This window comes from Eleutherodactylus coqui, chromosome 2 (assembly GCF_035609145.1).
Source record: "Eleutherodactylus coqui strain aEleCoq1 chromosome 2, aEleCoq1.hap1, whole genome shotgun sequence".
In the NCBI taxonomy this organism is placed as follows: domain Eukaryota; kingdom Metazoa; phylum Chordata; class Amphibia; order Anura; family Eleutherodactylidae; genus Eleutherodactylus; species Eleutherodactylus coqui.
In genome coordinates this window covers 293,854,373-293,975,983 of record NC_089838.1, presented here as the reverse complement: position 1 = coordinate 293,975,983, position 121,611 = coordinate 293,854,373, and the positions used below count along the sequence as shown (strand labels likewise).

Sequence of the window (121,611 nt, the reverse complement as noted above, 5' to 3'; positions counted from 1 at the left end):
CACACTGACTACTACTGAGCACCACCGCCAGCGTTCGTGTTATGCCACCTCCGCATCACATGACTGGCGGAGAATTGATAGATTCGCAGACTTTGGCAGTGTTGTAGTAATGATATTTGTATGCTATATATCTTTTATTATCTTGTCATGTGTTTCTTATATCAGCTTAGGTATATATATATATATATATATATACTGTTATATCTACTCTTTACTGCTTAGGTAGCAGTTAAACGTGTTCATATACAGACTTGTTCAGAATGTCTTAGGCCCTTGCATCTTCCTCCCCTTCATGTTTCCCACTGAGTACTTGTACATTCTGATTGGATAAGCATCTCATTTGCTGATAACATTATATGCTTTCTCCAGATTCTTTCACTTTTGATACTTTACTAACGTGTGAATTATCATATCCTGGGACTGACCAATCCTGTATGAGCACAATAACTCCTATTTTGTGATGTTACTAGAGATGAGCGAACCTACTCGTTTCGAGTAATTACTCGATCGAGCACCGCGATTTTCGAGTACTTCAGTACTCGGGTGAAAAGATTCGGGGGGCGCCGGGGCAGGGGGAGGCGCGGCGGAGCGGGGGGTAGCAGCGGGGAACAGGGGGGAGCCCTCTCTCTCTCCCTCTCCCCCCCCACTCCCCGCTGCTACCCCCCACTCACCCACGGCGTCCCCCGAATCTTTTCGCCCGAGTACGGAAGTACTCGAAAATCGTGGCGCTTGGGTGAAAAGGGGGCGTGGCCAAGTAGGTTCGCTCATCTCTAGATGTAACGCTTGTCCGTAAAAGCGATGGTATTTCCTTTGAATACATCAGAAGCATACTGGCTTGATACAGGCATTGTGTCAATCTGTTGCCTTTTGTGCACAAAACGTCTCAATAATTTGGCCCACGCGGTGAACGTAAGGGGAGCTCTGTTAGCTCCGATAACAGCAGCATTTCCGATTTGGGAATACTGCAGATTTTGCCGCCGAATCTTCCACTCTGGAAAGTCCACGGCATTTCTGCTTCTTGCGAACATACACTAAATGCCAGATTCACACAATCTTTGAGCGCTGTGAGAAAACACAGAATTATGAAACCCACGATTTTCAATTACTTCATTCCCATTCGCGATGTTTCCTGTCATACGATGTTGCGAGATTTGGAATTCGCTGGATGCCTTATCTTTTTACGTTTTGCAATTTTTTTCTCGCCCATGTTTTCTCATAGAGCCTCTGCTTTATCCCAATGCACAAACTTGCGATGTGTTTTTAACATTAGCAACTCCTAGTGTAGTCTATCACGCGAGAAAATCGCAGACAGTATTGATGCGATGCAAGATTATTTTCAAGGAAAGAGCATCGCTGGCGCTCAGACATCGCATTAGCAAACTTGCGATATTGCTGTGAGTTTCTCTCTATGGCCAGATTCACACGGGCGCAAGCATATTTACTAGAGTACTTTGGTATCACAGACATTGAAGTAAATGGGAACTTGACCCGCAATGCCAAGCCTGCAGATATTAGCTCAGTGAGTGACATCAAAGGCCCACCTTACAGCTCATTGGTGGGGGTCCAAGGTGGTGGACCCTCACCAATCTACTATTAATGGCCTAAGGATCATTAATAGTTTGCAATTGGACAACCCCTTTAAATTACATTTATCTGTACTAGATCATCCAAAACAGGACAGCAGGTGGCGCTATGAAAAGCATAATAATATCTAGACAAAGGATCATCTGTTTAGATGATTCCAATTGAAATCTTGATATATTTTGTCTGGTAGATAAATGTAAAATTTAATTAGACGATAACCCCTTTAATAAAGACCATTTTATAAAGAGTGAAAACATCTAGTCCTATACAATCCCAAAGAATCCCTTTAGTTTACATATGTCAATAATGTAAACCCTTTATAAAATGGTCTTTATTAAAGGGGTTATCATCTAATTAAATACTACATTTATCTATCAAACAAAATATATCAAGATTACAATTGCAATCATTTAAACAGATGATCCTTTGTCTAGATATTATTATGCTTTTCATATCTGCAGGCTTGGTATTGCGGGTCAAGTTCCCATTTACCTCAATGCCTGTGATACCAAGCCTGGCCACTACATTGAGAACGGAGCTTTATACTTCTTATAGAAATTAGTTCAGTGCGTGAGCACAAAAGCCCAGCTTACAGATGATCAGCAGGGGTCCCAGGTGGTGGACCCTTTCAGATTCACTATTGATGGTCCATCTTAAGGATCGGCCATCATTCTAAGGATAGGCCATCAATAATTTACAACTGGACAACCTTTTTAAGCTTGAGACACCCTCTAATTAGACAACTCAGTGTTTACGTCTACAGATGGGGGGTGGTACAGTTTATTCACCAATGTCTTATCTATGAGTCTGAATGAATGCTGCTTTACAGCACCACAACTAGCAATGAGCGGTCTCTGGTATTGCAGATTTGATCTGTTTTCCCGAAGAAATCAGCCATGCTTTTATATCTTGTTCAACCCCTCTAAGGTGAAACTGCCTCTAAATTAATGCAGGAAATAGAATCTGGGGGCATCTTCAGTCAGCAGTGGTTTAGTCTTTACTGGTTGAGTCTAATTGTGAAGTCTCCAAGAGAGAGAGAGGAAGGGTTAGAGCAGTTATGGTCCAAGTAGCTTAAAGCGGTTGTCCCGCGCCGAAACGGTTTTTTTTTTTTTTCAACAGCCCCCCGTTCGGCGCGAGACAAACCCGATGCAGGGACTTTAAAAAAAAACCGCACAGCGCTTACCTGAATCCCCGCGCTCCGGTGACTTCTGACTTACCTGGTGAAGATGGCCGCCGGGATCTTCTCCCTCGGTGGACCGCAGGGCTTCTGTGCGGTCCATTGCCGATTCCAGCCTCCTGATTGGCTGGAATCAACACGTGACGGGGCGGAGCTACACGGAGCCGCTCTCCGGCACGAGCGGCCCCATTGAGAAAAGAAGAAGACCGGACTGCGCAAGCGCGTCTAATCCGGCGATTAGACGCTGAAAATTAGACGGCACCATGGAGACGAGGACGCTAGCAACGGAACAGGTAAGTGAATAATTTCTAATAACTTCTGTATGGCTCATAATTAATGCACAATGTACATTACAAAGTGCATTAATATGGCCATACAGAAGTGTATAGACCCACTTGCTTTCGCGGGACAACCACTTGCAACATCAACAATCTCTATTATTAGAGCAATGTTCCCAAACATTTTCCTCCGTTGCAAAACTACAACTCCCAGCATACAACAGCTGCCAGGACGTGCTGAGAATTGTAGTTTTGCAGTATCCTGGGGGAACATTGCTTTAGGGAATGCGTTTTTTAACCACATATATTTCTTTTAAACTTGCTTTGATAAAACTTAAAGGGTTGTCCGGGTGTGGACAGTTCTTTAAAAATGGATGCAACGAATTCAGGGAGAGTTTTGTTCTGTTATGCTGTGCCCTGTTCTCCTCCTCCTTGTCTCCATCTTTTCCTCTGTCCCTGTCTCCCAGTGTAAACAGTCCCATGGAAAAATGTAGGCCAGAGCCGAGTGAGTATGAGAATATTATATTTCTATTCAAAATTGGCTTAACTATGCAACATATGAGACGGGTCGTAGTAATTAGAGTGAGATATGTAGATCACCTAGTTAACTGTAGTGTTTGCCTATTGTTTGACAAGGTCCAGGAAGGACCCCAACTGCCCAGTTGAAGTGAGCGGGGGCATATCCCTGCCATGCTCCCCCCCCCCCCCCTCGCCCTCCAAGGGATGGACGGTCGTTTTTGTCGGCCCCACACTAGTTATCAACTAGTAGCATCCCAAAAAACACTGGATTGGTCTCCGGAGAATCCTTGTCTTTTCACACCCCTTTCTGGGTGTTTTACTGTTCACTTTTTTCTTACTTTTTCTCTCTCTTTTTCTGTCTCCTTGCGCTCGGTGTGTGGGGCCGTCTTTGCTACACCAATTGCATGATGGAGCTGATGTTTTGCACTTTTAACGTCACTTTTAACCCGTAAAGAGAGTACAAATTCTGTACCATCTGCATAGGAAGGGCATAATGATAGCTCTTCTGCAAGAGACACATTTTACCTTAGCCAGCACTCCAAGATGCATGACACACCATTACACTACATGGCATCATAGTGCCCACAGGGACAAAAAAATTAGGGGGGTCTCGATTGCAATCCACAAGCAGCTTCCCCATCGCCTATTGGGATCCAAGTCAGACCCAGAAGGCCGATACTTATTCATCAAAATCTTAGTTGGTTACCAATTGTTGACAATCACTAATTTGTATTTAACCAATCAGGGACAGGTCCAGTTTGGTCTAAAAACTCTTGACGTGCTGGCACAGCTCACGACGGGGTCAAAAGTGGTCCTGGGCGGAGACCTCAACGTGTGCTCTGACCCCCCTTTAGACTCATCTACGGGTAAGTCTGGCGTTTCCTTTGCAGCATTGTGCAGATTAAAGAGGGTACTAGCTTCTATGAAGTTAGTAGATCTCTGAAGAATCTTACATCCAGGATCTAGAGACTATAGTCACTACTCAGTTGCATATAATAGCTACGGTAGATCTGTTGGTATCACACACACTCCTAGACTTGTCCTCTACAAGCTCTATAGGAACCATTGTATGGTTGAACAATGCTCCGGTTTACAGATCCCTTAAGGTTCTTGCGGGGGACTGAGGGGGGAGAAACACATGGCGGTTAAATGACAATATTTTAAATGATGTACTATGCCGGAGAGATATTTGGTCCACAATAGAAAATTTTGAGGAAGACCATAAATTAGACAGTACGGCAGCTCCGATAAAATGGGAAGCCTTAAAATATGTGGTTCGGGGAGTGTGCATATCACATGGAATGAGACTTAAAAAGAAGCGCTCTCAGAATTTAGAGAAGAAACTGGAGGAATTGGGAGCCTTAGAAACCTCAAACAAAATCAGGCAACCCTTTGCCACAGGGACAAAATTAACGGAGGTTATTATGAATATGGCGATAATTGTGGCAAATGGCTTGCAAGGGCAATAAATCCTAAGACCGCACAGTCCCATATATTTGCCATTAATTCTCCCAACAGAGGACTGCTGCATTCCACGGGAGAGATCCTTGACAGATTTCAGACATACTACCAGGGTTTATATAACATTGAAAATGAAACAAATGTTAGCCAATCTAGAGAAGATGCAACATTACAAGCCTACCTAAACAAGAATGCCCCTCCCTTCCCCATTTCTACCAAAGCGGCACAGGCGTTAGAGATTGACTTTACAGATAAGGAGGTGGCGACGGTAATTAAAGACCTGAAAGTAGGTAAGAGTCCAGGACCTGATGGGTTCACTCCACGATTTTACAGACTATGCGGGGACCTGTTGGGTCCTAGCAAAAATGTTTAATGCCATATCAAACAAGTGCCCCTTCCCTCCACAAGCCCTACAGGCCATCATTACAGTCCTGCCCAAGCCAGGGAAAGACCCGCTAGAGTGCAGTAACTACTGCCCCATCTCGCTTCTTAACTTGGATACCAAAATTTTCCCCAAAATAATAGCAACCCGACTGCAACCCCTTGTACCAACTTTAATCCATAAAGAATAGGTTGGGTTTGTGCCAGGTCGTGAGGCTAGGGTCAATACCCTTAGAACTCGAGGGCACAGAAATCCAGGGATCTCCTTAGCCTATTGACAGTTAATGCTGAAAAAGCTTTCGACAGGGTCCACTGGGGCTTTCTGGAGGCCACGTTACAAAAGATAGGCTTGGAAACTAGGGCTAGAGAGTGGATTATGGCTCTATACAAAAATCCTTCGGCAAGAGTGAGGGTTAATGGATCCCTTTCGCAGCCCTTGGAAGTAGGAAATGGGACGAGACAGGGGTGTCCATTGTCACCCACACTCTACATACTTATCATGGAATCCCTGGCAAATGCCATAAGGAATAATCCTAACATCAAGGGCTACAGGACGGAAACTTCAGCACAGAAACTGGCCCTGTTCACTGATGACTTGCTAATTTTTATTACCAATCCCAGAATTGCCCTCCCCAATATTCTTAAAGAATTTGAACAATTTGGAAGGTTAAGTAACTTTAAAGTTAATACACATAAACCCAAAATCCAGAGGAAGCAGCAACAATGTCCTGGTTTAGTCGGATTAACGTCTTAAAAATGGTTTCCCTCCCTAGACTTATATATCTATTTCAGACCCTCCCCATTAGGCTTCCCAGAGACTTTATGCTCTGTATCAGACGAATAACGACAAAATTTGTCTAGGGGAGATCTAGGCCGCGATTAAAATTTAAAATGCTCACTAGATTGAAGGAAGCGGGAGGAGTGGGTCTACAAGACTTTGACCTATATTATAAGGCCGCGTTATGCAAATGCGTTCTGGATCTCCTACACAATAGAAGCACCAAATTGTGGGTGGCTATGGAACAGGATTCAGTACCAGGGTAGGTGCTGGGTTTGTTCTGGATACTTAGGGGAGAAAATAGGAAAGGACTTAGACTACACCCCTTTTAATAATAATCTTAGATATTTGGGATGGTTTTTTCGAGAAGGAAGGGTTTGGTATCATGTCCTGGACAACTCACCCCACTAACGGGACTGCCAATTCCGACAAATAATAGATCATTGGTGGCTAGGCTGGGGGTTACAACACCACACATCAGAGATGTAATAAGGAATAAGAATTTTAAAATGTTACAAGACATTCTGGGATTGAGGGTGGGGGGGTCAGTGGCTGGAGCGTGGTTAGAGTACTTGCAGATTCGCTGTTATGACCACTCTCTGGGCACAATGACATTATTAAACAAGCCCTTGACGAGGTTTGAGGAGCTGTGTGTGGCCATGGTCCCACCAACAAATGGTGGTGGGACCATGGCTAGCAGAGGAGACAAAGGATGAAGCAGTGGGGTTCAAGGCACAGTGGGAAAGGGAACTGGGGAGACCAATCCCAGATGGAGAGTGGTCAAAGGCTCTGATTCTGACACATAAGCTGTCAATCTCAAATAAATTGCAGAAAATGAATTACAAGTTGGTTTCTCAGTGGTACAAAATACCATTCAAATTAGCCAGGATATATCCCCAGCTATCAAATAGATGCTGGAGGTACTTAGCAGGTGAAGGAAATTTCCTTCATTTATGGTCGTCATGCCCTGGGATCTGGAACTTGTGGGAGGATGTCAATAAGCTATACAATACTCTGACTCATGCTGGGATCACCTTCTCCCCAAAAATAGCCCTGTTATCAATTTTCCCAGGCTCCATATCAGGGGCAAAAAGGGTCTACTTAGATTCTTTATTTTGGCCATGAGGCAGGTGATCTCGAGGGTATGGAAGTCAGCAACAAATCTAACCAGAATTACCTGGCTGGAGAATATTTAAGAGACAATTTAAGATAACTGGAAGAGACCATCGCCAGAGATGACAGTAGGCTTCAGAAGCTCTATGCGACGTGGAAGACAGTTGACATTACGATCATCTGATCGACTCAAGGAATGGCTCCTCAGGGGGGATATCTCCAAGTAAGTTGCTCCAGCTCCAGCAAATGTACAAAGGTACAAATTGGCGAATGGGGACGGCACTCCCAACGGGCGTAGTGGAGATCTTTTTTGCCTATCTCTTTCTCATTTCTTCCTTCTCTTTTACTTTCATTCTCTAATTTCTGAAGTTTTCTTTACAACTATTTGGTTGGAAAAATCTAGTCATTTTTTGCAAAGTAAGCTATATGAACAATGTTTTTTTGTGGCAAGATATGGTGGATAAATCCATGATGTAATTGTCCGCATTAGTTGAATGGATGACTAAATAAAACCTGTTTGAACCATAAAAATGGATGCAAAAGTGTTAAAACAGCATACCCATTTGTTACCTTGGGGATCTAATGCTGCGGCTCCTACAGTCTTCCCAGTCTTTGTTTAGGAACAGCTACCCCCAAGCGGAGGACATGGCAGTCATGTGTCATTCTCCTGGCATCAAATGCTCAAATGCTGGGAGCCATGATGTCATGAGAATAGTACATGAGCACTGTGGCCTCTGATTGGCTGTAGCCATTCCCAAACACAGATTGAGAAAAACGTCATCCCCCTGAGACAACCTCTTTAACACCTTAACACTATAGGATGTAAACTTATGTCCTGGATGGGAAGCAGTTAACACACCAGCACGTAAGTTTATGTCCATGCCATCGCAGTGGGAGTCACAACCAGCCTCTCACTACAACAGTGGAGATTGGTGAGAACACCGATCCACCCTTCTTATACCGCTTAAATGCCGCAATTGATCCTGATTGTGGCACCTAAAAGGGTTCGCAGAGGGAAGGCGCTCCTTCTGTGACATCATCGGCCCTTCGCTTTGTAATCGTGGAGGGCTGATGGGTTGCCATGGTAACCAGATGCCACACAATGGCATCCATGCCTGCCGTGGCAAATTATTGCTATTATTAGCGTTTCTACATTGGAGTACAGACGTACTGCAATGTAATATCATAGCAATCATAAGTCCAAAGGGACATAAAAAATGTTAAAAAAAATATAGTAAAAATAAACACATAAAAAATAGTAATTAAAAAAACTTGGGGGCCTTTGTTTAAAAAAAAAAGGCCACATGTTTGGTATCGTCACATCCATACAACCTACACAATAAATTGAACACACTTTTTCTCCTGCACGGCAAACACTGTAGGAGAAAAAAGGTGTAAAACTGAGCCAAAATGCTTGTTTTGTTCATTTTGCGGATATGCACGTGAATTTTGCACTGTTAATGTGCAAAATCTGCATGCGGAATTCTGAAGCGGAAATATACGTTTTCATATGAAGAAGTGACGTGTTCCTGCTTGATGAGGAAACACTCATTTCCATGTTAGATTCCGCATGCAGATTTTGCCCGATTACAGGGTAAAATCCGCAGGTAGATCCGCGAAATGAACAAAATAAACACTTTGGCTGTTTTTTAGCTTGTTTTTTCTACAGTGCTTGCTGTACAGGAGAAAAAGGTTTCGGAGGTGGAATTTGCCGCTTAAAATTCTGCAACAAATTCCCCCATATAGACATATCCTAGGGGTGTGTTCAAATTTGGCAGATTTGCTGTGGATTTTTTATAGCAGAAAACTCTGCAGCAAAATCCCCATTAAAATCTGTAAAAAATGGTGTGGATTTTGTCGCGGATCCACAGCAGATTTCACTCCTTCAACTGAAAGGTTGAAGTTTGCTGTGGATTTGCATGAAAACCTGCACCAAATTAAAGTTCTTTTAGCACGATCAGCTTGGATGCATCAGCTATTAGGCCTCTTTCACACGGGCGACAGCGCTATTCTCGCAGCGATATCGCGATTCTGTGTCGCAACAAAGTCGTAGTGCTCTTTTCTGTTATTTTCGGGGGAAAATAGGCCCTAGCTGCAGAAAAAAAAATACATCACCTAAGAGGCGCTGTCCATCTCCGCCGCACGTCTCCTCAGGTCCCCAGCAGACTTGCTTGTAGTTTCTGCTCAACTTCCTGGTCAGGAGTTTGAAAAACCCTGCCTCCAGGAAGCGCTGGCTGTGATTGGTTCTCCACCTACTGTAAAAGGTTCCATAGGGAAATGTAGGCTACAAAAGCTTGCAAATCACACAATATTTAGCAACCCACAATTTTGTTTCTCGCAATGTAGCAGCCTACAAAACATTGCTAATGATAAGGAACCCATAGGAAAACATTGCTTCACATACATGCGATTTGTAGCGCTGTCGCATCGTGAGAAAATCGTTCGATTTTCTCACCTGTGTGAAATTGGCCTTAAAGTTGCACATTTTATCTTCTCCAGTTTTAGAACCTCAACGTCTGCTAAATGGAAGAACTGTTCAGGGATGCCAGGAAGTATTGGCAACCAACGCTTGGTCTTACCTTCTGAGTTTACGGTTAAGCACTGCCTAAGTTTCATTCAGGTTCATCTGACAGGAAGACTGCAAACTCCCAAGTGTAAAGCTGATCGTATTGATCGACTAAATGGAGAAGAAAAGCAAAATCGTTCTTCGCATCCGGGATGTCAACAATTCGTGGCTCCTTCCGGATAATTCTAAAGGAGTATTCTTGTAACTTGTGAGAGAAGGTCCAATATATGATATAAAGGCATATAAAGATGTAGATGGAAAGTACTAAGAGATAGGCAACGGAGAACACGGTAAACATTCTCCAAAGCATATAAACACACGTGAACTCTGTGTACTCTGAAAAGTTTTGTGGCTCCACACAATAGAATTCATATCTCATGTGTGATGTCTGATAAGTAGAATAGGAGACAAAAGTTGTTGCTAGCAGAAGTCTGATAATTACTTGCACCTTATAAGTATAATAAAGTAGACTTTTCTTCTCTGTGTGAAGACGGAAATTTTGAATTCTTTCAAATAGAGCCTTTGCCTTCTCTTTTTTTTTCATTGTCAAGAATAGACACTCTGGTTCCTCTGCTTTTTGCTTATTGTTTTAATAAACTCCTTGGGCCTCCTATGTGGCTCATGTGGTCTCTTGACTTCTTCCACTTGGAAACAAACTTGTTTTTTCCGTGGTTTTGGTGGATCTTCTGGTTGCTTTGTGATTATGGGTTGTTCTATACTTTCTAACTGAGAGACGGGTGTCATAATGGGTGCTGGAGCTTCAGCTTTCATTTCTAATGGCCTGGCTTCGGCCATAGTTTCTACAGCCTCAGTTTTTAATGGTCTCATAGGAATTCTTGTCTCCTCATTCACTGTCTTTGAAAGGGCTTTGATGGTCCAAGGAGAAGCTAGAGACATCCTAAGATCAGTGATGAATTGCTCGATCTTTGAACGTGTTCCCGGAAATGCAAACCAAAAATTGCTAGAAAGCCAAAATCATAAAGTAAGGAAAACAACTTGAATAATCTGAGACCACATGTTCATAGCACCACTGGTTGATCATGAAATAGGATTGTAAATCCAATTTTGTTTGGTGTCCTGATGGGAAAAAGTAACTTGTGACTCCATGGCTCGAAGTAAGTAACCGTGTGTACTAGTCGGTTTGGGGGTATAGGCATACAAAGCATTTTGTCACTAGAGGCCTGTAGATATAAAAAAAAGAACATATAAGAGAGCTGGCATCAATGCATCAATGAGGATATATGGAATTTTTGTTGGGTCTTTCTGATGATGTCAAGGATTTATTTATTTCTCATCCCGCTCCCGTAACACTCAATGAGGCGATGGAATTGGCAGTAAAAGCTGACAGGAGACTGAGATCTAGGTCAGAGGAACGTCAGGCCTGTAAAACTAGAGAATCTTCCAGACCTGCTTCCACTTCTTCCAAGCCTACTCCTGGTGCCGAGCCTATGGAAGTGGACCAGCTAAGTCCCGAGGAACGGCGACAGTTCCGGATGTCTCACCGTCTTTGCCTCTACTGTGGGGAAGCCGGACATCGGGTAGCAACCTGTCCACAGAAGCAACGACAACATCAGTCTTAAACAGCGGAAAAACTACGGATTCTAGGTGATTGTCAGGAGGATCGCCTAGGATCACAGGTACTCCCTAAGTTGTTGGTGCCTTGTCAGGTGGGCTTCCGAAATTTCTGTCGGTCTGGGCTAGCCTTTATTGATTCGGGCGCTGCCGCCAATTTGATTGATTTAAATTTTGTCAGACCTCTGATGACTGAATTCTCAGCACTAAAGTCCCCCATATACTTTACTAGCATTGCCTCTACCCCTCTGTCTGCAGGTGTTGTCCAATGGAGGACTCCCATTCTGCAGTTCACTGTGGGTGTTCTCCAATCTGTCATTCCTGGTTATGGAAAGGATGTCTGTAGATGGGGTGTTTGCTATTTCCTGGTTGGCATTGCACAACCCCCAAATTGATTGGTCCACCCGGGAATTGACACATTGGGGGTTGTCCTGTCGTAATCACGTAACTACTGTATCCATGTACTCAGCAGATACTGTAATTATCCCAAAGTATCCTGATTTTCAGGATGTATTTTCCAAGAAACTGTCTGAGACTTTGCCTCCTCATAGGGAGTGGGACTGTGGTATTGATTTGATCCCGGACAGTCCCATCCCTAAGGGAACCATTTTCAATTTGGGCGTGAGCACAAAGCCATTAAGTACTATATCTCAGAGTCTCTGGCCAAACGACATATCAGGCCGTCTAGGTCCCCTGCCGGGGTAGGTCTCTTCTTTGTGGAGAGGAAGGATGGGACATTGAGGCCTTGTGTGGATTATCAGGCCTTGAATAAAATTACAGTGAAGAACCAGTGCTCCTTGCTCCTGATTCCTGACTTATTGAATCAGGTAGTAGTGGCCCACTGGTTTTCCAAATTGGACTTAAGGCGGGGCTTACAATCTAATTTGCATTCGAGAGGGGGATGAGTGGAAGACCGCGTTCAACACCCCATCAGGACATTTTGAATGTCTGGTCATGCCCTTTGGACTTTGTAATGCCCCCGCTGTGTTCCAGGGGTTTATGAATGCGGTCTTCCATGACTTCCTGGGGGTATTTATGGTCATATATCTGGATGACATTCTGGTGTACTCCCCGGACTGGGATTCCCATGTGCGGCACCTGAGGTTTGTTCTGACCCGTTTGCATGAATACCAAGTTGGAAAAATGCATATTTGGTACTTAAGAAGTGTCTTTCCTGGGTTATGTGATTTCACCCATGGAGATTCAAATGGAATCTGATAAAGTGGCTGCAATCTCCCAATGGGTCAGACCAGACAACCTAAAAGCTCTTCAGCGATTTTTGGGTTTCTCAAATTTTTACCGCAAATTCATCAAAAATTACTCAGTTATTGCCCAACCCCTGACCGATCTTACCAAGAAAGGGGCCGACTTGGTAAAATGGTCACCAGGGGCCCTAGAGGCTTTTAGTCATCTAAAAAGGGCATTTTCCACTGCCCCGGTGTTAGTACAGCCGGACACGCGGCAACCGTTTTTTATTAAAGTCGATGAGTCCATGTGCGTTCTTCTCACAGAAGTTTAATTCGGTGGAACGTAATTACGATGTGGAGAACCGCGAGTTATTGGCCATCAAGTGGGCTCTAGAAGAGTGGCGAAACCATCTTGAGGGGGCTAGACACCCCATTACCGTGTACACTGATCACAAGAACTTGGTATATTTCGCCAATGCTAAAAGACTCACAGCTCGGCAGGCCAGGTGGGCGTTATTTTTTGCCAGGTTTAATTTTGTCGTGACATATATCCTGGGAGAGAAGAACGTAAAGGCGGGCGCCCTGTCACAGAGTTTTGGGGCGCCGGAAAGTGAAACTATGACTCCCGAGAATATCTTGGCACCTGGGGTGGTGGCGGCAGCTGTAGAATCTAACTTCATCCCTCAACTACAGAACTGTCAGCAGGACGCTCCTTTGGGGGTGCCGGAGGGCAGATGGTTTGTGCCAGAGACCTTACGTCTCAGAGTCATTGAGGAATCTCACTCTTCGCTTTTCGCAGGCCATCCGGGGTTTCAGGGGACTCTGGATCTTTGTTCTAGACACTTATGGTGGCCAGGCATGTCTCAGGAGATCCCCGACTTTGTTAAGGGATGGTCTGTGCACGCAATAAAAGTCAGCGGCGTCCTCCGGAGGGCCCTCTGAGACCGTTACTGGTACCTTCTCATCTGTGGACACAGTTATCGGTAGATTTTATCACCGATCTACCGGAATCTCAGAAGTTCGCCACTAACTTAGTGGTTGTCAACCGGTTCTCTAAGATGCCACATTTTGTGGCGTTAAAGAAGTTACCTACCGCAATAGAATTTTCCTAGATTTTCGTAAAAGAAATTATTCGTCTTCATGGGGTTCCCGAAAACATTGTATCTGATCGTGGGGTTCAGTTTGTTGCTCATTTTTGGCGAGCCTTCTGCAGAAACCTGGGAATGTCGCTTTTCTTTTCGTCAGCGTTCCACCCGCAAACCAATGGTCAGACTGAGCGGAAGAACCAAGATTTAGTGCAATATTTACGGTTGTTTGCTAACAAAAAGGCTCATCAGTGGGCAGAGTTCCTGCCGTTGGCAGAGTTTGCGCTAAATAACCACACTTGTTCTTTCACTGGGGTATCTCTGTTCTTTTGTGTATACGGTCAGCATCCTCGCTTCCTTACAGCGATTCCTACTCCCTCTGTCTGTCCTGCAGCTGACGTCGCCACAGATGCGCTGCAGGGAGTATGGAGGGACGTGCAGACCATCATGCACATTTTGTGCACTATTTGTTCATCCGTGATTTCTAGAAAGCTACTAATCACCAATGACTGTTATCAGCGCCGCACACTGATTTTCTCAGCAGGCGGCGCTGATAGTATTCTTTCAGCTGGTATCCCGCTGGCAGTTCTCAGTGGGACACCAGCTGAAAACTCAGAGAACAATGCAGCTGTTTGCATTGTATACAAAACAGCGGCATTGTTCTGGTGTCCCACTCCGCCTGGATTAACTGTTTAGCTACTTAGAGTTATGCAAAGATGATTGCTCAAAACTGTCACTCAAACTGTCATTTGAGCAATTTTTTTAGTGATTATCTTTCAGTGTAAATGGGCCTTTAGTCGCTTAATGGTAGATTCCGCTGCTAACTCCATCCCATGTAAAAGGTCCCGAACAAATTCTAGATTTCCTATAACTGGAGTTAAGGGAGTATAGTAGGATGGAGGTAGGTTGGCATATTTCCATGTTAACCCATTCAGGACTCAGTCCTTGCCATTTGACCTCGGTGTGCAGCATCCCAATGCTTTTGATGATTGAGAAGTCTTATCCCCGTACGTTTTTTTAAACAAACTAAAAAAATTTACTCAAACTTTCAATAAAAATTAACAAACTCATATGACTCGACGTTTTACTTACATCGTATACTTTGTTATCTAAAAACATAGTATTAATTGTAACCTCGTGGTCTTTTTTTAATATTTGTAATTCGGGGTATCTGGATTGGGGTCTAGGGAAGAATTCTAGTAATAAGGATATGTTAAGCTTCCTGTAGACAAAGGTTACAGCATAAATAATTGTCAGCGATAAGTCAGAGTGAGGGGGAAGCCATTTACTGAGGAATATATATATTCAATATTTCAATAGAATTTAGTTGATGGGCACTAGATGTGTCATTGTGGATTTGGTCCTAGGCACTGCCTATAGCATTGACATATAGAAAATGCCATGAACTGCGTTGATAGGACCTGTAAAGTTTATAACATAATTATAACAAGACATTCTGAAAACTTGTAATAGTCCTGGAGAAATCTGTCTAATGATCTATGGGCTCTTATCATCTCCTCCATCATCACCTGAGGATTGACTGCTATGACATCTCCAACCGACAATGGGGGAAGGTTTCTCCTGTAGCAAACTGACCCCCAACAAAAGACAAAGCAACCTAAGGCCCATCCTGTCCCCCGAGCTTCTTCTTCAGCCTCTATGGTGTGCTGTTTCTGTCTGACCTATGAACTCACTTGCAACGTGGCAGAGAGCACAGACACCAAAAAAATAAGAAGGTTGAAGTAATCAAGCATGATATCCCACCACGGTTTTAAGATCTGTAGAGAAGCGTATTGTGCAGTCAAATGCTCGAGCTGGATCATTCTCTATCAAGTGATGGTCTGAAATGAAATATAGGCAAGAAGGAAATTCTCAATAGCAGTTGGAGCAACTACAGGGCTCAAAAGGTCTTGGCAGCCATGTTCTCTAATCACATGCAACCTCTTTAGAGGCGTATTCCCATCTCAGGTTTTCATGGCCGAAATGAGAAAACCTGGAAGCTTTTTGTTCCAACCACCTGTTGGAAAGAGTTTAGCTCAGTGGTCTTTCCATACTTAGCTCAGTGGTCTTTTCATACTTAAGTCAATGGTCTTTCCATATTTAGCTTAGTGGTCTTTCCATCCTTAGCTCAGTGGTCTTTCCATCCTTAGCTCAGTGGTCTTCCAATACTTACTCAGCGGTCTTTCCATAGCCTTCATCGAAGTGAATAAGAACTATGGAAACAGCGTAGCATGGCGTAACTCCCAATCACTTCAATGAGAGCTACGGAAACAGTGCTGCACTAATTGCTCAGCTCTTTCCGAAGGCTCTGGGCGGCAGCCATGGCAGAGTTTTTCTTATCTCGGCTATGAAATGCCAAGATAAAACTACCGCTTTAAGTGTTGGACAAGAAAGTAGTCTACAACCTGTGGCTCAGAGAATACTAGGAGTTGTAGTATAACAGCTGGAGAACCACACGGCATGAGCAACTGGTATACAACAGTTCGAGAACATGATATCCATACAGTAGCCAGGCAGCCATGTTGATTTGTGTACATTACTGGATCTAGATCTTTCAACTCCACAGCTTATATATAGCCCCGGTATTACATGGGGTCAGCCCATGAATCCATTTCATACCAAAAGTTCTTAAAGGCTACTTATATCTATTTTAAAGAAATTTGTAATGTTTCTAGCATAAAAATACCTCTTTATTCTTATTTTATTATATATTTCTTTTGCTTTCATCCCCCGTCCCTTTTTTCCTTTTCTGTACCCAACCGAAAAAATGTACAAATAAAGAATTTCTCTTAACAAAAAAATTCCTCCTTAATTATTTTATGCTATTCTATATCCTTTTTTGGTGCAGCTGCTAATCCATGTGGCTCTGGACAACAGAATTAATCTACTTCCCCCTCTGGCAGCTGACAATATATTCCCCTACAGAAGGAGACTTTTTAGCTATATTCCTTGTACTGCTGAGGCTTCTTCTTCCTGACAAGCAGAAGTCTATATCTATAGATAGAGGATCACTATAGAGAGACTCAGCTGTGGGGAGAGTGCCTGACGCCTGTTCTCCAGCACTCTGCTCATTAATAGGATGCTCATATTGCTGTACAGCGTGAAAACTACCGTAGGTGGTTTTACACTATATAACGAAACTCGCGACGGATCCGGACAGGTGAGTATAGGGTCTCTGGGGGCGCCGGGTCTGATTCTGCTGCGATATTTCGTAGGCCGAATCCGACCCGGCCGTAGGCATGAGCCCTTATAGTTGTCGTCAAAAGGCCAATTGTAATTGTAAGACTGCATATTGAGGGTTTGTTCACTCGAGCGCATTTGCCCAGTGTATTATGTATAGAATAAAACCCATTGATTTCAATGGCGTCGGTGGGGGTGACCTATATAATGAGTGTGATAATTAATGGTTAGACAAGCCCTGTGAAAGAATAATGGAGGATGGAATTGGGGTGGGGGTCATGTATGCATCATGTTTGCAAATGAGGGATGGAATAACCCTCCACAGCGACACTTATTAGAAGGCAGTTACCCTATGAGTGTATTTGCAATAGGACTAGGGATGTGAGCCAAACATGAGTATTCGTGTACATACAGCTGCTTCAAGGTTCTTGTCCCTCCTCAGTGCACAGTGGGATTCTTGTTAGGCCGGGTCTATATAAGATTCCCTATGACTTTTGGTGCTTTCCACAAGGAAAACCATTGCATCCCCCAGACTCACCCAACCAACCTGAATCCTACTATATATACACTGAAGATGGCAATAATCCTGAACAGCTGTATAAGGATATTCTGGTCTGGTTTACATCCCTTACATAGGCCTGGGCCTTCTTCATCTGTACTAGTAGACACAGACACTACTAATGGCCTGGAGCGGTGTCTGAAGAACAATGAAGGGGGCGCAGTGCTTGCAGCTGATTGGCAGGAGTGTCAAGGGTTAGTTCCCTAATGATCTGATATTGATGACCTCTCCTAAGGACACGCATTGAATTTTAGTCTTGAAGAACTTCTTTAAAGGGGTTTACCAAGTTTTAAACGTATTCCCCTATGCACAGGATAGGGAAAAAAAGGGTCTGATCAGTGGGGGTCCAAGCATACGCACTGCCGCTCCATTAATCTCTATGGGACTGCTGGATATAACTGAGTGTTGCAATCACCAGACCCATAGAGATGAATGGACGGCAGTGCACATGCTCGTCTGCCACAGCATTCAAACGGAGGGATACCTGTTTCTGTGATTGGTGGGGTTCCCAGAAGTCGGACACCCACCAGCCACTTATCCCCTCTGCTCAAATTAATAGACAGTGTAACTTGATTGTGTGGGTCATTATGAGGGTGGAGATATCTAATATGTATGGCAATCCCAGCCATGCTCCCATTGATGCCCACATGGTCAGTGATGTACATGTATGACAGTGTTGGCCAGGAACGAAACCCCGATGATGTACATGTAGGAAATAAGGGTTGAAATACCTCTTCTAACAATTCTCCTTCACTTGTATACAATACTTCTTAGCTGTACATGATCATTCCTCTCCATTTCTCTTTATAACTAGTGAATATATAGATTATTAAATAACTATACCCTGTCCCCAGTCTTGGGCTTTCTCAGACCAGCAGCTCCTTATCTCTCTCTGTCCTCTAACTGCCTCTCTGCTTAAAGATGGCCGACATTCCACCTCTGTTGCCGTGGTTATACCCGTGAGCTGTAGGCCCAAATGTAGCCTCGCGTGGGCATCTCATAAAGGTGTATATCACTCATATATATGTATGTAAATGGTACGAGGTTGGCAAGATGGGGTATATGTGCGACTAAAGTAATAAACAAGGGTGTAGGGAGTTTCTTGGCTTCAGAGGACACTAAAATCAACTTCTCTCCATCCTAGAAAGGCTGATAATAGAAAATGGAGATAAGATGGACTGTACATTAGGGATTCCCCTATTGGTGTTATATTTGACATTATATTGGCTATTTTTGGATACAGTGTGAGGCCCCTCCATACAGCATCATGGGACATATACAGGGGTGGACAAAAATATGGAAACACCATACCAAATGCATGCCTTAAAATCAGTCTCTACATGTCTTTTTGAAATATGATTTATAATCCCATGTAGCTTAAGTGGAGGTACTATGACACAGATGTTCACATCTGCCTGAGCAACAAGGTTCCATTGGTCTGGGGTTTGAGCCACTCAGCTGCTGTTTCCAGCTGGCTCCCAAGACCACCCAGAGCAGGGCAAGAGGTGAAGTAAACACAAATGTGGCAGGAAAGCTCTCAGCCAAGCAGGGGTCAAAAGGGCAGCTCAATGCTAATGATTAAAAACCCATGCATGTCGTATGGCGTTTCCATATTTCTGTCCACCCCCTGTATATGACCCCTCGATGTGGTGGCTTGTTTTTTGCAGAGCGAGTTGTAGTTTCTATTCGTACCATTTTGAAGTACATACAACTTTTTGATAGCTATTCAATTCAAATTTTTAATGGAAAAAAACAGGGTTCTGGTATCAAAAAGTCACAATTTTAGCGCTAGTGCCAAAACTATGACTTTTTTAGGAGTAACACCAGGCCCTATCATTTCTTAACGTGAACAGGGCCTAATGTTAGGGGGCATGGACCATGACATTTACTCTAATTTATGCCAGAAATTGGTATAAATTATAGCTGAAGCCTAAACCAACACATGGGAATGTATGTTTATTGTATTACAAGTTATGTATGTTTAATAGTAAAGGGATAAATGATGCAACTCCGATATTTTGATACGATTTACGATGTAAACAAGTAAATTTGCAAATAATTGTATGTAATATTTGATTATAATTTGCAAATAAACGAAGTTAAAAAAAATTATAGCTGAAGCCTATGCCAGCTTGTAGCTGACGTAGGTTTCATTGTGGCGGAAGGACAGTGCCACCAGATGTATTAAGATGCTTGAGCATCTTCACCCCTTAGTGACAAAGCCTGTTTGCACCTTAGTGACGGAGCCAAATTTTGGAAATCTGACATGCGTCGTTCAACGTAGCATAACTCCGTAAAGGCTTTACATATCCCAGTGATTCTGACATTGTTTTTTCGCCACATGTTGTACTTCATTTTGGTTGTAAAAAGAGACCGATATAATTTGTGTATATTTATTAAAAGCGCCAAATTGGGAAAATTGTGAGAAAAATTGTCATTTTTTCACATTTTCAACTGTAATATCTCAAATATGTCCAAACATACTGTACAAATTTTTGATAAGATATATATTTCCATCTGTTTACTTTATTCTGAATGCACATTTGAAAAACTTTTGTGTTTTTTTAACCATTTAGAGGACATACAAATTTAACATTACTTTTCAGCATTTTGAGGAACACTTTGTTTCGCTGCACCAAGCCAAGTTTGCAAAGGCTCATGAGTGTCAGAATAATAGATACCCCCCCAAATGACCCCATTTTAAAAACTACACCCCTTAATGTATCCACTGAGGGGTGTCATGAGTATTTTGACCCCACAGTTTTTTTTCAGGAATTAATTAAGCTTAGAGGAGAAAAAATAAAATTTCATATTTTTGCAAATATGTCATTTTAAAGACATATTTTTTTCCTATAGTGCCCATGAAAATGAGGATTTACACCCCAAAATGGATACCCCCGTTTCTCCCGTGTTCAGAAATATACCCATTGTGGCCCTAATCTTATGTCTGGATGGACAACGGGACCCAAAATGAAAGGAGTAGTCAGTGTCTTTCAGAACATAAATTTTGCTTGAACGCGTGTTAGGCCCCATAGCACCTTTGTAGAGCTCTTGAGCGGCCAAAACCAAAGAGAACCCCCACAAATGACCCCATTTTGAAAACTAGACCCCTTAACGAATTTATCTAGGGGTGTACTGCCCATTTTGACACCATGGTTTTTGAATGAATTCAAGCAAAGCAAAAGGAAAAAAATGTGATTTTCGTTTTTTTGTCAATTCTGTCATTTTAAAAACTGCTTTTTTTGTACAGCACACACATGAATGAAGACTTGCACCACAAAATAGATACCCCTGTTTCTCCTGTGTTCAGAGACATACCTACTGTGGCCCTAATCTTATGTCTGGATGCACAACCGGGCCCAAAACGAAAGGAGTAGTCGGTGTCTTTCAGAACATAAATTTTGCTTGAAGGCGTTTTAGGCCCCATGGAACATTTGTAGAGCTCTTGAGCGGCCAAAACCAAAGAAAACCCCCACAAGTGACCCCATTTTGAAAACTACACCCCTTAACGAATTTATCTAGGGGTGTACTGCCCATTTTGACCCCACAGTTTTTGAATGAATTCAAGCAAAGCAAAAGGAAAAAAATGTGATTTTCGTTTTTTTGTCAATTCTGTCATTTTAAAAACTGCTTTTTTTGTACAGCACACACATGAATGAAGACTTGCACCCCAAAATGGATACCCCTGTTTGTCCCGTGTTCAGAGACATACCCATTGTGGCCCTAATCTTTTGTCTGGATGCACAACGGGGCCCAAAATAAAAGGAGTAGTCGTTGGCTTTCAGAACTGAAATTTAGCATGAAGGTGATTTAGGCCCCATTGCCCACTTGTAGAGCCCTTGAGCGGCCAAAACGACAGAGAACCCCAACAAATGACCCCATTTTGAAAACTAGACCCCCTAACGAATTTATCTAGGGGTGTACTGTGTATTTTTACACTACAATTTTGGAATAAATCTAAGCAAAGCAGTAGGAAAAAAATTACAATTTTCATTTTTTTGGCAGTTGTATCAATTTAAAAACTGTTTTTTTTGTACAGCGCACATAGGGATGAAGACTTTCACCCCAAAATGGATACCCCTGTTTGTCCCGTGTTCAGAACCATAACCCTTGTGGCCCTAATCTACTTAAAGGACACATGGCTAGGCCTATAAAAGAAGGAGCACCCGTTGGATTTCAGGGTACAACGGAATAAATTCCAGTCCCCATTGCCCACTTATAGAGCCATTGAGCGGCCAAAACGATAAAGAACCCCCTCAAATGACCCCATTTTAAAAACTAGACCCCTTAACGTGTTCATCTAGGGGTGTACTGCGTATTTTGACCCCACAGTATTTGAATAAATCTAAGCAAAGCAGAAGGAAAAAAATTATGATTTTCATTTTTTTGGCAATTTCATCAATTTAAAAACTGGTTTTTTTGTACAGTGTACATAGGAATGAAGACGTTCACCCCAAAATGGATACCCCCGTTTGTCCCGAGTTCAAAAACATACCCATTGTGGCCCTAATCTACTTACAGGACACATGGCAAGGCCTATAATGGAAGGAGCACCCGTTGGATTGCAGGGCACAACTGAATAAATTACAGGCCCCATTGCCCACTTGTACGGAATAAAAATTGACACCTTAAAAAATATCAACCCCCAAACTCCTCCCCCCCCCTACCCCTCCGCGCCCTTTTCGGCGTTCCCTAAATCTTAGATAAAAGTAATACTGTGAACTATGTAGTATTTCCAAAGACAGGGGTAATTACGGAGGCTGGTTGGGATGGGTACATGGGGCAATAAAACCGGTATCCCCCCTCCTCTCATGCTTTTTGGGGGTCATTTCTTGACCTCAGTGGCGGGTATGGGGTGTAAAAAGTGGGGTTCCATGAGTCTCCGTAAGCTTGATGGGGTGCGGCGGTCTCACACAGAAGGCGCTCAACAAGCTGCTCCTGGAACTGCAGGAAGGCGAGCGTTCCCGGGGCTTCTTGTAAATTGCGTATTACAGGTAGCGGTCTGAATAACGCCGGGCTCACACAGCCGTAGGTGGAATCCGCTTGTGGAGGCCCGCAGCGGATCCCATCTGTGAGCCTGGCTGTGACCCGGCGTATGGCCGCGTAATGTACTGCGCATAACTGGCTACTCCCACGGGCGGTCATGCGCAGTACTTTTTTTTTGTTTGTATTTCCCGCACTGTCGCTTAGCGATGACGCGGGTACCCGCAGCCTGTATAGAACGTAGTTGCGTATGGGCTGCGGGTATATCCACGACCATGGAGCACAATAGGCTCTATGCTGCGGATAGCCGTGGTAAAATAGAACCTCCTGCGTTCTCTTTTCTGCAAGTGGATTACGCAATTCCGACCCGCTAATGTGAGCGGAATAGTGTAATTCAATGCGATTGATCTGCGTAATACCGCGGATCAGACGCATGCGGAATCCGTAATTCCTATCCGGTCATGTGAGACCGGCCAAAGTTAGATCGCTACCTTTTTTCACGTGACCGGCAACCGCTCAACGAGGCCACCTGTCACTGCTCCAGGCTCTCGGCGACCGTTGGTCGCTGGGAGTAAGGAGATTTTAATTTTCCTGGGCTCCCCGACTCCTGCGCATGTGTTCGCTGTTTTGCCGGCGGTCGCATGTGCAGAATCCGGGAAAGTTCACGGAGGAAGATCGCGTCGGGGTGCAAATACGGAGGCCTCCGGTAAAAAGTTTCATCTCATCTCACCGATCGCATCGGTGAGGGGAGATGAACCTTCACCTTTTTTTTTATTTTACGTGATCGCCATTATCCATTGGATGACGGCGAACACGTCACCAGGAACCGCTCACCGCGGCTCTCCGTGAAATCTCCAGGCTCTCGGCTAAGTTTTGTAGCCAGGAGCAGGGAGATTTTAAATTATCACAGCTTTTGCGCATGCGCCTGCCATTGTGGCGACGGCGGCGTGCGCAGAAGCTGGGGTAAGGTCCGCGGATAAATCCGCGGACCTTAGGTACGTCATTTCATCCTCCCTCACAGATATGATCCGTGGGGGGAGATGAAATGCAAGGTTTTTTCAACTTTTTAAAACTTTCTTAAACTTTTTTTTTTAACTTTTTACCCTTTTTTTTTTTTTTACTTTTTACACTTTTTTTTACTTTACATGATCACTGTCATCCATTGGATGACAGTGATCATGTCCCCAGTGACATCCCTCTGCTCTGGGCTACACATGGCAGCCCAGAGCAGAGGGATTTAAAATTTCTGGGGGCTCGAGCCCCTCTGTGCACATCGGGCGCGCATGCGCAGACGGGCACTTCGGGTCCCGGGACATCGCAGAGGACCCGAGGTGAGTATTTCCGATCCATGAGGGGAGGTGAAACTTTACTTTTTTTTAAATTTTTCGCGATCGCTGCTATCCAATGGATAGCAGCAATCGCGTGCCCGGGGACCGCTCACAGCGGTCCCCGGTAACACCTCCTGGTTCCCGGCTACCTTCAGGAGCCGAGAGCCAGGAGTTTTAAAATTTGCCGGGGTCTCCCGGGCTTTTGCGCGTGCGCGTGACGTCATCGTCTGACGCGCATGCGCAGAAGGCCGGCGGCGGGTCCGGGAGGACCAGATCTTCAGCCGGCAGCGGGGAGAAGGCGGGTGAGTATTTTCAGCTGCCCTGCTGGATCCGATCCAGCAGGGCAGCTGAATATATAAAACTTTTTTCACAGTTTTCTTTACTTTTTTGCGATCGGCGCTAGCCGCTGGCTAGCGCCGATCGCAATGCCGGGGGGGGGCTGCCCGCATCCTGGGATGACAGCTCCATGCTGTCGGCTACCTGCGGGCACCGACAGCATGGAGCTGTCACGTCCTCAGGCAAGTGGGCATTAATCCTAAGAGGACGCATAAAACTACGTCCTCTAGGATTAAAGCCCACTTTCTGAGGACGTAGTTTCCCGATGGGGCAGTCGTTAAGGGGTTAAAGGGAATCTGTTACCAACTATGAGCACTATAAATTAAGTTACGGCGCTCTCATGGGGCAGGTTCCCAGGAGTTCGGGATGTACATTTCATACTTACCCAGCTCCTCAGTCCCACGTTGTCAACCCCAAAAGTCAGCGCACAGAGCATGCATCGTACTCAAAGCTGCACCATGTGCATGTGTACTCCCAAGGAGATTGCACACAGTGTGCAGCTTTGAGTCCGCTGCACCGTCTGAGTGCAAACTTTCAAGACTGACAGCGTGGGAACGGGTCGTTGGATAAGATTAAAAATACATCCATAACTTGATTCATAGTGCCTATAGATGGCGACAGATTCCCTCTAATACATTTATCACACTTTGCCATGGGCAATGTTTACTTTGAGTGAGAATGTCTGAGTAAATATGCCACCATGTATCTCAGCTTCTGAACTACTACAGTTACAAAGAATACAAAGGAGTGGATGGAACGAACATATTTATTGTCTTCTAGAACATGGAAGAATGTTTATGGATGATAACAGACTACGCCATCTTTGTCTTCTTATACGGAGGTGCATCAACCTCTGCATAGTCCAAGGCTTCACATGCATAATCACAATCCTCTGCGTTCTCCTCTCCGATGTCTTGTCCAGATGGAGCATCTTCCTCCTCTTTTGCGTTCTCCTCTCCGATGTCTTGTCCAGATGGAGCATCTTCCTCCTCTTTTACCTGCTTCTTGTAAGACTGATTTGAGTTGGCGAGGCTACAGCATGGCACCTGCCCCGATCCCTTGGCTTCTGGAGCGGGATCGGTGCTACAGATATTTCTGCTATTGTCTTTTTCATCATTTAAGAAGAGATTTTGGCCCTGGAACAGCAATAATCAAGTGTTACAAGATATGCAGTGATATGATGATCTGCCTAATACATTAACAGGCACACAATTCTGAATATATTAGGCACATCTCAGGTCATCCTCCACAAAAATAAATCTACGCCATATAAGTCATAAAAATCTATGTTCTAGCATAAAATACAGTAAATGTGACAGTAAGCAGGCTGCCACGCCCCCTGCTGCTAAGCCCAGCCCACAATTAATTTGTAAATGGCGTGCAGTAAGAATGCCAGGATATTGCTATCAATTGGGTCAATAAGCCAACGGCGATACCAAATTTATATCGTTTTTTAATGTTGTGCTACTTAAATAAAATAATATTTTTTTAAATAAATAAATAATTTCTGCTGCCTTCTTCTCACCACCAAAACTATATTTTTTAACCAATGGGCCGGTGTGAGGGCTTGCTTTCTTGCCGAGCGAGCTGTAGTTCCTATTAGTACCATTTGGAGGTACATAGACATTTTGGATAGTTTTTATTCCATTTTTTTCTAGGAAGCGATGCGATCCAAAAACCTGCAATTCTGGCATTCCGCATTTTGTTTTTTTGCATTCACCGTGCAGGATTAATTATGTGACATTGTACTGAAATGGACTTTTATGTCACTGAGGCAGAAGGATCAGAGAAAAGATCCGAAAATAATTTTACTGGGTTGATCCTTTTAAAATATAACCTTTATTGATAACTAATTAAAATAAATGAGGCCTCCAAACAATAAGTGAGACAAACAACAAACCACAACACACAACGCACAAAACGTGGGACCCAAAAGGGTCAGAAAAAGATGCTGGGATGATGTGATATCAAACAACCACCAGTCTCAAAGTAATTCACAACTACTTCTGGACGGAATTTGATGATTCAACATTTCAAAGTCTTGTTGAAGTGTTGTGATAAAGAGCAATATCCTCCACCTAAGGCTGGATTCACACGAACATATATCGGCTCGGTTTTCACGCCGAGCCGATATACGTCGTCCTCATCTGCAGGGGGGAGGATGGAAGAGCCAGGAGCAGGAACTGAGCTCCCGCCCCCACTCTGCCTCCTCTCCAACCCTCTGCGCTATTTGCAATGGAGAGACGGGACAGGGGCGGGGCTAATTCCATGGCGCTTAGCCCGCCCCACCTCCTTTCATTGCAAATAGTGCAGAGGGGTGGAGAGGAGGCAGAGAGGGGGCGAGAGCTCAGTTCCTGCTCCTGGCTCTTCCACCCCCCCTGCAGATGAGGATGACGTATATCGGCTCGGTGTGAAAACCGAGCCGATATATGTTCGTGTGAATCCAGCCTAATAGTGTGGAGCAAATGACCAATATGTTTTAAAGTACGCTTGGCCTAAATTGAGAGGACGAGACCTCCAGTGTACTTTTTATGGACTTTTACATATAAATTTTTTTAATGACTGGGAAAGGGGTTTTCTTTTAACTTTAATAAAAACTATTTTTTTTTACTAATAATACATTTTAAAAATATTTAAACTTTTCCTTTTCCCCCCTCATTATAGTCTGCATAGGGGACTTGAACTAGGAATGTCTGATCACATGTACAGTATACTCTAATGCTTCCATACTGCATTATATTATACTTTTATATACATCTTATTAAGCCAGAGATTAATATGAAGAAATCCATTGCAGACCTAAAGGTCTTCACAAAGCCCCGAGCGGCAATGATCTTGTCATGGAGGGGCCATGAGGGAGCCCCATACCTCTGTCATGCAATTTAAATGCCGCTGTCCGTACTGAGGGTTAATGGCTGAGACCAGCTGTCGCAGGCGAGCCCGTTCCATACACTGACACACAGTGCATATCACGCAGGGGTTGAGAGATATGAAGTCAAAGTGTAGTTATACTTTAACGGGGTATTCTAGGGTATTTTCCTTATTCATTCTATACTGTTTTTAAGTTCTGATACCATGCTTTCCCCGAAAACAGGACCTACCCTGATAAAAAGACCTACCCTGGTTTTCGGAGAAGGCTTAAAATATAAGGCCTCCTCCAAAAATAAGACGTAGTTAACCTGTAAAAAAAAAAATCTATACTCACCTGGTCCGCAGCGTCCTGATGCCTCCCGATGATCTCTGGCGGCGCTGCGGCAAACTGCGTTCTACCCGTCTGATAGCTGAGCTTCTTCCTGGTGACGGAGCTTTGAATACCCCGCGTCCAGCAAAGCGAGCGCTGTGATTGGCTTATCGAGCCGCAGCAAGCCAATCACAGACGGCACTCGATGACCCAATCACAGCCATTCAGTGATGTTATTCACTGCCCCTTCCTCCATCTTTCCCGAAATTAAGAAACTGTGCCTCTTTTGGGGCAAAATTTAATATAAGACACTGTCTTATTTTCGGGAACACATGGTATAAGACTTAGACCTCGATCATGTGATATTAATGCACGTCAGAAAAGTAGGACGTGGATTTCAATGGAAATGTGCACCATAAATCCGTGCGGTTACTGCAGATTTATGATGCGGATCTTCATTTGATGACGCCACAGATCTGCATGTGAATTAGCCACATTAATAGGAACTGAGCAGTATACAGATTTTCAGACTCAGATTGTGCATCATGAATTGATAGGCCAACTATTTCGTTTCTGACACGGATTTTAAATCCACGTGGAGCTTGATAGGGTGCTAAACTGGCGCAAATTCTGAGGCGGATATCGGCGTGGACTCAGCATCGGTATGTTTCTATTCAATGACAGAAAGCAAAGATCCTGAAAATGGTTTGGAATCCATGCAGTGTGTTAGAAACTTTGCAGAACTTTTAATTACACAATGATGAGACTTTGGAGATAGATAACAGATATACAATCCTGTCACCACCTGCATGTACTGTTTCAGTTTTCGCTTGGTTTCCTCATATGTCAGCCTAGTTTTCGCTAAGTGTAGCGCGGCCTCTTTGAATTGTTCCATCATGATCTAGAATGGACAGAGGGAAAATAAGGATTACTCATTAGACTGGGTGTTGGGGATGAAGTTTGCTGTGATAGTAGTAAGGCTTTGTGCATAACATAAATGTCTGAGCAGCTTCACTTGCTTCTCTTCACAAAGATTCCACTAGGGGGAGCTCACTGACTACTGATTTATATAGCTTCCAATGAACTTAAAGGGGTTGTCCCGAGGCAAAAAAAAAAAAAAAAAAATCGAATTTTTTTTCTCTGCCCAGTCCCCCTTCTACAGCAAACATCACAATGTACCCGCGGAAAGCGTTTTTAAAGATGGTTTCTACTCACCAATTCAGCGTTTCATTAACTTATAAAAGTTCTTCTTTCTTCTTCGATGTATATTACAAAGTGCATTAATATGGCCATACAGAAGTGCTGAACCCTACTTGCTTTCGCGAGACAACCCCTTTAATCTGTATGCTGTGAGTGCTCTCTACTCCCTGCACAAGGGATGACCCGCTGTTAAAGTCCCCCATAGGAAAGCATGAGCTTCCACAGCTCCGTGCACACATAGGGGTTCGAACTGCGGATTACGCGTGCAGCATGCTCCATTTTAGTGCGGATTACGTGTGGACAGGCTCCACTGATCTCTAATTGCGGATTTGTAGTTGCGTACTTCTCAGGCTGCTTGCAGACCAGGCAGGGAGGTGGGGGAAGGCACCAAGCATGATAAAAACCTACAACAGGTCGAAACGTCGCAGCGGTTTTATAGAGGAATAAAAAGATTTCATTTATTTACGAAAGAGTCCTGGAGTGCTGACGTCATCACCAACGGATCTGGTAATTATACCCATTGGCTATACAGGCAAATGTCAATTACTATAATCAGTGCCCTTTATCATCCAGTTTCTGGCTGATACTATCACTGCTCCCAGTACTGTTGTGGAGGATTACTCCATCACGCATTTGCATAGCTTTTTCCCATTGCATGGCCTATAAGACTGCTACACTCTTGTGGTGTTCACCACAAGGAGAAACATTATTTCCCCCAGACTATACACAGATAAACCCCATTGTGATACATAAGACTTACCCTGGAGTTCTGCTTATGTGAGAGGGATTTGATATGTTGCTGCAGGGTAGACATAGCCATGATTTTATTACATGCAACACAACGAGTGGTTTCAACTTCCAGGAAATTCTCCATGCCCAATCCTGTGAAAAGCAACAAAACTGAGTAATTAACCCCTAGAGGATTGGACCACTTCAATGATACTCAGACTGCAGTACCAGGTCGGACCATTGTGCAATGTATAGCGCTGTCTGCTTCCAGCAATGAAGCAACTCTGTACATTTGAGCGTCAGCCTGCGGGAACAGCTGATCAGTAGGGGTCTCTGGCCAATCAGCTATTGAAGACTTGTAATTCATCAAGAAGTGAGACAACCCTTTTAATTGATGAAGTGGTAAGGGGGCTCCAATATTTAGGTGGCTTTGTCATTACTTTGGGCGAACTCCTGATTGCAATTGATTTCCTGGATTGTTGTGTTGAGGTCTTCAACGCGCCCACGCCGCTCTTCTATCTTCTTATGCCAGTACAACATTTCCTGCTGGAAGAAGATGCAAACTGATGTTAGAGGAAAGGGGCTTAGAAAATACTAACTATTTGTGTGTCACCATTTTTAAGATCCCTGTTTATTGTCAGTGAATGGAAACATCCTGGTGTAAACAGAGGCTGAAAATGTGTACAAACATGATATTCAGGGCTGGATTATCATTGGAGCATTAGGAGCACTGGCTCTGGACATCACAATATCAAATATTCAGGGGACGCCCCAGCTGTCTGCTCTTTGGCGGGCTGAGGGAGGCCCCCAACTGCTTCTTACTGATTCGGCAAGTCTTTGTGTAATTTTATTTGTTAACCAGCAAACAGACTCACCTTTTGCGCTCTCCAAGGCACTCTGGAGTGCTCCTTCCTATTTCCATGTACATGCTCAGACACGTGACTGGCAATGGCCAATCCCAGAGCTGTGCCTGCAATTATCAGCTCCAGCCACTACACAGGGGTCAGAGCTAGAGATGAGCGAGCATACTCGATAAGGCAAACTACTCGAGCGAGTAGTGCCTTATTCGAGTACCTGCCTGCTCGACTCTAAAGATTCGGCTGCCGGCGCGGGTGAGAGGTGAGTTGCGGCGGTGAGCAGGGGTAAGTCGGGGGGAGAGAGAGAGAGATCTCCCCTCCGTTCCTCCCCGCAGCTCCCCGCCCCCCGCCGAATCTTTAGAGACGAGCGGGAAGCTACTTGAATAAGGCACTACTCACTCGAGTAGTTTGCCTTATCGAGTATGCTTGCTCATCTCTAGTCAGAGCGATTTGACTCTGTTCATAAACCTGTGTATTTTGCAAGCACCAGAATAGCCGATCAGCAGGATCAACGACTGCTAACTAGGGATGTGCGAGCAACAAAATGCTCGGGTGCTCGTTAGTCGAGTTGACCTCTTCTTAATGCTCGAGAGCTCGTTTTGAGTAACGAACCCCATTGAAGTCAGTGGGAGACTTGAGCATTTTTCAAGGTGACCCATGCTAAGCATAAGGGAGGGTGTGGGAATCACCTGAAAACATCAGAAAGTGATGGAAACACCACAGAAACGGATAGGGAACACCAGGGGTAGCATGCATGGGTGCATCTGAGGCTCCCAGATCCCACTATTAAGCCAAATTGTGGGCAAGAGCCTGGTGGTCACTCCCCTAACAATTCACTTGGGACAGACCATAATCAGCAAGGCACACGCGCTGGCACATTTTAGCTAAGCACTAGAGATGAGCGAGTATACTCACTAAGGCCCATTACTCGAGCGAGTAGTGCCTTAGCAGAGTATCTCCCTGCTCGTCTTTAAACTGACGGAGGGGGGCGGGGAGATCTCTCTTTCACTCCCCCCCCTCCCCCCTCCCGGCCGCAACTCACCTGTCACCGGCGCCGGCCCCCGAATCTTTAGAGTCGAGCGGGGAGATACTCGGCTAAGGCACTACTCGCTCGAGTAATGTGCCTTAGTGAGTATACTCGCTCATCTCTACTAAGCACCACACTAGGTGCAACCAAGGCCAATCACCGCCTGCGGATGACACCGCTGCCTTTTCTCCTGTGTTACATGCTGGCATTGCTGTCCAATCCTCCGCACGCGCCTGCGTCCACAACCCCCAACAAATTTTTCCCTGTGCAGCATGCAGCTGTCCTCATGCCACACGGTCGCTTGATAGCCACACCAACCACATGTATATTTATAAGTGTGTATTGGACGGGGACGAACTGGAGACACACATGGCAGAGGGTTGGCAGGGCCTGGCAGCGACCCTCTTTGAAAGTGTGGGCGATAGCCCACAATGCTGATGAGAATTGATGATAAATTGACGTACGATCATCATTCCAATCCCGTGCCACCTCCGTCACAAAATTGTCAGGAGCCACAAACGTGGACTCAGATGCCAGTACTTCTACACATCTCCACAATACAGCAATGCATTCTTAAACCAAAGATTGGTTTGAAGCAGGAGGTGTCGCCAAAGCAGCCACCACAGGTATACAATGAGCCTGTGAAAGTCTCATGAAATCAGTCATGCTTCCTGTGAACGCTCCAATCCAGTATCTTGGATAACTGTAGTAACACAAGAGATAATACATGGCGACCAGCGGTGACCCCCAGGGATGCGTGCGTTTATCAGACCCAAACCAATCCAGCTGTTTACCACTCAGGGCATTATATGTCAGAGGACACCCAAAAACAGGCAGTGTACAATTAGTTGTCCTGTTATACAGCCAAGATTCTTGCAAATGCCTTGTGCGCACTACTGGTCCCAGGCAGCCAAACCACTGATGGACACAATGAGAGGAGTTGTAGTCGTAGAAAGGACTGTTGGGTTACAATTATCCCAATCCCATGCCACCTTCGTCACAAATTTGTCAGGGGCCACAAACATGGGCATAAAGTGGATGCTAGTACTTCTAACCATCAGCACAATTCAACAACCCATTCTTAAACAAAAGATTGCCTTGAAGCAGGAAGTGTCGGAAAAGTTGCCACCACAGGTATATAGTGACCCTGTGAAAGTCTCATTAAATCAGTTACGGTTCCTTTGATCGCTCCAAAGACTGCCTGAACCGTGAAGAAATTGGAGTTGGCAAAGCGGGACAATTTATTCTGTGTATGTGTCAGATACCTGAATGCCGCTATGGGAAACCTTTGTGTACCCACAGTATAGACGAACCCCTGAAACCTTTCTGTAGCAAGAGTATAGGCGAACTCCTGAAACCTTTCTGTAGCAAATGTATTAGCGAACCTCTGAAACATTTCTGTAGCAAGAGTATAGGCGAACCCCTGAAAAATTGGTGTACCAAGAGTATAGGCGAAGCCTGTAAAAATTTGTTTGCTATGAGTATAGGCAAAGGCCTGAAAAATTGGTTTGCTGCGAGTATAGGCGAAGCCCAGACAAATTGGTTTGCTCTGAGTATAGGCGAAGCACAGAAAAATGTGTGTACCAAGAGTACAGGTGTACCCACGGTGCAGGTGAAACCCAGAAACATTTTTTAAAGATAGAGCTCGTAGTTGCTTAATTTGCTAATTGAGCCTGGAGGCAGCACTCGGAAAAAATTAGTCTCGACAGAGCCTTTAGGCCCTCTGAAAAGTTGGCTGTTCACCGTGCTGACATGCTGGGTTTGGAGGAGGAGGAGAAAAAGGAGGAGGAAGATCAGAGAGGGATAGACCAAGCAACTTCTCCCTTTTTTTGAGGTGATAGAGGATGCATGGTTCTCCTGTTCCAGATTAAAGAATCTTTATGTTCCGCTGCTTTCCACTGGTGGAGAAGAGAAGTCTGGAGAAATCCAGCCTTTGTTCATCTTAATGAGTGTAAGCCTGTCGGCACTGTCAGTTGACAGGTGGGTACGCTTATTTGTGATGATCCCCCCAACAGCACTGAACACCCTCTCTAATAACACGCTTGCGGCAGGCCAGGCCAGCATCTCCAAGGTGTACAGCACAAGTTCGTGCCACGTGTCCAGCTTTGACACCCAATAGTTGTATGAAGCAGAGGGATCACGGAGGATGTTGGTACAGTCGCTATTTACTCTCTCACCATCTTTTTACACTGGTCCCTCCTACTCAGCCTAGACTAGGGAGTGGTGACACAGTCTGGCCCGGGAGCCATAAAACTGGCAAAGGCCTTGTAGAGTGTTCCCCTGCCTGCGCTGGACATGCTGCCTGATCCTCGCGCCTCCCCTGCTAGTTAGCATCAGTTGTTCCAGCAAGGCTTTGTGGTATTGCATCACTCTCGTACTCCTTTCCTCTTCGGGAATGAGAGTGGAAAGGTTCTCTTTATACCATGGGTCGAGAAGCGTTTAACACCCAGTAATCCGTGTTGGCCAGAATGCGTCTAACGCGAGGGTCACGGGAAAGGCAGCCTAACATGAAGTCAGCCATGTGTGCCAGAGTCCCAATATGCAACACATCGCTGTCCTCACTAGGAGGACTCTCATTATCCTCCTCCTCTTCCGCCCATACACGCTGAACAGATGTGAGGGAAGTAGCATGGGTACCCTCTGCAGTGTGGGTAGCAGTCTCTTCCCCCTCCTCCTCCAATACGTGCTGAGAAACAGACGTGAGTGTGGTCTGGCTATCAAGCGACATACTGTCATCCCCCTTATCCTGTTCTAACCACAAAGCGTCTGCCTTTATGCTTAGCAGCGAACTTCTCAGCAGGCAAAGCAGCGGGATGGTTTCGCTGATAATGGCCGCATAGCTGCTCACCATTTGTGTAGACTCCTCAAAGTTTCAGAGGACCTGACAGATGTTTGCCATCCATGCCCACTCCTCCGTGAAGAAAGTGGCATATTACGTTGGAGAAACCATCACCAAGGTCAGACCTGCAATCCTCGGTGTGGGTAGCACGTAATCGTTCCCAGGGTCATTCTCGGTCCCAACCTCCACCAAGTTCACCCAATGTTCTGTCAGGGAGATGTAGTGTCCCTGCCCCCCAGCACTTGTTCACGTGTCCGTCGTTAAGTGGACCTTCCCACTAACCGCATTGGTGAGGGCACGCTTTATGTTCCGTGAGATGTGCTGGTGTAGGGCGGGGACAGTGCACTGGGAAAAATAGTGGCGAGTGGGGACCGAGTACCGAGGGACCGCAGCCATCATGTTGTGGAAGGCCTCAGTTTCGACTAGCCTGTATGGCAGCATCTCCAGGTTGAGTAATTTTGCAATATACACGTTTGAAGATAGTACATGCGGGTGGGTGGCCGCGTATTTCTGCTTTAATTCTAACGCCTGTGTTAGCGACAGCTGAACACTTCGCTGGGAGATATTGGTGGGGGCTGTGCAGGACCGTGGAGGTGAGGGTGTGGGTGCAAGCCAGGAGGCGCTCGTGCCTGCGTCTTGGGAGGGGGATTGCATCTGTGTGCCAGGTTGTGGCACAGGGGAAGAGGCAGTGGTGTGACCCGTAGGCGGTGAATGGCCTTTGTTCCACCTCATGGGGTGCTTGGTCATCATATGCCTGTGCATGCTGGTGGTGGGAGGCTGGTAGTGGTGGCTCCCCTGCTGATCTTGGTGCGGCATAGGTTGCACACCACTGTTCGTTGGTCGTCCGCGCTCTCACTAAAAAATGTCCAGACCTTCGAACACTTAGCCCTCTGCACGGAGGCTTTCCGTGACGGGGTGTTGTGGGGAACAGTTGGGAGATTATTTGCTGTGGCACTGCCTCTCCCCCTGGCCACCCCACTGCCTCTTCCAACCTGTTTTGCTGCTGCACTTGCCTGGAGCTAATTCACTGCACACAGAGACATGATATGATAGACTCTAGGCAGGGCCAGAGAAAATTGACCCATTGTATAGTGCTGAGAACTGGGGCTATTTGACCGCACACAGGGACTGATAGATATGATAGACTCTGGGCAGGGCCAGAAACAAATTATTCCACTGTATAATGCTGAGAATTGGGGCTAATTCACCGCCCACAGAGACTTGTAGATAGGAGAGGCTTTGAGCAGGGCCAGAAAATATTAAACCACTGTATACCGCTGATACCTAGGCCTAATTCAATGCCCAGAAAAAATTAAACCACTGTATTGCGCTGATACCTAGGGATAATTTACCGCCCACAGAGACTTGTAGATACGACAGGCTGTATGCAGTGCCAGAAAAAAATAAAACACTGTATAGAGCTGAGAACTGGGGCTAATTCACCGCACACAGAGACTTGTAGATACAAGAGGCTCAATGCAGTGCCAGAAAAAACCAACCCACTGCATAGTGCTGAGAACTAGGGCAAATTCACAGCGCACAGAGACTGCTAGATGTGAGAGACCCTGAGGTATATAGCGTACACCAACACACGTGGGCAGTATACAGCTGGGATGCTTGAAAAAAAAAAAATGGTGCATTACTGGTCCCAGCCAGCCAAAATGTTAATACACACAATGAGAGGAGTAGTCCTAAGAAGGACTGTTGGGTTCTTGTAGTCAGGATCTCTGCCTAACCGCAACCTAATCCCTACACTAACACTTTCCCGATCTCAGCAGCTCTATCCATAACCTCTGCCAGCATGCGTCTGAGGCGAGCCACGGGCGGCAACAGTTTAAGTACTCGGCGGTCAGCTGATCCCGCCAGCCACTCACTGCTGTAGATGTGCACAGGGTTGGCACGTCACAGCAGAAGTGGTAATGCCTCCCCCGCATGTTTATTGGATAAAAAATGGCGCTAAACATGTGAAGAAGGGAAATGAAATTTACTCGAGCACCGCGTGGTGCTCGACTCAAGTAGTCTAATACTCGATCGAGCATCAAGCTCGGGCGAGTGTGCTCACTCATCTCTACTGCTAACCTATCCTTTGGAGAGATCATTAGTAAAAACAGTGCTGAAAACCCCTTTAATTTAGTGGGGCAGAAAAGAGGAATTATTAATTTGGGGGGGTTGGGGGGGTAGAAAAGGGGCATAATTAATGAGGTGAAAGGGTGACATTACTTACAGGGACGGAAATGAGGCACTGTTACTGATGGGGACATAAAACATGGCACTTTTACCACGCGAAGGGGATTAAAAACAGCACTTACTGCGTGGGGCCCAATTACTATCTGAGGCACCATGGATTGTGTAGAGGTGTGGAAAATGTAGGAAGGGTGATGGCAAAGCAAGGAGCCAAAGATGTCTGTGTGTCAAATTCTGCAGAGACAAGTTGTGGCCAGAAGAAGTCATTGTGGTAGCCTGGAACTGGATATAGAAGACATAATCATTAAATCTTGCCAAGTCGGATATCTGTAAGCCGAAGCCATCAGTATAGGCAACTGCTGGCCACCACCTTGCACCACTGGTTTAACTAGTAGGACATTTCTGTATTGATAAATGCAACAGGAACCTTCAGATATGCTCAGAAGTATTTTCACCAATGATCTTCACTACTGAACCCTGTTGTATGTACTTTTAGATACTGGGCTGCAGTGACAACTAATCTCTTTGCAGGGTGCCAGACAGCACCCATTAAACCCCACTTGTTGGACATATTTAGTTGGACCAAAAATCTCTTGGTCTACAATTGCATGAACAATCAAACTGCTGAATTGTCTGGAGTAGGATAAAGATACCTGCAGGAAGTCTGCCACCAGCTTGGAAAACTTCTCCTCGATATAATGGAAAACTTCCTTATGGAATTGGCTCTGTAAGTGACGTTTTATCTCCTCATCGTAAAGGGTGCGGAAGTTGCAGAAACAGCAGGTAAACTGGAACCTGGAGGGGGAACACTTGGTTATTTCAGTATGGTCTCATATTTTACAGTGTAATACATGCTATATTTATTTTTATCCACTTTACTCTGCATAATGTACCTTTTAACTATCGTCTTCGTGGGCAGGTGCTTGATCTTAATAGTCCTTTTGAAAGTTGACTGCATATATACTGTTGGAAAAAGAAGTCAAAGACAGTATTGACAAGAAATTAGTATGCTCTCCCCATGTCTGCGAGAGTTTTCTCAAGTTTCTCCATTTTCCTCCCATACTCCAAAAACATAATAAGATAATTAGATTTCCATGAACTTGGCCCTTGACTGCATGGAGCTCTATGAGAGAGTTCTGTTGCAAAGGAAATGAATACCAAACACCCCATAGACTCCAATTCTCAGCATTCACCATGCTGCTATACATTCCTGAAAATGGATGAGGTTAGCCTGATTAATCTGGACTGATAAACCAGAAATTCTGATAGACCATATCTGGCACTTCTACACACATAGCAATTGGACTTATTATGTTTCCCCGCATTATATCTCATCCATTCCAACCAAAGATTGTAGTCAGCGTACCCAGTCTCACGGCCATAGTGTCCTCAAATGTGGGGTCAGCTATGGCCACCATGTTATTTGATTTCACTATCTTGGGGGCCAGGGGGTTGATCACTGGTGAGGGACTAGGGGGCGGTTTCCAATCTAGTGCATCTTTCTGTCCCCTAGTTTAAATTTCTCTAGGGGATAGTCTGAGCCCCTCCCCCCATATTGGTTCCCCACCAATATGTTCCGGCATCCCCAGGACTCGAGTTTTCTATAGTTAGGGTGAGGGGCATGCTGAAGCCGGATCTTGCGAGCATGGTTACATCTGGCAGGTTACCTCCTCGGGGGCGGGGGCCTTCTTGCAATGGGAGGTGTGGATCCAGGAGCTCTTTCCACTTAGTGTCACTGACGTGGCCGTGGTCAGCAACATTTGATAAGAACTGTTGTATGTAGGTTCAAGGGAGTGTTTTTTCACATATCTCTTCATATACCCAGTGTTCTGGGAGTAGATCATGGGTCTCTGTGTTGGCCTCTGGATCTGGAATCAAAGGAAACACCTGAGTATGTACTTTGGTTAGGGGGCTCTCGGGCCAAGGCATGCCAGTCTCTTGGGACATTTTCAGCATTCTGTTCTTCAGGGTGCCATTCAGTCTTTTCACTTTCCCACTACTCTGGGGTTGGTAAGGGGTGTGAAAGGCCACGTTTACACCCAGGGCTTCCCAAACTTCTTTAGTCACAATTGCAGTGAAGGCTAGTTCCTGGTCACTCTCAATCACTTCTGGGACCCCAAATCTAAACACCACCTCGCTGAATAATTTCTTTGCTGTGGTCTTCGCCATCATATTAGTCACTGGGTAGGCCACCGGCCAACCCGAGAACATGTCCACCATTACCAGTGCATATTCGAACCTGCCGCTCTTTGGGATCTGTATGTGGTCAATTTGAATCCTCTGAAAGGGGTACAGGGACTTGGCCAGGTGTTTCTGGGGGATCTTATTCGTGCGTCTGCGATTGCACTCTGCGCAGATGACACAGGACTTGCAAAATTTGTCGGTGAGAGAGGAGATGCCCTTTGGATAAGGTCATTCATCAGTGTCTTAGATAGGTGTGCAGGGCCATGTGCCCATTGTACTACGGCTGGGTATGCGCATCCAGGTAGGCATGGTTTCTTGTTGACTTCATAGAGGCCATGTTTATTGGTTGTGGCTCCTTTCTTCACACTGTAGTTCTTGTAGGTAGCTTTTGTCCATGGGGAGGGCTTGCACATCATCACTGGCTCAGCCTCCACCTGACTCCCAATTCTCTGTGGTCCTGCAGCTGCTTCCTTAGCTGCCATGTTCCCCAAGTGGTTACCTCGTGCTTCTGCAGAGTTGAGCCATCCATGGGCTTTTACTTTCAGTATGGGCTGGAGCAGTGCATCCATCAAATCTTTGATGGCCGCATGATGTTTCACAGGAGCAACAGCTGCAGTCAGGAACCCATGTGTCTTCCAGATGATTCCACTCCAATCGAGTAACTGGTTTTGGTACAGACAGTCGCCCCCTTTCCCTCGGAGAACTTGCAGGCTGAGGTCAGTGCTTGGAGCTTGGCCTCCTGGGCGGACCTAGCTGGTGGTAGCTCTTGAGCTTGGAGAATGGTGTCTTCAGTGGTAACTGCATAGCCTGTGTGGTATTTGCCTTGGTTGTTAGCATACCTGGAGCCATCAACAAAAATTGTGAGGTCGGGTTCTCCAGTGGCATGTCAAACACAATGGGAAGGTGTGAAGTTTCTTGTTTCATCAGCTCAAAGGAGTCAGAGTCAAAGTCTACTTCTATAAGTTCTTCTCCTTTTGTTTTTTTTTACTCCCTTGGGAATTGGGAGGAGGGTAGAAGGGTTGAGGATGGTACACCTTTGAAAGAAGAGAGAGCACTGAAGGCGGAGGTGTCTGGCCGCTGAAAGATGCTTGGGTTGGGTTTGGTTCAGGATAGCAGCAATGTCATGAGGATCCAATAGCACCAGTGATTGCCCGAGGATCAAGTCCAAGGTTTTGTCCAGAAGAGCTTGGGCTGCAAAGACTGCCCGTATGCAGGAGGGGCCACTTCTGGCAACTGGGTCGAGGCGAGAAGAAAAGTATTCAATGGGCCCGAGTCTGTTTTCATAGGACTGGGTAGGACCCCAGTGGCATGTCCTTGTATTTCTGACACGAAGAGCTTGAAGGTCTTGTCGTAGTCCGGTAAGCCCAGCACTGGGGCAGAGGAAATGGCCTCCTTGATCAGGGTAAAGTTGCATAGAACTTCCGGTGAGAGACTGAAAGGATTAGTCTTCAAACCATCGTACAGAGGTTGTATCAGTAGGGAGGCTTCTGGGATCCATGCTCTGCAGTAGGTGATGAATCCACGGAATGCGTGAAGTGCCTTTGGCTCTTGAGGTAATGGGATCTGCTGTATGGCAGTAACTTGATCTTGGGTGAGGTGTCTTGTATCCTTCGAGATGCAATGACTTTAGAACATAACTGACGTTGCGCACCACTGAAGCTTGGGTTTTGAGGCTTTGCACCCCTTACTGCTAAGAAAGCAGAGGAGACTCTCAGGTTTTGTTTCTGCCATGGGTAGGTCATCAGCACACAGTAGCAGGTCATCTCTATACTGAAGGGGGACAACATTTGGATTCTCCAGTTGCCATGTATTCAAGATGAGGGCCATGGCTTTGACAAATTGACTTGGAGAGTTCTCTGCTTCCTGTGGCATTACTGTCCAAGTGTATAGTCTGCCATCATGACTAAAGGCAAAGTGGTATCGGCAGGACGCGTGCAGAGGGATGCTGAAAAACACGTTCGCACCACTGTAAAGCACATAGCCGAAGGTGAGATCCCAGAAGGTAAGGTGTGAGGGTTGGGCACGATAGGTGAGTCCAAGACGGTGGCTTTATCAACGGCTCTGAGATCTTAGACCATTCTATACTTGTCTGGTTGCCCCTTCTGGGTCTTCTTTACAGGGAAGAGGGGTGTGTTGCAGGGCAACTCGCAAAGAACAAGAGCCCCATTTTGGAGCAGGGCTTTGACCTGTCCTGATATTGCTACTGCCACTGCTATCTTGAGAAGATACTGGGGTTTCTGGGGAAGGGGTGCTCCTGGTTTTAGAGTAACCGTTACAGGTGGCACCTTGATGTGGCCAATGTCTTCCGGACCAGTTGATCACAAGTGTTCAGGTATTCTTTTCAGGATTTCCGGTGGGATACTTGACATGGAAGTCATCTGTAAGTTCATGAGGACAGGCAGGGAGCACAGCACCATGCGGTCTTCAGAGGACAGTGGGGAGGAGACTGTGATTTTCCTATCTTCAGTGAAGGTGATGGCTGCTTGCAGTCTAGACAGGACGTCCGCTCCCAGAAGCTTCAGAGGACAGGTAGGAAAGATGACAAATCTGGCTAGGAAACCTGGGAATGGCCCTACTTGGATTGGGCGTGAGTGGGTTGGATCTGGGGGTTCCATCAAGTCCCACACAAAAGACATCTATGTTAGACAGGAAGAAAGGGGCCGGCAAGTCTGATGTAAAGATCACACTTCCAGCTGCACCTTTGTCAATTAGGAAAGTGGTAGGGTATCTCTCGATAGGATCACTTTGGACAGAGGACCGTCTGGCTTAATCAAAGACACAGCCATAGATGGGCAACATGACACAAGCTTGCCCAAACCCTAGCGCAGGAGGTCCAGACTTTCTTGGGTGGGGAGACTGAGATGACGGTGGGTATGATTTGCCAGGGAAGCTGTGGTGATAGTCTTGGGGTTGCTGCCGTTGACCACTCTGGGATCATTGTTGGCACCACATGTGTCTGGGTCTTCTGGGGACCCTGAACTCCCTTTTGAAGTGTCTGGGTTGGCCAAACTTGAAACAGGTTCGGACATTTTGCCCATAAACCGGCGGCACAGTAAGCATAAGCGGTGCAGTCCACTTCTGACCCCCTTGGGATTAGAGGCCTTTCGCTACTAGGAGAAGGGTCTCGATGGTGAGGGACTTGAACTTTGGACTCGACTTGATTAGGCCCTTTTTAATGGGCTTTTGAAGTCCCATAACAAAGGCCGATGACAACATCTGTGCATGTGCCTTGATCTGGGTAGAGAATTAGAGGTCATGGAATGTCTGGGTAAAGCGGAGATGAAACTTCTCTACGGACTCCCCCTTGTCCTGAGTGATATCCTGAATTGTGGTAAGCTTGGTCAGCCAGGCGATCTTGGGCCCGGGTGAACCTTTGTGGCCGATTGAGGACTGTTGCTTCTGTTGATTCTTGGCTGCAGCTGTCGGGGATAAAATAGAAACCTGAAAATACCTCAGTAATGAAAACTGGTAACCCCCCTCTGCAATAAAGTGGAGGTGTTTGCTCATAGCACCCCAAGGAAAATCCAGATATTGCGTCAAAAAATGCACTGAAAACCGTAATTTGAATGGTTCCTGTGAGCAACTCCTAATTTTAATCTGCATTTGATGAATTTCAGTATCAATTGCTTTGGTTCTGCAGTATAACGAGTCAATACGCTGTCAGTTCTCACATTCTACTTTTCTTTGTTTTTTACAGGCATTTTTCATCCTAGTCGTTTTCTGCTGCTTTGGATTGTTAGATACATTTGTGTTTTTTCTATTGTGTACTTGGTGCAGCAAAAATAACATGCTAACTTCATTCTGTTGGTCATCAGATTCAAATTTTTTTTGTTGTGCTAACAAATTACTTTGTCGCCATCTTCTATCTACTATAACTTTATCTTTCCATCGATGATTCTGTAAGAGGACTTTTTTTGTCGGGATAACCTGTAGTTTCTATTGGTGCCATTTTGGGGTACGTACAACTTTTCGATCACTTTTTCCTAGAGATGCTCAAAAGAGTGTAATTTTGGCGTTGTGTAGTCTTTGTTTCTAACAGCATTCACCATGTGGGATAATGTATTTTCTCATTTGTATCATGGGGGACACAGCTGAAGAGTGTGGATATAGCTACTGCCACTAGAAGGCGGACACTAAGCAGAAAAAGTGTTTACCACCTCTGCTAACTATTCCCCGCCTGCAGGCACCAAGCCAATCAGTATCAGCTTAATGTCCATAGGAGGCAGACCTTTTTCTTGCTGTTCTTCAAGAACCTCTTGGATTAAGGAAATACAGGGAGCCAGAACTATCCCCAATACCCCAACAAGGCGGGCGAACAGAACTCAATTAACCATTATGCTGCCTGCTCTGCCTTAAAGGCAGGTGAGTACAGGGATGTACACTGCTGGAGTTGTGGAACCCACTTCTTTCTCTATGAAAGGGTAAGTATCTACCCCATTCTGCAAAGAGGGGAGTATTCACCCATCATCCCTCTTGGCCATTACAACCCCCATCTTCTCACTAGGGGTACAGTTGCCCTTTCATGGGCAGATGAAGAACTTGACCTGCGTCAGGAAGGGGGGGTCACCTAACTATAAAGACGGCCCTCACTTCAGGGTAAAAATCTCTCCACCACTGTCCTGCCCATTTTTACCCTCGGGTACACATTCACATGTTCAGCAGGGATCCTTAGGTCGGCTAAAGCGGGAAGGCTCTACTCCAGCTCCCCACAGCTAGCAGAACACTCTTTCCTTGGTGGTCCCAGCTTTCTACAGCACATGATCTGTGCCAGAACTGCTTGGCCTACAGAACTTCCCCTTCGCATTTGGCAAGTCATACAGCCCATAGTTTCTTCACAACCGGTATTCCACAGTCAGCAAGTGCATGCCAAATGCATTTTAACACGGCCGGATCGTACTTCCGGTGCCAGAGCTGCGACCCGTGCCGCAGGTGCCTATTATTATACACCACGCCAGCTTCTTACCCAGCGCCAGACGTCCACCAGCCAGGGAAAGGCCGGCTGCACACGAACGGATTTGCATTGCGGAATGTGCGATGGGTGTCCGCACAACAGTTTTGCAGCAATTATCGTTTAGAACATGCTATGGCAAAGAACTTCTTCCTGCACAAGCGGAAATCATTTACGATTTCCGCTCGCGAAGGAAAAATCACAGCAAGTTTCATTTTTGCTCGGTTTCCGCGAGAACAGGTTCCATTAAAGTCAATGGCAGCAGTCTGACCCGCGGCCCTTCCGCAATAAACATTTAAAAAAGAAAATCTGCACTTCGCATGTCAGACGGCGAGCCGTGCGGACCATCCGCAGTACAGGAAAAGAAGAGGAAATACAAGTCTGAGAGGACGCCGGGTGCTGTCAGCGCCGGATTCCGCTGCAGGGGCCCTTTTGCAGAACCCGTCCCTAAGCTTCTGGCTTGGTCAGGGCGCGGTTGTACCAGTATTGTATAACAGAAAATGTAAAAGGAGGGCTTCCTATCCTCACCACCAATCCATGTACAGCATACCTTCCTTCCTAGGATACAATTGCCTCTCAGGCTCAACAAGGTCCACCCCCACATCCTCTCTACCTGTCCCTCAGCCTCTTCATGCAGGCTTGTTGGGACCCATGGCTTCATGCAGGTTTGATGGGATGAACACAGAACTTAGACACATGTTAAAAATGAAGAAAAATATGTTTATCAAATACAAAGAGGGGGGAATATCTGAAGAAGAATATAATGCGGTCTGCAGAAACTGTAGGGCAAGTGTTAGTAAAGCTAGTAATGAACTGAGGCTTGCAACAGAGGCCAAAAGCACTAAAAAAGGATTTTGGGGGTATGTCAAAAGCAAAAGAAAAGTCAAAGATGCATTGGATGCTTACAAGATGAAAATGGAGAATTGATTAAGAATGATGTTGAGAAGGACAAACTTTTAAATTCCTATTTTGTATCTGTTTTCTCTCCGAAAATAGATGGAACATCAACTGATCGTGCTTGTGCTATTGGGGGAATAAAAGAATGCAGGCTATCTATAAGCAGAGAGATGGTGAGGGAACACTTAGCTAGCTTAAATAAATTCAAGTCTCAAGGTTCAGATAAATTACATCCTAGGATACTAAGGGAAGCAACGGAGGTAATTGCTGAACCACTCGCCATAATCTTTTAAAATTCCTGGAGAACAGAAGTCCCAGAAGATTGGAAAAGGGCAAAAGTTGTCCCTATCTTCAAAAAAGGGAAGAAGGTGAATCCAGGAAACTATAGGCCTGTGAGCCTAACTTCTGTACCAGGAAAAATCTTTGAACAAATTATTAAACAGCATGTATGCAAGTACTTGGATAAAAATGGAGTAATTAACCAGAGCTAGCATGGGATTGTAACAAACAAGTAATGGCAGACGAATCTAATTTCCTTATATGACAGAATCACTTACAGGGTTGATCAGGGAAATGCAGTGGATATAGTATAGCTTGACTTTAGTAAAGCGTTTGACAAAGTATCTTATACTATACTTAGTGAAAAAATGACCAAATATAGGAATGACAAGCCAACTGTTAGGTGGATTCACAACTGGCTGAGTGATTGTACTCAAAGAGTGGTCATAAATGGCTGCACATACAAGTGGAAGAATGTATCAAGTTGGGTACCACAAGGCTCTGTCCTAGGCCCAGTGTTGTTCAATAGTTTTATAAATGATGTGGAGAAGGGAATTGATGGGAAACTGATCAAATTTGCTGACGACACAAAGCTAGGGGGGATAGCTAACACTAGAGAAGAGAGGGAGAGTATTCAAAAAGATCTAAAAAAGCGTGAATAGTGGGCAGCGACTAACAAAATGGTATTTAACAAGGAGAAATGCAAAGTCCTAAATCTGGGCAAGAAAAATGAAAAAAAGCACATACAGAATGGGAGGAATTGGGCTAAGCAGCACATATGAAAAAGACTTTGGTATACTGATAGAACATAGACTGAACATTAGTCAACAATGTGATGCAACAGCCAAAAAGGCAAACACAATTCTGGGATGTATTAAGAGATGCAGACAGTCTAGATCACGTGAGGCCATTATTCCCCTCTACTCTTCGTTAGTCAGACCTCATCTGGAATACTGTGTCCAGTTCTGGGCACCCCACTTTAAAAAAAGACATAGACAAACTGGAGCAAGTTCAGAGAAGGGTTACTAAGATGGTAAGCGGTCTGCAAATCATGTCCTATGAGGAACGGTTAAAGGATCTGGGAATGTTTAGCTTGCAAAAAAGGCTGAGAGGAGACCAAATATCTGTCTACAAATATCTGAAGGGTTGTCACAGTGCAGAGTGATCAGGCCTATTCTCATTTGCACAAGAAAAGACTAGAAGCAATGGGATGAAACTGAAAGGGAGGGGACACAAATTAGATATTAGAAAAAAACTTTCTGATAGTGAGGGTGATCAATGAGTGGAACAGGTTACCATGGGAGGTGGGGAGTCGTCCTTCAATGGAAGTGTTCAAACAAAGGCTGGACATATATCTGGGACCATTTAGTGAATCCTGGACTGAGCAGGGGGTTGGACCCGGTGACCCTGGAGGTCCCTTCCAGCTCTACCAGTCTAGAAGTCTATGGATTCCAGGACTTCTCTTCTCATAGAAGGCTTCAGACCATCCAACAAGGATTCTTGGGTCCGTTGCTTCTCAGATCTACTCCGAACTTGGTAAGCTCTGCTTGGTGGATAGTTCCCTTGCTCTATTTGCCCCTCCTGCAGTACCCACTTGCAGTACACCTATACAGTATTATTTTATTAAGTACTGCCCACGGCTTTATTTTAGCACCATATTCGACTCCAGAGTGGAAGACTCCAGACAGGGTTCAGCTAGAGTCACATACTATGCACGCTCTTGCTGCAAACACTAAACTTATATGTGGCCGGCAGGCAGCTATAAAAACACACTACTGGCACACCTCCCGTTCAGCCCCCAGAGACTGCCGAACCGGAATGTGGACACTCCCTGTCACAGACTGTCTGGGACCTTACTAGGGCGTCTTCCGCAATTCCAGAAAAGCTGGACCACTCTATCAGTAAACTGTTCCAAAGTGTGTCTGACGAAAGAGAACTAGGCCTTCTCACTCAAGGCAATCATCTAGATCCCCTTCATTATCCTCTCACCAAGCCCTTCCTGAAATGCACTCGGAACCTCCCTCCAGAGAAAATAGTCACTCATGAGGTAAACTGGCCAAGTTCCCCTCTGATTCCAATATGGATGAAGCTCCTAAACTCTCCAATGTGGTGCATAGACCAATATTCACCGTGAGGAATACTCTGCAGGTCATAGATCAGTTTATCTGCGAAGCCTCCTTGGAAACGGACAGACTCTTAGCTCACGCATCAGCGGCTTCAGTAGCCACACACCAGACCCTGTGGTCCTGTCCCCTCCTTCCTAAGGTGGTGTTGGCATTTCACCTCAATCAGGACATTGTCTTGCCTTCATTCTGTCCCTCCACAGCTCATCTCAGAAAATGCGCTCTCCACAAACCAGATCTAATAAGTGCCTTACAGATCTACCTTTCCCAGACGGCCTCTTTCAGGCGTTCTGACTCTTTTCATTATCCCTGAGGGACCAAGACGTGGTCTGTGGCTTCCAAAGTGGATTCGATCAGTAGTTTAGGAGGCCTACTGTGCCGAGGGAACAGTGCCTCCCTTCCATGTTACTCTGCATTCACCAGGTGCACACCTTTACAGATGACCATAAATGGATTGCATGCGTTCTCCTATAATTTTCCTACCTCCCTGGGAAAGTTTTTGTTTTTTTAAATATTTAATGATTTTTTATGCTTTTATAAAAAACAACATTATTTTTACTTCTCTTTTTTTTTAGTCTCCATAGGGAACTTGACTCACCAACTGTCTGATTGATTGTCACAATATATTGTGATACTTCATGCTATGAGCAATTCTCTCCAATTTTCCTTTGCAATTTTTTTTATAAATCTCCCCAACAATTGTACCTTTATTCTTCTGTTCAGCAGCCTGCTGTAGTTTCTTATCTGTCGATCCTATCTTCTAAAGGATGAAAGGAAAATGATACAGAAATATGGTCAGCAGACATGTCACACCCTCTTTAGGCCGCCTGCAGACGCGGGATTTCCGCCACTGAAAGTCTGCATAGGAGTGCATTACAATACGCACTCCTATGCAGACGGCCACGGTTTGGCCACGCGAAATCTCGCGCGGCAAACAAACCGCGGCATGTCCTATTTTTGTGCGAGGCTCGCAGAGCCCCACACAGAAACGTCACTCACCCGCCGCCGGCTCCGCATGTGCACATGAAAGAGCCTTGACCGCCGGGCGCGGGTGAGTATGCGCTCGTTCCTGCAGGCGCTCGGGTCAGGTCCCGCGGCGAGAATCCTCGCCGCCGGATCCGACCCGCTCGTCTGCAGGCGGCCTTAGGCTTCATCCTCATGTTTGTCTTTGAAGATAATCGTTGTTTATGGGCTCTATTATAGCAGATGGATGTCAGAGGTTGGTGCTCCACTCACAAAACCTCACTACTATGACACAGAAGAGAGATCTGGTGTGTATTAACCCCTTTTAGAACATAGTAACACAGTATGTTAGGCTGAAAGAAGACAATGTCCATCTAATTATAGTTCAGCCTGATTCTCTCCCCCCCCCCTCCATGTTGATCCAGAGGAAGGCAAAAAAAACCATTGAGGCAAAAGCCAATTTAGCCCATTGGGGGGGGGGGGGGGGGAGGAATATTTCTTCCCGACTCCATAATGGCAGTCAGAATAATCCCTGGATCAGCGTTTAAAAGTTCCTACTGGACTCCAAGACCCGGATCAACAACCCCCGCCAGTTATTTAATGTCTATAACCTGTAATATTATAGCACTATAGAAAGACATCTAGTCCCCTCTTAAACTCCTCTATGGATTTTGCCATCACCACGTCCTCAGGCAGAGAGTTCCACAGCCTCACTGCTCTTACAGTAAAGAACCCCCTTCAATGTTGGTGATGAAACCTTCTCTCCTCTAGATGTAGAAGATGCCCTTATTATCGTTGCAGTCCTGGGTATAAACAGATCCTGGGAGAGATCCTTCTTCCGTCCCCTAATGTATTTATAAATAGTTATTTGATCGCCCCTTAGCCGTCTTTTTTCCAGGGTAAATAATCCCAATTTTGATAGCCTCTCTGGGTATTCCAGTCCTCCCATTCCACTTATTAATTTAGTTGCCCTTTTTTGAACCCTGTCAAACACTGCAACATCTTACCTGGGCACTGGTGTCCAGAAATGTACACATTAATCCATGTGGGCCTTGACTTGTGCCTTATATAGAGTAGAAGAATAATGCCCCCCGTCCCCCACCTTTCCCTATACCTCTTTAAAAGCACCCCAAGAGTTTATTTGCTTTTGCAGCTGACTGGCATTGATTGCTCCAGTCAAGTCTACAATCCACTAGTACCCCCAGCTCACTTTTCCCTTGCAGTACCCCATTTAGTGTATATTGGTGACATCAGTTTCTCCTGCCTATGTGCATAACCTTACATTTATCAATATTGAACTTCATTTGCTATTTGTCTACATTATCCTCCTTTGTATCACCTCCCCAGACCCTCCTATCTATCACACCTCCAAGAACCTCTAGACTGTCTGCACCCATTATTTCCCTGAGACCATTTAGTCTCCCCTGTCACCTATTTCTCGTCTCTCCTACCCTAATCTGGCTGCTGAACACTACCACATCACCCTCAGGCGTGCCCTGGATGAAGTGACACCCCCCTTCCCCCCCCCCCCCCCGTAACCATGCTGTCCGCCACAGTCACAGCAACCCTGGGTCACGTTCCAAACGCGCTTCATCCAGCGGTGCTCTAGGTGCGCTGAATGGCTGGGGAGAAAAATAAAAGCTGTCTGCAGACTTTCTCCACTTCAAGTTCATGCTTAAAACATATAACCTCGCCCTCCACCACGACAAAAAAAATTATTTCACCTCCCTCGTCTCTTCCCTATCCCACAACCCCAAACAACTCTTCAACACCTTCCACTCCCTCGTTATCCCCAAAGAACAGGCCCATGTGACGGATCTCAGTGCTGGAGAACTAGCCGCCTACTTCAAAATTGACATAATCTAAAAAGGAAATCTCTGAAAACTGCATGGCTAGCCCCAATTTCAGTCTCTTAAGCACTGCATCCGTCACTCACTTTCTACATTAGAACCAACTGTAAATCTCCTAGAAGGAGTTGAGCCACTAGAGGCCCCTATGGCTGTACTCCACTATCTTCGTTAGGTCTATAGAGTTTGTAGTATGCACCCTCGACTGCTGCTGCATTCATATTGGAGACATACAACTCCCATTCTGGTGATCAGTGGAGGTTCCAGCAGAATAGGTGGCAAACGTTGATCATAGAAAAACCCTTTTAACTGCACAGCATACTGTAGTATGCTATTGTCTGAACATGTCCCGTTACTCCCGGCTGTACCTTGAGACGTTCAGGGGCGTCTTCCAAGTTAAAATCCTCAGCAAACTCAAAGTCATTTCGGACTCGAAACCTGGAGAGAAAGAGCTGATGACACATTATACATTTACTGAGATCAGATATATTCAAAATTTTAGAGAGACAAGACCCCCATCATGCATCAAAGCTACAAATATTGAGGGTCTACTGTCCATTAAATGTATAGACAGGACCAAGCTACATATTACCAATGCATACAACATATGCAAGGAATGCCAACATACTCAAAAATGTAAAAGTTTCTTATACAAAATGTGATTGTTCCCAGCAAGAGAAACCAAGTAATCTTGTAGATATGATACTTTTTAATGGCTAACAAAAATACATGATGTTAATGCAAGCTTTTGGACCTCACAGGGTCCTTCATCAAAGCATAATGGAATTGATCTGAAGAGGCATATACACATACTTATGACAAGGGACAGACATGGATGTGATTAATTTGCACTAAAAAGGTTTTATGGTGCCGGAATTAGTGTTGGGGGGGTCACCAGGCCAGCTGTTTTAGCTGTGCTATAGATGTCTCATACTTCCCACTCACGCAGAAATCCTCGTGAAGAATTTAACCCTCTATTAAAAGTATCAAAAGTTACTATTTATATTCCAAAATTCTTCTATGGCTTTGTGACTTGAAATTGCCTTTTAGTATCATAACTTTCATATCTTCTATGTTTTGTCCGTGACTAGAGAAATGCTCAGCCACAGGTAATGCTGTCTTTCTCTGCTTAATCGTGTGGCGATGAGACCTCATCCTCGCTTTAAGTTTTTGTTCTGTTTCTCCAACATAAAGACCACCAACACGACATTTACTACACAGGATTGGGTACACAACATCAGACGTGGAACATGTGAATATCCCTGGGATTGTCTAGTCCTGATGTGTGTTGGGGATCCGTATCCTGTCCGCGATCAGAAAACAAAATGACAATCACACCATTCCAAACTCATAAGTAGTATAATCACTACATACATTACTGAAAATATCAGTATGTTAATTTGATCACCGAGTGCAGAATTATTACGGTGTGTATGGGCTCGGAGTGTGTCAAAATCGCGCTTCTGTGTTCTGCATCATGTGACAATCAATCACTTGATTATTAATACGTGTGGAGAGATGCAGCAGTTTGGCTAGGTGGCATTTCAATAGTGGCTTCACAGTATATGCCAGCAATCCCAAAGGCTACAGGGGGCAAAACAAGCATCTGGGAGGACATCAATCTGCGACATCTTTCCACATGAGTTAAAAGGGTTATTCTCAAGATAGGTGATCAAAACTACCAGTGGGGGCTCAGCTCTGAAACCCCCACCAGTCCTGAGAATGGGGTTCTGTGTCATCCTCTTCTTATCACTACGGACTTGCTGCACCAACTATCAGGGATGTCAGACTGAAAAAAAGGGGCAGTCGCACATGCGCGGAACTGCTTCATTTCCCTGCAGCTGATGTAAGGAGCCGAGTACAAGCGCTCGGCTATTTCCGTCAGCCCTACGGAAACTGAATGGAGCATCACCAGGCATGCACGATAGCTGCGCTATTCCATCTAGTCTTTGCTGCAGGACCCCCATTTCCGTAATCAGCGAGGGGTGACTTCTTTATATTGGGAATACCCCTATAAGCATTCCTTTTTCCATTTAATGCTCTTCAATACACAACTTCACTTTTTTGGGATTCCGACGGTACATACAATAGTTGTGGTCTTCTTTTGATCTGATATTTTCAGTACTACATGTAGTCTGGAATGATGTCATTGTCACTCTGCGTTCTCCCTTTGTAATTATACTTTAGTGAGAATATACTAAAGTTTGTACATTTTTGAACATGTTGGCGTTCTTCGCATTTTTTCTGTTGGAAATATGTATTAAGATCAAAGGAATGGCAGACTTTGGGGGGATAAAGAATACCGTGCCTAAGACTTGCTCCCACATCACAAACAATTTAAACTTTATTAATGGACTTGGATGAGGAGACACGATTGGGAGTCCATAGAGAAAACCACTTCTAGAAAAGTGGATAGATTGAAAAGAAAGCTCAGTTGTAGTAGACTACCTGTTAGAAGCTTGAAAACTAGGAAGAGTAATCTTAATTCTTGGAATCAGTTGGGGGTTCACCATACTGCTGCTTGGCATATTTTTAGGGATGTTCATCGGTGGACAGGGAACAATAGAACCTGGATGACCTATATTAAAAAAAAAAAAATCAAATAACAACAAGAAAAGGAGATAAATAAGAAAGAGAGGATAAAGACGATATTGCAATAAATAGTGAGTAAATACATACACTGTTAGGGCCCTTTTACACCAAGAAATCATTCAAATTCCTGCTATCGGCGAGAATCTGAATGATTATCATCCACTTTGACCGCACGCAAGACTGAGCGATAAATTTGTTTGTTGTTCAGTTTCTGCATGCATAACTACTAAATGACAGATCGGCCCGTGTAAACAGGAAGTCGTTCATTCACAGTAAACAGGCAGTCGTTCATAGACAGAGGTTGGCAGGCCACAATGATCCCCGACCTGGTTTGCCTCCATTCACTAGTAATGGTCATTCCTATGTAAAAGCAATGGTCATTCCTATGTAAAAGCACTCTTACTTGCATTTATACATCTGTATGATTCATTACCGAGACCCTATTAGGGCATTCGGACAGGACCCTCCTCTATGGTGGACTCAGGACATCCATGTATTAAGGTGCTCAAAGAACTTCAACAATTGCCAGACGAATGACAGCAGTTTTCCCCATACACATGAAGTTTTGGTGTTTAGGGTGTTAAGCCGCAGCCACACAGCTCTGGTGCTGCTTATCTCCCAGAGAAAAAAAGCATCAGACATTACAATTCAACGTCCCGTTCCTCCTTTATGCAACATCATCTGTTAGGGAAAAGTTGGGCAGCTCCCATACAAAGTAAGCATTGACTAACAGAATGGTATGTAACAAGGAGAAATACAAAGTTCTACGTCTGGGCAAGAAAAATGAAAAAAAAGCACATACAGAATGGGAAGAATTGGGCTAAGCAGCAGCACATGTGAAAAAGACTTGGGTATACTAATAGATCGCAAACTGAACATGAGTCAACAGTGTGATGCAGCAGCAAACAAGGCAAACACAATTCTGGGATGTATTAAAAGAAGCATAGAGTCTAGATCATATGAGGTAATTATCCCTTGTCAAGTGCAACCGAGATGTTTCCGTGGTGGCCCTACGCTAAAAGAATGTGCGCCATATTCAAGCTCATTTATCCCCAATTTTCACAGCTACATCTCATTATCAAGAAAAACTGGAATCTCATCAACAGTGATCCATCTACATGCACCAGCCACGACCAGCCATAATTACTGGGCTGTATGTGTTGATATCTCACCGCTGTATACACCAGACATATTTCTTTGCTGTCTATAGCCCCAAACTCCATCATCTTCCCTTGATCCATCTTAGACCGTCCAGAGGTAACTTTACATGAGACAACTGTCGGGCACATAAGTATCAGACAACCATCCCACAGACTATCACTCCTGTACTTCCACACACAAGCAATATTCGTTCTGTGAATGGAGACCAATTTAGGGGCACTTTCCCTTCTGCAAGGGCTCATTAGGAACCACTGGTAACACCCTTCAGACTTCATGATCACATTGGATCATCCTGGTTCTGGATCTTTTGCCACTCCCATCCTGCCTTCTTCTGTCATGACCATGGAACTGCCAAAATGCCAACCATTGCCTCCCCTGCTGTTTCTCCGGCTGTGTATCCTTCCTGGCACCCTGGATGGGATTTCCTTAAAGTTATGTAGGGTCAATGAATTTATTTTTACAGCTGCTCAACATAGGCCGCCTGCACATGGGTGGGTTGGACCCCGCATGCGGGATTCCCGCTGCGGAGTTCGACCCGGTGCCTGGCCGGTGACCCCTGTGTACTTCTCCAGTGTCTTCTTTTTGCGCTGTGGATGTGCCGGCTGGCACTCTGTCGCGCTTGTGCAGTAGGTGCCAGCGCTAGACGGTGACGCGGATCCCGCGACACTACTGCAGTGCTCACTGCGGAAGTGCTGTGGGACGGATAGCTTCCATTGATTTCAATGGAAGCAGTCTGTGCATAGCTCGCACAGAATCGTAGCATTGCGCAATTTCTCCTCTGTGAGGGGAACATCAATCGATTTCTGCTTGTGGAGATGAAATCCAGTATTTCCATAGCATGCTATGGGGCAGTATTTGCTGCGGAGTCCGGAGGCAGATGCCCACTGCGGACTCCACAATGCAAATCTGCCCGTGTGCAGGTGGCCGTACTGTTCAAACCTTCCAAAAGTCATACGCTCCCTTCCTGCAGCTCCTGGTCACCACCGGTCTTCACTTCCAAGTGCAGGGAGTCAGCAATGATGTCACTAACACCAGGGCCATGTGATCACTGGTCTTCGGATAACCCCTTAAAGGGGTTCTGTCTTTAAAAAAAATAAATAAATAAATAAAATAAAATCTATAATTACCTATTTCTCCCCCATCAGTCTACTTACCAGATCTTCACCTCACTGATCTTCTCCTGTCTCCTGCAGTCCAGGGGTTAAGTGGGGAGGAGGGGGGGGGGGGTCGGGGGGGGGGGTCACTTCACCTCCAGCTGGCAGATTCCTCCCCTTAAGTACATTTACAGGCAGTCTTCTTCCTGCCAGACAACGTATGTCACAGTTCGCAGTCCAGCAGGGTGAGTGCCGAGCTATTGCAGAGACTGCTCATGCGAGCTGTCTTGGCAGTGGATCAGAATTCCTTCCTAGCCAGTGAACGCTACAGCACAGGGACCTGACCTTCACTGACCGGCCAGAAGAGAATGCGAGAAATGCAGCCTTCATAACAAGCTGGCCGACACAGTGAGGTGACCCCAGGGAAGATGTGGTAAGGAGACTGACAGGGAAGAAATAGGTGAATACAGATTTATTTTTTTTTATGACAAAACCCCTTTAAGGCCCTCTAACATTAACCAACAATTAGGCATGAAGGTTCATAGGAATGCTTGGTTTGCATTATTATTGGCCCATGTGAAGCTGCGCTTGATCAGACAACCAAACCTTTGTTGGCTGACTGTATCTTTTGTGCAGCTGAAAAATTTTAATTATCGTTGTTGGCTGCACATCTTCCTGTGTGACTGGAGAATGTACCGCTGACAGTAATGATTCTCTATGGGGGGATGAATGAGCACATGAACAACTCTTCATCCCACAAAAAGTTTGAATCATTCTGTATCAAGTCTAGGTAGACAAGAGCCGATCTCATGAATTGGCCCTCGTCTATTGGAGCAAATCTCTGGTTAATTAGGCAAAAAGCACCTTATTACCTTTGTTCTCACGAGCAGGACTTTGTTTATGTATAATAGGAACCTTTGCATCAACCTTCTCAACCCCAATGACGTCTTCATTACGATTACCAGGAACCTCTGGATGAGCCTTGGCATCAGCAATGGCGTGTTCTTTATGGGTAGCAGGAGCCTCTGGATGAGCCTTGGCATCAGGAATGGCATCTTCATTATGGTTACCAGGAACCTCTGGATCAGCCTTGGCCTCAGAAATGGAGTCTTCATTATGGTTACCAGGAACCTCTGGATCAGCCTTGGCCTCATAAATGGATTCTTCATTATGGTTACCAGAAACCTCTCGATCAGCCTTGGCCTCAGAAATGGAGTCTACATTATGGTTAGCAGGAACCTCTGGATCAGCAATGGCATATTCATCACTACTATCATCATCATCTTTCTCAGAGACAAGGATGTCTTCTGTGCTGTTTACTTGCGATAAACAGGCTACTATTTCCTTAACGGGTTTCTCTTTCTGGAAAGACAATACAAGGCCTGTAAGTTTCCAGCTATGACCCAGTTATTCATTGAAATCTGCAGCTTACTTCGTATTACTGGGAAATTTTCTTACTTATTAGGACCTATCAGGTCTGCAAATCATGGATTACAGGTAGCTCACTGAGTGCTCTGTAGTACGCCATTTTATGGAACTATACCTCCCAGCATTTCCTGACTTATTTCAGGCTGTAAAGACTTGGTTCCAAACACAGGCAGGACTCCCAATCCTCCTGGATTTAGGGGGGATGTCTCAGGAGAACAAGCCATATGTCCTGCCCAACCACCAGGCCCCTACTCCACTAACTCCTTTCATCTGCAGGACACAGTTTTCATACTCATAGGACGGCCCAATTGTGTGCCCATGCGGAATAGCTCGACTCCTTCCCCTGGCTCCAGATGTACAGTAATGAAAGCAGCATCTGGAGAAAATAGTCAAGCTATGATGTGTATGGAGAACACTATTAGGTAGCCCTGTAAGTGTGATGATGATGGGTTTACTGCTTATAAAAGGAATTAATGTTGCCAAGGCCTGGTGGTGGAAGTGCGGGCTCAGCAGTGAGAGGTGGGGCTATTATAAAGGGGAGAGGTCACCATTACTTTCTGGGTGGTTACCGAGAAAGTCATTAGGTGTAGTGACAGAATGGGGAGAGTGTGCAGAGATCACTAGTGGATGGAAGAAGTCTTCATGGTGGTCTGGGACTAGAGAGAAGAAAAACAAAAACGGACATCACCAAACAGAGGAAACATCACCAGTGATCACTGGCAGTAACTGCACTGTAATCACTATCAGTGTGTAGAACTGGTATCTACTATTATTTAGAGGTATACTATCACTGTAATTGGGTCAGTGAGAAGCACGGTTACTGAAAGATGGTTACTAGCAGGCACTATTATTGTGAGAGGACACAAAGGACACGGTGTAAAAAGGGCATGACCTAATGAGGAAAACATTGCCACGATGCTAAAAGTTGTCCCTCTTTATGGTTCAAAAATTGAAAGGTATTCATGATGGAGGGGGCAAAAAATACCCCGGAGGCTTCTAGGACAAACAAACAAATAAAAATATTAAATACAGTACCCTCAAAATTATAACATTTTTACAACCACTCAGCACTTCCGGGACTGAAATAAAAAATCCCAAAACAATCCCTTTTTTCAAATAAAACAGTGGCTACATCAATGCAAAAAAAGAAAAGGTATTTCCCTTGGAATGCTGGAATTAAATATACTGAAGGCCTGAAGATCTAAAAATGAGCAAGTAATATTAGCAGTAGATGTAGTGTGAACCCCATTGTCAATTCTACTGGTAAGCCCTATGCACCCCAGTCTGACATGAACTCCAGGACTGTATACAGCAGCAACTCCATCTGGACAAGTCCGTCACTCACCAGGCTGTATTTTTTCAACATTTGCAAAATTTTTTCATCCAGGAAAAGTTCTTTAGCTACTGCATAGCTGTTGATCTTTATGGTCCTGAATGTAGTCTGGTGGAGAGACATAAAAGGCACAACATTTAGGAATCAAGTAAGAAAGTCAGTCACAGTTAGTGCTGGGAGCGGGATTCTATGCCTGTCTCTAAGTAAAACCTCCGGCACAACATGACCCCCTAGGAGGTAACAAAGGAAAAACAAAACATCTACACAAAATACTCCAAGATGCTCGATTAACCCCTTAGAGAATCAGGTTTTTCTTAAAATTTGTTTGTTCCTCCCCACTTAAAAGAATGATATAACTCTTCTTTGGGTCAGCACAATTATGCTGGTTTCACATCTGGGTTGGAACCTCCGGTTGGAGGTTGCATTGCACATCCGTCTGAAAATACCGGAAAAAAAAAAACACTGCATGCAGAATTTTTTTCTTCCATCCAAAAAATGGCCAGCTGGGCGGAAAGCAGGCGGACCCCATTATAGTCAATGGGGTCCGCTCAGCACTGTTCAGTTGCGTCCAGAAACTGAGCCGTTCGGCTGCGGGGATTTCCACTTCCTCTTCCCGAACAGAGCAGGAAAGTGGAATTCCTGCACAGATGTGAACCCGCCCTTACCGTGATACCAAGTTCATAAGAGTTTAGTTGTACTTCGTACTTTTAAAAAATTACATTTAACATTTCTTAAAGAAAATTCCCAAACATTTTTTATGGCAATAGAGTTGTGAGAGCATGTTTTTTTGCGACACAACTATAATTTTTATTGGTACCATTTTGGGGTTCATATGACTTTTTGATCACTTTTTATTCCTTTTTTCCTGTGGGGAAAATGAAAGGGGAGGGGGAGGGGGGGGGGGGGGAGGGAGTTGACCAAAAACAAAAACTTAAAAAAATGTTTAGAATTTTACTTTTTAGTCTCCATATTGGACTTGAACTAGCGGCTGTTTGGTTGCTTATACAATATGCTTTAATATGATGGGAGAGTTAAACATTATTCGTAGGTTTTTTTTAATGGAAATTCAGTATATTCTGCTACAGCCATAATAATATTTTGCAGAGATGCGATGTTGTCACGTTTTGACTGAAAAATACTGGCAGATCAATATTGTGTAGTGCTGCTCTGTACTAATCGAAAACATTTAATAAACATTGATTGAAACTAAAAATTATTCGGCACTGGCTGTAAAGTTTATTTTAATCAACTTTTAGAAAAGACAAATACATTATTTTTCTACATCATCTACACAAGTTTTCGTATTCCTTCATTAAAAATGTTTCAGGCTGAGCTGAGAGCCACGAATGCACCGCTGTCTTCACCTCTGCAGACCTGAAACTTTGTCCTCTTAGGGCTTCTTTCAGGGTACCAAACTGTCTGATGGGGCAAGATCAGGACTATAGGGGGGATGCTTTAACACCGCAATACAAAGTTTTCAGAGAGCATTAACGGTATGGGCAGCGGTGTGCAGACAGACGTGCATTCTCAAGCAACACCACAACACCCTTGGATAGCAGCAGTGCTCTGCATTTTGTTCAAACTTGAGGCTTCAGCTCTTCAGTCAGGATGTCTAATGAGCACTTTTGATTGATCCTTTATGTTCCAACTCCTTCGCCATGGATGACACTTGTGCGACATTCCTTAAACTTCTCTATCCATTCATATTTCTTTGCATCAAAACACTTTCTCCCTACTAAAGTCTTTGATAAATATTGGTGCTAGACACACCCTCACACCACAAAAAACTAATCACCACTTATCTTTCGTACAAATCACAAGTGGGGCAGCTATTTTTTTCTTGCAGTTACAAATTAGCTGATGCTAATAGGTGGCGCTGCAGAGTTATTATTCCATCTTCCTTATTTGCATAAATTACCCAGAGGAGCATGCATTTCTTAGCAGACTGTTTTTGCAGGGTGATTTGCCAATGCCTTTCCCAGCTGGGTACTCATTTTATTGACCTCGGAAGAATGGAAGGCTGAGTCAACCTTGAGCCGGCTATCTGAACCACGTGGGGATTGAACCCACAACCTTCAGGTCATGAGCAAGAGCTTAGAGCTGCATTTCTGCAATAAGCATGTGTATTGGATGTCACAGAGGAGTCAAAGTGATTAGGGAGCTATTGGAGCCTCTGCACCACACACGAGGCTCCAATAGCCAATATACATGTGTATTGGATGTCACAGAAGGGTTAAAGTTAAAAGTGAATCTGTATGTATTTGTTTTTACCACACTAAACCGAGCACAGCGCAAGAATTATCACCTACATCTGTTTAATAAACTTATTTTCCCATGGCTCTTTATAACTCCATACCAGAAGAATCACTGTTTAAAAAGTTCCTGTACAGCCTGTAAGATATGATGCCACAAGCTTTGCCCACCTGGATATGGGGGATTTTCTGCCATTCTTCTCTGCAGATCCTCTTAAGCTCTGTCAGGTTGGATGGGGGCCATCTGCGGACAGCCATTTTCAGGTCTCTGCAGAGACGTTTGATTGGGTACATGTCAGGGCTCTGGCTGGGCCACTCAAGGACATTCTAAGAGTTGTCCCTAAACCCCTCTTGTGTTGTCTTGGCTGTGTGCTTAGGGTCCCCGCCTTACTGGAAGGTAAATCTTCTGCCAAGTCTGAAGTCCCTTGTGCGATCTATCAGGTTTTAATTCAGATCATTTCTATAGTTTGCTCTATTCAGCTTTCCGTGAACCCTGACCAGTCTCCCTGTCCCAGACGCTAATAACACCCCCACAGCATGATGCTGCCACCACCAGGCTTCATTAGTTATAGTAATGAGCAGGTGGAGACCAATGCGTGGTTTTCTTCATACGTATCGCTTACAAATGAGGCCAAAAAGTTCAATCTTTGTTTTATCAGACCAGAGAATCTTGTTTTTTACAGTCTGAGAGTCTTCTAAAGTGTTTTTTGGCAAACGCCAAGTGGCTTTCATGCATCTCTTACGGAGGAGAGGCTTCTTTATGACCACTCTGCCAAAAAGCCCAGATTAGTGGAGGCTGCAGTGATGGTGGTTTCTTCCTTCTGCACACAGGATCTTTGGACCTCATAGTGACCAGTGGGTTCTTGGTCACCTCTCTTATGAAAGTCCTTCAACCCTAATTACTTAGTTTGGTGGGCCGGCAGCTCTTGGAACAGTCCTGGTTGTTCCAAACTTCTTCCATTACGAATTATAGAGGCTGCTGGGCTCTTGAAAACTTTCAGTGCAGCAGAAATATTTTGAAGCCTTCTTCAGATCTGTGCCTCCATAATCCTGTCTCTGAGCTCTGCAGGACCTTCTTTCTTCCTCATGTCTTGTTTTCGCTCTGATATGCATTGTGGGCAATTTTCATAGATTTCTAAAGATCCTGTTTTATGCCATTATGGGGTATTGCGTGCAAATTGATGGGGGGAAATTAGATTTCTCTTTTTTAATTCGCACAAGGCCACAACGTAACAAAATAAAAGGGTCTAAAGACAGTCCAGCCCCACTGCACATGGTGCTTAGTCCTTCTCAACTGCATTTTACATTTAAAAGGAGTTGTCAGAGAGATTTAAATAAATTAAAAGGGGCAGATAAAAGATGTAAAATAAAGAAAAAAGTCATTTATCTTTCCAACAGTCCCTTAAATTCAATGTCACCGGTCCAAATAATCTAGTGACTGCAGCAGTGTTATTCAGCACTCACAGGACCCCTTGCCTAATCACTAACCCTGAAGCAATCACATGCATAGATGCCTACTAACACCGGAGACTAGATGTGAGTAAGTACAAATATAAGAGGGGGATTTGCGAAACTCTCTTGCCCCTTATTGGGAAAAGGGGCGGGGTCTCACAGCTCAACAGATTTAGGCCAGTTTCACAGGAACAGATTACAGGTGTATTTATGCACCAGTAATAATGGTGAGTTTTCTGCACGGACCCTGGGTGTACAGACCAAAAGTCAGAGACTCCTAGATCTTATGATGCTCCAAGTTCTGGTAAATAAGCCTGCGGTCAGGCTGGAACACTCAACCGTATCAAGGATCCATAAATACGCTTGTGTGGAATCGGCCTAACTATAACTTGTGTCAGAAATCTGCACAAATCTATGCTAACTTGTAGCAAGTGTAGATTTCAGTTTCCGCTTTAACGACAGCCAAAGAGGTGCCAATGTTTTCACACGAGGCAAAATTATTGCACATATTTCTAGACCAGCACTATCCATCTGAATTGAGCTTGCTGAACTATGGGCACAAGTTACAGAAACAGCACCATTCAGACACACGGAACCAATGTTCAGCCGCAGAAACGTCTGTGACAACCCTAACACGTGTGAATATACCTCTGTATTCTAGCTGGTCTTTACCTTGCAATTCTCTTTATGGGTGAGTGATGTTATATGCGCCGTCAACAGTTCCGGGACATCTGGGATGAGAACCTCACATGCCCGACAGTGTGCAGCCTGGATACGATGCAAGTAATGTTCCTGACCTATTCCTGAAAAAGACCACAAGAACAAGAATGTTGTTAATCATCGTAAAATATTTTTCTCGTTTCGTTCATTGGCGAACACAGCAAAGACCATAGTTATAGCTGCTGCGACTACATGGAGGACACTAAGGTAAAAGAGTGTTGGCTCCTCCTACAGCCACCAAGTTAAAACAGTTTGTACACAAGCAGTAGAAGCTCTATAGCCATGATATAACCTTTTCCCGATTCATCCTGTGTTGGACAAAAAGAAGGCAGGACAATTTGCTCATTGAGGTGGAAAGACGATACCACCATGAGTAGGAACGAACTGGAAGAAGCACTGCCTCCTCTGGGAGAAACGTCAGAAAAGGAAAGCTGCAAGAGACAGCCAGCTCAGATATGTGCCTAAAGTAGCAAGAAGGCTGGATGGAAGGTGCAAGATGTCACACACCGGCTCAAAGAGCGCCGATTATAATGCATTTAGAACTAAATTCAAGTCCCATGGGGTAAGCGAATGATGGTAATGGGGAACAGAGTGAGCCACCCCTTGATGTCAGTGGATATTGAGAGAGGATTGAGAGAGCAGAAACCTGGCACTTTAAGTAGCTGAGGCTTAGCCCCAAATCTAAACCATCTCGAAGGAAGGAGAGGATGTAGGCTAAGCAAAAATCCATAGCCTGCAGATGATCACACTCACACCAGCCAAAACCCTGTAATGGATACGGGACTATGGGACAAGGAGGTTTTTTTGGCCTTGATCATATTACAAATGAGGAGGTCTGCAAACCCATGAGCCACTAGGGCAGTGGTCTCAAAATCCATGAAATCAAATGCAGAGGAGCTAAATTCGGGTGGTGGACTGGGCCCTGTAAAAGAAGATAACATCTGAGCTGCAGAGGCGAAGATGGTGACAAGGCCAACGTACCATGCTCGGCGCAGCCAGTCCGACATGAAGAGGATTAATGGAAGACCTTCCAATGTGACCTACTTGAGCAGCCAGGGAACCAATGCAGTCAGCAGGAAGACGTAAGGGAACGCGAAATGGTGCCAGAGTATCTCCAGCACATCCGCACCCAAGACTTGGGAATCTTAAGATTGAGATACGAATGCTGGAAGCTGGTGGTTGAAACTGGATGCCCATGTCTAGAGTGTCCTACCTGGCGCAGATGTCCTTGAACACATCATGATGTAGAGACCACTCCCCCAGCACTAACCACTTCCAGCTGAGGAGGTCTATAATTCAATTATCCACTCCTGAGATGTGGACTGCTGAGAGTGTTGGCACATGTGATTTTATCCACTCTAGGATCTTGGAAGTCTCCAATATGGCTGCAGTGCTTCAGGTGCTGCCTTAATTATTTATGTAAGCGAACCCAGGATCTGGGTCATGTAGTTGAGGGAAAAGTGGTTGTCCTTAATTTCCAGAATGTTGATCAGGTGAGAGGACATCAAGCCTGACCACCGATCCTGAGGTATCAAGGTGCCGAAGATGCCTCCCCAGCCCCGATTGCTGGCATCCATGGTCACCAGCTTCCACTGGAAAGGGAGGAATGACTGACCCCATATTAAGTCGGGGGAGGTTAGCCACCAGCGGAAGTAGAAGGATGCATTGATCTAGCGAATCCTGCGATCTGTCCAACCGAGAGAGAATGGTCTGTTAAAGGGACCAGCTGTGGAATTGGCTGTATGGAATTGCCTTGGAGGAGACCAGCAGACCCTATTCACAGTAGTTTGGTTATCTGAAGAGAGCAGATGTACTGTGGAAGAGTATCAAGTATGTCTGCTGGTAACCGTACTCTGGCCTGAATGTTGTTGAAGGATAGGCCCAGAAAGGTCAGCTGACGAGAGGGGAAAAGAATGGACTCGGGGCAATTAATAATCAAGCCAAAGTGAATTAAGGTGTCTAAGACAATGCAGAGACTCTGGATGTTGGTCTCATAGTTGATCAGGATCTCATCCAGATAGGGGTAAGCTCACTATTCCCTGGGAATGAAGGAGCGCTACCAAGGATGCAAGGACCTTTGTAAAGAGCAAGGGAGCAGTGGCCAACCCAAACAGTAGGGCCAAACTGGAAGTGGTCCAAAAGGATTGCAAATCACTGAAAAAGGTTGGGCATAGAAAGGAGGCTTTGCAGATGTACTTCCCGGCTTGGGACAGTTGCTGAGCTATCTCTGCCAAGTCTTTGGAAAGAGCCTTTGGAAGGATGCCACAGTGTAGTTATCTTGCCCATTCCGACGAAGTTCTGCTAACCCAGGAGAAAGCAGAAACGGAACAAGGGCTGACCCTGCAGCTTTAAACGAGAACTTAATGAAGGATTCCAGCCTTCAATTGTGCTGGTCCTGGAAAGAAGTAGCGATGGCCATTGGCAGTATGGTACATTTCACTTGACGAGAGACTGGCGGGTCCACCAAAGGGGCAGATAACCATTTCTTAAGCAAATTTTCTGGTAAGTGATACATGAAGTCAAAGTGTTTAGGCTTAGAAAAATGTTTGTCAGGTATGTTCCACTCTTTGGCGAGTACGTCAGCAAATTCCACATGTTATGGGAAAGGATGCGTGTAAATACCTTAGCTGCTTCGAACCCCCCCCCCCAAAAAACCTCTAGACAGAGAGGCCCCCGAAGCCTTGATTAGAAGCAGTTTCTTCAAAACCGCAATGAGACTCGTCGAAGGATGAGTCAGATTTATAAACTTCACCTTCGTAAGGGGAATTGTCCTTAGAGGGGTCCTCAGAACGCGACTACAGGGGCATCAATGAAGCATAAGAGTTCAATGAATGCAAGAGAGTTTAAGTCATGGGGAATCTGACTCTTTCCTGTTCTGCCAAGGATGCATCCTTAACCTCAGTCATGTAAGGTAGGCCTTAAATGGCCAACCTACCTAACATTTGCACAATGGACCTGGAAGCCTTCATTATGTCTGACACTGCCAAAGTCAGGGACTGCGGCTATACCGGTATGGTACCTGAGCGGTAGAATCCTTTTAAGGATTGGTTACTACCGGGTCTCAGTGACAGGCAGTTTGTGCAGAAGGGCTCTGGCTGACCACACAGAAATTTAGTATTACAGCAGGAGTAAGCAAAAAGGGTGCCAATGGCCAGCCCCAGTTTTAGAGCCTCTCCTCTGGGGTCGGCCATGGTAGCTGCACGCAATCTGAGCAAGGTGTGGCCTACTATAACTACTGTATCAGCTTATATTCCCGCTCCAAACAGCAAAGAACAAGAGGTCTGCTTCCTATGGACACAATGCTAAAACTGTGTTAGCCTAGTGGTGGCAGGAGGTGTACAGCTGTTAGGAGGAACAAACACGTTTTTCCTTAGTGTCCGCCTCCTGGTGGCACCAGCCATACCCCATAGTCTTTGCTGTGTCCCCCAATGATACGGATGACAAACAAATGCACATAACATTGTGCTTCAGGAAGTTAAAGAGGTTATCGGAGATGGAGCATTTTTTATATTGATGACCTACTCTCAAGCTAGGTCATCAATAGACGATCAGCGGTGTTCACCACTTGGGATCCACATTGAACAGCTAACTCTTGATGCTGCTGTCAATATGGTCAGTGCAGGATGCAGACAGTGTTGTAAACATTGCAGCAGCCCAGTTTGGTCCTGAAGACACAGCTCTGGTGTCTCTAAGGAAGAAGTGCTGTCTTAGTAAAGGGGAAAATCTGCATTTTCAGTATCTTCTTGGAGGGTTACTTTAACAAAAGTGGAATAATAAAAATGCACGGAGAGGTATATATATGAAAAGGGAAAAAAAAGTAGCAGCTCAAAGCAGCCAGGCTGCCTGTGCCAAATAAGAGGTTGCTGTGCACTTGTAAAGGTGGTTAGAGGAGTGCCTTGCGCCAAACAGATCTGTTTTTTGCAGGCTGAGCTGATAGCCAGACATCAAAGCTCAGTGCGGTGGAGATGGTTGGGTGTGAGGAGGAAAGATAGCGCAGCTGACACTGAGGGATACTCTGCAGCCATAGCTTGTGTATTGGCACTTATGTTCATGGCTCTGTGTACATGTTGTATATCACAATGTCAATGGAAATCAAGGAAAGCATCACAGTCAAGGTGTCAGCTAAGAGTATCCGGTCATACCTTTAAATTTGTCTCTTATGGGCGGCATGTCGCTGTTCTTCTGTTGCATGGACATTTCCTCCTTCACATACAAAAAGTATTCCTAGAAATACAGAAACTGCAGTTAACCACTTCCTTGCCAGGATTGGGAAGCTGCACAGGACATATTCATAGGCTTCTCTCTCACTTGCAGGAAGTCCAGTCTGTGTTGGGGAAAGAAGATAACCAGATGTTTAAGGATATCTTTGTGTTCAGAGGAGTTGAAATGTTCCATGATCTGTTCCTCGTCGGGGGTATGATATTGACATAAGCTACACGAGAACATCTTGCTGGTATCACCTCGCCATCCATAATTGTTCATAACTGCGGACCTGATTACAAAAAGAAACGACAAGAGAAGTGTTATAACTGGGGGTAAGTCGATTCTAAGTTAGTCAGTGTGCAACTAAACATGACCCCTATGTATGCATCTTACTGCACTGCAGGAAGGGTCATCTCTTCGGTCTTCAACTTCTTGGGTGGTTGAGTTGGCCAATCAGCACCTAGGAATTGACACCAGTTTCATGTTAGGAACTCATTAGGTGCAGATAGGTGCTAAATATTTGATCACTGGGGCTCCCGACTCTGCGATAACCACCAATCATGAGAACACAAGGTTCTGAGAGTCACTGTATAAACTGAGCGGCAGTCAAGCCACCCCAGTCATCTCTATGGTACTACCAAACATAATGAAATACCTCTTCACTCCAGAGTTAGGTTGGGCTCACGCAAGCAGACTGGATTCCACATGCGGGAGGCCTGCAGCAGATTCCAGCTGTGAGCCCGGCCGGTGACCCTGCGTAATTTCTTCTCCTCTAATGCGGATAACCGTGCCAAGCTCGCCGTCGGTCATGCACAGTACAGTTTTTTTTGAATGTCTGTATTTCCCATGCCGTCACTTAGTGATGAAACGGGTGCCCGTGGCCGATACAAAATGTTAATTGCATATGTGCTGCGGGTCAGACAGCCTCCATTGACTTCAATGGAGGTCGTCTGCAAGAAATCTGTAGAAAAATAGAGCATGCTGCAATTTTTCCTCCGTTCGCAGAATACGCAATTCGTGTCTGTGAGCGTGAGCGAAGAAATGAATTTACATGGTTTTCAATGACCGTGGTTTGTAACGGATTCTCCGCGCGGTTACCGATCGCAGATTCCGCATTACAGCAAATTCAACCACTTTGTTCTGTTACTATTATCTCCTTCACTATACAACCTCTGGTGACCCATGGGAGGGAAGAGGATAAAGGGACTTTTGTTTTCATATTAGGGCCTGCTTTCCGTTTTTAACAGCTCCTTTAAATGTATTTATATAAAGCTGAAAAAAAAGACGTTATGTCCGTACAGTTCAGCCTATTGCCTATTAATGTTGATCCAGAGGAAGGCAAATAAAAACCCCAATGAGGTGGATGCCAATTTATCTAATTTTAGCAGGAAAAATTCCTTTGTGACTCTAAGCTGGTCATCAGATTAATCTCCGGATCACAGACCCCTCTAAAGTAATCAGTAACTATAACATGTAGTATTGTTGGTCCGGGCTCACATAGGGGGATTTAAATTGCAGAGTTCGCAGTCGGCACCCATGCAGACGTTACACGGTTATACACACTAATTGAAAGACAAACGTTTGCAGCTTTGCTGAGACGTGTGAATAGGAATTTCGGTTCCCACAGGCGGAGTAAAAATCGCAGCATGTTCTATTTTTGCGCGTGTTCCAGGCAGACAACCCCCATCAAAGTGCAATGGATACAAGTGTTCTGTCACCCATACGCAAATAAAATTGCATATGAGCAGCCGAAACACTCCTAATGTCTATTAAAAAAGCCAAAATGCCATCTGGAGCATAATGTCCACGCGGAAGAGAGCTTTCTTCCGCTCAGACAACATGCTGTGCATAGCATATATCTGCATGGAAAAACGCTTGCATCTGCGAACTTCCACGATCATTTGCAATTATTTTCCGTGAATGGTTAGTCTTCTTATGCGGAATACAATCGGCCCATTTGAGCCCAGTCTTACACTCAAAAGACTGGGGGGGGAATTGAAAAAAATCCAAAAGGGCCGCGTCCTTAAGGGGTTAAAATCTTACTTCACTGGTAACTAGGTTCTTTCAGAATTGCCAACACAATATCAGGTTACCCATCAAATATCTTCCAAGCATACTCATCCCCAGGAAACATGCTCCACATCTGCTGGTCCGAATCACCTGGTATTTACGGTAATCATCAGTAATGACAGATAGACAGGATGGATTTTGGAGTCTGGCCCCCTTGGAGAGAACATACCCTCCCTTCTTTAAAAAACATAGACCTCCAGACTCCTTAAGACAATTTCTGTAAAACATCATCAGATAGAGCCTCTATTTCTTCCAGATGCTGTCCCCATGAGAGAAGGCCTCCCCTTTCCCCTGTCCTTCCTCCCCCTTTCCTTTCTACCCCTACTATTGTTCCACAACTAGGCCCGGCCGGGCCATCATTTTATAAGGGCGCTTTCACATCTGTATCGAAGCCTCCGGCCTGAGGTTCCATCACAGATCTCGCTCAAAGTATCAAAAGAAAAAGCGCTGCAAGTCAGACAGCTGGTTGGTTGGAAAGTAGACGGATCCCATTATAGTCAATGGGGTCCAGTTGTGTTGTCTGGCTCCGGGACATACATTGAGCCCACAAAGAAGTGATGACAGAACAGCTAGAGATGACCGTTTGATAACTGACTACCCTGAGGATGGGTGAGGGGCATTACCCACAGATACACCCCTACGGCAAGTACACTGTGCTAGAAGCGTCCATGCTCAACAAGTCAATCCCCGCGGTTGAGCAATACCCGGGGAATACTTCACAGCGATCCTTGTGTTGGGATGTGTCGTCATTAGACAGAAAGTATGATGGCGTGTTTCCAATAAAGATGTGGATGTTTAGGGTATGTTTACATGGCCGGAATGTCCGTGGCAAAATAGAGTACCTGCAGCTAATTTCAGTAGATCCATCACCTGCAAAGTCTTTGGTTGTTAGCGCACTCCTTCACCCGGTACATGGCGGTCTGTACTGTGCGCCGCTGCTCAGGTGATTAAGAGGTGACATTACCTGACCAGCGGGACTGTGCTCCCTACCCCGGGTGAAGGAGCTTTCATGTTACCACAGAGCTATTAGGAATGAGAGCCGAGTGGTGACTGTTACCCATAGCAACCAATCACAGCACAGCTTTCATGTTACCTCAGCACTATAAGGAATGAGAGCCGAGCTGTGACTGTTACACATATAGGGTTGCCACCCGGCTGGTGAACCACCGATCTCGCCGGTTATTTTTTTTTACGTGCCCTATTACAGGCCAGTATTTTGAGAGCCCGCACTGCCCCCTGGTGCCTGTTAACTCTCCTTTGGCAGGGGAAACGCAGACCTGCAGAGCCGACATCTTCCAGGGCCTCCGATGAGGTCATGTCATGTGATACCCTGTGTGGGAGGAGTCAGGGATCACATGACCACAGGAGCTAAGTAAATGTAGAACTCTGCAGCGGTGTGTGTGTGTTGGAGCTGTGGGGTTCTGCATGGATGGATTGAGTGAGTAGAGCTGTTTGTGTAGTGTGTGTGTGTTGGGGTCAGGATTGATGTAGTGGAGCTGTGTGTGTGGGGGTCAGGATGGACGTAGTGGAGCTGTGTGTGTGTGATGTGTGTGGGGGTCAGGATGGACGTAGTGAAGCTGTGTGTGTGTGTGATGTGTGTGGGGGTCAGGATGGACGTAGTGGAGCTGTGTGTGTGTGAGGGTCAGGATGGACGTAGTGGAGCTGTGTGTGTGTGTGATGTGTGTTGGGGTCAGGATGGACGTAGTGGAGCTGTGTGTGTGTGATGTGTGTTGGGGTCAGGATGGACGTAGTGGAGCTGTGTGTGTGTGTGTGATGTGTGTTGGGGTCAGGATGGACGTAGTGGAGCTGTGTGTGATGTGTGTGGGGGTCAGGATGGACGTAGTGGAGCTGTGTGTGTGTGTGTGATGTGTGTTGGGGTCAGGATGGACGTAGTGGAGCTGTGTGTGTGAGATGTGTGTTGGGGTCAGGATGGACGTAGTGGAGCTGTGTGTGTGTGTGTGATGTGTGTTGGGGTCAGGATGGACGTAGTGGAGCTGTGTGTGATGTGTGTGGGGGTCAGGATGGACGTAGTGGAGCTGTGTGTGTGTGTGATGTGTGTGGGGGTCAGGATGGACGTAGTGGAGCTGTGTGTGTGTGATGTGTGTGGGGGTCAGGATGGACGTAGTGGAGCTGTGTGTGTGTGATGTGTGTGGGGGTCAGGATGGACGTAGTGGAGCTGTGTGTGTGTGTGATGTGTGTGGGGGTCAGGATGGACGTAGTGGAGCTGTGTGTGTGTGTGATGTGTGTGGGGGTCAGGATGGACGTAGTGGAGCTGTATGTGTGTGATGTGTGTGGGGGTCAGGATGGACGTAGTGGAGCTGTGTGTGTGTGTGTGATGTGTGTGGGGGTCAGGATGGACGTAGTGGAGCTGTGTGTGTGTGTGTGATGTGTGTGGGGGTCAGGATGGATGTAGTGGAGCTGTGTGTGTGTGATGTGTTTGGGGGTCAGGATGGACGTAGTGGAGCTGTGTGTGTGTGATGTGTGTGGGGGTCAGGATGGACGTAGTGGAGCTGTGTGTGTGTGATGTGTGTGGGGGTCAGGATGGACGTAGTGGAGCTGTGTGTGTGTGTGTGATGTGTGTTGGGGTCAGGATGGACATAGTGGAGCTGTGTGTGTGTGATGTGTGTGGGGGTCAGGATGGACGTAGTGGAGCTGTGTGTGATGTGTGTGGGGGTCAGGATGGACGTAGTGGAGCTGTGTGTGATGTGTGTGGGGGTCAGGATGGACGTAGTGGAGCTGTGTGTGTGTGATGTGTGTGGGGGTCAGGATGGACGTAGTGGAGCTGTGTGTGTGATGTGTGTGGGGGTCAGGATGGACGTAGTGGAGCTGTGTGTGTGTGTGATGTGTGGGGGGGTCAGGATGGACGTAGTGGAGCTGTGTGTGTGTGATGTGTGGGGGGGTCAGGATGGACGTAGTGGAGCTGTGTGTGTGTTATGTGTGGGGGGGTCAGGATGGACGTAGTGGAGCTGTGTGTGTGTGATGTGTGGGGGGGTCAGGATGGACGTAGTGGAGCTGTGTGTGTGTGATGTGTGGGGGGGTCAGGATGGACGTAGTGGAGCTCTGTGTGTGTGATGTGTGGGGGGGTCAGGATGGACGTAGTGGAGCTGTGTGTGTATGTGATGTGTGGGGGGGTCAGGATGGACGTAGTGGAGCTGTGTGTGTGATGTGTTTGTGGGTCAGGATGGACGTAGTGGAGCTGTGTGTGTGATGTGTTTGTGGGTCAGGATGGACGTAGTGGAGCTGTGTGTGTGGTGTGTGTGGGGGTCAGGATGGATGTAGCAGAGCTGTGTGTGTGATGTGTGTGGGGGTCAGGATGAACGTAGTGAAGTTGTGTGTCCAGCCGGCGCTGCACTCACAGAGTCGGGACCTGAGGAGGAGAGCGGAGGAGCAGTACATGCGGTACGAGGTATGTAACATGTACTTCATGTAATCTTGTATGTTTAGGTGGTACACGTTACCACATATCTACCTTACATCAGCATCACTATATACAGGGAAGGTATATCTCCTGGATATAGTGATATGGACCATGCTGGAGTAACCTGGGTATCTCATGTATATAATTATATATCTGTAGATTGTATGCGATGCGAGCGTCTGCAGCGTTACTGATGAGTAGATGGCATGTGAATCACACTAAACGTCATCTACTTGCGAGAACACGCTGGACGGAATCCCGCACATGCGCACAGCCTCTGGACGGGATCCAGGAGATAAAGGAGGAAAAAAAATGCCATGATAAGCCACGCCCCAACATGCCCCCTTTTTTTTTACCGTGGCCGGTATTTTTTCGTGACAAAGTTGGCAACCATATACCCATAGTCACCAATCCCAGCACAGCATTCATGTTACCTCAGAGCTGGGAGGAATAAGAGCCGAGCCGTGACTGTTACCCATAGCAACCAATCATAGCACAGCTTTCATGTTACCTCAGCACTATGTGGTATGAGAGCTGCGCCGTGACTGTTACCCATAGCAGCCAATCACAACGCAGCTTTCATGTTACCTCAGAGCTGTGAGGAATGAAAGCCGAGCCGTGTTACTTATGGCAACCAAAGACAGTTTTTGTTTAAGACCATTTTAGAAATCTATCACACCTCAATTTAAATGACATCACAGCGCATTTCAGAGGGATTCCGGTGAAGGAAGTAACCGACAAAATCCTGGAGTCACAAACTGGTGAAAAAAACAGGAATTAATGCAAGGTTACTCTCACACAAGATGGCGCAACGTGCCTGTTACCGCAAAATGTATGGTGCTGTCAGGACAGCTGAATGCACCTCGGAATGACGTCACATGACCCATGACATCACATGACAGAGGAATTAAATGACAGAGCCCACACAGTTTATGGATTCAGCAAAGAATTCCTTCCTAACCAGGGTCAGGCAGCCTTTATTTATAGCTCCCATATATTGGGGTCTCACAACATCATTGGACGCTTCTCAATCCAACATTTGATTGGTTACTTTAGACATTATATTGCATTCATTGGATACATTCTGACTTTCTTGACACAATTTTAAGTTACGCAGTAAAACTTTTAAAGTTTTTATCTTATCTCCACATGTGTCCCTGCACATAGCTAAACGCTGTAAAAAAGGCCTGCGTGAGAGCGGATTGGTCATCAATATCTAACCAGTGAGGGTCCACCATTCGAAACCCCCGAAATACCGGTGGCACCTGGATGTGTGTCGCAGCTGCTTCAGTCTATACCGTACTAAGCCCCATCCATGGTATAGTGGGGGTACGTGGTATAGCAGCTGAACCCCATTTACCTGAATTGAGGAAAGCCGCTCTCAGGCCGTGTGACTGATGAACGCTACATCACACACCTGGGAAGAAGAAGTGGCGCTAAGTGCTGGGGCTCCTTCAAGCAGCTAATCAGCGGGGGGTCTCGGATGGGGGATCCCCCTCAATGGGATATTGATGACCAATCCTGAGGAAAGGACATCAATATGTCAGTCTGGAATAATCCCGTATTTACACTGGTGACTGCGATATCAGAACAAGAAAGTTGGACCAATATTATTCCCGTAAACTGACGATTTTACCCACGTTTGCAAGAAAAACGGATCGCTGCACGTGATTTTCACCCGCGTGAAAATTGCATGTTATTGCATGCTAGGAAAATTGCATGCTAGGAAAAATACATCGCACTGCCCTCGCTTGAAAAATCGTGTTTACCTGCGACTGCGGTACAATTATTTTTTCTTCTATAGATAAAAAAACATGCAACATCGCCCCCAAAAATATATTACACGCTACGCTTTTTGTGTCGCAGACTCTCGGTTGAAGTAAGAAATAGGCCAGGTGTATAAATAAATAGGACTTGTTCCGCATCCATCCATATTGCATATGTCCATATCACCCGTGTAAATACAGACTAACTACCGGGACATAGTCCGCCATTTATACCACACGGCAAATAATAATAATAATAATCTTTATTTGTATAGCGCCAACTTATTCCGCAGCGCTTTCAGGCATGGATAAATGCAAAACAATACAACAATTACAATATAAGGTACATTGGGTTAGACACAAATGGGTTGGGGGTGGTACAGGAGGTGCAGGGGGTGGGGAACACAGGCAGTAGGAAATTTTATGTACAGATCATTTATCAGAAGGCAAACAGGGTGGAGCACCATAGGGAGGGGCGAGGGACTAGGTCAGGAGATTTGGTATGCTTCCCTGAAGAGGTGTTTTTAAGACATGTCTGAAATTTCGTGCATCGGGAATTTTCCGGATGCTTTGGGGTAGAGCATTCCAGAGGATGGGTGCTGCTCTGGCGAAGTCCTGTAGGCGAGCATGAGAGGCTCGTATTACAGGGGTGTTTAGTCTGAGTGTGTTAGCCGATCGGAGTGAACGCGCTTGGTGGTGTACTGACAGTAGGGAGGCGATGTATGGTGGGGCAGTGCCATGCAGAGCTTTGTGAGTGAGGTAGAGGAGTTTAAATTTAGTTCTGCAGTGGATGGGCAGCCAATGCAGCGACTGGCATAATGCCGAGGCGTCTGAATAACGACTGGATAGAAAAATGAGTCTAGCTGCTGCATTTAATATGGATTGGAGTGGAGCGAGTCTAGTGCGGGGGAGGCCAATGAGTAGCGAGTTGCTGTAGTCAAGCCGGGAGTGGATGAGCGCAACCATGAGCGTCTTTAGCGTGTCCGTGGTTAGGAACGGACGTATTTTAGCAATATTTCTGAGGTGCATGTGGCATGTTTGGGCCAGAGATTGGATATGGGGGGCAAAGGAGAGGTCAGAGTCCAGTGTGACCCCAAGGCATCGGGCATGCCGTCTGGGGGTTATGATGGTGCCAGACACTGAAATGGAGATGTTGAGGGGAGGTCGGTTAGAAGGTGGAAAGACAAGGAGGTCAGTTTTAGAGAGGTTTAGTTTGAGAAAAAGGGAGGACACAGTGTTAGAAACAGCGGACAGACAGTCGGTAATATTTTGGAGGAATGGTCCAGAGATCTCACGAGAGGAGGTGTATAGTTGGGTGTCATCAGCATAGAGATGGTATTGGAGGCCAAATTTGCGGATGGTTTGTCCAATTGGGGCAGTATAGATAGAGAAAAGAAGGGGACCAAGCACCAAGCCCTGGGGTACCCCGACAGCGAGAGGAAGTGGAGCAGAGATAGAACCAGCAAAGGAAGCAAATATCGTTAAAAGCAAAACCCACAAAACTGGTTTGTTCTCAACCCTCAAAAATGTAAAACCATATTATAAACCCCAAAATGGCGTCATTTATACAATACGCTACAACTCTAAGGCCAACGTGACAAGCGCAAAAATGTGTGTGACCGATACGTAGAGAACAGAACTCATTGATTTCCACGGGTTCATTCACATTAACGGATTTCACAAAAACACAACAAATGCATTCGCTTGCATGAAGGGGGCTTCAGTGCTATCATCACCACCACTATCCGTTAGTACAGAGGTCCCAAACTCCAGTGCTCAGGGACCACCAACAGGTCATGTTTTCAGGATCTCCTATAGTATGAACACCTGTGGCAATGTCTGAGGCACTGACAATAATGACATCACCTGTGTAACACTGAGGAAATCCTGAAAACATGACCTGTTGGCGGTCCCTGAGGACTGGAGTTGGGGAACACTGCGTTAGTAGACTGCCTCACGCCCCTTTACATTAGTAGTAGAACTACTAGACACAGCATGCCCTACAGACTACTTGCCTGCTGTAGGAACTTACAGAAGTAGCTGGGATTTGTAGTTCCGCCGTACTCAGGAAGGGCCTCCTAGGACTACAACTCCCACCCGGCTCTCACCGCACGATCTAGTCTCCACAGCTACAGGGTTCCCACCAGGCTCTGTCTAGAATGGAGTTGCTGCTGGTAGGATGATGTCACGTGGTGGGCGGGGCCTCTGGGGTGATAGGAAGTAGCTCATAACAGGAAATAGCAACATCACAGAGCTGGGGCTAGTGTGTAGTGGGGGAAAGGAGGTTCTCCTTCTGGGGTCTCTCACTACTAAGCAGGCTAGAATGGTGAGGGAGGTGCAGGAAGTTCTTCCTCTGCAGCCCCTGTTCTGGCCATCTCAGACTAGAATGAGCTGATTTCCGTCTGCGCAGTGCTCCTCTCAACTCCCAATACTGCTGCACCCAGAGAGCGGTGCACACTGACTACTACTGAGCACCACCGCCAGCGTTCGTGTTATGGCCACCTCCGCATAACATGACTGGCGGAAAATTGATAGATTCGCAGATTTTAGCAACATTTCCGATGTGGGAATACTGCAGATTTGCCGTCGAATTTTCCACTCCTGTTGTAGTCTATCACACGAGAAAATCGCAGACAGTATTGATGCGATGCGAGATTATTTTCAAGGAAAAAGCATCGCTGGCGCTCAGACATCACATTAGCAAACATGCGATATTGCCGTGAGTTTCTCTCTACGGCCAGATTTACACGGGTGCAAGCATATTTACGTGAGCATTTTTGGTGCGTTTTTTTAGTGATGGATGTTGTGTTTTTCGTGCGTCTCTTGTGTTTGTTTTTTGTACCTTGTGCAAAAACCACGTGACCAAGTTCTCATAAATTGAAAAGGACAATTAAGTTGAAAATTGAAAAAAATGTTTGGTGCTGGGAATGTTACAACTAATTTAGTGTATATTTGGCCTATTATTTACGAATATGCAAACAGTTTCTCTCCATCGGCTATAGTTTTGGCGCATGGCCAGCCGCCCCGCGTCACATCACCAATCTTATTCATACATTTAGTTTGTCCCGACCGGTAGTGAGGAACGGTTGTGTACATTTGTCGCTAGAGGTGTTGTAGCTAGACAATCATTGTGTTCAGGGGCATACCTAAAGGCTCAGGGGCCCGGGTGCAAAAGTTCAGCTTGCCCCCCCTTCAGCTGCAAAACAAATTTCCATACATGATCTAGCCCCTTGGTGTAAACTTTCCAAATATGACGCATTTTCTGTGCTACATGAAAATTTGTTTGTAGCCCCTTAGGCCACTCTCACACAAACGCTAGGGTACTATGTGATCGCTGATTCCTCTCACACTGGTGACATCATCGCAGATCCTGGAAGCTGCTGTCAGCTCTGCCAGTGGGGGTCTGTGTAAGATGGCTGTGAGGTGAGTGATAGCAGCGGCTGTCCTCTCCAGGACGACTGGGGAGATCTATCAGCATCCCTTCATCCTCTCCCGCAACAGCAACACACTGCTGGTGACCAACCAGTCAAGCACTCAGCCTGCAATCTCTATATCTCGGGGGCCGCTAGGCCCCCTGACTGCAAGGGCCGGGTAGGAATCGCGCCCCCTGCTCCCACTAGCGGTATGCCTCTGGTTGTGTTGTTTGAACGTTTATACACAGGATGGTTTGCTCCAGTTGGAGCAGTTGTTTAAATCACTCCTGAAGTTGTTTAAATTACCCAAATGTATTTTGCTACATTTGTGGAGAATATACCCTACGCGAAAATAGGAAACCTATATCAGACTTCATGAAAAAGGTCTACCATGCATACTTTGGCGTAAAGTTTGGTAATCAAGACAAAAGTTGGGCTCCACATGTTGTATGCAAACTGTGCGTTGAACACTTAAGACAATGGAGTCATGGGAAAAAAAGAAGCTTAAAATTCAGTGTGCCGATGGTGTGGAGGGAACAAACAAACCACATTGATGACTGTTACTTTTGTAAAGTGAGTATTACTGGACTGTATCGAAGGAATCGTAGCAAGTGGACATACCCTGATTTACCCTCTGCAAGACGCCCTCTCCCACACTCAGATGACGTACCAATCCTTCTTTTCACGAGTTACCAGATCTTTCAGAGGATGAACTGACTACTTCAGATGTCCATTACGATACAGAAGATGGCAGGGACAGTGACTATGTTGAACTTTCTGCATGTCCCTAACATTTTAATCAAAGTGAGATGAGTGACCTAATCAGAGACCTTAGCCTTTCAAAAGAAGCTGCTGAATTACTTGCTTGTCGATTGAACGACAAGAATGTACTTGAACGTGGAACAAGAATAACATTCTACCGTATGAGGAAAAAAGATTTGCTACCATTTTTCTACGAAGAAAACAATCTAGTATTTTGTAAAGATATTAAGACTCATGATAAACATGATACACCCTCAATATGTTCCTGACGATTGGCGTCTATTTATAGACAGTTCAATGTGTTCTTTTGAGCCATAGAAACATATATGGGTCAATACCAATTGCCCACACCACCAAAATGTAGGAAGAATACAAAACCATAGCTTTGGCCTTGGAGAAGATACACTACCAAGAACATCAATGGGATATATGTGTTGATATAAAAATGGTCAATTTCCTATTAGGCCAACAAAGTGGGTACACAAAATATCCATGTTTTATGTGTCTCTGTGACTCTAGGGCGAAACAAGGCCACTGGGTGAAACGACAGTGGCCTATGAGGGAGAACATGGTTGTTGGTGAAAAAAATTTGATTCAAGAACCATTGGTTGGAAGAGACAAAATAATCCTGTCCCCACTTCACATAAAGCAAGGCCTGTTGAAGCAGTTTGTGAAGGCTCTTGATTATGATGGACGATGCTTTCAATATATATGTGGGAAAGTGCCTGGCCTAAGTACAGAAGAATTAAAAGCTGGCATTTTCGATGGTCCATAAATCAGACAATTTATAAATGATAGTGGCTTCGTCGACTCCATGAGTAATGTTGAGTGCAGTGCATGGATGTCATTCATTTGGGTTGTTAAAAACCTTTTGGGCAACCACAAAGCACCAAATGATGCTGAGTTAGTAAACAATATGCTTAACAATTACAGAGATCCTGGATGTAATAGAAGCATTAAGGTTCACTGCCTTCACAGCCACTTGGACCGTTTTCGACATAATTTGGGTGATTTCAGCCAAGAACAAGGTGAAAGATTTCACCAAGACTAGAGATGAGTGAGCGTACTCGTCCGAGCTTGATGCTCGTTCGAGTATTAGGGTACTCAAGATGCTCGTTACTCGAGACGAGCACCACGCGGTGTTCGAGTCACTTCCATTTTCTTCCCAGAAAAGTTTGTGACGTTTTCTGGCCAATAGAAACACAGGGAAAGCATTACAACTTCCTCCTGTGAAGTTCCAGCCCTATCCCACCCCCCTGCAGTGAGTGGCTGGGGAGATCAGGTGACACCCGAGTATATAAACTGGGGCCGGCCGCGGCTCGCCACAGATGCACGCTGAGAGACATTAGGGAAGGTGCCGTCCTGCTGTAGCTGCTATAGGGAGAGTGTTACGCTATTATCTTCGTCTTCAGGAACCCCAACGGTCCTTCTTAGGGCCACATCTGACCGTGTGCAGTACTGTTGAGGCTGCTTTTAGCAGTTTTGCACATTTTTATTTTTTTTGTATATCAGGCGTGCAGACCATAGCGTCCTCAGTCTGCAGTCATTTTACTGAGTATAGGGGCAGTACTGGTGAGGCAGGGACAGTGGTACAGGGAAAGAGATATACTGGCTATATAGGTAGCGGGCTTTTTCAAAAAAATTGGAAAAAAAAATCTTTGGGCTGCCTGTGACCGTGTTCAGTTTACTGCGTGTCTGCTGGGGGTAGTAGTCGCTCACTTTTACCCAGCTAGGTGTTACTGCAGCCTTGCGCATAATTGTTTCTGGCTGCACTGTGCTTTCAATAACCACAGTCATACTCCAACAGGGAAATCCATATACAGGCTATATAGGCAGTGGTCTTTTTCCCAAAAATTGGAAAAAAATACTATATTTGGGCTGCCTGTGACCGTCTTCAGTTTACTGCGTGTGTGCTGGGGGTAGTAGTCGCTCATTATTACCCAGCTAAGCCTGTGACTGTCTACAGTTTACTGTGTGTCTGCTGGGGGTAGTAGTGGCTCATTAATACCCAGCCTTGTGCATAATTTTTTCTGGCTGCACTGTGCTTTCAATAACCACAGTCATCCTCCAACAGGGAAATCCATATACAGGCTATATAGGCAGTGGGCTTTTTCCCAAAAATTGGAAAAAAATACTATATTTGGGCTGCCTCTGACCGTCTTCAGTTTACTGCGTGTCTGCTGGGGGTAGTAGTCGCTCATTATTACCCAGCTAAGCGTTACAGCAGGCTTGCGCATAATTGTTTCCTGGCTCTGCTGTGTCCGTTATATGATCGCCGTCATCCCGCCAGAGGGAAAGAGTATACATATATACGCTGCATACGGTATCTGTCTGGTTTTTCACTTCATCATTTTAAAAAATTGAAGCAAAATACTTAAGGCCTACCACTGGCCTTTGGCCACTTGACTGGTTCTTCGCTGTGAATTCCAGTAGCTCAGTCATACGCACCTAGGTCTCACTACAGGCTTGCGCATAATTGTTTCCTGGCTCTGCTGTGTCTGTTACATGATCGCCGTCATCCCGCCAGAGGGAAAGAGTATACATATATACGCTGCATACGGTGTCTGTGTGGTTTTTCACCTCACCATTTATTTTTTTTTTTATTATTCTTTGTTTATTGACAGAAGCAAAGTAATATCAACAATTATAATGTTACATGCGTTGAGATCTACATACAATCTTAGCTGAACAGCATCAAAAAAGTTTTTTGTTTTTTTTATTTTAACAAGAAAAATAATAAAAGGAGGGGTGGGGAGGGGTGCGGGGGGCGGGGTGGGGGGGGATTTGTGAGGTGATGGGGAAGGGAAAGGGGTAGGAATAAGCGCATCTAGCGTCTCCGGCGGTGTTAAGTTTATGGAATGAGACATGTCAGTAATGAGCCTACAACCCAAACAGTTATAGCTATATAATGTTTTAGGTGAGTCTAGGTACATCAAAGGTGTCAAAGAATTAGCTTTTATTCCGTTGTGGTCTTTTTGTGAGTAGCAGAGTGATTTCCAGGCCAGGAGCCCCAAGTTTTCTCAAATTGTTTGTGTGTTCTATTTGCCCAGCTCGACAACTCCTCAAATCTGTGAATTTCATTGACCTTTGTCTGCCATTGGGAGAAGGTAGGAGCTCATCTCACCATTTTAAAAAATTGAAGCAAAATACTTAAGGCCTACCTCTGGCCTTTGGCCACTTGACTGGTTCTGCCCTGTGAATTCCAGTAGCTCAGTCATACGCACCTAGGTCTGACTACAGGCTTGCGCATAATTGTTTCCTGGCTCTGCTGTGCGTTCCGTAAGCGAAGTCAGCCTCCAACCACAGGCCAATAAGTGGCACATTTAATTACAGCGTTCTGTTTCCGCTGTACTCGTAATACACCATGCTGAGGGGTAGGGGTAGGCCTAGAAGACGTGGACGTGGACGCGGGCGAGGACACGGAGGCCCAGGTCAGGGTGTGGGCACAGGCCGAGCTCCTGTTCCAGGTGTATCGCAGCCGACTGCTGCGGGATTAGGAGAGAGGCAAGTTTCTGGGGTCCCCAGATTCATCTCACAATTAATGGGTCCATGCGGTAGACCTTTATTAGAAACTGAGCAGTGTGAGCAGGTCCTGTCGTGGATGGCAGAAAGTGCATCCAGCAAACTATCCACCGTCACCACCCAGTCTTCTACGCTGCCTACTGCTGCATCCCTGAATCCTCTCGCTGCTGCTCCTCCCTTCTCCCAGCCTCCTCCCTCCCAGCAAATGACACATTCAGAAGAGCAGGCAGGCTCCCAGGAACTGTTCTCGGGTCCCGGCCTTGAGTGCGAAAAAATGGATCCTCTAGCACCTGAGGAGTTTCTCATGACCGATGCCCAACCTTTGGAAAGTTCCCAGGATCCGGGTGAGGAGACTGGGGACTGGGGACTTCCGGCAACTGTCTCAAGAGCTTTCAGTGGGTGAGGAGGACGATGACGATGAGACACAGTTGTCTATCAGTGAGGTAGTAGTAAGGGCAGTAAGTCCGAGGGAGGAGAGCACAGAGGATTCGGAGGAAGAGCAGCTGGACGATGAGGTGACTGACCCCACCTGGTTTGCTAAGCCTACTGAGGACAGGTCTTCAGAGGGGGAGGAAAGTGCAGCAGCAGGGCAGGTTGGAAGAGGCAGTGCGGTGGCCAGGGGTAGAGGCAGGGCCAGACCGAATAATCCACCAACTGTTTCCCAAAGCACCCCATCGCGCCATGCCACCCTGCAGAGGCCGAGGTGCTCAAAGGTGTGGCAGTTTTTCACTGAGAGTGCAGATGACCGACGAACTGTGGTGTGCAAGGTTTGTCGTGCCAAGATCAGCCGGGGAGCCACCACCACCAGCCTCACCACCACCAGCATGCACAGGCATATAATGGCCAAGCACCCCACAAGGTGGGACGAAGGCCGTTCACCGCCTCCGGTTTGCACCACTGCCTCTCCCCCTGTGCCCCAACCCCCCTCTCAGGACACAGGCACAACCGTCTCCCGGCCTGTACCCACACCCTCACCTCCGCTGTCCTCGGCCCCATCCAGCAATGTCTCTCAGCGCAGCGTCCAGCCGTCGCTAGTGCAACTGTTTGAGCGCAAGCGCAAGTACGCCACCACGCACCCGCACGCTCAAGCATTAAATGTGCACATAGCCAAATTGATCAGCCTGGAGATGCTGCCGTATAGGCTTGTGGAAACGGAGGCTTTCAAAAACATGATGGCGGCGGCGGCCCCGCGCTACTCGGTTCCCAGTTGCCACTACTTTTCCCGATGTGCCGTCCCAGCCCTGCACAACCACGTCTCTCGCAACATTGTATGCACCCTCACCATTGCGGTTACTGGCAAGGTCCACTGAACAACGGACACGTGGACAAGCACAGACGGGCAGGGCCACTATATCTCCCTGATGGCACATTGGGTGAATTTAGTGGAGGCTGGGACCGAGTCAGAGCCTGGGACCGCTCACGTCCTACCCACCCCCAGAATTGCGGGCTCAAGCTCGGTGCTGGTATCTGCGGCAGTGTATGCTTCCTCCACTAAACCACCCTCCTCCTCCTACGCAACCTCTGTCTCACAATCAAGATGTGTCAGCAGCAGCACGTCGCCAGCAGTCGGTGTCGCGCGGCGTGGCAGCACAGCGGTGGGCAAGCGTCAGCAGGCCGTGCTGAAACTACTCAGCTTAGGAGAGAAGAGGCACATGGCCCACGAACTGCTGCAGGGCCTGACAGAGCAGACCGACCTCTGGCTTTCGCCGCTGAGCCTCCAACCGGGCATGGTCGTGTCTGACAACGGCCGTAACCTGGTGGCAGCTCTGCAGCTCGGCAGCCTCACACACGTGCCATGCCTGGTCCACGTCTTTAATTTGGTGGTTCAGCGGTTTCTGAAAAGCTACCCACACTTGTCAGACCTGCTTGGAAAGGTGCGCCGGGTCAGCGCACATTTCCGCAAGTCCAACACGGACGCTGCCACCCTGCGGACCCTGCAACATCGGTTTAATCTGCCAGTGCACCGACTGCTGTGCGACGTGCCCACACGGTGGAACTCTACGCTCCACATGTTGGCCAGGCTCTATGAGCAGCGTAGAGCTATAGTGGAATACCAACTCCAACATGGGTGGCGTAGTGGGAGTCAGCCTCCTCAATTCTTTACAGAAGAGTGGTCCTGGTTGGCAGACATCTGCCAGGTCCTTGGAAACTTTGAGGAGTCTACCCAGATGGTGAGCGGCGATGCTGCAATCATTAGCGTCACCATTCCTCTGCTATGCCTCTTGAGAAGTTCCCTGCAAAGCATAAAGGCAGACGCTTTCCGCTCAGAAACGGAGGTGGGGGAAGACAGTATGTCGCTCGATAGTCAGAGCACCCTCATGTCTATATCTCAGCGCGTTGAGGAGGAGGAAGAGGAGGTGGAGGGGGAGGAGCCTGAGGAGGAGCAGGGGGAAGAGACAGCCGGGCCCACTGCTGAGGGTACCCTTGCTGCTTGCCTGTCATCCTTTCAGTGTGTATGGCCTGAGGAGGAGGAGGAGGATCCTGAAAGTGATCTTCCTAGTGAGGACAGCCATGTGTTGCTTACAGGTACCCTGGCACACATGGCTGACTTCATGTTAGGATGCCTTTCTCGTGACCCTCGCGTTAGACGCATTCTGGCCACTACGGATTACTGGGTGTACACACTGCTCGACCCACGGTATAAGGAGAACCTTTCCACTCTCATACCCGAAGAGGAAAGGGGTTCGAGAGTGATGCTATACCACAGGACCCTGGTGGACAAACTGATGGTAAAATTCCCATCCGACAGCGCTAGTGGCAGAAGGCGCAGTTCCGAGGGCCAGGTAGCAGGGGAGAGGGGAGGCGCGGAGATCAGGGGAACACTCTCCAAGGCCTTTGACAGCTTTATGGCTCCCCAGCAAGACTGTGTCACCGCTCCCCAGTCAAGGCTGAGTCGGCGGGAGCACTGTAAAAGGATGGTGAGGGAGTATGTAGCCGATCGCACGACCGTCCTCCGTGACGCCTCTGCTCCGTACAACTACTGGGTGTCGAAGCTGGACACGTGGCCTGAACTCGCGCTGTATGCCCTGGAGGTGCTTGCTTGCACTGCGGCTAGCGTCTTGTCAGAGAGGGTGTTTAGTGCGGCTGGGGCAATTATCACGGATAAGCGTACCCGCCTGTCAACTGACAGTGCCGACAGGCTTACATTTATAAAGATGAACAAAACCTGGATTTCCCCAGACTTCTCTTCTCCACCAGCGGACAGCAGCGGTACCTAAACAATACGTAGGCTGCACCCGCGGATGGAAGCATCGTTCTCTATCACCATAAAAAACGGGGACCTTTTAGCTTCATCAATCTGCGTATTATATTCATCCTCCTCCTCCTGCTCCTCCTCCTGAAACCTCACGTAATCACGCCAAACGGGCAATTTTTCTTAGGCCCACAAGGCTCAGTCATATGACTTTTGTAAACAATGTTTATACGTTTCAATTCTCATTAAAGCATTGAAACTTGCACCTGAACCAATTTTTATTTTAACTGGGCTGCCTCCAGGCCTAGTTACAAATAAAGCCACAGTAACCAAAGCGATTAATGGGTTTCACCTGCCCTCTTGGTTGGGCATGGGCAATTTTTCTGAGGTACATTAGTACTGTTGGTACACCAATTTTTTTGGGCCCTCGCCTACAGTGTAATCCTAATAATTTTTATGGGCTCCGCCTGCACTCATGGTACAGCAAGGTGTGTGGGGTTGACCTACACTTTTGCTACATAAATGTAACTGGGGCCTTGTCTATACTGCAACTACTGAAATGTGAAAGAGACTGTTATCTCCCTAAACTGCTGCAACGGGAATGTTACTGTGGCCTGTCTTGACTGCTACTACTACTGAAATGGAACTAATACTGTGCTCCCCCTATATTGCTGCTAGTGATATGTTACTGGGGCCTGTCTAGACTGCTACTACTACTGAAATGGAACTAATACTGTACTCCCCCTATACTGCTGCTAGTGATATGTTACTGGGGCCTGTCTAGACTGCAACTACTACTGAAATAGAACTAATACTGTGCTCCCCTTATACTGCTGCTAGTGATATGTTACTGGGGCCTGTCCAGACTGCTACTACTACTCAAATGGAACTAATACTGTGCTACCCCTATACTGCTGCTAGTGATATGTTACTGGGGCCTGTCTAGACTGCTACTACTACTGAAATGGAACTAATACTGTGCTTCCCCTATACTGCTGCTTTAGAATTGTTACTGGGGCCTGTCTTGACTGCTACTATTACTGAAATGGGCGGTTGGGCAGCATGTTACCCAGGAGAAGTGGCAGCGGAGTGTCATGCAGGCAGTGATTGTGCTTTGTTGGAGGTAGTGTGGTGCTTAGCTAAGGTATGCCTTGCTAATGAGGGTTTTTCAGAAGTAAAAATTGTTGGGGGGGGGCCCACTCTTGCCGCTATTGTGGCTTAAGAGTGGGACCTGGGAACTTGAGATGCATCCCAACACGTAGCCCCTCGCCTGCCCTATCCGTTGCTGTGTCGTTCCCATCACTTTCTTGAATTTCCCAGATTTTCACAAATGAAAACCTTAGCGGAGCATAGGTCCCATACAAAAATGCTCGGGTCGCCCATTGACTTCAATGGGGTTCGTTACTCGAAACGAACCCTCGAGCATCGCGGGAAGTTCGACTCGAGTAACGAGCACCCGACCATTTTGTTGCTCGCTCATCTCTAACCAAGACATTAGGACCATGGAAGATCGTTATCGGGGACGATGGGATAAACATATGATGGCTGATTACTGCTGGAATTTTCTTTCACGAATGTCCCATAAAAGAAGTTTCCTAAAGTAATGTCTGTTTCACCAAGCAGGGGTCAAAAAGGGCAGCTCAGTGCTAATGGTTAAAATCCCATGCATTTCGTGCGGTGTTTCCATATTTCTGTCCACCCCCTGTATATTAACCCTCAATGCAGTGGCTTGTTTTTTGGCAGAGCGAGTTGTAGTTTCTATTAGTACCATTTTGGGGTACATACAACTTTTTGATAGTGATTCTATGCAAATTTTTAAAGGAAAAAAACAGGGTTCTGGTATAAAAAAATTATAACTTTTTGGGAGTTAACACCAGGCGCTGCTATTTTTTTTTAACATGAACAGGGCCTAGTGTTAGGGGGCATAACCTTGCATGGACCATTACATTTAGTATAATTTATGCCAGAAATTGGCATAAATTATAGCTGAAGCCTATGCCAGCTTGTAGGTGATGTAGGCTTCATTGTGGCAGAAGGACAGTGCCACCAGATGTGACAAATGTATTAAGAGGCTTGAGCATCTTAAAGGGAATCTGTTACCAACTATGAGCACCATAAATTACGTTATGGCGCTCTCATGTGGCAGGTTCCCAGGAGTTCGGGATGTACATTTCATACTTACCCTGCTCCCCAGTCCCACGTTGTCAACCCCAAAAGTCAGCGCATAGACTGTACATCGTACTCAAAGCTGCAGCATGTGCATGTGTACTCCCAAGGAGATTGCACACAGTGTGCAGCTTTGAGTCCACCATAGAGTCCGAGTGCCAACTTTTGAGGGCGACAGCATGGGAATGGGTCGTTAGATATGTATAACGATTACATCCTCGGACTCATGGAAACCTGCTCTATGAGCACCATAACTTAGTTCATAGTGCCTATAGCTGGCGACAGGTTCCCTCTAATACATTTATCGCACTTTGCCATGGACAATGTTTACTTCGAGTGAGAATGTCTGAGTAAATATGCCACCATGTATCTCAGCTTCTGAACTACTACAGTTACAAAGAATACAAAGGAGTGGATGGAATGAACATATTTATTGTCTTCTAGAACATGGAAGAATGTTTATGGATGATAACAGACTACGCCATCTTCGTCTTCTTATACGGAGGTGCATCAACCTCTGCATAGTCCAAGGCTTCACATGCATAATCACAATCCTCTGCGTTCTCCTCTCCGATGTCTTGTCCAGATGGAGCATCTTCCTCCTCTTTTACCTGCTTCTCGTAAGACTGATTTGAGTTGGCGAGGCTACAGCATGGCACCTGCCCTGATCCCTTGGCTTCTGGAGCGGGATCGGTGCTACAGACCTTTCTGCTATTGTCTTTTTCATCTTTTAAGAAGGGATTTTGGCCCTGGAACAGCAATAATCAAGTGTTACAAGACATGCAGTGATAATAAGATGATCTGCAGGCCGAAATCAGTAGATCCGACTAATGCATTAACAGGCACACAATTCTGAATATATTAGGCACATCTCAGGTCATCCTCCACAAAAATAAATCTACGCCATATAAGTCATAAAAATCTATGTTCTAGCATAAAATACAGTAAATGTGACAGTAAGCAGGTTGGCACGTCCCCTGCTGCTAAGCCCAGCCCACAATTAAAGGGAATTCGTTAGGTCAAAGTGCTATCCAAAGAGCAGGCATGATGTTATAGAGCAGGAGGAGTTGAGCAGATTGATATATAGTTTTATGAGGAAAATTCAGTATAACTTGTATTTTTATTTATATCTCTGCACATTCAGAGCTGAACAGTCCAGTGGGCGGAGCTATCAGTGACTGACAGCTACCCGTGTATGTATAGTCATACACAGCTGTCAATCACTGATAGTTCCGCCCATTGGACTCTTCAGCTCAGAATATGAGGAGATGTAAATGAAAAAATATCAACTATAGTGATATAAAACTATATATAAATCTGCTCAGCTCCTCCTGCTCTGTAACATCATGTCTGTGGTTTGGGCAGCGAGTTTAAGCTGACAGATTCCCTTTAAAAAGGGATGAAACTGGCATGAAAAAAAATAAGTCGCATTTTTTTGCACAAAAATCCCACTTTTGACAATATTGTGACTTTTTGATTATAAAATCCTGGTGCCATATATTCTTTACCTCCTTCTAGCTGCAGCCCTCCTTCATTTTCATTTGTTCCTCCCTACTTAAAAAAAAATCTGAACTTCTTTCCTTTTCTAGCGACATAATTAGAGATGAGCAAGCACCAAAATGCTCGGGTGCTCGTTACTCGGGACGAAATTATCGCGATGCTCGAGGGTTCGTTTTGAGTAATGAACCCCATTGAAGTCAATTGGCGACCTGAGTATTTTTGTATATCGCCGATGCTCGCTAAGGTTTTCATTTGTGAAAATCTGGGCAATTCAAGAAAGTGATGGGAACGACACAGCAACGGATAGGGCAGGCGAGGGGCTACATGTTGGGCTGCATCTCAAGTTCCCAGGTCCCACTATTAAGCCACAATAGCGGCAAGAGTGCCCCCCCCCTCCCAACAACTTTTACTTCTGAAAAGCCCTCATTAGCAATGCATACCTTAGCTAAGCACCACACTACCTCCAACAAAGCACAATCACTGCCTGCATGACACTCCGCTGCCACTTCTCCTGGGTTACATGCTGCCCAACCCCCCGCACGACCCAGCGTCCACAGCGCACACCAAAGTGTCCCTGCGCAGCCTTCAGCTGCACTCATGCCACACCACCCTCATGTCTATTTATAAGTTTGTCTGCCATGAGGAGGAACCGCAGGCACACACTGCAGAGGGTTGGCACGGCTAGGCAGCGACCCTCTTTAAAAGGGGCGGGGCGATAGCCCACAATGCTGTACAGAAGCCATGAGAAATATAATCCTGTGCCACCGCCATCAGGAGCTGCACACGTGGGCATAGCAATGGGGAACCTATGTGCCACACACTATTCATTCTGTCAAGGTGTCTGCATGCCCAAGTCAGACCGCTGTTTTTTATAAATAGTCACAGGCAGGTACAACTCCGCAATGGGAATTTCGTGTGCACCCACAGCATGGGTGGCTCCCTGGAACCCACCGGCTGTACATAAATGTATCCCATTGCAGTGCCCATCACAGCTGAGGTAACGTCCGATTAAATGCAGGTGGGCTTGGGCCCACACTGCATGCCCCAGTCAGACTGGGGTTCTTTAGAAGTGGACACATGCAGTTACAACTCCCTGTGGACCCACAGCATGGGTGGGTGCCAGGAAGCCACCGGCGGTACATAAATATATCCCATTGCATTGCCCATCACAGCTGATGTAACGTCACCTTTAATGCAGGTGGGCAAAAAATTAATTGGATTACACTGTAGGCGAGGGCCCCAAAAAATTGGTGTACCAACAGTACTAATGTACCTCAGAAAAATTGCCCATGCCCAACCAAGAGGGCAGGTGAAACCCATTAATCGCTTTGGTTAATGTGGCTTAATTGGTAACTAGGCCTGGAGGCAGCCCAGTTAAAATAAAAATTGGTTCAGGTGAAAGTTTCAACGCTTTAATGAGCATTTAAACGTATAAAAATTGTTTACAAAAATTATATGACTGAGCCTTGTGGGCCTAAGAAAAATTGCCCGTTCGGCGTGATTACGTGAGGTTTCAGGAGGAGGAGGAATATTATACACAGATTGATGAAGCAAAAAGGTCCCCGTTTTTGATGGTGATAGAGAACGATGCTTCCATCCGCGGGTGCAGCCTACGTATTGCTTAGGTATCGCTGCTGTCCGTTGGTGAAGAAGAGAAGTCTGGGGAAATCCAGGCTTTGTTCATCTTGATGAGTGTAAGCCTGTCGGCACTGTCGGTTGACAGGCGGGTACGCTTATCTGTGATGATTCCCCCAGCCGCACTAAACACCCTCTCTGACAAGACACTAGCCGCAGGACCAGCAAGCACCTCCAGGGCATACAGCGCGAGTTCAAGCCACGTGTCCAGCTTCGACACCCAGTAGTTGTAGGGGGCAGAGGCGTCACCGAGGACGGTCGTGCGATCGCTACGTACTCCCTCACCATCCTTTTACAGTGCTCCCGCCAACTCAGCCTTGACTGGGGAGCGGTGACACAGTCTTGCTGGGCAGCCATAAAGCTGGCAAAGGCCTTGGAGAATGTTCCCCTGCCTGCGCTGTACATGCTGCCTGATCTCTGCGCCTCCCCTGCTACCTGGCCCTCGGAACTGCACCTTCTGCCACTAGCGCTGTCGGATGGGAATGTTACCATCAGTTTGTCCGCCAGGGTCCTGTGGTATAGCATCACTCTCGAACCCCTTTCCTCTTCGGGTATGTGAGTGGAAAGGTTCTCCTTATACCGTGGGTCGAGCAGTGTGTACACCCAGTAATCCATAGTGGCCAGAATGCGTGTAACGCGAGGGTCTCGAGAAAGGCATCCTCACATGAAGTCAGCCATGTGTGCCAGGGTACCTGTATGCAACACATGGCTGTCCCCACTAGGAAGATCACTTTCAGGATCCTCCTCCTCCTCCTCCGGCCATACACGCTGAAAGGATGACAGGCAAGCAGCATGGGTACCCTCAGCAGTGGGCCAAGCTGTCTCTTCCCCCTCCTCCTCATGCTCCTCCCCCTCCTCCTCAACGTGCTGAGATATAGACATGAGGGTGCTCTGACTATCCAGCGACATACTGTCTTCCCCCGCCTCCGTTTCCAAGCGCAAAGCGTCTGCCTTTATGCTTTGCAGGGAACTTCTCAAGAGGCATAGCAGAGAAATGGTGACGCTAATGATTGCAGCATCCCCGCTCACCATCTGGGTAGACTCCTCAAAGTTTCCAAGGACCTGGCAGATGTCTGCCAACCAGGCCCACTCTTCTGTAAAGAATTGAGGAGGCTGACTCCCACTACGCCGCCCATGTTGGAGTTGGTATTCCACTATAGCTCTACGCTGCTCATAGAGCCTGGCCAACATGTGGAGCGTAGAGTTCCACCGTGTGGGCACGTCGCACAGCAGTCGGTGCACTGGCAGATTAAACCGATGTTGCAGGGTCCGCAGGGTGGCAGCGTCCGTCTTGGACTTGCGGAAATGTGCGCTGACCCGGCGCACCTTTCCGAGCAGGTATGACAAGTGTGGGTAGCTTTTCAGAAAGCGCTGAACCACCAAATTAAAGACATGGGCCAGGCATGGCACGTGCGTGAGGCTGCCGAGCTGCAGAGCCGCCACCAGGTTACGGCCGTTGTCACACACGACCATGCCCGGTTGGAGGCTCAGCGGCGCAAGCCAGCGGTCGGTCTGCTCTGTCAGACCCTGCAGCAGTTCGTGGGCCGTGTGCCTCTTCTCTCCTAAGCTGAGTAGTTTCAGCACGGCCTGCTGACGCTTGCCCACCGCTGTGCTGCCACGCCGCGCGACACCGACTGCTGGCGACGTGCTGCTGCTGCTGACACATCTTGATTGCGAGACAGAGGTTGCGTTGGAGGAGGAGGAGGAGGGTGGTTTAGTGGAGGAAGCATACACCGCCGCAGATACCAGCACCGAGCTGGGGCCCGCAATTCTGGGGGTGGGTAGGACGTGAGCGGTCCCAGGCTCTGACTCTGTCCCAGCCTCCACTAAATTCACCCAATGTGCCGTTAGGGAGATATAGTGGCCCTGCCCGCCTTTGCTTGTCCACGTGTCCGTTGTTAAGTGGACCTTGGCAGTAACCGCGTTGGTGAGGGCGCGTACAATGTTGCGGGAGACGTGGTCGTGCAGGGCTGGGATGGCACATCGGGAAAGTAGTGGCGACTGGGAACCGAGTAGCGCGGGGCCGCCGCCGCCATCATGCTTTTGAAAGCCTCCGTTTCCACAAGCCTATACGGCAGCATCTCCAGGCTGATCAATTTGGCTATGTGCACGTTTAACGCTTGAGCGTGCGGGTGCGTGGTGGCGTACTTGCGCTTGCGCTCAAACAGTTGCGCTAGCGACGTCTGGACGCTGCGCTGAGAGACATTGCTGGATGGGGCCGAGGACAGCGGAGGTGAGGGTGTGGGTGCAGGCCGGTAGGCACTCGTGCCTGTGTCCTCAGAGGGGGGTTGGATCTCAGTGGCAGGTTGGGGCACAGGGGGAGAGGCAGTGGTGCAAACCGGAGGCGGTGAATGGCCTTCGTCCCACCTTGTGGGGTGCTTGGCCATCATATGCCTGCGCATGCTGGTGGTGGTGGCTCCCCAGCTGATCTTGGTGCGACAAAGGTTGCACACCACTGTTCGTCGGTCATCAGGCGTCTCTGTGAAAAACTGCCACACCTTAGAGCATCTTGGCCTCTGCAGGGTGGCATGGCGCGAGGGGGTGCTTTGGGAAACAGTTGGTGGATTATTCGGTCTGGCCCTGCCTCTACCCCTGGCCACCGCACTGGCTCGGCCTGTGCCCACACCCTGACTTGGGCCTCCGCGTCCTCGCCCGCGTCCACGTCCTCTAGGCCTACCCCTACCCCTCAGCATGCTGTATTACCAGTAGTGCAGAAACAGAACGCTGTAATTAAATGTGCCGCTTATTGGCCTGTGGTTGGAGGCTGACTTCGCTTACGGAACGCACAGCAGAGGCAGGAAAGAATTTTGCGCAAGCCAGCTGTAACACTTAGCTGGCTGCGTATGAATTAGGACAACTACCCCCAGCAGAGACCCAGTACACTTGTGGACAGGAATACAGTGGTGATGTAAGAGGCAACACAGTGGCAAGAAAGAATTTTGCGCAAGCCTGCTGTAACACTTAGCTGGCTGCGTATGAATTAGGACAACTACCCCCAGCAGAGACCCAGTACACTGAGGACGGTCACAGGCAGCCCAAATAGATTTTTTTTCCCAAATGTTTTTGGAAAGGCCCACTGCCTATATACACTAAATATGTCTTCTGTCCCTGCCTCACCACTACTGGCCCTGGACAATGTAAAATTACTGCAGGACGCAATGCTCTGCACGGCCGATATACAAAAAAAAAAAGTGCAACACTGCAAAAAGCAGCCTCCACACTACTGCACACGGTTAGATGTGGCCCTAAGAAGGACCGTTGGGGTTCTTGAAGCCTAAAATAACTCCTAACGCTCTCCCTATAGCAGCTCCGGCACCAGCAGCACTGTCCCTGATCTCTGTCAGAATGCATCTGTGGCGAGCCGCGGGAGGGGCCGATTTATACACTCGGGTGACACCTGATCTCGCCAGCCACTCACTGCAGGGGGGTGGTATAGGGCTTGAACGTCGCAGGGGGAAGTTGTAATGCCTTCCCTGTCTTTGTATTGGCCAGAAAAGCGCGCTAACGTCTCAGAGATGAAAGTGAAAGTAACTCGAACATCGCGTGGTACTCGTCACGAGTAACGAGCATCTCGAACACGCTATTACTCGAACGAGTATCAAGCTCGGACGAGTACACTCGCTCATCTCTAGACATAATCATTTGAGGGCTTGTTTATTGCAGCATTAGTTGTATTTTTCAATTATATCATTTAATGTTCTATGTGATGTATGGAAAATTAAGACTCCAGGGGGAGCCCAGTACCAATGTAGTTCACTGAAGGAAATGCACGCCAAGCATCCACCCCTCTCATTATCAGGAAGCAGTGTGAGTGGGTGTCTTATCGGTGTCTTGCACAGGTGTTATTGGCTCCTCCATTTGGTAGTCAGCTACCTGCATGGTGAGAGGAGGGTAAAAAATTTCTTAGAGTGAAATGGGAAAAACAAAACCAAAAACACAATTTCATAATTTTGTTGGGTTTTTGTAAATGGCGTGCAGTAGGAATGCCAGGCTATTGCTATCCATTGGGTCAATAAGCCAACGGCGATACCAAATTTATATAGTTTTTAATGTTGTATAATAATAAAATACCTTTTTTAAAATAAATAATTTCTGCTGCCTTCTTCTGACCACCAAAACTATATTTTTTAACCAATGGGCCGGTGTGAGGGCTTGCTTTCTTGCCCAGCGAGCTGTAGTTTCTATTAGTACCATTTGGGGGTACATAGACATTTTGGATAATTGTTATTCCATTTTCTTCTTGGAAGTGATGCGATCCAAAAACCCTGCAATTCTGGCATTCCGTATTTTGTTTATTTGCATTCACCATGCAGGATTAATTATGTGACATTGTACTGAAATGGACTTTTACAAACACAGTGATACTTTTTTTTAATGGGAAAGAGGTTTTCTTTTAATTTTAATCATTTTAATATTTTTACTAATAATAAATTTTAAAAATATTTAAACTTTTCCTTTTTCCCCCTCATTGTAGTCTGCATAGGGGATTTGAACTAGGAATGTCTGATCACATGTACAGTATACTCTAATGCTTCCATGTTACATTGTGTTGTATTTTTACAGAACTCTTATTAAGCCAGAGTTTAATAGGAAGAAATCCAGGCCTGAAGATCTTCACAAAGCCCCGAGCAGCAATGATCTTGTCATGGAGGGGCCATTAGGGAGCCCCCTACCTCTGTCATGCAATTTAAATGCCGCTGTCCGTACTGAGGGTTAATGGCTGGGACCAGCTGTCACAGGCGAGCCCGTTCCATACACTGACACACAGCGCATATCAGGAAGGGGTTGAGAGATGTGGAGTCAAAGCGTAGATATACTTTAACGGGGTATTCTAGGGTATTTTCTCTGTTCATTCCATGCTGTTTTTAAGTTCTGATATAAGACTTAGACCTCGATCATGTGATATTAATACACGTCAGAAAAGTAGGACATGGATTTCAATGGAAATGCGCACCATAAATCCGTGCGGTTACTGCAGATTTATGATGCGGATCTTCATTTGATGATGCCACAGATCCGCATGTGAATTAGCCACATTAATAGGAACTGAGCAGTACAAAGATTTTCAGACTCGGATTGTGCATCAAGAATTGATAGGCCAACTCTTCCGTTTCTGACACGGATTTTAAATCCACGTGGAGCTTGATGGGGTGCTAAACTGGCGCAAATTGTGAGGCGGATATCAGCGTGGACTCAGCATCGGTATGTTTCTATTCAATGACAGAAAGCAAAGATCCTGAAAATGGTGTGAAATCCATGCAGTGTATTACAAACTTTGCAGAACTTTTCATTACACAATGATGAGACTTTGGAGATAGGGAATAGATATACATCCTGTCACCACCTTCATGTACTGTTCCAGTCTTCGCTTGTTTTGCTTGGAATTCAGCATAGTTTCCGCTAAGTGTAGCGCGGCCTCTTTGGAGTGTTCCATCATGATCTAGAATGGACAGATGGAAAATAAGGATTACTCATTAGACTGGGTGTTGGGGATGAAGTTTGCTGTGATACTAGTAAGGCTTTGTGCATAACATAAATGTCTGAGCAGCTTCACTTGCTTCTCTTCACAAAGATACCACTAGGGGGAGCTCACTGACTACTGATTTGGGCCGCCTGTCCATGGGCGTTGCGGAATACCGCTAGTGATATTCCGCTGCCTGGGAGCAGGGGAGAGAACTGTCAGTTCTCTGCGGTATGCCTAAAGGCTCACCGTGGAGAATCGCGGCATGCCGCAATTTGCCGCCCGTGAGCAGAGAATCTCTATGATTCTCTGCTCATGGACAGGGGCGCTGCGCTTTACATAGCAACGCCATGGAAGGTGTTCACTGCGTTCCCAGCGGCCGGATTATCGCCGCGGGGAACGCAGTGCACTATCGCTGGTGGACAGCAGTCCTTATTTAGGTTGCAATGAACTTAATCTATATGCTGTGAGCTCTCTCTAACATCTTCTAAACTGATTGTGCCTTAGGCCCTCTGCACATGGTCAGATTTGAATAGCAGAATCTGCAATTGACACCCACGTGGATGACCCACTGTTAAAGTCCCCTATAGGAAAGCATGAGCTTCCACAGCTCAGGACACACATGTGGATTTGAACTGCGGATTCCGCGAGTGGAAAATAAATTGCAGACGGGCTCCATCGATCTCTATGGAAGCGTTTTATACACAATGTATCCGCAATTATATTGCGGGTGAATTGCGGATTTGTAGTTGGATACTTCTCAGGTTGCTTGGAGATCAGGCAGGGAGGAGGGGGAAGGCACCATTGGGCTTGTGTTTTTTTTTCTGTATGGATGATCCACTGTCCACTGATCCGCAAACGTTTGAAAGCATTTTTTTTTATTCGTTTTACTGAAGTTTTAACATACAAAATTGTCAGAAAATTACAATTCACAGTACATGAGAGTTTTATTGCCCATAACACTTGGTGGAAAGGACTGGAACCCTAGAAGGTGGAGAAAGATAAACCATATCAGGGCTAAACATGCTAGATGTCACAGATTGCATCCCAAGATCTGGAGTGCTGGAGTGTGGATCCGCTGGAGTCCCAGTATAGATGAAGTCAGCATCTTGGGAAGGGGGGTACATTGTAATGGGGAGGAGTTACACCACAGACCCCAAATCTTCTCAACTTTATTAGGGCACTTTCTCCCTTTATAGACTATACAATTATATGGTATGACAGCGTCAAACGTCTTCCTCCACATAGAAAGTGACAGATTTTTATGATCCATCCATCTTGGGGCGATTGTTTTCCTGGCCAGGAATCATGATTCTCTCAGAAAGACTCTGATATGGTGCTGCCATTGTTCTTCATCTAGTATGCCCAAATTTCAGAGGATGTATGAACGGGGACTCTGAGAGGACTCCTGTAACCTCCTCCCAGAAGCTCTGAATGACCGGGCATTCCCATATCATGTGCCAAAAGTCCAAGCAAACACATATATGCAATTTGTTGATGGAGTCCTACCCATTCTATGTAGCCTTAATGGAGGAGTTAACATTGGTTTATTATATATAATTGGACCATTTTGTTGTTTGATGCAGGTGAAATAAATAGAGGAGATTCCAACTAATCTTCTGGCATTCTGTATTAATAGATAAGTATCATCTGTAAATGTCGGAATGAGTGATCTCCACTTTAGCAGGGCAGGAGGTGTTGTCTGGGATGTTTTGAGTGAGATATGGTGGGAATACAATGTGGATATAAGGCCCTGAGGGCCTTGGCAGCGCAAAATGCCTATTAAGGGATAATGTGATATGTAGCACCCGGGGGTTGAACATTGTGTTTGTAGTGCATGCCGGACTTGGAGGAATTTGTGAAAGTGTGATTGAGCTAATTCATACTTAAGGTGCATTTAAACTGTAAAGATGATCGCTCAAAAGATGGCTTTTGAGCAATGTTTTGCATAAACTACTATTTGGTACTAATGCCTATTACTACTAAGTAGCAGCATGTGAGCCGCTGGGAGCTGCAGTCACGGAACAGACCACCTACTGTTCCCTGATTACTTTCGCTTGTTCTGCGTTGGGGCTGACAGCTGAGAACAGCTGAGACAAAGCAATTAGCTGTTATCAGCTCTCTCTCGGCAGAACACAGCATGTGGTCCTTCTTATCAGCTGTTCTGCCGAACTATGGATTTCAGGCAGAACTAAATTCCATCATTCGGCTGAACAGTGACAGATGGGCACATTTACACAAAACGATTATCGCTCAAAAATGGCTTTTGAGCAATAATCGTTGTGTCTAAATGGGCCTGTAGTCTGCATCTGTTCAAATGAGACTAAAGTATTCAGAGTACATAGGTCTCCTAAAGTTGTATGCCCTGACCCTCCCATCCATGATCGTCTTGAGCATCTCTGAAAGTCCGGGATTGCGCCACTGAGGTGTATCTGCTATAATGTCTGTGAATTGGCCAATGGTTTTGCCCGTCTCCAGATTTGTAAAAGCCAATTTGTGTATTGGGAGCATTTTACCCAAGAGCACCGAGGGTGACTCCAATACGGGCCACAGCCTGGGGACTTTTAAGTAGTGCGCCAGATGTGACTGAGTTGGGCAGTGGGCTATCCCCCACCCAGCTTCTGAGATGGATCAGATGGCCAGCCATATAGTATAAGAATAGGTCTGGAAGGGAGGCTCCCGCATCTTTCTTTGGCCTTTGGTGTGCGGAGAGGCACGGTTTGGGGCGTGAATTTCCCCATATAAAGGTAGACATCAAAGAGTATAATGCTTTGAAAAAGTGGTTTGGGGTCTATGCGTCCGCAATCATTTTTAATTCATTTCCACAATGAATCGCTGATCTTCCGCGGTGGAAATCCGCATGCAGAATCTGGCTCTGCCATGTGCAGGCGGCCTTAATGGTGACCCTGTACGGTACAATTGTGGCACCCATTGACTATACAGGCAAATACCAGTTTTTATAATCGGTACTCTTTATCTTCCAGTTTCTGGCTGATACTATCACTGCTCCCAGTACTGTTGTGGAGGATTACTCCATCACGCATTTGCATAGCTTTTTCCCAGGGGGCATTGCATGGCCTATAAGACTGCTACACTCTTGTGGTATTCACAACAAGGAGAAACATTATTTCCCCCAAACTATACACCTCAATGTGATACATAAGACTTACCCTGCACTTCTGCTTATGTAAGGGGGATTTGATATGATCCTGCAGGATACAGCAGTACATAGGGATGATTTTATCACATGCAACACAATGAGCGGCTTCAACTTTCTTCAGGAAATGATCCATGCCCAATCCTGTGAAAAGCAACAAAATTGAGTAATTAACCCCTAGAGGACTGGACCACTTCAATGATACCCAGACTGCAGTACAACGCCAGACCATTGTACAATGTATAGCGCTGTCTGCTTTCAGCAACGAAGCAACTCTGTACATTTGAGCGTCAGCCTGCGGGAACAGCTGATCAGTAGGGGTCTCTCGCCAATCAGCTATTGAAGACTTGGAATTCGTCAAGAAGTGAGACGACCCTTTTAATTGGTGAAGTGGTAAGGGGGCTCCAATATGTAAGTGGCTTTGTCATTACCTTGGGTGAGATCCTGATTGCAATTAATTTGCTGGATTATTGTGTTGAGGTCTTCAACGAGCCCACGCCGCTCTTCTACCTTCTTATTGCTGTGCAACATTTCCTCCTGGAAGAAGATGCATAGTAATGTTAGAGGAAAGGGGCTTAGAAAGTGCTAACTATTTGTGTGTCACCATTTTCAAGATCCCTGTTTATTGTCAGTGAATGGAAACATCCTTGGGTAAACAGAGGCTGAAAATGTGTACAAACATGATATTCAGGGCTGGATTATCATTGGAGCATTAGGAGCACTGGCTCTGGACCCCACGATATCAAATACTCAGGGGACGCCCCAGCTGTCTGCTCTTCGGCAGACTGAGGGAGGCCCCCAAACTGGTTCTTACCAATTCATAGAGTGCTCCTTCCCATTTCCATGTACGTGCTCAGGCACGTGACTGGTGCTGACCAATCCCAGAGCTGTGCCTGCAATTATCAGCTCCAGCCAACACACAGGGGTCCGAGCAATTTGTCTCTACTCATAAACCTGTGTATTTCACATCGCCAGAATAGCTCATCAGCAGTATCCCAAAGGGCAGACCCCAGCCGATCAACGACTACTAACCCATCCTTTGGAGAGATCATTAGTAAAAATAGCGCTGAAAACCCCTTTAATTTAGTGGGGCAGAAAAAGAGGAATTATTAATGAGGTGAAAGGGTGACAGAAATGAGGCACTGTTACTAATGGGGACATAAAACATGGCACTTTTTCCTCGCGGAGGGCATTAAAAACAGCACTTACTGCGTGGGGCATAATTACTATCAGAGGCACTATGGATTGTGTAGAGGTGTGGAAATGTAGGGAGGGTGATGGCAAAGCAAGGAGCCAAAGATGTCTGTGTGTCAAATTCTGCAGAGACAAGTTGTGGCCAGAAGAAGTCATTGTGGTGGTCTGGGACTGGATAGAGAAGACATAATCATTAAATCTTGTGAATTGGGTATCTGTAAGCCAAAGCCATCAGTATAGGCAACTGCTGGCCACCACCTTGCACCACGGGTTTAACTAGTAGGACATTTCTGTATTGATGAATGCAACAGGAACGTTCAGATATGCTCAGAAGTATTTTCACCAATGATCTTCACTACTGAACCCTGTTGTATGTACTTTTAGATACTGTATTGCAGTGGCAACTAATCTCTTTGCAGGGTGCCAGACAGCACCCATTAAACCCCACCTACAGATCTTTTTGGACATATAAACATCTCTTGGTCTACAATTGCATGAAGAATCAAACTGCGGAATTGTCCGGAGTAGGATAAAGATACCTGCAGGAAGTCTGCCACCAGCTTGGAAAACTTCTCCTCGATATAATGGAAAACTTCCTCATGGAATCGGCTCTGTAAGTGACGTTTCATCTCCTCATCATAAAGGGTGTGGAACTTGCAGAAAGAGCATGTAAACTGGAACCTGGAGGGGGAACACTTGGTTATTTCAGTATGGTCTCATATTTTATAGTGTAATACATGCTATATTTATTTTTATCCACTTAAGGCCTCCTTCCCACGAACGGATTTCCGCCGCGTAATTCGCGGCGAAAATCTGCTGCGTTGCCCGCAGCTATTAGGTTCTATTGAACCTAATAGCTCAGGGCACACGATGCGGAATTCCACCGCGGAATTCCGCACCGTGAAATCTCCCGTCCCCACCCGCGGCATGCTCTATTTGCGGCGGGTGTACGCGCTGACGGATTCCATTGCAGTCAATGGAAGCCGTCCGTTCACGCTATCTCCCGCTGTAACACAGTGGAAGATAGCGTGAAAATGCTTTCCCGGCCGGGTCATGTGACGCGGTGGGCGTGTCATGTGATGCGGCGGTGGTGGGCAGGGAAGCGTCATGCGGGAGCGAAAACGCCGGATCCGCTGGTAAGTATGGGGTCTCTAGGGGGCGCCGTGATGGGCTTCGCCGCGGAATATTCCGCGGCGGAGCCCGTCACGCTCGTGTGCAGCCGGCCTTACTCTGCAAAATGTACCTTTTATCTATCTTCTTCATGGCCTGGTTCTTGGTCTTATGAGGCTTTTTGAAAGTTGACTGTATATGTTCTGTTGGAAAAAGAAGTCATAGACAGTATTGACATGGGATTTGTATGCTCTCCCCATGTCTGCGAGAGTTTTCTCAAGTTTCTCCATTTTCCTCCCATACTGTAAAAACATGATGATAACATCATTCGATTTCTATGAACTTGGCCCTTGTACCAAACACCCCACAGACTACAATTCTCAGCAATCACTGTGCTATACATTCCTGAAAATGGACGAGGTTAGCCTGATTTATCTGGACTGATAAACCAGTGCACATCATTGTATTTACTTAAAATACACTGTTTCCCTTCCGATTTGCTATTCACAGCCTGTTGTTATGTGTAGAATATCTCTAGATAGGCGAGGTGGAAAGAGGGAGAGAAAGACTCACACAGACGTGGCTGCAGCAGGTACCTTGTAAGTGATTTACAGCTATTGCAATCACATCTACACTGCTGAGTACTGCTGTATAATGTCCATAATGCTGTTTTTTTCTCTGTGTGATACAAAGAGTTAGGGAGTAGAATCTGCTGTGTTCTCCATGTTCAGTGTATAAAGCCATCACAGCAGCAATCTCCTCCCAGCAGTTTAGAGAGAACAAAGAATCAAAGATAAAGCCTGCAGAGGGAAAACTGGTGCTAAATACAAGATACAAGCCATACAATGGCCAGATATAGTGTTATATCTCATGTAGACACAAGTTTGTTTTGAAAAGTCATCTGAAAGTGCAAAGACACTTTAAATCTCTGCTCATTCTAAGCTTAGAAGTCCAGTGCAGTTTCCCCATTAGTGACTGCCAGCTATTCTGTATGTCTCCCATTACATTATGTTGAGACCACCCATTAGACTCTTAAAGGGAACCTGTCGAGTGCTTTATACTGCTTTCACTAAGGGTAGCATAAACTAGTGACAGTCACGCTTTTTCCAATGGTCTATCACTTATGAGGCAAGATGTAGTAGCAAGTGAGCACTTGCATTGAGAAACTACTGTACCCGGGAAGAGACGAGTTCCAAGTATTCATGTAAATAAGGAAGACAGAACAATACCTCTGCAGTGCCACCTATTGGATGGCAGCATTCCTACAAATCAATATCCGATCCTTAATACAGGTTTTTGTAACAATGATTGGGAATTGAAAACCAAGCCAGAATCCATACACAGACAGCTGTTTCAGGGTGTTTTCCCCTCATCAGTGTTCAGTAGGATCCTAGCTTGGCTAGTGAGAGGCCTATGAGTCCGGAAGGGTATCATCACTCCTTAAGGAGAGCACCTAAAAGGTGAGTGAAAGTCAAGTATTCATGAAATGCCACTTGACCTGCCCACCTGCTGTGATTTACACTTTTTGTCAGTTTGCAGCTAGAAAAGTGTCAATCACGGCAGGTGGACAGGTCAAGCGGCACTTCATGAACACTTGGGACTCGTCTCTCCTAGGTACAACAGGGTACTTGAGCCTCCCTTCAAGTCTTCAGTATTCTGCAATAAATTCTCCTTTTGCTCTGATATTGTAAACACTGACTTATATCATTACAATCACACAGAGAAAGCTTAAAGGGGTTGTCCCGCGCCAAAACGGGTTTTTTTTTTATTCAATAGCCCCCCTGTTCGGCGCGAGACAAACCCGATGCATGTGTTAAAAAAAAAAACGGATAGTACTTACCCGAATCCCCGCGCTGCGGCGACTTCTTCCTTACCTTGCTAAGATGGCCGCCGGGATCTTCACCCACGGTGGACCGCAGGTCTTCTCCCATGGTGCACCGTGGGCTCTGTGCATTCCATTGCCGATTCCAGCCTCCTGATTGGCTGGAATCGGCACACGTGACGGGGCGGAGCTACGAGGAGCAGCTCTCCGGCACGAGCGGCCCCATTCACCAGGGAGAAGACCGGACTGCGCAAGCGCGTCTAATCGGGCGATTAGACGCTGAAATTAGACGGCTCCATGGAGACGAGGACGCTAGCAACGGAACAGGTAAGTGAATAACTTCTGTATGGCTCATAATTAATGCACAATGTACATTACAAAGTGCATTAATATGGCCATACAGAAGTGCTGAACCCCACTTGCTTTCGCGGGACAACCCCTTTAATTCTATTCGGACAACTCCTTCTATGTGTTTAATTTTGGCATGGTTTCCAAGATCTCTGCTTGCTGTCATCCAATAGGAACCATCATAGTTTACTTCCAGTGAATAAAATTCTGTCCTGGCCATGTGATGGACAAACTGTACCCGACTCGGTACCAGAGCTCAGTCTAGTAATCAGTCCTGCACTTCTATGGCATGACCAGGATGGATTTTATCGACTGGCAGTAAACAAGTGAATGAAGGCAAGCGGAGATCTTGAAGACCATGTGGAACTGATACAGAAAATATATTGAACAATGCTATAACTTTCCATTATACAAAGAATAACATTTACAGTAGTTGCTAATACCGGAATATCCCTCTAAGCCCAGAATGAACTGGGACTAAAAATGAATATTAAAATACAATTTATAGTTCAATCTGCTCAGCTCCTGCTGCTCTGTATTCCTCTGCTTGTAGGTCGGACACCATGTTCAGCCATCAAAGAGAATCCGGCAATCTGGAACATTTCATCATCTGGTGCCATTACTGTATATTTCACACCTTTGTTTCATTCGGCTCCATTGCACCAGTGGATCAGTCCAGCTTCTCTTACCTTTTTCCTCTTGTTTTACATCTTCTCCATCTTCGTCCTGGAAAACACAATGTAAGTGAGTTCTATAAATGCGCAGTGCCCATCGTATAAAGGGACTACAGAGAGATCGGACATTATAGTGTAATTCTGGCTTACACATGCTTTCATCCATGCTGGAGTGCAGCTGTGTACATGACATCTACATCCATTCAACCACGGACTGAAAATGGTCACTTGTAGTCCCGGCCAGTGATCTACAGAATGTATGGTCCTTGAGCTCCATTCTAGTTCCTCGACACGGCCACCTGGAACAGAAAACATGGCGTTTGGAGCCCATCTCTAGCTTACATCTCAGGTTTATTAAAGGGGTTGTCTGAGTTAATTTTGCTTTTTTTTTTTTTATTTCCTGCTCTCCAAGCCCAAAAATATTAAATCAACCTATGGCTCCCTGAAAACGAAAGTAAAACGCGGCAAAGCACCGCGATTTAAATTGCGGCGCTTACCGCAACGCCTGTGTGAGAGAGGCCTAAGAGCCTGTTGGCTACAAAAAAACACTTTCTGGGTTGTATCGAGAAAACATATCCATGTAACATATCGATATATGGAACTTCAAGGCCTCATGTTCACAGGCACACGCGGATTCCAAGTGCAGAAAGCCGCAGCGGAATCCACTGGTGCTCGCAGCCATGGGCATTTTCTCACCTGTCTTCTCCGTCCCGGATGGATCTTATTTTCTTCTGGACTGCGGAGTGTGTGGGCGCGCGTGCATTTTTTTTTCTCCAAATCTCCTGCTTTCCCGCGGATCTGCGGCACGGACGCAGTGTCAGCAGTGGGTGTGCAATGGGTTGGACAGCTTCCATTGATTTCAATGGAAGCCATCCATGCGGGAATCTGCAGAAAATGCAGCATGCTGCATTTTTTTCCCTGCGCATGCGATCCGCACGCCGGAAAAAAATGAAATATGCTGGTATTTAATTACCTGCGGATGCCCAATGATTGTCTATGGGAATACTGAACTGCGGATCGTCTGTGCGGGTGATCTGCAATTCAATTATGCCCGTGGACATGAGGCCTAACACCACAGGATGAGCAATATGGCGTGTATCAATAGCCATCATAACATGCTGAACTTTATACAATTCCTCTACAACCTGTTGCTGACATCTCACCTCCTTCTGGTCCACACTCCTTATCCTCGTGGTTTTCAGTAGTAGTCCTCATTCTGTTTAATGCTCGATTTCTTTTTTTTAAGATTTTTTTCTGGGTTCACGAAATAGAATGAAAAAGGAGAAAAAAATAAGAAAATCAGAGAACCATACAACAGTGAAACGCAAATATATCCTTTCCAATAATTCAAAAAGTTTCACTAGTGTTCCCTGCAAAAGAGTTTTCCCTTGCAAGTCTTTGGGAAAAAAACAGCAGCAAATGAAAAAAGCACTACCCACTTTTAAATCTCCACCGATCCAGCATAAATGCTCTGGCTGACCCCACCAGTCACAAGCTGCAGCTTCAGCGGCACATGCTGCACTGGTTGGGGATGTGAAGAAGTACGTGATGTAACTGAGGAGGCCACCAATTGACTCCAGCGGTGAACTGCCGATGCAGCACGTCATCACTAACAGAAGAGTCCGATGGCGATTCAAGAAGTGAGTATTGTTTTTTTTACTTATCTTAGAGCTGCAACTTTTTTTTTCAAATGAAGCGGCAATATGCAGGGAAAAAAGTATTTTTGTGGTTTTTAACCTATTTTTTTATTTTTCCTGTAAACTTTATAGTTTTTCTTTTTACCATTTTTTTTTACTTCCATGGGGCTTGAATCTGCAATCCTCTGATCACTTAAAAAACCACACTACAATACTTCTGTATTGCAGTGAATTATGCTTGTCAGTGTTACCTTAAAGTCAGCCTAACAGGTTCACGTATATAACAGATCTGGGAGCCTTTGTTTGCGACTGGACTGTCATGACAACTGGTTGGTACCCCAAAATCATGTTGCAGGGGTGCCAATAGACTTACAGTGGGAATCCCCTTTCTATGTAAACCACTTAGGTTCCATGGTTGCTACTGAACATTTGAAGGGTTTAATGGCTGGGATCAGAATTACAACTGAAACCCAGTGCCAAGCCCAGGCCATCTTTGGGCTATAATAGCACTAATTATAAATACTTAATGGTCAGCTTTAGGCCTTTGTTTGATGCCATGGGCTCCTATTACTCCATGAACCATGATATGGTGTTTACATGAAGCACCATAATCTCCATTCAAAGCAATGTTTCTAGGGTGGAGAATATCTCTGTAACCCAGCAAACAATGGAACATCTGATTGTTTTCTCATAACTTCACACGGAATCCATGAGAAACAATGTGTACGTGTATTTGTATATAAACAATATGGGTGGCGTATGCCCTTATCATTCGGTTTAAGCAGCGCTCATTCATTCCCTCTATTCACTTATACAGCGACTGAATGATTCTTGTTTGACCAAGCCAACGATGTATCTTCCTGTCTAAACAGGCTGCAGGAGAGCCAAGGAGCTAGCGGTGACGTCACTCGCTCGTTCAAATGATAATCGGCTCATCCAAGAGGACCCTTAGGCATTAACAGAGTTTTCTTACCTTCTGGCTCTTTATTTTCTTCCTGAACCCTCCACCATAGTAGGGGTTTCCAGTGAATACCCTCAGATTGTGGAAACCACCCATGTCTGGGAAAGGTCCTTGCTGGGGAGATGTAGCGGGACATCTTGTACCTCCTACTACTGGAGGGGACCACAAGTTACTCCCGAAGCTTCCACTTCCACCATCACTGGACCCTGGCAGTGCTGGATGAGGTGTATGCTGCTCCATATATGTCCTCTCAGGCCCCGAATTGCCGCAGATTATCCTTTCTGTTGAATCATAAGAACTGCTGGAGAACGGAAATAACGTTCATGAGTTCCCTGAGTATCTTTTATTAGCCCACACTAGATCACTGAATGATATGAGTCAAGCAAACCTGAAAAGTACCGTGCATTCACCTAGTGGCTCAGGTGGCGCTCTTGGCCAATCACCATTGGTGCCAGCAGTGGTTCTCGGCTCAAACGCAGGGCCCAATCACGAGGCAAATACCAGTCCCGCTGGTATGTGGATGCACTACACTTGACGAGGCTGCAGAGGGCAGTCTTAGTATCCATGAGACTGTTTCTGTATTGGCCTTTGTTCTACAAATAAGGGGACGCGAGAGCCCCATTCTCTGAGAGTTATAGCTGAAGAGGCAAACATTTATGGCACATCCAAAAAAGACAAGATAACCAAAGACTGTCTAATATAGTTAACGAGGGTTGTCCAAGAGTGCAACAAGTTGGCCATTGACCGTGCAAACCTGTCATAGATGGGGAAAATGCATATGTAGCCTGGAAGGGGAAGATGGCGGGGCTGCGGGCGGAGCTCAAACTCACACTATTTGTTCCTTTGAGGTGTACCATCCAACTTAAAAAAAAATTAAACAACTAGCAGTGGTTCAAAATAACAAAATAAACTAAACTCACCTCTCGTCTACCCTGAGAAAACAGTGTACCAAATCCTGCAGCGATCCCCGTCTCTGCTGACAGCAGAAGTCAGTTAACCATTACAGCCAATCAGAGGCCACAGTGTCACCGTTCTGGACTCTTGGCATGATGGTGCCCAGGAAGTGAGCGCTGATGCCAGAAGAATGGGCGGTGATGCTGCAGCAGTCATGTGACTTGCACTGTCATCAGAGAACAGGACACCCGAAAGAGCCTGTATGCAGTTTCCCTGCGAAAAAGAGGTGAATAGTGTTTTTTTTGAGGCATGGCCAGCTGTTCACATTTTTTTTTTCAAACATGGACAACCCCTTTAACAAGACCGAAGAGTGTGATGTTAAGACTTTCTAACATGGTCTATGAATACTCAATCAGCCAACAACTGGGCCAATGATCAGCCGATGAACATTCAGCCAGCTCATCGCATTGATTAGTTGTGCAAATGTTCGCCGGCCGCAGCGCATCTCCTCATGTGAACAGCGACATGTGCAGCCGACCAATGACAGCTGTAAGGGGGCGAATGATCATGTTAAGGATCGGACATCCCCATAGAGCAAACAATTTCCCCATGTACACGGCAGCCCTGCACGCTGACCGACATGCTCATTGTCAGTCAGTAGTCATTAGTGTAGGCACTGCCCATGTAGAATGATTGTTACTCTCTGCCACCCCCCCCCCCCATGCCATGTCCCTGCCTCCAGTCCCTTCCCCTACAGTCTACCGGTGTGTTTTCCTGGATAGGTTTCCACAGGCTAGATGGGTGGCAGCCATTGTGTTGCATTCCTGGACTCCCCTTATAATTCTTCTCTCCCGTTATAACTCTACCCTCTGAGTGGTTAGGAAGCAGTGATGTTTGCCCCATTTGTGGTTCTTACCTCACTCTGGCTGTTCCAACGTATGCGGCTCCATTATGGGAGGTCATCCCAGTTCCTGACAGACACCCGTATGAGCCCTGACCATAGTCATATCCATAATCATAGGACTCAAATCCTATAAAGGAGGAAATACATGTTTGAGGAAATACAACTCTTGAAAGAACTGTACTTTCGTAAAACTTTCGAGTTTTGATCAGTAGGGTCCGGGTGCTGAGACCCCACTAATCGTTGGAATGAAGAAACTACAACACTCATCTGAGAGTTGTTCCTCTTTCACTGTGTTTGTTACACTTTGGCTGCTCTTTTCAGCTTCAGATGAACTACAGAAGTCTATAGACTTCTATGAACCCATCTGAAGCTGCTGAGTACACCCAAAGAGAGACGAATACAGCCAAACACAATCAAAGGGGTACAGTACTTGGATAGGCGCTGTAGTCCCTTCATTTCAATGATTAGTGGGGGTCTCAGCACCCGGACCCTACTGATCAACACTTTTGACAAGTCTCCAGGTGATGTCAAACATTTTAGGAAAGTATATTTGCTCCGGCTGTTGTACCAAGAGTACTAGTAGAGATGAGCGAGCATACTCGCTAAGGCAACCTACTCGAGCGAGTAGTGCCTTATTCGAGTACCTGCCCGCTCGTCTCTAAAGATTCGCCTGCGGGTGCAGGTGAGCGGTGAGTTGCGGGAATGAGCAGGGGGGAGCGGGGAGAGTCAGAGATCTGCCCTCCGTTCCTCCCTGCTCTCCCCCGCCGATACCCGCCCCCCGAATCTTTAGAGACGAGCGGACAGGTACTCGCATAAGGCACTACTCACTGGAGTAGTTTGCCTTAGCGAGGTTGCTCGCTCATCTCTACTAGCTATCCCTTGTATGACGTGAGAATCCACAACACCCGAATCCGCAGGGGATGTTTCCAGTATTTTTGTGAGTGGGGTTTGATGAAAGCCCAAGTACTAAGGGCTTGTTCCCACGACCGTGATTTTGGCACGTATTATGGACGCGTGACAGGCGGTGAAGGGAGTCAACAAAAGTAAATGGACGTTCATTGACCCATTCACTGGAGCATGTAGATACGCACGTGAAATACATAGCGGCATGCTCTATTTCTCCGCGTACCATGCAGCGTGACCCATATACATTCGTATAGGAGCGTATGATATGCTGTGCATGGGCGGCGATCCGTACGCAACCTCGCTATTAAACACGGTGGGCAATTTAAAAAAAAGAGAAAAGTCACACTTTGCCTGACCACGTGCGTCAGTGCCCTCGCAGCCAACTGTAGGTTCTGCCGATACACACAGACCGGTGAAACGCTGCAGCGCACCCACAGCGGTTTACGCATATAGTCGTGGGAATGAGGCCTTACATTGGGCCATGTGTCCATGGGCCGATCTTTGGTGGGAGCTGGCGTTCCGCTCCGGATTCCGCAGCAGCGACCCTCCATACTATGGAAAAATGATTCTTCATGCACACGAGCGGAAATTAATTGCGGTTTCCGCTCGCAGATGAAAAAGCGCAGTATGCTCCATTTCACTGCGATTCCCACACGGACAGCCTCCACTGTAGTCAATGGAAGCCATCTGATCCGTGGCCCGTCCACAATGGCCACGGCTTCAGCGGAAAAGGCAGATTTAAAAAAAAAAAATCTGTACGGTGAATGCCTACCGCGAGCTGCGTGGACCGTCTGCAGTATGGAAAAAGAACGAAGATGTCAGGTTCGCGCGGACGCTGCTGCCGGGAGGGTCGGATTCCACTGCGGGCTCGCACATGCAGAATCCAACCTGCCCGTGGGCACAAGGCTTAAGCTGTGGATTTTCGGTACAGAATTTGCAACTGCTTTTCCGCAACTAGTGCGCGGTTGGTGAACCTGCTGGACCGTTATGCGATTGCTGGGCAGCTTCGCACGGGCGTACACGTATTGGTGGAATAAGAGAGGCTTTTTTGCGCATGTAGTTCGCTGGGCCCGCTCTGCTCGCAGGGCACGGGCAAACAAACGCATTGAATGAAATGGCTAATGAGTTGCAGATGTGTTCTTTTTCCGGTGGACTTCCGCAGTGTTTCACGCTTCTCCCTGCGCATTGTGTGCACTTTTGCGCACCCCCATTGGAACCTTTGGTGCGCAAATACACCTAAAAATAGAACACGATCTACTTTTCTTTTTTTTTGCTGACCAAAATCCGCCACAAAATACGTAAATGTGAAATCAACGGCTTCTATTCTCTGCGTATTGCGCCCGCGTGATGCCAGCCTGAGGGCGCATTTAGATGAACGCGGTTTCCTCCGCTTGTCACTGGGGCGAAATGAAACCACTGATTTCACTAGAATGTCAGTGATTTTGTTTACAGTAGCGGGATTCTCGCGGTTAATTGTACCTGCGCGACAGTGCATACATTGTGTTTGGAGGGTCGGGGGGCATTTATCTTCCCGCCTTTTTTTTTTCAGACTCTTGCGCTCTGGCGGGGAGCGTGAAAGGATGACACAGGGGAAAATTCCCCTCGTTCAGACGCAACTGCGCTCCATAGCGGGAAATGTAGTCGCACCTACGCCTTATATACAGCCCATGCCTAGCTAATCGGGGGTCCATAGCTACGGATCCCCACTGGGCCCGCTGTCATTTTGGACAGAGCTGGAAGCAGACAGCGCTGTCTGTAGTGCAGTGGCCAAGGTTGGTACTGCAGGTGCAGCTGCCACTGAAATCAATGGGATGTGTGCCAGACCGCTGAGCTACGGACCATTTTCATTGCTTGTCACTGATCTTAATGACTAGTCACACAGCAGAGTGCCCTGGCGCAGTGCATGTTGGGTAGGGTGGTTTTGCACAGACTGTTGCGTTATATATAAGCACCATCTCCTCTCGGAGGTTCCCCTCCGTCCCTTCGTCGTCCATTCATTCCGCGGCTACAACGTTCACTAACGAGTTTCTATTGACGGAGTTCAATTAGCTCCGCCCATTGGCTAGCACTCTTGGCCCGCAGTCCCCTTCTCAATCGCTTATTGGTTGCTGCCTCCTGTCATTCATTCTTCACAGCTGTGATTGGTTATATACTCAACGGTCCCGCCCTTAACGACGCTGGGCGCGTTTTCCTCAGTTGCTAAGAAGGATTCCCGCGGCAATCAGACGACGCGCTGAGGTGAGAGGAGGCCGGCTCGGGCAGGCGGCCCAGCGGTAACAAGTGACTGTAGAAATGTATAGTATCGGGGGCTAGTATACAGCACTGGCCCAGCAGTAGATGCCCGCCTTCATTCACACAGGCAGCTGTGGGCTTTGTAATTGCTTGACTGAAAAATGGCCTTTCCCACATCTCTCAGTTTTAGGCCGCCTGCACACGGGCGGAAATCCTGCGGCGGCATTTCTGCCACTCAAAGCCTGCATAGCATTGCGTTAACAAACGCAATCCTATGCAGACGGCCGCGGTTTGGCTGCGCGAAATATCGCGCGGCAAGCAAACCGCGGCATGTCCTATGACAGATACGTCACTCACGCAGCCGCCGGCTCCGGTCTGCGCATGTGCTGCATGAAAGAGCCGGGGCCGCCAGGCGCGGGTGAGTACGCTCTCGTCCCTGCAGGTGCTCGGGTCGGGTCCCGCGGCGAGAATTCTCGCCGCCGGATCCGACCCGCTCGACTGCAGGCGGCCTTTATGTGTGGAAATACGCGGCGTATTTGTGCAGAAGGCCCATTGATGTGCCTGGAGAACACGTAGGCGCCCTGCGCGGGCATGGCGTACGGGCCCCTGCGGGTACAGAATATGGACCAATCTACAGCAAGCTGTTCTTTTCACACAATATATATATATATGTGTGTTTATATGACAGGCGCACACCACCTGTCCCACAACAAACAAGCCCCAATACTGCTATGTCAACTAGTTATGGCCAGGGGCGTAACTATAGAGGGTGCAGGGAATGCGGTTGCACCCGGGCCCAGGAGCCTTAGGGGGCCCATAAGGCCTCTCTTCTCAATATAGGGAGCCCAGTACTATAAATAAAGCATTATAGTTGGGGGCCCTGTTACAGGTTTTGCATTGGGGCCCAGAAGCTTCAAGTTATATCTCTGTGCAGCATGGTTTAGGTATGGGTACGGGTACAGATAGAGGGGGGGCCCAGCTCACGTTTTGCATCAGGGCCCCTGAGCCTTCAGTTACGCCCCTGGTTATGGCTTTAGTAATGCGACAATGAAAAATCACTTGAACAGTCCATGTGTGTCAAAGCGGCATCCAGGGGTACTCCAACAATATAACTGGACGGGACTCACCACATCTGATGAAAACAACCTTTATTGTGCGCATATACAGCAACAACGTATCGATCGGGGTCTTTGTCAAGTCCATGTGATTTGACAAAGACCGCGGCCAAGCGGTCAAAACGTTGTCGCTGTATATGGGCACAATAAAGGTTGTCTTCATCAGATGTGGTGAGTCCAGTTATATTGTTGGAGTACCCCTGGATGCTGCTTTGACACACATGGACTGTTGGTATGTATCTGGTTCAGGATCCAGAACCAAGCTTTAAGCGTGCGTCCTCCACCCTATATAGAAAGCCTCCCTCTTGCATGAGCTACGTGTGTGTGTGCTGCTGTCAATCCAGATCTTGTACAATGAAAAATCACTTGGGTACTTAAGTCACAAGGCCAGTTAATAAGGGGTTAACTACTAAAGATGAGCGAGCACCAAAATGCTCAGGTGCTCAGTACTCGAGTCAAACTTTTCGTAATGCTCGAGAGCTCGTTTCGAGTAACGAACCCCATTGAAGTCAATGGGGGACTCGAGCATTTTTGTATGGGACCGATGCTCCGCATAGCTGATGACTTGTCAAACATCAGAAAACATCAGAAAGTCATGGAAACACCACAGAAATGGATAGGAAAGGCCCAGGGACAGCATGCATGGCTGCCTCTGAGGCTCCCAGGTCCCACTATTAAGCCAAAATGGGGGCAAGAGTCTGGCGTCACCCCCCCTAACAATTTACTTGGGACAAACCCTCATTAGCAAGGCACACACGCTGGCACATCTTAGCTAAGCACCACACTACCTGCAACCAAGGACAATTACTGCCTGCGGGTGACACCACTGCCTCTTCTCCTGGGTTACATGCTGGTATTGCTGTCCAACCCCCTCCGCCCGACCTTGTGTCCACAGCACACAAAATTTTCCCTGCGCAGCGTTCAGCTGCCCTCATGCCACACGCTCGCTTCATAGCCACACCACCCTTATGTTGATTTATAAGTGCGTCTGCGATGAGGAAGAATCTGAGATACACACTGCAGAGGGTTGGCAGGGCCAGGCAGCGACCCTCTTTGAAAGTGTGGGCGATAGCCCACAATGCTGATGACAATTGATGATAGATTGACATACGATCATCATTCCAATCCCGTGCCACCTCCATCACAAAATTGTCAGGAGCCGCAAACGTGGGCATAAAGGGGACTCAGGTGCCAGCACTTCTAAACATCTCCACAATGTAGCAGCACATACTAACACCAAAGACTGGTTTGAAGCAGGAGGTTTTCCAAAAGTAGCCACCACAGGTATACAGTGACCCTGTGAAAGTCTCATAAAATCACTAACGCTTCCTGTGAATGCTCCAATCCAGTATCTCGGATAACTGTGGTAATTTGTAGCACCCGAGATAATACATGCCGACCAACGCAGATCCCCAGACCCCAAGCAGGATGAGGTGGCATAATAAGCCAGAGAAACCATGACCGAGGTAGGACCCGCAATACTCTGTGTGGGAAGCACGTGAGCGGGCCCAGCCTCCAGCTTGTGTGACCCAAGGTGCCATGAGTTACACAGCAATGGGAAATCCATGTGTCCCCACACACTTCATTCTGTGTAGGTGTCAGCTGAACACCGCAATGGGAAAGCCTTCTGCGTCTTACCCAAGTAATTCCGTGTATTTGTGCCAGATAGCTAAAACACTGCAATGGGAAATCTCTGTGCACCCACAGCACATGAAACCCAAGGAAAGTATTAAACATGAAGCAATTACAGTGCCCAAACATGGCAGAGTTTCACCCCGCCCAGGACCTCGGCCTCTGCACACACCCTCAGCATAAAGCGGACTCGGATGCTAGTTCAGCTGTGAACGTCTCATTAAGGGCTCCCACACACTTGCGATTGCGTTTTTTGATAATGCGATTGTCAATGGGACTTTCTATTGTAAAAAAATGCAACGCACGCAACTGCGTTTTTGGTGTGTTGCGTTTTTAACATTGGAAAGTCCCATTGACAATCGCGTTCACAAAAAACGCAATCGCAAGTGTGTGGGAGCCCTAAATCAGTTACGGTTGCTTTCATTGCTCCAAAGACTGGATGAACCACAAAGAAGTTCCATAGGCCAAACCAGGCGCTGTTGCATTCCCCCCCCCCCCCTCGACTTCGGCCTCTGCCCACACCCTCAGCAATCGTGGGCATAAAGCGGACTTAGATGCTAGTACAGCTGTGAACGTCTCCTTAATTCAGTTATGCTTCTATTGATTAGTCCAAACCAGTGTCTCAGATAACTCTGATAACACGAGAGCAAATACATGTTGAACAACGCTGATCCCCATACCCCAAGTAGGAGGAAGAGGTGGCATAATAAGCCCGAGAAACCATGACTGAGGTAGGACCCGCAATACTCTGTGTGGGAAGCACGGGAGCGGGCCCTGGGTCAGGCTTGGTCCCAGCCTCCACCTTGTGTGACCCAAGGTGCCCTGAGTTACATAGCAATGGGAAATCCATGTGTCCCCACACACTTCATTCTGTGTAGGTGTCAGATAGCTTAACAACGCAATGGGAAAGCCGTCTGCACTCTGCACCCTACCCAAGTCATTCAGTGTATTTTTGCCAGATAGCTAAATAACCGCAATGGGAAATCTTTGTGCACCCACAGCATAGACGAGCCCATGAAACTTAAAGACGGTATTACACATGAAGAAATCAGAGTGCCCACACATGGCAGAGTTTCACCCCGCCCAGGACCTCGGCCTCTGCACACACCCTCAGCAATCGTGGGCATAAAGCGGACTCGGATGCTAGTTCAGGTGTGAACGTCTCATTAAATCAGTTACGGTTGCTTTCATCGCTCCAAAGACTGGATGAACTACAAGGAAGTTCCACAGGCCAAACCTGGCGCAGTTGCATTCCCTCCTCCCTGGACTTCGGCCTCTGCCCACATCCTCAGCAATCGTGGGCATAAAGCGGACTTGGGTGCTAGTACAGCTGTGAACGTCTCCTTAATTCAGTTATGCTTCTTTTGATTAGTCCAAACCAGTGTCTCAGATAACTGTGGTAACACGAGAGCAAATACATGTCGACCAACGCTGATCCCCATACCCCAAGCAGGAGGAGGAGGTGGCATAATAAGCCCGAGAAACCATGACTGAGGTAGGTCCCGCAATACTCTGTGTGGGAAGCACGGGAGCGGGCCCTGGGTCAGGCTTGGTCCCAGCCTCCACCTTGTGTGACCCAAGGTGCCGTGGGTTACATAGCTATGGGAAATCCATGTGTCCCCACACACTTCATTCTGTGTAGGTGTCAGATAGCAGAACACCGCAATTGGGGAAGCCTTCTGCGCCCTACCCAAGTCATTCAGTGTATTTGTGCCAGATAGCTAAAGCACCGCAATGGGAAGTCTTTGTGCACCCACAGTATAGGCAGACCCCTCCAACCTTTTAGTAGCAAGTGTATAGGCAGACCCCTAAAACATTTCTGTTGCAAGAGTATAGGCGAACCCCTCAAACATTGGTGTACCAAGAGTATAGGCGAACACCTGAAATAATTTGCCAAGAGTATAGGCGAAGGCAGGAAAAATTTGTTGGCTAAGAGTATAGGCGAGGGCCTGAAAAATTGCTGTACCAAGAGTACAAGTGTACCCCTTAAAAATTGCTTAGCCCCGAGTGCAGGTGAAAGCCATAAACATTTTTTAAGGATGCAGCTCGTTGCTTTATTTGTAACAGAGCCTGGAGGCAGCCCTCCGAAAACATTGGTTTTAACAGAGCCTTTTGGCCCGCTGAAAAATTGGCGGTTCAGCGTGATGACCTGCTGTTTTAGGAGGAGGAGTAAGTTCCGAAAGGGATAGACCAAGCTACTTCTCCCCTTTTTTGGAGTTAGAGAGAGGATGCATATTTCTCCTGTTGCAGCTAAAAGAATCATTAGGTTCTGTGGTTTTCCACCGGTGGAGAAGAGAAGTCTGGGGAAATCCAGCCTTTGTTCATCTGTATGAGTGTAAGCATGTCAGCGCTGGCAGTTGACAGGCGAGTACGCTTATCCGTGAGGATTCCCCCAGCTGCACTAAACACCCTCTCTGACAAGACACTAGCGGCAGGGCAGGCCAGCACCTCCAGGGCAAGTTCGTGCCACGTGTCCAACTTTGACACCCAATAGTTATATGGAGCGGAGGAATCATGAAGGATGGTGGTACGATCGGCTATGTACTCCCTCACCATCTTTTTACATTGCTCCCTCCGACTCAGCCTTGACTGGGGAGTGGAGACACAGTCTTGCTGGGGAGCCATAAAACTGGCAAAGGCCTTGGAGAATGTTCCCCTGCCTGCGCTGTACATGCTGCCTAATCCCCGCGCCTCCCCTGCTAGTTGGCCCTCGGAACTGCTTCTTCTGCCGCTAGCGCTGTCAGATGGGAAGTTTAGCATCACTTTTCCCACCAGGGCCCTGTGGTATTGCACCACTCTCGTACCCCTTTCCTCTTCGGGAATGAGAGTAAATAGGTTTTCCTTATACCGTGGGTCTAGAAGGGTGTACATCCAGTAATCTGTGTTGGCCAGAATGCATCTAACGCGAGGGTCATGGGAAAGGCAGGGAGATATAGTGTCCCTGCCGCCAGTACTTGTCCACGTGTCTGTGGTTAAGTGGACTTTCCCAATAACCCCGTTAGTGAGGGCACGGTTTATGTTGCGGGAGACGTCCTGGTGTAGGGCGGGGACGGCACACCTGGAAAAATAGTAGCGACTGGGGATCGAGTAATGCCGGACCGCCGCCATAATGTTTTTGAAAGCCTCCGTTTCCACGTGCCTGTACGGCATTATCTCCAGGCTGATTAATTTGGCAATGTGCACGTTTAAAGCTTGTGCATGCGGGTGGGTGGGGGCGGTTTTCCGCTTTCGCTCCAACGCTTGTGTTAGCGACAGCTGAATGCTGCGCTAAGAGACATTGCTGGATGGAGTGGAGGACTGTGGAGGTGAGGGTGTAGGCTGGGAGGCGCTCGTGCCTGCGTCCTGGGAGGGGGATTGGATCTGTGTGCCAGGTTGTGGCACAGGGGAAGAGGCAGTGGTGTGACTCAAAGGAGGTGAATGGCCTTTGTCCCACCTTGTGAGGTGCTTGGCCATAATATGCCTCCGCTTGCTGGTGGTGGTGGTGAGGCTGGTAGTGGTGGCTCCCCGGCTGATCTTGGTGCAGCACAGGTTGCACACCACTGTTCCTCAGTCGTCCGCGCTCTCACTAAAAAACATCCACACATTTGAACACCTAGCCCTTTGCACAGAGGCTTGCCGTGAGGGGGTGCTGTGGGCCTGCCTCTCTACCTAGCCACCCCACTGCTCTTCCAACCTGTCCTGCTGCTGCACTTGCCTTCCCCTCTGAAGCTTTGTCTTCAGTAGGCTTAGCAAGCCAGGTGGGGTCAGTCACGTAATTGTCCAACTGCTCTTCCTCCGAATCCTCTGTGCACTCCTCCCTCGGATTTGCTGCCCTTACTACTACCTCACTGACAGACAACTGTGTCTCATCATCCTCATCCACGAAAAGCTCTTGAGACAGTTGCCAGAAGTGCCCAACCTCATCACCCGGTCTCCGTTAACTTTCCAAATGTTGGGCATCGGTCACGACAAATTCCTCAGGTGAGAGAGGAACAGTTTTTTTCCCACTCAGGGCAGGGACCTGGGAACAGTACCTGGGAGTCTGCCTGCTCAGAATATGTCATTTTCATGGAGTGAGGAGGCTGGGAGGAAGGAGAAGCAGCCAGAGGATTCAGAGGTGCAGTCCCTAGGCTGGGAGTAGTGGACTGCGTAGAAGACTGGGGGTTCGACACATTGCTGGACTCGTTATCTGCAATCCACAACAGGACCTGCTCTGCTTGTAATAAAGGTCTACCACGCGGACCTGCAAATTGTGATATGAAGCTGGGGAGCCTAGAAACTTGCCACTCTCCTAATCCCCCAGCAGCTGGCTGTGATTCAGCCCGCCCAGGAACTTGGCCTGTGCCCACACCCGCACTTGGACGCTCGTGCCTGCGTCCTCGACCCTCACCCCTACTCCTCATCGTGGCGGATTAAGGATAGAGCAGGGCCCATATAAATTACCCCACTGTACAGCGCTGACAACTGTGGCTAATTCACCGCACACAGAGACTTGTAGATTACGGAGGCTCTACGCTGTGACTTGAAAAAATTAACCCTCTGTCTTGCGCTGATACCTAGGGGTAATTTACTGCTCACAGAGACTTGTAGATAAGAGAAGCTGTATGGAGTGGGAGAAGACTCTAAAGCCAGTGGATAGTACTGGTAACTGCGGCTATCTCAGCCCCTCCCCCGGAAAGAGTATTGTGAGACGCTCTGCGCAGTGGTCTAGGAAATATTAGAGTACTGTTTCGCGGTGAGACCGCTGTCTAATGCATTGCAGACTGAGAATTGTATAGCTGTAATGCTCTGCACAGGGCTAGATGCTTTAAAAAAAAAAAAAAAAGGGTGCACTACTACTCCCAGCAGCCACAACTATAATGCACACGGTGAGGAGTAGCCCTAAGAAGGGCCGTTGGGGTTCTTGTAGAGAGGATCCCGACTGTAACACTTTGCCTATCTCAGCAGTTCTTTCCCGAAACTCTGCGTAATGCACTGCAGACTGAGAATGGTATAGCTGTTATGCTCTGCACAGGCCTAGATGCTTTACAAAAATAAGGGTTCACTACTGCTCCCAGTCAGCCACAACTGTAATGCACACGGTGAGATGTAGCCCTAAGAAGGACCGTTGGGGTTCTTGTAGAGAGGATCCCGACTAACACTTTCCCTAGCCACTGCCAGCATGCATCTGAGGCGAGCTGCGAGCGGGACCAGTTTAAGTACTCAGCGGTCACCTGATAGGCCCAGCCACTCACTACTGTGGGGGAAGAGGGGGCTGGCATGTCACAGCAGGAAGTGGTAATGCCTTCCGAATGTTTATTGGCTAGAAAATGGCGCTAAACATACGGGGAAAGGAAATGAAATTGACTCGAGTACCGTGGGGTGTTTGTCTCGAGTAACGAGCATCTCGAGTACCCGAATACTCGAACGAGTAGCAAGCTCGGAAGAGCATGGTCGCTCATCTCTATTGACTACCTTCATCAGGCCACCTGCACATGGGTGGATGTGCATTGCAAAACCCGGAGCGGAATTCTGCAGTAAATCTAGCCCGTAGCATGCTATGAGAATGCATGATTTTCTGCCCATGACGGGAAATGGATTGCAATTTTCCGCTCGAGGGGGAGAAATTGCAGCATGCTGCGATTCTCCACGGGCTGCACACGGCCGGCTTCCATTAAAGTCAATGGAAGCCGTCCGTTCCGCAATCATTGCAAAATGGTCATGGGAGCTGCGTCATCGCCATAGCGGTGTCCTCTGCACTGTAAATGTGCGCCACCCGTCACATCTGCAGCAGAGGAGAAGATGGCAGAGAGGTAATCTGGGGTCACCAGCTGGGCACCGGGTTGAACTCCGCTGCAGGAATCCCTCCTGCGGGGTCCGACCCACCCGTGTGCAGGTGGCCTCAGCTATAGTCAACAGATGCCAACGTCATTAACATTTTTGCTACAGTCACTCAATTTTAACTTTAATTGTTTCACAGTCTTACAACAAAAACCAGCGGTTGCTGTGTGGAAATCACTGAGATCTTGAGGACTTCAGTTTTGTAACAAGTTCCATGGAAGCAGCTCTCGAAATACTTCCTGCAACTGTTTAAGATCTCTTCCACACGGGTGACCGCGATATCGCAGCTTTGTACATGCGTCAGTGATGCTTTTTCTTGTAAAAAAAAAAACCAAAACTGCTGCCTGCGATTTTATCACGAGAAAGTGAATAGGTCTTTCTAATACGGAAATCGCAAGTTTGTGCGATGCGATAAACAAAGAGGCTCCATAGGGAAACATGGTCTACAAAACATCGCAGATCACGGCGGTATAGAGCATGCAGCAATTTTTTTTTCTAGCAACATCGTATCAGACAAAACATCGCTCATGTTAAGAAACCCATGGGAAAGCATGGGCTTCACATACATGCATTCTATAGCCTCCTTCACACGGGCGACACCATCACCATGAGAAAATCGCAGTGATATTGCATTGGTGGTCCGTGCGATATCGCTACGTTTTCTCACGGCAATACTGCAATTTTGTTGCGCTACAAAGTCGTGTGGGGGGGGGGGGGGGGGGCTTGAAATATAAGCCCTATTTGGAAAATGAGCCCTAGCTGCAGTAGGACAACAAAAGAAATTATACATCACTTAAGGAGCGCTGTCATCTCTGGCACGGGCCTCATCTTGACCTCAACCAATCATTGTCACCGATGGATGAAGCAATCGCAGCCACTCATTCATTGGCTGTGATTGGCTGAGCCACGAAGCACGTCAACCAATCAGCCAGCCCTTCCTGGAGGCGGGGATTTTGATACTCTAATCCAGGAAGGATTGGCAGAAGACTTTAAGCAGGTGTCGGGGAGCTTCAGGGAAGACCTGCGCCAGCGAGGACAGCGCCTCTTAGGTGATGTAATATTTCTTTATTTTCCCTGCAGCCAGCGCTTAGTTTAGGCCTTTGACAGTAGGATTTCCTAGTGTCACAGTTGCATCGCATGACAATTGCATTTTCGTCTGATGCAACAGAGGTGGCTCCTTAGGGAAACATGGGCTACAAAACATCACAGGTCGCGTGCATATCGCAAAACCTGTGAGGTTTTTGACTTGCAATGTCACATACTACAAAATGTCACAAATGTGAAGGAACCCATAGGAAAGCATGGGCTTTACATACATGTGATTTGTAGCATCACGAGAAAATCGTGCGACTGTCGCCTTTGTTATGGAGGCCTAAATAGATTTTAAAAAATAAATAGGGTGGGGGAGGGATACTTCTTACAAACTTTTTTAGTGGTTTGTTACAATCAGACTTCTTGCTGATGGCTTCAGGGTATTTTTAACAATGAAACCAAGTGCAAAATTGAGTGACTGGTATTAAAAACACTAAAAAGATGTCAGATGTCCCATTTGCTGGCAATATGGCCACTTTCAGACAACTGTATAGTTTCACCCAGTGGTCTTTCTTGGCCCTAGAGTCACAGAGGCACATAAAACACATTTTGTGTACCCACTTTGTTGGCCTAATAGAAAATTGACCATTTTTATATCAACACATAAATCCCATTAATGTTCATGATAGTGCATCTTCTAAGGCCAAAGTTATGGTTTTGTATTCTTTCATTTTGGTGGTGTGGGCAATTGGTATTGACACATATATGTTTCGCTGGTTCAAAAGAACACATTTCAAACTGCACTTTGAACGGTCAATAAATAGCCGCCAATCGTCAGGAACACATTTGAGGGTGTATCATGTTTATCATGGGTCTTAATATCTTTACAAAATACTAGATTGTTTTCTTTGCAGAGAAATGGTAGCAAATCTTTTCCCCTCATACGGTAGAATGTTATTTTTGTTCCTCGTTCAAGTACATTCTTGTCGTTCAATTGAGAAGCAAGTAATTCAGCAGCTTCTTTTGAAAGGCTAAGGTCTCTGATTAAGTCACTCAACTCACTTTAAGTTAAAATGTTGGGGACATGCCGAAAGTTCGACACGGTCACTGCCATGTTCTGTATCGTAATGGACATCTGAAGTAGTCAGTTCATCCTCTGAAAGATCTGGTAACTCATAAAAAGTAGGAATTGGTACGTCATCTGAGTGTGGGAGAGGGCATCTTGCAGAGGGTAAATCAGGATATGTCCACTTGCTACGATTCCTTCCGATTCAGTCCAGTAATACTCACTTTAGAAAAATAAGTCATCAATGTGGTTTGCTTGTTCCCTCCACACCATCGGCACACTGAATTTTAAGCTTCTTCTTTTCCCATTACTCCACTGACTGGAGGAAGCCAGGCATACCGCTAGGTGAAGCAGGGGTCACGATTCCTACCCAGCCCTTGCGGTCAGGGGGCCCAGCAGCCCCCGCAATATAGAGATTGCAGGCTGAGTGCTTGACGGGTTGGTCACCAGCAGTGTGTAGCTGTTGCGGGAGAGGATGAAGGGATGCTGGGAGATCTCCCCAGTCGTCCTGGAGAGGGGAGAGGAGAGACGCTTCTATCACTCACCTCACAGCCCTCTCGCACAGAACCCCACTGGCAGAGACGACAGCAGCTTCCAGGACCTGTGATGTCATCACCAGTGCGGGAGGAGTCAGCGATCACA

At 46.5% G+C, this 121,611-nt stretch overlaps 2 protein-coding genes across 5 annotated transcripts; both read right to left on the bottom strand.

Annotated features, from left to right (window-relative positions):
- Positions 1 to 24,835: 24,835 nt before the first annotated feature.
- LOC136612715 (uncharacterized) lies at positions 24,836 to 75,020 on the bottom strand. 4 transcript variants are annotated; one of them, XM_066593265.1, is made up of 16 exons: positions 74,850 to 75,020; positions 65,974 to 66,040; positions 65,686 to 65,869; positions 65,520 to 65,601; positions 61,330 to 61,460; positions 56,966 to 57,061; positions 55,065 to 55,554; positions 51,794 to 51,923; positions 49,714 to 49,783; positions 47,241 to 47,295; positions 36,998 to 37,067; positions 36,758 to 36,899; positions 29,638 to 29,743; positions 29,229 to 29,350; positions 28,074 to 28,169; positions 24,836 to 25,223 (listed from the first exon to the last, which is right to left on the bottom strand). In XM_066593265.1, the coding sequence occupies exons 2-16, from the start codon at positions 65,991 to 65,993 to the stop codon at positions 24,900 to 24,902; spliced, it is 2,118 nt and encodes a 705-aa protein (XP_066449362.1). In that variant the 5' UTR covers positions 65,994 to 66,040; positions 74,850 to 75,020; the 3' UTR covers positions 24,836 to 24,899. The 4 variants fall into 4 exon arrangements, with proteins under 4 accessions (XP_066449362.1, XP_066449360.1, XP_066449363.1 ...); XM_066593263.1 differs by having other exon boundaries at positions 74,867 to 75,020; XM_066593266.1 differs by having other exon boundaries at positions 29,638 to 29,740; positions 74,867 to 75,020.
- Positions 75,021 to 93,918: 18,898 nt separating this feature from the next.
- AKAP8L (A-kinase anchoring protein 8 like) lies at positions 93,919 to 108,542 on the bottom strand. The gene is made up of 11 exons (XM_066589445.1): positions 108,539 to 108,542; positions 107,200 to 107,314; positions 105,402 to 105,687; positions 103,955 to 104,045; positions 102,942 to 103,090; positions 102,807 to 102,843; positions 100,081 to 100,150; positions 99,377 to 99,518; positions 98,075 to 98,180; positions 97,657 to 97,787; positions 93,919 to 94,465 (listed from the first exon to the last, which is right to left on the bottom strand). Exons 1-11 carry the CDS (start codon positions 108,540 to 108,542, stop codon positions 94,316 to 94,318), a joined length of 1,281 nt encoding a protein of 426 aa, XP_066445542.1. The 3' UTR covers positions 93,919 to 94,315.
- Between the last annotated feature and the right edge of the window lie 13,069 nt (positions 108,543 to 121,611).

Bases quoted from the DNA above. Each gene is read 5' to 3' on its own strand.
- LOC136612715 (XM_066593265.1), bottom strand. From the start codon at position 65,993: ATGACCCTTCCTGCAGTGCA. The intron at 65,602-65,685 runs GTGAGAGAGAAG...CTGTATTTCTAG, and splicing joins ACAGACTGGACTTCCTGCAA to GAATACTTTTTGTATGTGAA. The intron at 47,296-49,713 runs GTACAGCCGGGA...TTCATCCTTTAG, and splicing joins ACGCCCCTGAACGTCTCAAG to AAGATAGGATCGACAGATAA.
- AKAP8L (XM_066589445.1), bottom strand. The intron at 100,151-102,806 runs GTAAGAGAAGCT...TTTTTCCAACAG, and splicing joins TGTAAAACAAGAGGAAAAAG to AACATATACAGTCAACTTTC. The intron at 99,519-100,080 runs GTACATTTTGCA...TTCCCCCTCCAG, and splicing joins ATGAAGAAGATAGATAAAAG to GTTCCAGTTTACATGCTCTT.